Below are 110,276 nucleotides of genomic sequence, written 5' to 3'. Positions count from 1 at the left end.
TTTTCACTTTTTTTGGAGGCTACGATGGAGAGATACATGGATGCACAAATATTCAAACTTAACTCAAATCGATCTTCTTTTTTTTTTTTGCTTAAATTAGTATGAGGGTCTTCAAAGGACCATATATATGCATGTAACAATCAAAGGCCATCTTCACCTCATTTCCCATCAAATAAAATTTTTGTCATATTCTTGAGAAAAGTAATATCTCAATGTTCAACAACCGAATTGATCAACAAAAGTGGAGAGACTAAGACAGTTTATATTGATCAGCAAAAGAGGAAATAAATGCTTGTAGCACAACAGCATCCCAAGACCATGACCACAAAATGGAGAAAATGGATCCCAATATAGCACCCACGACAACTTGGTTTACTGTATATATTTGTGGACATAACCTAAAAAAAGGCACTCAAGAGCTACTTGGAGACAATATACCTGCTTGCACACGACACTTAGATGTATATAGACCAATCATCTCAAAACTGTTGTGAATAAGTCTGGAACTATTCACAACACTTGTCACTAAATTACAAGTTGCTAGAACATATTACACACAACACTAGGTTATGTCCACAAATTCATCCATCCCTAGCCATTCCATAACTGCAATATAGTATGCAAAAAAAACAAGCATTAAAGTAGACAGCAAGCTTTTCTTCATCATGTACAATTAAATAAGTGTTCTATATATGCTCTCCATACAAAATATCAATATGACAATAGAGAATATCAATAATATTCTTGTTATGGATTAGAAAATAAATGCATAAATGTTTTGGAGGTACAAGCATATAATATTCTCCTAGATCCTAACTCCTCAACTTTACAATCTAATATCCAACAGCTTGTTCTTCATTTACCGCTTGCTCCATTGCTTCCACCAACAGATTAAGACCCTCGACTGGATTATTTTTCCTGGCACAAACATAGACCAACACGACTTAGAAACTAAGTTAATTAAACAAAAACTTCTACTCAAGTCAGTTAAAATTTTACATTTTCCTCTTGTTCCTCTTCTTTTGCATCTACCTCTCTTCAACAGAACATATTGACTGTGAATTCATGAAGCTCTGAAACAAATACTACTCAATTTTAAATACTTTTGAAGGAGAAGTCATTTAAAAGGCAATATCAAATACTACTTTAATTGAGTTCCATCAATTTCAACTATACTATTCTGAGTTCCAATTACTTAGTCATGCTGTACATCAGTTACAAAAGCTAACAGATCTTCACTTGTGTCCAGTTCATCTACTAGCAATCTTTGGCATGTCTTCAACTCATAAGATATTCAAGCATGTTAGATAAAATAAATAAAATAACCATGTATATCAAGATAAATAAAACATTATGTGGAGATCACAACCATGTTTTCTAACATTCACTCTAGGATATGTTACAAAAACTAAAAGTAAGAATTCAAGGCCCAATATACCATTTTCAGGGCCTATTTGGACGAGCACAACATCATCAAATTGTTCATGTATCAATGAACAATCATATTCGCATTGTGACTTCAAGGCCAATTGTTCAAAGTCCATCTAAGAGTTATTTCGCATAAAACATTTAATCAATCAACTATATTTAATCACTTGAGTAAATATAAAGCATATGGTAGAAACTAAAAATATATACATATACATAATATAGATCTTTTCATAAAGAAGAACTAAGATGTTATGTGCATATAACCCAATCATAAGATCAAACAAAGCAGAACAATCTTAAATTAACAAAAAAGGATCAAAACTGGAAGCCTTATTCCACAATCATAATTTGAAGTACTGCAAAAAATTGAAATAAATTTCAAAACCAAATCCAAATCCAATCCAAGAGAATTGCGGCTTCTCAATCAGAGCTGCAAGGACAAGTGAAAATGAAGAGAAGTTTGGAGGATGGGATGGTAATGCTCAAAGATTCTTCTAACATTTTGAGCCAACAATCAAACCAGCAAGCACAAACAATTAACAAAAACCCAAGGAACAAGAATCCAACCTAATATTACAGCTCACACATACATGTATGGGCCTAGCAAAGCAAAGAATAAAATAAACATGCATATATTGCTCATATCAAAAGAAAAAAGGAGAGAAAAAAAAAAAAAAAAAAAAAAAAAAAAAAAAAAAAAAAAAAATTCTCTATTACACGATTTTTATCCTTAGAGCAACATAAAATATTTTAATAATCGCATTCTGTTAAAGTTTTTGCAGTCCATGCCCCACAGCGCTAAAATGCGCCAAATAAAATTTAAATGGTGTTTAAAGCCTTACTCTTACCAAAAAGGAGAAGTTAATAATACCATCATCTTTAATTTATTTTTACACTACCTGAACAAAATTTAGGAAAAATTTCAGAAAATATACCAACTCTTTGCTTGTTGCCGTATTACGACCTAAGTTTTTATGTTCTTCAACCAAATCTATGTTCTTCTGCAAATTTTTTTTGATAAGTAAATTGGGTATGATGTTTGTGGAGGCTTGAATTGGGATAATTTTTTAACCCATCTTGTGTATTCTCTGGTTTGGATTTGAGAAACCCAAGGTATTGAGAAAGAAAATCACTGGTTGTTTTGAGTTATTGCAGAAATTCTGCTCTTTGCCGAATGGGTCTCGTCTAGATAGACAAGAGAAAGATGAGAGAGAGAGAGAGAGAGGGGGGGGGGGAATGTAGATTAAAAACAATAAAATAAATAGTGAGAAATAATGATACAAATACATATAACACCCAAAGCATAAATAGAAAACTAAAAGAACCCAATAAAGATACAGATACATAAAGCAAAGCCTAGACAATTATTTGGATTGAAAACTGTAAATAAGAGCTTCGGAGCAATCGTATTAGGTGAAGCAGAAGCATAAATTTGGGCAAAAATGAAGTACTTGAAGATTCAAAAAAAAAAAAAAAAAAAAAGTAACAAATATTAGATATTAGTTTTACCTCAAAATCTGGAGGAAAATGACCAAATTTTGTTGGGAGGGTGAGAAGGAAGATGGAGATGGAGGGATGATTTTTTGGGTGAAAATCAGACTGGCGGTGGCCGGAGCTCCTGGGTGGCGAAGAGCGGTGGGCGGCGTTGGGAGGGTAAGAAGGAAGATGGAGATGGAGGGATGATTTTTTGGGTGAAAACTAGACTGGCGGTGGCCGGAGCTCCTGGGCAACAAAGTGCGGTGGGCGGCGAAGAGCGGTGGGCGGCGAACTGCAGTGGTCATGGGCGGTGGAGATGGGGTGAGTTTTGAGGGGATTTTGAAATTTGGAGGATGAAAGTTTTCTGAAAATGGGGGGAAAACAACTGCAGATGCGTTTTCTATATTTTTAGCTGGAATTTTTGTTTTTTTTTTTAAAATCAAATAATAAAAAAGAATATAAAATGTGCCACGTAAGACGAGGGTCGGACAAGGGTCTAACCCTCGTCCTCCGTATAAACGAGCTCGTTTTCCTTTCATTTAAATTTGGGAGAAAAGGATGGAGGGAAGAGTGTTGATGGAAAAAAATTTCATTTCCTTTATTTTTTATTTATTTTTTTTTTTTAAGAAAAAAAAAAAAATGAGCCACGTCAGCAAAGATGTAGGACAGTTGTATGACTGTCTACAATTTAGACTTTCTCTTTTTTAAATCACCATTTGGTTTTTGCAATTTACAGTCACCAATCATTGATTGGCAACAATCATAGTCCAGTGGAGAGCTCTAGATTTTGTTCATCCCTCGCTGTAATAATATCGTGGGGTTTGCAGTGATAACTTTAATTCCCGCTTCTGACAAACTTTAGTAATTTTCACGTTTGTGACGCTCGTTCCCATAACTAAGATAAGTGTATGAGGGTGCATTTAGAATTACGATTTCGTAAATAAAAAATGTGATTTTAAATCAAATTGCATAAATTGAAACGCTTAGGAATTGCGTTTTTTAAAGTTTACAATTTGAAAGCGCAAAAAAAAAATTATTTTTTCAAATCACAGGCAAATAATTTTTTTTTTCAAATGCATAATTTTAAAGATTAGTCTACGATTTTAAATGTCAAACTTCAATTTTGTTAAACACTTAACTGTATTTTTTTAAATCATTTTTTCAAATCGCAAATTTTAAAATTACTACTTTTAAATAGCACTTTGAAATCGCAAATCCAAACGGAACTTTATTAGTAGCGTCTTGATGGTTATTGTGTAACTATTGGGGGCAATTCCAAGTCAGTTGAGGCGTCTTCCCAAAGTATGAGCACAAATGTGGTCTTATGAAGAAAAAATAAATCAGTTGAAAAGATGCACATAATACAACATAAATCAAAGGACAATCTTGTTAAAAGCAGATAGATGTTCCAATTCAATCTCACAAACAAACAAAAATAAAATAAAATAATGATACCCTTAAGGGATGATAAAATTCAAAGGTAAACATAACTTCACTTTTTCTTTTTCCAATTTCCATCCTTTGCCCCTCAAATGTGATCGGTTTCCTAATAGTGTAACCATGAAATAAATCCAATTCAACTATTTACTCTACAAGAAATAGTTATGACCTAGGATACAAATGAAAGAATACTTCCAACATATCAGTCAGCACTTCTATCATCGTATAAATTCTCAGGCCACTAAAATTTAAAGTGACCTTGCCAGCTTGATTGCATTGAGGAATTATTAAATAATTTCAGCCACAATAATGTTAACCATTATACATTGAAACGAAACAACATTACATCTCCTTCTTGTACAATGTAATCTTTACCCTCAGATCGCAACTGCAAACATCAAATCAACATAGTTAATCAGTTCAACATCAAGTCTTCATTCGATGACAAGAAACCTTATTGGCTAAGCTAGCTAGCACCTTGTAAATTATTGAGGTTTTACAACAGCGTGCTTAATGACAGGGAGAGGTAATAGACAAGACAAATACATAGAGGTAAATAATCAAGAAAATATATATATATATAGAAATCAATCACACCAACACCCGTCATAGATCTTTCATATCAATCACATGAATATTTGTTTCATCACAAAAATTTAGCTTTAGCTTACTGCAACTGGTCAAATGTACAAAATGTCAACACAAAATGTTTTCAACAGCCTACTCCAATTTCTAGCTTCTACCATATTTGGAAAATTATGAAAATTTTACTAGGCATGTCCATCCATGGTGCAGAGATTTCTGTCAAACTCAATCAAACAGAACATATATTTATCCCTAGGAATACTCTAGTCAACAAAATATATAGACCTTAGTTGGTCTCATTCTCACTTGTGCACATCCGGAAGTATATTAAAGGAATAGACTCGTGATTTTGTATGCATAACTGAAGCTAATGCAGTATTTTAAAGTGACTTTGGGATCTTGTCAATCAATGGCAAGGAGCAGCTTCAACAGCTAGCTAGTTGCTTACTACGAATTGGTGAATTGACAAATTTTTCATACTCCAAAAATCCATAATTGACATATAAACATCCAGTCTTTTCAATGGTAGGCACAATGAGTATCAGAACCTCAGAAAGAAGTTTTCTTTTCATCCTATCTTATGAATTTTAAGAAAATAAATGCTAATAGCAAAGCAACCAACTCACAAGTCCTTTCTCCCTTGCAGCAGCAAGTGAACCAGCAGCAACAAAATCATCATAAGCTACCTGATAAATAAATCAGGTCGTCATTATACATCTTACCAGGTATTTGGCAGAAATAAAAGGTCAGAAACGGATAATGGTTTTTGTACCTAGAACATTCTTAGATACTTCAAAAAAACCTATTGAATCTGATATTATTCCTTATAGATGATAAACAAAATTACAGAGTGCCTACCAATTAACTGAAAAATTTCTAATACTAACCAAACATTTGTTTATCATAGCTATTGTACGATAAATAAGGAACAAGGATATCTGCAGTTAGAAGCATACTTTTTTCCTTTTTGATTAGTTAGTTACAGATGCACAAAATGAGTCTTGGACCCATGACCTCACCCTCCACCCTTTTCTTCTGGGGGCTGAGAGTGCCATTGGCCATTTGAAGCATACTTTCAAGAGAACTATAAATCAATTAATTGTTCAGTTACATTGAATAGCTATTAATATCAGTATGAAAGAGTGAGACCCAAGCTGATTATCAATGGATGAGCAAGAAGTCCCATGGCCCAGGCTAGTGACTTCTATTGCACTTGGGAGAGGTGCTTGCCTACAGTCTGCCAGAGTGGCAGACCCGCATCCCACGTTGGAATTTGTGGTAGTGAGGTCCTCTGCTTGTGCAGCCCCTAAAAAAATATTCTACTTACAAAATAAAAAAGAAAAGGGTTATAAACTATACCATTGCCATAGACCTAGTAGTCGTAATTTCATTTCAGGAAGATATTTTCAAGGAATGGGACAACCGAGTCTGAGGGAAGAAAAAAAAATGATGCAGATCTTTAAACCAGAGCACCAAAACATAAGGAAAATAATGATCTCTGAGGCTGGTGTAAAGAACATGTTGACGTGGGGTAACTTTCACCCATCACAGTTTTACAAGTCCTATTGGTTTTGGACTCTCTTAGAGGTTGACTTGTATTAGGAGACAACTAACTGACTTGAAGACTCCATAAAAAGAACTTGTTTCGGTTCCTTTGTATTACGCATCTGATACGTTCAGAATTTTAGGGCTTACGTGGCAGCACACGTGACAGTACCGAATCCCCAAGACAGCAGTGAATAAGGAGTATAATCTCCATATATTATTTCCCTAAGAGTTTTAGCTAATAAGGAATGTATTTTCCATTAGTTTATTTTCTTTCTAGTTATTTTCCTGCATAATGTAATGACGGCTAGACCTAATAGTTATGTCTTATGACCTAGCCATCTTCTATCTAAGTGTAACCCTAATCAATAAAGAAGCATGCTGAATATTATAAAAACCTAAAACCTTTGATGGTATCTTAGAGGTCACGGCTCCCTCGAAGTAGCCATTGAAGATCACGGCTCTCTCGAAGTAGTCTTTATCCCTTTTCTTTTGTTTCTTTTTATTATTTGATTGCATCAAGTGGTATCAGAGCAAAGGTTGATTGTTTTCTACAACAATCTCCGATCCACATCATCACCATGTCTTCCCCGATTTTTCCAGAATGAAGAAGAACGAGCTAGGTGGGAAAAGCTGCGGTCAGAATTCCTCGTGTGGAAAGAGGAATCGAGCAAACAAATGGAGAAGATCAGGAAAAGAATTGAAGCTTTTTTCTACCACACACCTCCCTGACAAGCCAATCCTTGCCCATAACGGGAGAGTCCAACGCAGATTCTATTGGTACGAATTTTATGCCCCATATAATCAATGTCAAGGCTACCAAGGACATCACGATGCCGCCTGATTTTTCTGGGGATATTTCAAGCCCGGATGGTCATGTTGTCAAGGAAGGAGTTGCTGGAATTCTTGTAGCAGCTAGTCCAATGCAGTTTGGCGTCAACAGCTGGGTTCTACCTAGCAACCAGCTTGAGCTGAAACCAAAAAAGCTGAAGAATGGGTCCGGCAGGCCAAGAGAGTTCATGTCTCTCTATCTAGAAGGGGCTGAAAATATCAAAGGGGTGCTGCAGCAGAATGTGAAGAAGAAAGAAGAAGAGAGGAAGCACGAGTTGGAAGAGCATGGAGTAATGTTTACAAAACCAGAACTGAAACAGAATGAGAAGGAGAAGGAAGAGCAGGGCGTGATTTTTGCTTGGTTCAGGAAGAGAAAGAAGGAACAAAGAGAAGAAGCCGAACGTGTGTATGGTAACATAATTCCATCCCCTTTTGCTGATCGCCGGTTGTTTGTTTTAAAGCAGCCTGTAGGTGTTGTTGGTGCAATTGTGCCTCGGAACTTACCCTTGGCTCATATCCTTGACCGTACGATTGAAGAGTACTTTTTTCATAAGGGTGCTTCGATTGGCTGCTATCATGGGGATCTTAATGCATTGAGGGATAATATGATGGAGCTGAAGCCAACACTTCTTGCTGGGGTTCGTCGAGTTTTTGAAAAAGTGTAGGAAGTATAAAAAATGCATTGCAAGAACCCAACCCAGTCAAAGCAAGATTAGGTGGCCGGCTGCAGCAAATAATTTCGGAATGTGCACCCTTGAGCGCTGAGGTGGAAGAATTCCTGAGGATTACCAGTTGTGCCTTTGTAGTCACAGGCTATGGGTGGACAGAAACTTGTGGACCAACTACTCTTGGCTTTCTTGATGAGATGTGCATGATTGGTACGGTTGGTCCTGTTGATGTGTACAATGAGCTGCGCCTGGAGGAGGTTCCGAAGTTCTTCCTTGGGGACAAGGAAGATGTTAGGGGAGAGGGATTATACATTCAGAATTTTAGGGCTTACGTGGCAGCACACATGGCAGTATTGAATCCCCAAGACAGCAGTGAATAAGGAGTATAATCTCCATATATTATTTCGCTAAGTGTTTTAACTAATAAAGAATGTATTTTCCATTCGTTTATTTCCTTTCTAGTTATTTTCCTGCATAACGTAATGACGGCTAGACCTAATGGTTATATCTTATGATCTAGCCGTCTTCTATATAAGTGTAACTCTAATCAATAAAGAAGCATGCTGAATATGATAAAAACCTAGAACCTTTTTTGGTATCTTGGAGGTCACGACTTCATCGAAGTAGCCATTGGAGATCACGGCTTTCTCAAAGTAGCCTTTATCCCTTTTCTTTTGTTTCTTTTTATTATTTGATTGCATCAGCATCATGCAGTACCAAACATAGAAAAAGAAGAGAAAGAAGCGCCGCACAGCGTGAAAAGAGTGAAGTGATGTATAGGATTCTTCTTGGTTTTGAAGAATCGAAACAAGAGAGAGTAACCAGTAGAGCTGTAGTGTGAGCAGTCAGAGAGCACCTGACTTGTTTCTTCTTGGTTTTAGAGGAACCAAAACAAGAGAGAAAAAGAAAATGGTACAACAGTGAGAGAGAGAAATAGAGAGACCAGCCACCATCTTGTCCCAGCAAAAAAGAAGTTTGTATTCTTGTCTGTTATTTTGCATTCTTCTTTTGGGAATAATCTCCATTGTGTGGTAGTGAGATTTGGTTATATTGTGGATATGGGTTTTGAGTGATTTCTCTTCACAATTTTGTACTCATCTTTGATAGTAAGTTTCTTCGTGATCGCCTCCACTTGTGGACATACCTCACAATGCTCACATTGAGGGAACCACATAAATCTTAGTGTTATTGTGTGTGATTTTCTTGTCTTATTTACCGTAATTGTAGTCTTTTGCACAACAAGTGGTATCATAGCCAAGGTTCAGTATTCAGAATGGCAATTGTGGTAAATATGACGAGCACCAAGTATGAAGTTGAGAAGTTCCAGAACAATTTCTTTCTTTGGCAAAGGAGGATGAAGGATCTTTTCATTTAACAAGGAGTTTACAAGGTGTTATTGAAAAAGGCGAAGAAACCCGAGAAGATGGACGATGATGAGTGGGAAGAGATGGATGTAAAGGCTGCCAGTGCGATCTGTCTTAATTTGTCAGATGAAATCATTCACAATGTGATTAATGAGGAAAAAGCATAGTCAATTTGGCAAAAATGAGAGATTTTGTATATGGAGAAGAATTTGACGAATAAGTTGTACATGAAGAAGCTGTATGGTTTACACATGGAAGAAAATGCAAATTTGCTAGAGCACCTCAACAAGTTCAACAAATGGAATACACAATTGTTTAACTTTGGAGTGAAAATTGGAGAAGAAGATAAGGCGATACTTATGTTCGCATCACTTCCCCCTTTGTATGATCACTTGGTTACGACATTGTTGTATATAAAAGAAACTTTGGTGTTTGAAGATGTGATTCGATCTCTCTTGTTACATGAAATGTGGAGAAAACCAATCAACGATTAGGCTAATGGGCTTGTGGCGAGGTCTGAACCAAAGCGTTGAGGATTATTCTAAGGGAAAGAATGGCAAAGGTAAGCAGTCTCAGTCTAAGTCACAATCGGCACAGGATGGAGAATCTCAGCCAGATGCAAAAGATGTAGAGTGCTATTATTGTCACAAGAAATGACAATGCAGTCAGTGTGGCCAATGACGAGTCTGATGACAATGAGGTTAGCGCAAATCTTCTTTCAGTTTTCTCAGGTCCAGATTATTGGATTTTGGATTCTGCTTGCTCATATCATATGTGTCCAAATAGGCAGTGGTTTGACATATTCAAATCATGTGATGCTGGTACTATTATGATGGGTAATGATGATAGGTGTAAGGCCATTGGAATAGGGTACCATAAAAGTTAGGATGTTTGATGGAGTTGTAAAGATACTAATGTTAGATATGTTCTAGACCTTAAGAAAATCCGATATCCTTAGGAACATTGGATTCTTTGGGTCATGGTTATAACCCAAAGAAGGAGTTATAAAAATAACTCTAGGTACTTTATTGGTAATAAAGGGTAAGAAAATTGACAATTTGTATAAATTACTCAAGAACACAGTAAGGAGTTGTAGCATCCACTTTGAAAGAACCAGATAATGATGATACGGTTTTGTGGCATATGCGACTTGGCCATTTAGGCGAGCATAGCATGTTTAGGCTTCACAAGTGGAATTTGTTGAAAGGTGTGAAGTCATGTAAATTGGGTTTCTACAAGTACTGTGTATGAGAAGTAACGAAGAGTTGCCTTGAAGGTGGCGTCACATACAAGCAAAGGGGTTCTCGACTATATTCACTCAGATGTTTGGAGACCAATAGCAATATCTTCAAACAAAGGTGCATATTATTTTTTCAGTTTTATTGATGATTTTTCAAGAAAGGTCTGGGTTTATTTTATGAAGCACAAGTCAGAGGTTTTCACCATCTTCAAGCAATGGAAGATGCAGGTGCAAAAACAAACTAGAGGAAAAGTGAATTTAGTCTTATTGAAAGCTTAAGGCGCCCCCTAACTAGGAATGGAAAAATGAACAAGAAAATCAGCAAAGCTAATCGACAATGGGGACAAAAAAGCCACCGTCCAAAGATATAGCTTATGAAAAAACAAAGCTAAAATATCCTCCATGGAACTCTCCAAATCTTTGAAACACCTAAGATAGTTTATTATGCATGCTTCGTCACCAACCAATCTCCATCCGTAGCAATTGATTTCAAGGTTACAGAAGAAGTATGGTCAAGTAAACCGATTGATTATTCAGTTTTGAAAATATTTGGTTGTCCAGCATACGTTAGTGTGCAAAGTGGAGAGCGATCAAAATTAGATCCAAAGTCAAGAAAGTGTTTATGTCTTGGTTTGGAGTGTGGTGTTATAGGCTATATAGGCTATGGGATCCGGTTTCAAAGAAGAAAACTATTAGCAGAGTTGTGGTGTTCAATGAGGCCTATATGCTAAGAAAAGGTGAAGGATGAAGCATCAACTAACAAACATAAAGGGAAACAAGTTGACGTGGAGCTTGATGACCAGCATTCACCCACGGATGAATGTGATGATGAGCAGTTTTCAAGACTCACAGCACCGGAAAGAGCCTTATTCTTTAGCAAGAGACAGAGAGAAATGTGATCGAAAAGCACGGGAGAGGTATGGATTTGAGGATATGGTTTCTTTTGCTTTTGTTAGTTTTATTTTATTTTTCAGCTTTGACAGCTTGTAGTGGAGATCCACCGTCTGTTCAAGATAGTATGTCAAAAGAGGTGGAGTTACTACAGAAAGGTAGAACTTGGGAGTCGGTAGAATTGCCTAAGGGAAAGAAGGCTGAAGGGTGCAAAATGGGTCTACAAGAAGACAGAGTTAGCAGAGAAAGCTTTGTCGCCAACAGGACTGGTAGAGAAGCATGGTGTTTTGTAACCAAGTCCAATGCTAAAGTTCAAGAGATGCTTGAACTTGAGTGGCACTTGTGGATTGTGATTGCCCTTAGGGGCTTTGGCACAGACCTCCGAAGGAAATTTGTATTGTTAGACTTGATGGGTTTCAAGTCAAGGTGGAGATTCCTTACGTGGGGCGACTTTCACCCGTCACACAAGGGCCCCATTGGTTTTACAAGTCCTATTAGTTTTGGAATCTCTCTCTTAGAGGTCGACTTGTATTAGGAGACAACTAACCGACTTGAAGACTCTATAAAAGGAACTTGTTTCGGTTCCTTTGTATCACGCATCACGCAGTGCTGCACATAGAAAAAGAAGAGAAAGAAGTGCCACACAATGTGAAAAGAGTGAAGTGCCGCACAGGATTTTTCTTGGTTTTGAGGAATCGAAACAAGAGAGTAACCGGTAGAGCGTAGTGCGAGCAGTCAAAGAGCGTTAGACTTGTTTCTTCTTGGTTTTGGAGGAACCAAAACAAGAGAAAGAAAATGGTACTACAATGAGAGAGAAATAGAGAGACCAACCGCCATCTTGTCACAGCAAAAGAAAAGTTTGTATTCTTGTCTTTTCTTTTATATCATCCTTTTGTGAATAATCTCTATTATGTGATAGTGAAATTTGGGTGTATTAGGGCTTTGGGTTCTGAGTGAATCTTTGATAGTGAATTTCTTCGTGATCGCCTGCGCCTGTGGACGTACCTCACATTGAGAGAACCATGTAAATCTTGGTGTTATTGTGTGTGATTGTCTTGTGTTATTTACCGTAATTGTGGTCTTTTGCACAACAAAACAAGGTTCAGAATCTATGATAAATGAGAAAAGGCTAAGGTTTTTTGCTTAAATCTGAGGCTGGAATATATGTGAGAGGCTCATCACATGAAGAAAAAAAAAAGTTTATTTTTTTTAAAGTCACAGCAAGTATTAAAAGTAATTAACTCGACAACAAGAAGATAGAAAGAAACTAAAATCATTCAGGATAGAATCTTGGCATCCCACCTCATTAAAGCACTAAAAGGAACCAAAAGAAACCGTTCATTCAGCTTAAATACAGGAGTGTACTGTAAGTAAAGAAATGAGCTTAGGCAGCATGAAAACCTGCAAGCAAGCAAAGCTAAGACTAGGACCAGCCCAGACCCACCGAATTTAACTAAGACTAGTAAGCACACCCCCTTAACAAATGACCAAAGCCAGATACCAAGCTGCTGGGATAAAAAGGAAAAGACTAAAAGCCCTCTACAGCAATTACAAAAATACCCTTTTGGCTAGAAACCTGCAGTTTTTCCTTCTTCTACGCACAATCAGAATCCTGATACTGTAGGGTAGAAAATCCAGCCTGAAATCAAGCCAATAGTCAACAAGGCTGCATTTGTTTCAACAACTCCTCCTCCCCCCCCCCCCCCCCCCCCCCCAACTTACTATCTCATCTTACATAACCAAAAAAAAAAGAAAGAAAAAAAAGAGAGAATACTCTCTCTCTCTCTCTCTCTTCCCCTTCTGATCATCTCTCTGGCCACCATCACTACTTGGGAAGCAACCAAGCTTAGATCCAAGCCTGCATTGGCTACACTCACTAGAGCAGTGGCAACCAAGCAACCTAGCTGTGAGAAGCATACAAAGGACTCGTCGAAGAGAGCCAAAAAGAAGGCTCTGAAACCAAATGTGAACGGGGTCATTTTGCCGGAGGACTTGAAGAAGACAACCGGTGACGAAAAGATCTTCCAAAGGCTGTGGAATGAGGCTGAACTGAAAGTTTTGGGTGTTTGTATGTAGTGGCCAATTTGCAATGCCGGTGCTATGGTCCATAGGGGTGTAGGTATTTGGCGGTCCTCTTAGGCGAATGGGCAGCGGTGGTGGTGTAATGTGGCTGTGAAACAATTGTTGTGGTTCAGAGGGCATGGGTGAGCAGCTATGTGGAGGTTGGTCCTCTTAGCAATGGTGGTTTTAGCGGATAAAATGTGCAAATGATTTTTGGTACAAACAAATACCAGAAAATATTTTCATCACTTTTTTCTGGGTCTTAACCAAACATAGAAAACCAAAGATTTTCCTGAAAATGTTCTCAACTGAAAATATTTTCCCTTGAAAAGAATTTTACATTGAAAAAAATGCAACTTAAATTCCAATTCTTTCTAAGTATATTCTTTTCACAGCCCTCTACAATCTGTCACTATGTACCAAAAGTTCTGCGGCTTATTGTGATTGACCTAGAAAGATAATTCTATGCACCTAGAACATAAATGATCTGATTTTCTGTGAGAATCAAGATTCCATGTCCGCTAACTCTCCCTTCACTTTTTCCCTGGACAATTACCCAATATATTTTAACTAACATTTTTTAAGTGCTAAAAAGTTAAAAAAGACACCAACGAATGTTGGGGTTTATTTGAGTTGCATCAGATAAGACCATGCATTCTTATCCATACATAAAAAAGCAACACTCAACTACATTCAAAATAGGAAGTTGAATCTTCTACTTCTGATGCTTACTGTCTCAGCTCGAATGAAACCTTTCTCAAAGTCTGAGTGGATAACTCCAGCAGCTTGAGGCGCAGTCATTCCTAAACAAATAGAGAATGACAGTCAGACAGCCATCTGATCAAAACAGTGTTCATATCGAATAAGTAGTCAATAGTGAATAGACATTTTTTAAACTATGCCAGGTTTATTCAGTGGCAATAGAGGACATTGTATCCCATCTGAAGACAGAAACAGGTCACCAAAAAGTAAAAACTAAAATCTTTTTTCTCTCATACAATGATTAGTCATACTAATTCTCTTTTGATAACTTGTCCGTCATATCTGACCAACTCTGACCACAATAGGTTGCTACTTTCTTGGAACAAGTCAAGGCCCACTAAATAGAATTTATCATCATGGTATGAAATCTTTGACATCCAGCAGAACAGAAGCTAACCTGCAAGTATGGTCCATGCTTTTGTTTCCTGCACAAAACAAAGGACAACAAACTTTTTAATATAGGAAATGAATATAACATCCAAAAATATCATTTCAAACTTATCTTCATCACCTTCTCGCCAGAAGTGAAGTATGTATGCAGCCCTAAGAGGCTATATGTTGCTCTAATCAGGTTTCCAAGACCACTTTCACCGACACCAAGAGATTTTAAGTACTCCATCCTTTCTTCGTATGGAAGTTCAGTAAGCTCTGACTCAACCTGCAAGTAGAAAGGTCGCTCTTTTACTTGCCTGATGTAATAGTTAACATCTAGAAGACGATGACGACGACAACAGCAACAACAACATAAACAAAAAACAAAAAAAAAAATCTCTATTAGCAGAAGATGATATTCAATTGCATCCCCAGCTCATACTCATACTCGTGCCCACACATGCTTAGAGGCACAAGCTGAGAGAACTTTTACGAGTTAAAATTGGAAGAGTTTCTATTCAGAAGTGGTCACCAAACCTGAGCTGAGATTGTCACCAGTCCAGATTGCAACTCAGATGCAAGATTCTTCACTTCGTTGACATAAAGATTATTTTCAGGCTCAGCTAGATCAGTCTCTGCAACATTGGCAACATAGATGACTGGTTTCATTGTTAGCAAGCAAAGATGCTTTATAGCATCCTTTTCAAACTCCGTCAAAGTTACAGATCGTGCCGGTTTTCCATCCATAAGTGCCTGCTGAATTTTGTCCAAGGCAGACTTCTCTGCTTCCTCCTGGAATAAGGAAGATTGCATCAATGAGATCATAGCCACCTTAAATACTTTACAGTAACATGTATCAAACAGAAAAAGAAGACGGGAAAAAAATGGTAAGGAGAGATGCAGGCAGCAAGAAGTTGGTTTTGTTTTAATTCAGTTTTATTCAATTTTAGGAGTCAAGGATATTTCTGTAATTTTAAGATTTTTACAACGGGCTGCTGTAGTTTTGGTCCATTGGTTATATTATGGGTTTCTTAAGTTTGGATTTCTTTATTTAAGGGCTTCTAATAGTTACCTATGTATGGTTTGGGCTTAGTACTCTCAAAGCCCATAGAATCCAAGCCCAATTAAGGTTAGGTCAAGTCTTCTAGAAATATTAATTGAACGTTTTCAATGTAATAGAGAACAAGTTTTATGAGGATTTTGCAGCAATTATGCTCTTGAGGTTTGTGTAATGCAATCCTCCTCCAAAGTCTAATGCTAAGGAAACCTAGATGTATGCCGAGCAAACTAGGTATGATGCTTAAATTTACCTTTTTCTTCTTTCTGCTCTCCATATTTCCAGAAGCTCATCCATCCTTTTAACACTATAATACGACCTTGATTTCATGCTCTTAAACCTTAAAATCCTTACTATAGAAAACCTAAGTCAATCTACCATCATCTAGGATACAAAACAATCCAAAAACAGCAGGCCCCCAGCATGGTTCTGTAAAAAAAACATCCCTGTGCTGATGTGCTACTAAAAATTTGGAATCAGAGTTGGATGTGGCCACTATGTTCCACATCATCGGAGATCCTACATGCCTACAATAATGCATTTGGAAGAGTTGAATATTCATCTTACAGAAAAAGTGCTTCAAGATAGATTTAACAGACTTTATATGATGAGATGATTAGTTATTAAACAAGGTAAATTTATGCTAGAAAGTTTTATGAGCTAACTATCAAGTGTGGAAAAAGATGTAAACATATGACAATTGCTCGATTGAAGGGCAAGCTAAGATCTAAAATTCAAAAGGAAATGTCAATTGTGCAATTTTCAGCTCTGCAAGAAGCAGTTCACATGGCAATCATGTGGCAAAGAAGAAAACCTTTATGTCATTGATAGTAGTTTTAACATCTCTTCTCTCCTCTCTCTCACTCCCTCTCTCCCTCCCTCCGCTAGCGGTGGTGCGTGTAGGCGCGTCCCGCTAGCTTTCAGCTTCAAATCTCCATCATCTCTCTTCTTCTTTTCTTTGTATAGCTAGGCTTGTTTCTTTCCCCCATTATTTTTTGGGTTCGTCCTCCGTAATGCGGTTTTTCGGAGCTTGACGCTTGGGGCCAGTCATGGAGCACAGATTTGTCGTGGAAGCTAAAGATTTCTTTTTTTCGGCGAAGTTTGGAATATCAGAGCTTCGTTTGGAGGAAAAAATGAAGTCTTTCTCAGGGGTGGTGATTTTGGGCTCACTGTGTTCTGCTTGGTTGGTGGCCACAGTGAAGGAGGCGCTGAAGTCGCTGGGGGTTGAGGACTTTGTTAAGTCTTTTCGGGAGGATTTGAAGGTGCTGATTGTTTGGAGAGGTGGAAATCAGGCCGATAGGTTTCTAGAGGTGGCCTCATTCGCAGTTGGTGGCCGGAAAGGGTTTATTTGGCTCCCCAAGGGTTGAGAAGGGCAGGGTTGGAGGCGAGTTGTGGGTGAGCTTAGCAAGATGGTGGCGTTTATAGAATCAGCTTCTGGGTCGATGGTGGTTGCAGAGGGTTCTTCAAAGGGGAAGGAGTTGCAGAATTCCTCCAATGGGCATTCTTTTGGGGTTAGCCCCGAGAAGGGTGGGGTGTTTTCATCTTACGCGAAGGTGGTGCGTGGGGCGGTTGGTTCTCCTGTTAAGATCTCGGCTACACCGGTGCCGATGGCGGAGATGCACGAGTTGGATCTGTTGCCGGTATCGCTGTTTAAAGACGAAGAAGATATGAGAGTTGTGGTGAACTACTTTGATTTGGAGAAGTCACTGCGGTTAATGGAGAAGAAACAGAAGATCCAGAGTCAAGGAGGCGGCAAGGTTAGGAAGATAAAGCTGGAGGATCCTAGATTTTGGAAGAAGCTTCTCGGGCTCCTCAGGTCAGACTTGGATCGGGTTTCAACAATCGTGACCTAGTTCTTGGGTTGGGTCTGAGGCCCAAACTCTCTCTAGGTGTCAAGAGTGCTCGGGTTGGGTTTAAGCCCATCTTGAAGAAAGCTAGAGGGTTTGCGGGGCATGAGCTCACTTCTGTAGTTTCAGAGTCCGGTTTGGGTCCGAGTACGGTATTAGATCCGGGTACGGTTTCGGACCCGGGTTCAAATCCGGGCACTGATTCTCTTCTTATTCATTTTCCGGCTACTTCTGTGGCTTCCTCGGCAGCTATTCAAGAGAAGATTCTCGCTAATCAGACGGTGATTAACCCCCTGGTACATGGTCAAGTGGATTTGGGGCGTGGGTCGGCGATGTCTAAGCCTCTAAATTTCTACTTCTGCATGTCCAAGGCTAAGAGAGGTCCGAAGGTGGTTGCCAGTGCCGCCGCTGAAGAGTGGTTGTCAGATACTCTTAGCCTTACGGGTATGCCCCCTCCCGTAGTTTAGGAGGCTGTGGCGTTGGAAAATGTTGATGCTAGGTGGTGAAGAGGAAGCAGGGCTGGTTCTGCTGGTTCAGAGTTTTCTCTTCCTCAATCTTCACCTGAGGTGGGTTCGCCAGAAGGTAGGGTTCCTCCAAAATTATCCTTGGAAGATTCTGCGCCTAAGACTTTGATTCAGTATAAGTGCAAATGCAAGGACATGAGGAAGCCAAAGTTGGTTGTGGGTCAAGGAGAGCACGATGATGTGGGTTTTCTCGGGCGGGGGTTTCTCAAGTCGAGCTCGTCCTCTCCTTTTCTGGCAGATCGCGATGATTCTGAGTCGTCCCACTTCTCTAGCTCGTTGCTTGATGCTCCTTCAGTGGTTGATGAGGAGCATATTTGGGAGGATAAGCTTGTGGGTTGAGAGCTTTAGGGGCTTAGGGGTTTGGATTGTTTTGTGGGATGTTGTTTGGGGTGGGTCGGTGTTGAGGTATTTGTTTCTTGTATACTTTGTGTGTACTAGGGGCACCTTACACTGTTATTTAGGCATTTACTTATCAATAAAAAATCACAAGAGTTCTGAGATCAGACAATAAACAAAAAGAAGCCACAATTGGAAAGCCTAAACAAAGAGATGAACTTCCAAAGTAGTTTAAGATTCAAATTAATTTATCTAATTAACTCAAACTTCCCAAGTCTTTTATTTCAAACTCATGGGTGAGATATTTCCTTAACTTTTGTATTTCTTTGTAACGCCCAAGAAAATCAAACATATTATAATAATGATTAAGGGTTACTAAGGTGCATAAAACATTCATTAAAAACACTTTGAAATAATGTATAAAAGAAAATAAGATTTATAGAAGTGAAAACAGCGTATTATGAGTCCAATAATGTGACCAAAATGTACGCGCTGAAAATAGCTTTCCGAATTGGGGTTATATGCACGATTTTGACACCTATAGCAAAAGTTAAGGTCGATTTACTATTTTAGGTGTTGTTTGATTGAACAAAAATTGGATCGATCAAAACATAATTGGATTGATCAAAAATGGTGGTGCCGAATTTTTAGACAGCGCCAAATTTTGAAGCGGTGCCGAATTTTAAAGGGCCGAAAAATTGGATCGATCCAAATTTTTTGCCTATAAATAGGCAAACTCTGGATTCAGAAAATTCACAATCAAATTTTTTATCTTCTACACTTATACTCCGTTTGTTTCGACGTGAAATGTTTTCCGTCGTAAAATATTTTTAACGAAATTATTTTTTTAAAAAAAATGATTTTTCTGAAAATATTTTCCGGCTTTTAGCTCGTACAAAAAGATCACCAACGGTGCAAAACGGAATCCGGCGATGTTCGGCCACCATCACCAGATTCTGGACAGTTTCGCCGGAATCTGGCCTAATTTGGCAAATTTCCAAATTCCGGCTATACTGGTCAAATTCCAGCTTGTTTTGTCGGAATTCGCCAAGTGCCGCCGGATTCTGACAATCGGATACCAAAATTCGAGGATCTTCAGCGTTAGAGTCGAGCTACCAACAAACTCTAATGCCCAGCGGTGGTGAATTCTCACAAACATGCGTGCAAAAATTAAAGAGGCTTTTACGATCAAACTGAAAATTATTTCCGTTGATCATTATTTTAGCCCCCGCCAAATACCGAAAAATGCTGAAAACATTTTCTAAAAAACATTTTCCAGAAAACATTTTACGCCAAAACAAACGGAGCATTAGAAGGAGAGTCTGAGAGTGAAGGAAAAGTGGAGAAAAAATTAGGAGGCGGCTTTAGATCTTAAAGTGTTTGAGCATTTAAAAGAGAAATTGTTCAGTATAAGTTCTGACTCTAGCTTTATTTATTTAATTATTTAGAGTTTTAAATACGTCATTATAATGCCCAATAGTTTGAAAAATATGTTTATAGCGCATTATAATTACTTTTAAAGATTAAATATTACAATTAAGGGTATACAAATGGAGTGGTTATAACCGCTTTAAAACCGCCCAAAACTGGAATTGAAAAAATAAAAATCTGCACAAAGAAAGCCCAAAACCGGAATTGAAAAGCGGTTTTAAAACCGCTGGTTATTAAGACAATAACCGCTAACCGGTGGTTATAAAAATAACTGTCTCCGCCTAAGCGGTTAGCGGTTGCGATTGGTAAAATAAAATAACCGCTAGGCGGTTAGCGGTTTTAGCCAATAACCGCCGCTTATAACCGTTTGTACACCCCTATTTACAATAGCGTCATTGTAATGCCCAATGATTCCAAAGAAGTCTGGGGCTTTGGATCTTAAAGATTTTCGGCCTATTACTCTTGTTAGTAGTGTTTACGATATCATTGCAAAAGTTCTTGCGAATAGAATCAGAATGGTTATGGAGAAGGTTATCTCGAATTCTTATAATGCTTTTGTGAAAGGTAGACAAATCCTTGACTCAGTTCTTATAGCAAATGAGTGTTTGAATAGTCATATTTAATCCGGTGAACCAGGATTGCTTTGCAAGCTGGATATAGAGAAGGCATATGATCATGTCAACTGGGACTTCTTATTGTATATGTTGAGAAGATGTGGTTTTGGGAAGAAATGGTATTCTTGGATAGCGCATTGCATCTCTTTGGTGCGTTTCTCTGTCTTGGTGAATGGCACCCCGTCTGGTTTCTTCAATAGTTCCCATAGGCTAAGTCAGGGTGATCCTCTGTCTACCCTTTTGTTTGTCATTGTGATGGAAGCCCTAAGTAAGTTGATCATTGCTACTGTTCATAGAGGTCTTCTATTAGGTTTCTATGTGGGCTCTGGAAGCTCTAAGGCGGTTAACATTTCTCATCTATTGTTCGCAGACGATACATTGGTTTTCTGCAGGGCGAATGCTAATCATCTTCGCTATCTATGTGTTTTACTTTTGTACTTTGAAGCTGTCTCAGGTTTAAAAATTAATTTGGCTAAGTCTTTTTTGGCTCTTGTGGGTTGTGTGGATAATGTGGCAAGGGGCAAAGCTTCTACGGCAGCTCCCCCCTCATGTAGTCGTCAGCCTTCCCCAGCCCCCCCCCCCTCCCCCGTCATCACTTCTGGCTAAGCATCTTTCGGCGGAGGAAAGGAGCCCATCAGATTATAAATAAATTGTCTCAGACCCACCTAATCTCTTTTTCCTATTTTTGCCAGTGTGGCTAATCGTATAGAGAAGCTCCATCGAGATTTCTTATAGGGAGTTTAGGTGATGAGTTCAAATATCACTTGGTTCACTAGTCCAAGGTTTGCTCCCCTATTACTGAAGGTGGTTTGGGCATTCGGAATTTGAGGATTTTCAACAAGGCTCTTTTAGGGAAGTGGTTGTGGCGTTATGTGCATGAGAGAGAGGCTTGGTGAAAATCTATTGTGGATGCAAAGTACGGTACTGATTGGGCTGGGTGGTGTTCCTTAGCCCCCCTTTAGGTCTCACAGAGTGGGGCTTTGGAAGAACATAAGGAAGGGGTGGAGTTTGTTTCATAGTCGTACCAGTCTTATTTTGGGAAATGGGTCTAGGATCAGATTTTGGGATGATGTGGTGTGGAGAGATGCCCCTCAAGGAAGCTTTCCCGGTTTTGTACGGCATAGCTTGTGACAAGAATGCGCTCGATGCAGCTCACTTGGTTTTGGAGAGTGATTCCATTCAATGGGATGTGAGCTTTATTTATGCGGCCCACGACTGGGAGGTGGACGTCTTGGATTCCTTCTTCACCTTGTTGTATTCCATTAGAGTGGATCGTGAAAGGGAAGATCAGCTTTGGTGGTCTCCTTCTCACAAAAGGAAATTTGATGTTAGATCTTTCTACAAGGTCCTTACTTGCAAAGAGGTAGTGCACTTCCCCTAGAAAAGTATTTGGCGGACCAAAGTTCCTTTGAAAGTGCCTTTTTCGCTTGGTTGACAGCACTAGGGAAAATCCTTACCATGGATAACCTTAGAAAGAGGTATGTCATTGTGATTGATAGATGTTGTATGTGCAAAATGAATGGGGAGATTATGGATCACCTTCTTTTCCATTGTGAGGTTGCGCGTGCTCTATGGAATGCTATCTTTAGTCGCTTCAGTCTAACTTGGGTTATGCCTCTTTGGGTGGTAGACTTATTCGCTTGCTGGTGGATAGGTGGTCGCTCTCGGAGTGGAGTTGTGTGGAAGACGGTTCCTTCTTGTCTTTTTTGGTGCATGTGGAGGGAACGAAGTGATAGTTCGAGGACAAAGAAAGGATGATTGAAGAGCTCATTACTTTTTTCTTCTTTTCTTTGTACTCTTGGACTGCTGCATTTCTAGCTCCTTTAGTGATTATCTTTAATGATTTCCTTGTTCTTTTTTCTTCTCATGCTTAGCCGCTTCTCTTGTATACTCCATGTGTACTTGACTGCGCTTTGCGCCTTTTAATGATGTTACTCTTATAAAAAAAAATAATGCATGAGTAATGTTTAAAGTTTTAAAAGCCGCCTAACGGTGTGGAGAAGTGGGAGTGTGTGTAGCATTACTCTTTAAAGAATATTTTAAGAGTCAAAAGAAGGTGTAGAATCTAATGTATACATTCAATATTAATACAGAAACTATACGGAGTTGGGAGGAAAGTACAAAAGCATGTTTTGTACGTTCTCCTTGATTATTTTGATTACACGTATGAATGTATTTTGAGATGTTTTTACACATGTTAAATGAAAATATGTTTCAAAGAAAATGATTTACAGAAAGAGGTTGAGTTTTGGAAAGAAAAAGTGATCTGTGAAGAGGAAAATATTATGTATAATTGCATGTGAAAGCCCGGCTGTTAGGAGGGGGGGTTATGCGCCTAACACCCCGATGTTAGGAAGGGAAAAATAAAGTTGCCAAACATGAAAGTATGATGTCCCAGTCTGCGATGCCTTTCGCCAAATTATTTCCATAGTCATGTGTCCCTATAATGTGGTAAGCAAGTTCAAGCCAGCCATGTTGCTTGCGAGTCCAAGAAGTAAAGACCATCCTTCAGGCTACCACTGCCAATCATCTTCCTCGTGACTAGGTCCTAGAAGGAACATTAATGCGAATAAAACAAAAAAAAGTTACTTGACAATTCAAATCAGTTGTAATTCAAGCAATGGAGAGCAAATTATTCGCAAGCTTAGGCACATGTAAAATAGAAGAAAGAGACAGTTGCAATTACAGGGATTAAACCTTAGCTTGACACAAATGACAGGGATCCATCAGCTATGTTAACATTTTCCCTGCCTGAACAAAGATGATGAACAGAAAAGAGATGATAAACCAATCCTATGGTCAGATGCCCCTGAATCAATTATCCAAGGATCATCAGATGTGTCTACATTCCCAGTGGAAATTACATTCAGAGATGAAGCTAAATTACTTAAATGTGCGAAGGAGAATGCAGTGGTAGGCAGTTCCAATTGTAACTTCAACTGACAGAGGGTTTCCAATTCTTCCTTGCTAAGAGTCCCGCTGACAGGAGTACAAGAGCTTGGAGCAGGAGTTTGATCAATGGTTGAAGGGTTATTAGCCCAAGGGTGTGTAACACCACCAGAACGACCTCCTCTACCCTGAGTAGGGTGATCATGAAGTCGCCAACAAGTCTCTCGAGTATGTCATGATTTATAATAGTGATCACAAAGCAACTTATCCTTCTCATCCATTGCTTTCCCACTATCATGACTCTTAGAATCCCCTTTTAGATGCAGTAGCCAAGGTTGACCAATCCTGGGAAGAAGAATGGAGCATGGCACCTCCGCAACTCTCCTCATTCTTAACATAGGCAAATGCCTCTCGAAGAAATGGAGAAGGCTCCTTTCCAAGATCTTAACTCTAATCTTATCATATTCAACATTCAATCCTGCTAGAAATTCATAGATACGACCTTCTTCAACCATTTTCTGAATTTTCATAGCATTGATAGCACACGCAATTTGGAAGTTATGGTAGTGATCCAGTTCTTGCCACAATGCACGAAGCCGATGAAAATACGTTGCAATAGACCACTCTCCTTGAGTTGTTCCATGAATCCGACATTTCAATTCATAGATCTGTGTTAAAACTCCCCATTTTGGAATAGGTTTGAGTCGCTGCATTCAAAATTTCTTTAGTCGTGCTGAGAAACAAATATCCCTGACTAATCTGTGATGGCATTGAATGCAGTAACCATGACATAATGGTAGAATTTTATGCTTCCCATTTGTCATAAGCAGGGTCGTCTAATCGTGGTTCTTGAATTTTACCATCCAAGTATCCCATTTTTCCTCTACTTTTTAATGCACAAAAGAGTGTACTGTGACCAAGCAAGATAGTTGAGCCTGTCCAATTTCACGATTGTGATTTGGAGAATTGGATTTTCACAGTCGGAGGTCAGCTGACTCCCTACCCCTTGTGAATTTATGAGGTTTGATTTCTCTCATACATTTTTAAATCAGACATCCAACCAAAATTTCTTTACTATGCAACTGGGCTCAGCAAAATATTTAAAATAAACTACACAACACGCATTATATAGTCTGTAATCAACAAAAAATTCTAGCAGCATTTTTTTTTTTGCCTACTCTAAACGGTTTATCGCTTCGGGAGACTTTTTTGCCTCAGCTGAACAACCTGTTCTTTGTGCCTGAACTAGATCACATGTCATTTTCTCCATGCCTATGCAACTTACTCTAGTCTTTTTACAAAACAACCTGTCGTTTTGTCTTTCTACACCACTGTCTCACAGAGCCGCCAGAAAACTCACTGCCGCATCAGAACTTCACAATTTCTTCAGAAATTAACTCAGATTAGGCCGTTGAGCTTCCTCGCCCACATACAATCCTCCTTCACGCAACCACACCAATCAAGAATAAGAAGTTTTGATTGGCATAGGTGTGTCGGTGACTATGGTGGCAGACTCACCCGAAACACTTCAAGCTTTCCCGAAAAATCTCAAAAGTGGGTTTTCTGTGGCAACCAGTCGGAACTGAACGTGAGTCCATCGATCTGGGCGACAAAGGCACGAAACGAAAAACAAACCACTCCCGCTCTAATACCAATTTGAAACAGGAAGAAGAAAAGTTTGGAGAAAGACGAAAAAGAGAATATTGTCTTATTCCCCTGCACTGCTTCGTAGGCTTACAAGAATATAAATAGAAAAAACCCCCACCATATTGTGGAAATATACTTATTGCATATTACAATAATAGGAATGAAATCGGGTGTAACTAAATCAGGTAATAATAGGAAATAAAGCATATCATAAGTTCTTTCTTCAACAAAGTCAACCCACTATACCTAGGAACCAAAACCATCCAAAAACAGCCTGCTACAATTAAGTACTGTTCAAGATGCTATAAAAAATCCCGGTGTTGTTGTCCTACTCCAAGGGAAATGATAATGAGAATGATAATGAGCTACTTTCTACTTGTATGGGGGACTTTAAAGCATGGAAAATGATATTACCTTAAGTTTAGATTGTGAATCCTTTGCCTTGCCCTTCTTGAGCTTCTCCATTCTTTTTTGAATCTGCAGTTCTTGTAAAAGGTACACTTTAGTTCTATCAGTTCACCTCACCCTACTGAGCTATTAACATACATTTCATGACAAATTCGAGCCTGTAAAGATTATCAAAAGTACTTTAAGCACACAAACATTCTGAGTTGTTGCACCAAGCAATGCAGTAGAAAATGGAACTTCTTTATATCAGACAATAGTCATGTGAGTGCGAGGTATACGAGCAGAACACCCATCCAAATGGGTGTATATATGGTTACTAAAAGTGGTAACAGCCATTAAAAATGATTAGTTATGTAGACAGAAATTTCTCCTGACTATTTCATCCATAATTTGAAACCCAAGTGGTAAAAGAGGATTAGTGGGATGAGCCCCAAGCACTTAATAAAAGACTTTCTTGAGTAATTTTAGTTGATCTGCAGAAGATAACGTTCTAAATAAACAGCATAATAATTCAGTATGATCACAAATAAGCACTGATCCAACTAGAACACCAGGTGGTAACAAATATGGCAACCTAAAGGCCTATTAGGGAATTTCTATAATTTGGAAAAATCCAATTCGAAACCATTTTGTAACTTTTACTAAAATGAATACACAGAATGTTACATCCTCTCAAGAGAGTAATCGAAAATTCAGAAGGGAAACAAAACCTAAGAAATAATCAGAATGAATACTGCCCAATTATGCTAAAACAAAAGTAGGACAATGATTTTTAGCAAGTTTCCAATTCAAAACCATATGCAAAGCCAGTTCTTGTCACAAGAAATTTTGATATAAACTGGTTTTGGTCAAATTAGGTACTCTACAAACTAAAATGTGTCTGGGTTAGCGTCAACATTTCCAGGCTCAAATCCTTTCGAAACATTATTATTATTAAGAACCCCAACAACTATGAGGGAGAAAAAGTCAAAGAGGGCTAAATTAAAAAACAATTGAATCAACTTTGATGCAAACGACAAGAAGCCTAAGAATAAGGAAGTTCATAGACCAAAGGAAATAAAAATATGGATTATTTTCAAGCTTTCTGGTGTCATGGTTGTCTTCAAGTCTCATTTCAAGTTTTTCTAAGTTTAAAATGGAACTAGTTTGGTTATACTTGAGTTTTCTTAAATTTTACAAGTCAACGGTAATCAGTTATTTCCCTTGCTGGAATGGTCCACAAGTTCTATTTGGACAGACTCTTCGCTAGTTTACAGCTTATCAGCCAAACTTACCAATTTCTAGAATTGCCAAAACCTATAAAACCCCTTAATTCTCCACCCAAGCTCCTAATCCACTGAAACCCCAACCGTCTCTCAACCTATTTCACATCAAGCCGGAACCAACAAATAATAATAAAGTGATCATATTTAAAGATCCTGCATGCAATTTGGTATCACATCAATCTGCCTTGTATGAGACTGGCTTCAAGACTTATTAAGTTCTTTCTTTTATTGAGATACAATTATGAAGTTCAACCAATCAAAAAGAATACAAGTCCATCTCTCCATCTTTGTCAGAATGTAAATCAACCAAAGGAAAATAATTAATTTAAACTAAAATGAGTAAGGAAAGAAAGAAATGAAGATTCTGATATAAGCAAAGATACATTGAGAAGCTAAAACCCGTCATCTGAGATGAAGGGCGTCAACTAGGAATGCTTGTTGATGCTTTGAGAACAACCAATGGAAAAGGAACAAACACAATAGAGATTATTATGGATAGCAGCGTTGGAATGCTTAGAATCTTATGCTACAATAGGTTGTACTGTTCTAGAAGGAAATCTAGTGAGGTGTCCATACCAGCTGTAATTCTCAAAATATTTCTCCCCAGTCTTTGTAACTAATTCTCCTATATATATGGAATGGATTGAGGGCTGCACAGTGTGTGAAAAACAGCCCATCTTGATTCACGTTCTCTTCCATTTTCTTTCCTCTAACAAGCAGAAACAAAAAGGATTCTCCAGGAGAGAGCGGGAAAGAGGAAGAGAAATTGCTTTTTGTTTTTCTTTTAAAAGTTGGTTAACGGTCGGATGAATGTTCGCTAGCATGAACATAGGTTCTGACCAAGATCGATTAACAGTCCAATGGCGTAGACAGGTTAGGCATCATAAAGTAACAAGAAGATGCATCACCTGAACCAATGCAAGATTAAGAGAGATCCATTTGTTTCACTAAAGTAAAAGCAAAATAGAGATTAATGAAGATAAAAGGCAAACTTATTCTCTAGGGGATAAAGGGAAAGAGGGGGGACAAAAACAAATTTTATTTTTTCTTTTAACCTTTAGATAGGAGTTGGATGTTTAACCAACAACAAAATTCTTTTTAAAAAACTGTTGTGTTAGCACAAAGACAGGTTTTGGACTGAGGCCTTCATTACCACACTGGTGAGGCTTTACCAACAGAAAGGATGACACAACTTAACATAAAGATGCATCGCCAGAATCCATACAAGATTAAGAGAGAGCCAATGTTGCACACACACGTTCATGGAGTCTTGAAAAAGGAGGAGCTTTAGGGAATCATAACTCAACACCTCTTAAGGGAGAACCAATTTGGATGTATACGTGCTGCTGAATTTTAACATAATGTGACATTACAACATAGAAAGCCATGTTTCCCAGACTGCAAGTGTGTTCCATAAACAAGTTTTTGGCCCACCCAAAAGAGCCTACAAGAATAGAAAATGTTTAACAATGCAAATATTCTTGTAGGTTGGTGATACATGCCTCTTTTTAACAAAATCTATCAACTTCAGACCGCTGGTAAGAGACACAAAATGGAGGCAGGAGCCCTCATAGATGAGCTCGAGTTCCACAAATAATAAGGAACTAGGAGGTTTCCTGTAGAGAATTGTACAACAATTACAGTGAAGTCATTCAAACTAGTCCTATATATAAGGAAAAAAATATGAGAAGAATCCAAAACCAATTATATGTAACGCAAGGAAATCAAATCATACAATCAAGTCATACATCTCAAAGATACATTTTAGGTGGAATCAGTCAAATTGTGATAATACCAGGAAACAAGAAATTGTAGTCAAATTCAACATGGTGCCGCCTTCATTATTTAAAATTTGATGAGATGGCGCCTATTTTAAGCGGTAAGTTGTGTATAGAGCAAGTTAAAATCAGAAATACCTGGTCCAAATCTGAGAAAACAAGCTCAAGATTGATAACATCAATATCCGATTTTGGGTTGACTTCACCATTCACATGAACAATGTCATTATCTTCAAAACAGCGTACGACCTGGAAAAAATATATATATTATGCTGGTTATAAAATAAAATAGAAGTGTATAACCCAATAGCACCACCTTACTCTTAACAAAGATAAATGATTTTCAAAAAAATAATTTAACCCACTTTCTGACATACAGAATTTGATTTACTAAAAATAGCAACATCATATGTCATAAATTCAAATTTGTGACACATGATAGAAGAATGTTTCTCAACATCTTGTGCTAATGAAGTTATTGAGAATTTATTCTTGTATGAGACAAATGCTCGACTTTAAGAATTTATATCTTTCTAGGGTACCGTCTCATGAGCTTCACACCATCCTAGGATTTCTTGTTGCTTATTGTCCAAACTATATTACAATACAAAGTTAGTTTGCTCAACTACTCTACTTCCTCCCGAGTATTGCTCCTTTTCAATTTTGATGAAACTTTCTTTCTGCATGTTACTTGCATCAAATTGAGCAAAGTGAGACTCGTGGGTGGACATCAACCATCGTATGCAGAGGTGGCTCGTGCAGCAGGGAAACCTGGTGTACCACTGGGCAAAGGAAAGGAGTTGCAAGCCTTTGAACCGATGGGTAATGCTCAGTACGCGTCGGAGGCTGGTTTCGCGGATCGAGGTTCGGCTACTTCTCCTTTTCGTGTGGCAGAAGGCAATGCTCGAGGATCTACTTCTGCTTCTTTTCCTTTTGATGCTTCAGATACTGACGAGGCTGCACAGGGTGGAAAGAGTGATAAGATAGGTTTGTTTTGGGTGTGGAAAGTTAAGCTTGAACAATTAAAAGGGGAGGTGGAGCAGGCCTTACAATGTGTGTATGAAGGGTTGGACTTGTTTGGGTCGGGCTCTAAAGATTAGGCTGTAACTGAAAAGGCCACTATTCTGAAGCCTAAGCCCAAGCCCAATTCTAAGAGGTTGGGTTTAGTCACAGATCATGGGTCTGAACGCAGGCCTCGGCATCAAAGCCCTTGAAGTTCTACAACCGTAAATCCAAGGCAAGTAGGTTATCGAAGATGGATGATAGTCTGATCGCCGAGGCTGTGTCGGCGATTAGTGCTCCGCCTGTTTTGCCTCGGTTCGTTGGGTCTGCATCACCACAAACCTCGTCAGAGGTTGCCCACGTCCCAGCGAGCCTAGTTTTTCCGACAAAGGGTTTCCTCCGGAAGGGGTTTCTCAGGCTGAGTTCCTCTATTGTGATTCGTGGCTATTCGCCTGAGCCGGTCCAGCCTACGCAGAAATCATTGGGCTTGGTTTGTCCCCACAGTTGAACAACCTCCTCCAACAGATTTGGTGGTCTTTGATCAGCATGGGGTTCAGCACATAGAATAATCTGAGATTGTGCAATGTGCCATGGAGATTGGCCCTTTAATGGGAATTTCTTGTGGAGGTGATGAGAAAAAGTTGCAAGGTCTTTTGACAAGCCTTGATAAGGAACATTGTCAAGAGGCGTCGGCTATTCTTTCCATACGTGGCACAAAAAGCTGAAGGGAACTCAAAAACTTGGATTGTTCCATTAATTTGGAAGGCTCAAGCCATGGCAAAGGGAAGAGGGCTATGTCAGCATTCTGAGGTTTCGGATTGTATTGTTGGGCGTGTTTTCTGTTAGATGGGGTGGGTCTCAAGGGTTAGGGTGGGGGTTTCACTGTGGGTGTTGTTTTGGGTTTTTGTGGGTCTTTGTTTCCTTTTTGTTTTCCTCTTTATAGGTGTTCCTTTTATCTACTCATCGTGTACTAAGGGGTGCCTTACGCATTTTTTAATAAAATTTGACATTACTTATCCAAAAAGAAAATTGAGCAAAGTGAGACTACCATGAAGAAGAAAAAAAAAAAAAAAAAGTCTTTATTGTAGAGGTACTTAGTCCTTTTGCAATTTGAATTCTACTAAATCTATTGCGTGGTAGGTTAAGTGCATTTCATGTTTTTTTTATAATTAATCAAGATATCATTAAAAGCGTAAGGCGCCCCCATGTATACAAGAAGTATACAAGAGAAGCCACCTAGGTAGTAGGGGCAAAAAGAATAAGAAAATCATGAATAACTAATTACTAAAGGATAAACATAAGCAGTTGTCCAAAGATACAAAGTGTTAAAAAATAAAGATTTCAACTCCACCAAAGTCCTCTCAAGATCTTCAAAACACCTATTATTCATTTCCCTCCATAGATACCACAAAATGTACAAAGACACCATCTTCCAAACAGCAGCACTCAGAGTGTTGCCGGCAGTCCACCAACAAGCAAACAATTCGACTACTCGTCTAGGCATAACCTAAGACGACCAAAATCGTTTGAAGAAAACATTCCAAATGGAAGAGACCCATGACACTGTAGAAGAAGGATTTAACACCCAATAACCCTCTTTTGGAAGAGACCCACCACAACTATCTTCCCCTTCCCATCTAATTCTTACTAAATACAACAACCCAAAGAACAAGGCAAAGGCATCTACCTCCCAATCCTAAGCGGCTCTAGCAAAGCTCACATTCCATTGAATGGCATCTCTAGAAAATTCCGCGTGAGCCTCAACATGAGCATTCTTTGCATAAGCAATACCAAATAAAATTGGCAAGGCATCCTTAAGGGCCATATCCCCACACCAAGATCATCCCAAAGAGGAATGCTAGACATCCAAACACTTTTTTTCAGAATTTGGTTCCAACCTGATGTGTCACAATCTCATGAGATCTATCATTTTAGGAAATGTGACACAATCTCATAGGATTGTGACACATCAGGTTGGAACCAAATTTTGAAGAAAAAAATGTTGGGATATCTAGCATTTCTCCATCTCAAAATCTAACCTTGGAGTCATCACTCATCTGGTGTGATTGTAGAACTTCCCCCAACCCCTCCTAATATTCCTCCATAAACCCACCCCATACACCCCGACAGGCTCACTAGAACACCACCCTCCCCATGAACGTCCATATTTAGAGTCCACCACCACTCTCTACCAAGCCCATATCACCAAAGCCATTTACCTAAGAGAGCATGAGTGAACCTCATAGAGTAACCATCAGGGCCCGGTGCCTTATCACCATTCATTGCTTTCACAACCTCTCACACCTTTTCCTCAAAATCTCTCTCCAACAAACTAGCAGCAACCTCATCAATAGAACCAAAGGAAAGATCATCCACTACAGGCCTCCAACTAATCATCTGATAAACAACTTTTTATAAAACTGGACAATGTGCTCACAAATCTCTAATCAGTTGGTAGAAATAGTACCATCAATCAACAAGGAATCAGTGGAATTTCTTCTTTTATTGGAGGCTAACAATTTATACCTTCTTCATACTCTCCTCAACACCTAATGCCCTCCTCCCTTCAATGATACCAAAAGCATGCAACTCCTCCGAAAGGACTTTGTTCAATGATACAAGGACTAGTATCTCTCATCTTCTGTTTACTGATGATACTTTACTTTTTCTGTGGGGCCAACCCAAATCATCTTCGCATTTTACGGACTTTATTCCTATTATTTGAAGTTGTGTCGAGTTTGAAGACGAACTTAGCCAAGTCAAAATTGGTTCCTGTGGGATACGTTGACAATGCGGCTGGATTGGCTGAAATTTTGGGTTGTGGGGCTGCGTCTATGCCCTTGAAGTATCTTGGTCTTCCTTTGGGAGCATCCTATAAGGCTAGGCATATATGGGACGGTGTGATTGAGAAGAATGAACATCGGTTGGCTAGTTGAAAAATGTTGTATTTGTCTAAAGGTGGCAGGATTACCCTTACCAATAGCACCCTATCCAACTTACCTACGTACTTCATGTCTCTATTTCCTCTTCGTGTGAGTGTTGCAAACCATATTGAGAAACTCCAACGTGATTTCTTATGGTGGTGGGGCTAGGTGAAGAGTTCAAATATTACCTGGTGAGATGGTCTAAGGTTTGTACATCGATCTCTGAGGAAGGGTTGGGGATTCGAAACATGTTGAGGTTCAAGCATGCTCTCTTAGGTAAATGGCTTTGGTGCTATGGGCTTGAGAGAGAGGCTTGGTGGAGGGTGGTGGTGGACTCTAAATATGGAAATGCATGGGGAGGGTGGTGTTCTAGGGAGCCCATCAGGGTGTATAAGGTGAGTTTTTGGAAGAATATTAGAAGGGGTTGGGGGAAGTTTTGTAGTTATACTAGATTTGAGATGGGAGATGGCTCCAAGGTTAGATTTGGGATCTTTGGTGTGGGAATATGACGCTTAAGAAAGCCTTCCCACTTTTATTTGGTATTCCTTGCATAAAGGGTGCTTCTGTTGCGACTCTCGTAGATTTTCTTGAGGTTTCATTCAGTAGGACATGAGCTTTACTAGAGCGGTTCATGATTGGGAGGTGGGAGCCTTTGCCTCATTCTTTAAGGTGTTATATTTAGCGAGAGTAAGACGGAAAGGAGAGGACAAGTTGTGGTGGATCCCTTCCAAAAGGGATTGTTTAGTGTAAATCCTTCTACAATGTCATGGGTTGTCATGATGGTGTATGTTTCCCTTGGAGAAGTGTTTGGCATACTATGGTTCAATTGAGAGTGGCGGCCCTAGGAAAGATCCTAACTATGTATAATCTCTGAAAACAGCACGCCATTATGGTTGGTCGTGTTTATGTAAAAATAATGGGGAGTCTGTAGGTCATCTTCTGCTTCATTATGAGGTTGTTTATGCCATTTGGAATATGTTTTCTTCAATTGTTTTGGGTTGTCGTGAGTCATGCCTAGACGAGTAGTCAATTTCTATGCTTATTGGTGGACTACTGGCAACACTCGGAGTGTTGTTGTGTGGAAGATGGCGCCCTCGTGCCTTTTGTGGTGTCTTTGAAAAGAAATGAATGATAGAAGTTTTGAGGACCGTAAGAAGACTTTGGAGGAGATTAAGCTTTATTTTTCAACACATTGTATCTTTCGACAACTGCTTTTTGTTTTTCCTTTCGTAATTAGTTATCATTATTTTCTTGTTCTTTTTGCCCTTACTATGTGGCTTATCTTGTATACTTCATGTATACCTGGGAGTGCCTTATGCTTTTATTGATATTTTGATTACTTATTAAAAAAAAAAAAAATGAATTTTGATAATAGAAGTCCAAAGCCAAGCATTTTCCCTTCTCTTTTTTCTTGTCTTCTGACGCAATAATGGGATTTTTCGATCTCTTATTTCTCTTTATGCAGAAACAAATAATCTTGTGTTTTTCTCAATAAAAATAAAAAATAAAAAATAAGGATGCTTCCCCCCCCCCCCCCCCCCCCAGGTTCCTTCTTCAACACAGTCATACCAAAGCCTACTGGGAATTTTGAGGACAAAGGTGCCAATGTCATATATTTTAAATATGGAAATAGGGCCATTCTACGTCACTGGATACATCACCACTTCTGTTTACGGACTGAAATTATTATTATAAGGTGAACTATGTTATAAACCTCGTTATTTGGGGTGGATAGATCTTTCTTATTCAGTTCTTCAATTCAGTCATCTCTCTTCTTCAGAAAGCACTTCTAAGATTCAATCCATTCCCTCAACTTCTTGCTTCAGAGCTCACTCTCATGGAGGGTGAGGTCATGGATATAAGACCAACCGAGTGAGTATGTATTACCAATTTAAGACCAAAACAAAAACAAGAGGAATAAAGTAGAGTGCTTTTTGTGAAGCATAGACAAGGAGATTATGATAAAGGTGTGACACGAGACAGACATGCCAACAAAATTATTATAGAGCCAGTAGGAGACTTATTTGTTTGGATGCAAGAGCGGAATTTTGATTCTATTAAACTTTTTGCTACAGTGTTTGCTTTTTCAAAAAACAAATCATATTTTATTCAACTTTCTCTAAACAAATCATATTTTATTCAATTTTTTTTAATTTTATCTCACAAAGTCAAACATCGAAATTCGCGCACAAAATAAGAATTAAATTCTGATTTCAAAAACCGAACACCCAAACGGATCATAAGCACTCCATATTTGATTTTCAAAACAGTTAAGTTAGCACAATAAAGACATACTAATAAAGAAGTATATATTTCACAAATATAAATAAATAAGATATATTGTGCATTAAGTTCCATTAGCAATAAGTTATAAATCTAAAACCTTTTAGCCGAACACATTTTAGCGCCAACTTGATTTTGAGCAAAAGAGTTGAGAATTTCAACAAACGGAGAGATGTTGGATATCCATCTCATAATGACCATACGACAATGCTTAGATTACAAATCTTACATTACTAATATGACTTAAGTATATGCTCTCCAACAAGATAATTAGATGAACCATTATAGAGCTTGTCATACTTTATTACTCATTATCAAGAGTTTTCTTTGTACCGCCTAAGAAAATAAATCACATAAAATAATGATAAAGTATTGATAAAAACACATAAAATAATCCATTAAAATACTTAAATATGAAGCACGGGAATATTCTAGAAAAATATGAGCAAACGGGAAATGAAACAGATCGAAAATCGGATCGGTGCAGAAACTAGGGTTTCTGCCATATCGAAGCTAAATATGAGAGTATGAGGGGTGGTTGGTATTCAAATGAGGTAATGGGGAAATATGGAGTGGGAGTTTGGAAACATATTAGACAGGGTTGGGATAAGTTCTCTAATTTTGTCAGTTTTGAAGTTGGGTTTGGGTCAAAAGTAAGATTTTGGCATGATCATTGGTGTGGGGATAGACCGTTGAAGCTCTCTTATCAGGCTTTGTTTAGTATTGCTCAGTGCAAAGACGCGTGGGTGGCGGATGGTATGCTCTTTCAAGATGGAATTATCTAATGGAATGTAATTTTTACACGACCGATCCAGTATTGGGAGATGGAGTTGGCACTCTCTTCCTTTCGGTGGTTGTATTCTTTCCATTTACGATTTGGAGAGGAGGATAGATAAGGTTGGAGCCCTTCTAAGAGGGATAAGTTTGAAGTGAAGTTGTTCTATAAAGTGTTAATTGGCCAGGATGATCCTTCATTTCCATGGACAAGTATGTGGCGAGTAAAGGCTCCTTTGAGGGTGGCCTTTTTTATTTGGACAGCAGCCTTAGGGAAAATTTTGACACATGATAATCTACGAAAGAGGAATGTTGTGGTGGTTGAGTGGTGATGTATGTGTAAAGAAGAGTAGGAAGTCCATTGATCATCTAATTCTTCACTGTGAAGTCGCCAGAGAACTATAAAGCTATATTATTACTGTTTGGAGTAGAAAGGGTTATGCCGAGACAAGTCATCGATTAATTGTACAGCTGGAGCAGTTCGGTTGGGTGTGGTACCTTCAAGGAAGTCTGGAGGTTGACTCTATTGTGTTTAATGTGGTGTCTTTGGGGTGAGAGGAATGCTCGACACTTTGAAGACGTAAAGACATCAATGATAGAATTGAGGAATCTTATGCTTAACACGTTACACCTCTGGATAGCGGCTCATCATAGCTGATTGTTTCTACTTTCGTATATTTTTTGAATTTATGTTATTCTCTGTTCGACTGGTAATCTTAACAGCTATGACATTTTGGTGGAAAACTCTTTTGTGAAAACACTGTACAATGATAGTTGTTATTATAAACACTAGTTAGATGTATTTTTCAAAAAGGGGGCTCAAATTATAAAATGATCAGTATGCTTACACTTGTTGAGCCGTGGACTCACACATCCATCTGTAAAATGGTAATTTTACAGATGATGTTAGAGAGGGGGAGGATGAATACCCATATGCGTGTCTTAACTTTTGTTCATGAGGGAGGGGTTCTCGTATACCCCAGGTTAGTGCAAGATGCTAGGTCGTGTTTTGGATGATGGGGGTTTCTTTCAAGGGGACTGAGAAGGGTTTTATAGATTTCTTGACTTTAGTTGATAAGGGACAGCACTCTGTCTCTACTCCTAAGAAAAAAGGGAATAGAGAGGTCAAGAATCTAGAATGCTCGATCAATTTCAATGCTAAGGGTGTGGGTTCTAGCCGAGTTAAAGGCAAGAGGTTGGGGGTTCGGGTGTTCTTCCTTTGTTTTCTGTTTTTCTTTTGTTTTGATGTCCTTCTTGTATACTCCATGTTTGCTTAGGGGTGCATTTACGTTTTTTTAATGTTATTTCCTTTATTACCTATCAAAAAAAAACTTTTGTTCATGAGGTTGGCAGGAAGCCTCAACTTTTGAAAGGGTCATCTTACTATAGTCAGATTTTGAGTTTAGTTGCCATTTGTGGCACTTTTTTAGAACAATGTTTAGATGTATATAATATGTTATGTAATGACAATGTTCTAACTATGTCTATAATGTGAAGTTTAAATTAGAAGCTTGATGCAGGGTAGTTTTCAATCATACCAGCCTTAATAAAATTGCCATAAATCGAGTTTCTAACATCAGATGAAGGCAAGCTTGGTGGCGTTGAAAAGCTTATTCAAAGGCCTATAAAATCATGTTTCCTAAAGTTTGGCAAATTCCATCGTTTACTAGGTCAAAACAGGCTACAAAGAGGAGTCTATCGAGCTGGACAAAAAGGCTCATTCCAAGTTCAGTTCAAACAAGACTTGGAATGAGATGCTTCAGGGAACTTCCAGTAGATGGCATTCCAAGTTCAGCTCGAACAAGCTTTGGCATAATTGGGACATTTTTACCAATTCGAATTGGTAAGTGGCTCAGTTCAAACTGGCTGCGACAAATTTTTGTAACGGACTTTATTTCAGTATTTTATTCGAGTTAGGAGTCTAAGTACTATAAATATGTCAAAATAGGCTTTTGGTCTGAATACCTCTCTCCTTGTGAGAGTTCTTTTCTTTATATAGAGATTGTCGCACATTACAAGGCTGAAAATCAAAGACTATACAAGGTAAGAATAAAGCTATACAATTATACAATATATGTTTCCTTATTTAGTTTGGACTAAATAAGGTAGCCGTCAATTCTGCTAACATTCCTCCTCAAATTGATGTTGGGCGATCACGAAGCAACAATTTGTCAATCAAGAACTGATAGCGAGAACGAGAAAGAGCCTTGGTGAAAACATCAGCGGTTTGGTGTTCAGAGGAAATGTGTGGAAGAGTAATCTCCTAACGAGCCAAGGCTTCACAAATGGAATGACAATCCACTTCAATATGTTTGGTGCGCTCATGAAAAAGGGGATTGGCAGCAATCTGAATAGCACTAGTATTATCAGCATGAAGGGGAGTAGGAGTAAGCTGCGAAACACTGAGTTCGCCTAACAACCCGCGAAGCCATACAATTTCAGAACAGGAGGACGACATAGCCTGATATTCAGACTCGGTGGATGACTTCGAGACATGAGTATGCTTCTTACTCTTCCAAGAAATGAGGGCATCGGCAAGGAACATACACCAACCCGTAATAGAACAACGAGTATCCGCACAACCAGCACAGTCAGCATCACTAAAGCCCTCTAACTGTAAAGAATTCTCCAAAGGGAAGAACAAGTCGCGACCAGATGTCCCTTTAAGATAACGAAGAAGATGACAAACAGCGGCCAAATGTGTCTGGCACGGATCCTGCATAAATTGACTGACCTGCTGAACAGCAAACGAGATATCAGGTCGAGTAATGGTCAAATAATTCAAACTGCCCACCAGCTGTCAATACATCGAAGGATCAGATAAGGGATCACCATCCGCCTTAAGCAGCTTCAAATTAACCTCCATAGGAGTAAGAACCAAATTGCCATCTTGAAGGCCAGTTAAAGAAAGAAGTTCTTGGGTATACTTATGCTGATGTAAGAGCATTCCAGTCGGACAATGTTGAACCTCAATCCAAGAAAATACTGTAGGGGACCAAGATCTTTCATATGAAAGGAAGATTTGAGGCGCTGTTGGAGCTGGTCAATTAACTGGAGATCAGATCCAATAATCGCAATATCATCGACATACACAAGAAGTATAATAATCCCAAGAGCAGTCTTGCGAAAAAAATAGAAAGGAGTCATACTGACTCAGAGTAAAAGTGAAATCCAGTATAGTAGTACAAAACTTCTCAAACCATGCCCGTGGTGCCTGCTTCAAACCATACAGAGACCGCTTCAAGCGACAAACCTCAATAGAAGAGGAAGGAAACAAGCCAAAAGGAGGAGACATAAATATTTCTTCCTTTAGGTCACCATGTAAAAATGCATTCTTCACATCCAACTGGCGAAGCGACCATCTAGTAAGTTGGTTAAAGATTTGTACTCTAATTTCCTTAGAAATCTTTAATCGGGCTCTTTTAGAGAAGTGGTTATGGCACCATGCCAAAGAGAGGGAGACTTTGTGGAGATCGGATGTGGAAAATAAATATGACAACATGTGGGGAGGATGGTGTTTCTAAGGCGGTTACTAGGTCTTTCGAGGTTCGGGTGTGGAAAAATATTAGGAGGTGGGAGGAATTCTCTAGATTTAATATATTTGAGGTGGGTGATGGTTCTGAGATCAGATTTTGGCGTAATGTGTGGTGTGGGGATCAAACTTTGAAGGCAGCTTTCCTAATGTTGTTTAGCATCGCTCGCTTTAAGGAAGCTTCGATGGCTCATCATTTGCAGTTTTCTAACGAGATTTCACAATGGAACATCACCTTTATCAAATCAGTGAATGACTGGGAGGTGGAATCAATTACCTCGTTCTTAAATCTTTTGTACTCTCCCAGGTTGAGACAAGGTGACAAAGATAAAATATGTTGGATCCCTTCCACTGGCTCTCCCTTTTCTTGGAAGAATATTTCGAGAAATAAGGCTCCTTCGAGAGTGGCGTTCTTTGTGTGGACAACAACTTTAGTACTTTGATTGCTTCCTAGCTCATTAAAAAAAATAACGAATAAAATAGGACTTTCAAGTCAAGAATAACGATCTGGCTTAGCTCATGAAACAAAAGCTTCTGCAAAAGCCCTCGTCTGGTTTCATACATCAAAGGGATCCACATGGTAAAAAACGGGCAAAGTCTGAACAAGGAAGGTAGTGCTTGACGACAAAATCAAATCTCAAATCTTAGCCAATCCATTGTCAGAAGGTAATCTCCCCTCTCGCCTGTGCTTGTGTGTTCCTAATTGTTGTGAATGAGTGAAGATGCCACAAATAAATCAAATGAGAATCAAGGTCTAAAGCATATATGGGTTGGCTATGGGTGGCACCCTAAGCATTCAAGCCCAGCACGCACCATATATTATAATATTTTGTAAAGCAACCTTTAGCTTGGAGATAATCTCAATCTCCAAGCCCATTTGACAAGCGGTTAAGGTAATGGAATTTTGCATCCCAACCCAAGAAAGATAACTTGAGGAAGAGGCACGTCATAATGATGAATTGATGTTGTATGTGTAAGAAGAGCGGGAAAACCATTGATCATCTCCATTGCGAAGTGGCCAGAGACTTGTGGGTGATTCAATCTTCTGTCTTTTTGGGATAGAGTAGGTCATGATTGAGCATAGACTGTGACGCCTTCTTTAAGCTTCATTGGATATTTTATTTTATTTTGATAAGTAAGAAAACTTTATTAAAAAAGCAAAAAGCGCTCCTAAGTACACAGGAAGTATATACAGGAACACCCAACTAACCCACAGAAAAAACCCACAAGAACCTACGCACGCACAAAACCCAAAGCCCCCAAAAAACCAAAATCCAGAAGAAACACCCAAAAAGCCCAAACTACAAAATACATCCCAGAAGAAACCCCCACCCAAAATACATGAAAACACCCCCAAAACCTTAAACCCGAAATACAAGCAAACCCAAAAAACAAAGGGTAAAACCCAAGAACAACAACCCTCAAAAGATCCCAAGCAAAAACCAAAAGCCTGAAGAACGACCCACAAACCAACCCAAGCATACAACTCTACAACATAAGGTTTTTTCCTTTCCTACTCCTAGCAGAAGGCTTAGTGTCGCCATAGTTGATAGAGCTATGCAGATTCAGAAGCTCTCTCTTGCCTTTGGACTTTTGACGCGATATCATCTTGTCACGCTGAAATTCTTCTTCCATGGCATCCCGAATTGCCAACACCTCCTCCCCAAAAGCACCCTTTGACGCCCAATCCAAAGGCAATACATCCCAAAAATCAACATCATCCTCCCAAACCACAATCTCCCCGTTATGATCAAAACCGATCGGCCAATTCCGAGATTGGGAGAAACCCTTACCCTCAATAGGTGCAGAACTGGAGCAGCCTCTAGGAGGGGAGGAATGCCTGACTATCCCCTCATCAACGACCTTCTGTGGCGAAGAGGAAGTGGTTGTCAAAACCGGGTGAGGGTTGAGAAATCCCTTTCTAAGAAAGTCCTCCACTGGAGGCTCAACAACCTTTTTCACTGGAGGCTCTACAACCGAAACCTTATTAACAGCTAAGTCGGCGACCATCTTCGAGGCTTTCAGGGAATCTGAAAGTAGAACATCATTCCACTTCCACGAAACCCGTTCCCTAAGTACTCTCGCCTTCCTGAAATAGCTCTGAAAAGGCTTAGAAACCACGGGAGGAGAAGAGCGCAGCTTCTCCCCCAACTCAGTCGCTCCAGCGGAAGGAGAGGCCGTGAGTTAGGATACTGCATGAGAAGCATCGAAAGGCTTAGAGGCAGTGACCCGGCTAGGGTCCACCTTCAAGCTGCTAGACCCTCCCCCTAAAGAAGAAACCCGAACTGGCAAAGCCCCTGAAACTGCCAGCGACGAGGTCTCCGGCCGAACAGACGGTGCCGAAAAAGCAAAAGACGCCCCTGGAACTGCTATACCCTTCCCCGACGAAACAGCCTCCAAACCCCTAGGAGGAGAACGCACCAGAGAGAACCCAGAAGAAAACGAACCAACCGGAAGAGCCCCTGGAACTGCTGACGACGAGAGCTCCGGCCGAGACGGTGCCGGAAAAGGAGGCGTCCCTGGTTCGATCGCCGAATGAGCTTTAGGTTTCGGCAGAAGTCGGGCCAAACGAAAACCAGAACGTTTTCGACCCAAGCCAGACCCAACAAGCCGGCCCAAAAAATTCCTGATAGTCCGGCCCAAGACCACTTTCAAACCGTTGACCAGCTTGCTCCATGTGCGCAACATAGAACGTTCAAAATTCAAATTTGAACGTGGGGAAGGCTTCTTGCCCAGCGAATCAAGAGACCGGTCTTTAACCAACGGATGATGTGGGCAGCCCACCGTCGAGCTCAAAACTTGCTCAGCATGAGTCGGCGCCGGGAGGGGATCAAGAGCACCCGGCTCCTCCGACAAAGCCCTCAACCCGAAACGAAGTTCCCCCACCAAGGGCAACTTATTCACAGCAGAGGTTGGAACCGAGCACAACACCTCCGCAAAGGACGGCCCCGTCCACTTTGAGGCCAAGCCCAAGCTCGGCCCTAGCACCTTCGCATCCTTCTTGATCGACGAAGACGGAGAGCCTTGCCCGCTACCCACCATAGCAGAGAGGAAATCGACAGCCTTACGCAACTCACCGGAGAATTTCTGCCATCCCCACCCTCCACGGCCCTCAGGGATGATAATAAAGCCTTTCCGACCGCCCAAACCAAATACTGTCACCTCTAAGAAGCGCCCAGTTCTGTTCCCACCCCTCCGAGCAATCAGAATTTTCGAACCTTCTCGGAAAGACTTGACAAATTCTTGATCTTCCGAAGTACCCATTAGCGCCTCCAACGTCGACGCTAACCAATTAGAGCACTGAGCACTCAGTACGACCTCACCCAAAAAATTATTTCTCTTCTCCACCACCCTCAGAACCGACGCCCCATCCAAAACCACGAAAGCAAAAGACTTTGCCTCCGCAGAAAATTTCTTCTCCATCTCGCTACACCCCCGGAAAACAGACGCACAAACCTGAATGTTCACATCGCCGAGACAGAGATACACTCAGCCAAAGAAGCACCGACTGACTACCCTACGAGGTACACACCCTACAAAGCCTGCAAACCGAAACTCGGACCCCAAAAATGCAAGAAAGCTGCTAGCAAAGAGAGAAAAGGCGAGAGTAATCGGAAGAGAAACGACCCCTATCTAGACGAGCTCTCACGCGCCGACACTAGAGCAGAGAGGACCAAGCAATTATACTGAATTCTCCCTTTATTGGATGCATTTAAAGAAATGCAATAATTGTAACTCCTACATTTTGTGATTGCAACTCAATGCATTGTTGCGGGTATCTTTATAAATTTCCCCCCCCCCCCCCCCCCCCCGCCCGCCCGCCCGCCCGCAATAATTTGATATTTTATGGTCCCCAATTTAAGAAAAAATTAAGTAAATGACTTCATCAGCAAAGACTTTCTAGTATCCATGGAGCAATAAAATGATATTAAAAACAAAACAAAATGAAGCAGCAGCAGCATAGGAAAAAGATTATTTGGTGAATTGTGCTAAAAAAATTTACAGAAGAATTGATGTTATCATGTAGTTTTTTAACCTTCTTCTTGCATCCAGTCATTGCAAATACTAAACACGACAAATCCATTGATAAACATACAATTTGTTGAGGAAAAAAGATGAAAAAAGCCATACAAGAACACGAATTTGTTATAGTATGCAAAAACCTGAAGTATGGAGTCCACCTCGCGAATGTGTGATAAAAATTTATTACCCAACCCCTGCAATAAGAGAATTTCAAAAAAAAAAAATGAGTTAATGCTTACCTACCTATTTGCAGTAGAATCAATAAGACAGGCATGGTGAAACAAATATATATGTGTGTATATATATATATATCAATCTAGAGATTCAATGATACCAAAAGCAAACTACAACTGGTAAAGGACAAAGAATGTCACCTCCCCTTGACTGGCACCCTTGACAAGCCCAGCAATATCTACAAGCTCTATGGATGCTGGGACCGCTCTTTGAGATTTGCTGAGATCAGAAAGTACTTGGAGACGAGGATCTGGAACTGCAACAATCCCTATGTTTGGCTCTATCGTGCAAAAAGGAAAATTAGCAGCTTGAGCCTTTCCATTCTCAACCTACACATATAAATTTACTATACATCAATATCATGCATACCTAAAAAACACTTCATGGAACACAAAATACATAAATCTGGAACTATAATATAAGAATCATCAAGCAACATGATCAATAAAGTGGCAAAAAGAAGAACAAACAAGCAGCTACGTTGCACAATGTCAAAGCAAGAAGTCGTATTTGTGACCATAATAACTAACTCATTAGCTTGTGCATATGGCAGTTGCTAAAGCAAAGCCCTACTTTCTTGCATCAAAACATAACTTTAGTACTCACATTAAAATGTCTCAAGTGTTGCTCCATCTCTTTTTTTTTTATGAATAATAATAATTTTATTGAAAGAAAAGGGCAAAGCACGAAAAGCATACAAGAGAACCGAATACCCTAAACGCTACTACAATTTAAAAAACAAAACAAATGTACCAGATTCTCTGAGTCAAAATTAGGAACATTTATAATAACCAAATCCAAAAGAGATCTCAAAAATGAGGATTATTTAAAAAGGCACATTGAACTCGCTATCCTCAAAGAAACGCCGATTCGTTTCTCTCCAAATACTCAATATTAAGAGAGCAGGAATAACTTTCCAGATTGCCTCTTTAGGGTGTCCCCGCCATTGAAATTTCCAGCAATGAAGAAGCTCTAGGATGTTACTAGGCATGACCCAAGAGAACCGAAAAGTTGCTCCATCTCAATCTAAAAGATTCCTCCAATAAATCCAAAATACGCACAAATTGAAATGTACACGGGTATGTGTATAGCCATTTTCTTTTATAAGCAATAAAAATATATTAAAAAAAAGAAACCCAACAAACCCACTAGACCCTAAAACCCAAGGCCCACATGAGACACTCAACACTACATCATGTGAGCCTTGCTTTTCCAACCCCGAGAGGGTGCTCTTGCATCACCGTGTTTAGTGGAGCTTTTCAAATTCAACAGCTCCCTCCTACTGTTGGTCTTTTGGCGCGCTACCATTGTTTCCCGATGAAACTCCTCTTCAATGGCATTCAGGGTTGCCAAGGACAGATCCTCGCCCTCGTCACCATCCATTGCATAAGCCAAGGGCATGTTAGGATGTAAAGCACCCAAAGGGTAAGGGGATTCTCCAACCTCCCCATTCCAAATCTCGTCGCCCTGATCTCGCCCTACAATCTCCCAATCCAGGCCACTTCTAAGACTGGATCAGACCATTAATTCTGGAATCCTCACCCTTTTCATTGTTAGGAGTGCCACAACCACCCAAAAGAGATGGAATCCCTTCCACCCCAACTTCCTTAGCAACAAGTGATGGAGATCAAGGCACCGCTTCAAAGGATCTCGTTCAAGTACCAATTGGGCCGATTACGAGAGCACGAGCAAAGAAGTTCAAGGATGTACTCAACGGGCTCATCCAATAGTTATGGGCTCAAGCAAATTCGTGGAGGTCCACCATCCATTGAGCATGATCCACGTGGGCAACAAAGAATCGTCACCTTGATTCAAGTTCTAGAAGGATCCGGTCAAGGCTAAGAATTGGCAAGAAATATTTTGGGTCTATTCTAGAAGGATCGGATTGCATGGCTATTCTAGGCGCCACTTTCTTTCCTTTTATGTTGTCTTTTGTTTTCTTCTATATGACTCTAGGCGTCCAGCTCTTCTTTCCTCTTCCAGCTCTTTCTTTCTTTTTTTATTTTAGGCAAGTAGGGATTTATTTTAGCTTTGATTAGGAGGGTGGGCGTCCAGCCTTTATTGCCTTATATGTCTTGTGTGTCTTAGGAAGGTAAGGATTTCTTTCCTTACCCATTATCGGCTTTAATTAGGTTTTCTATGTAATGGTTTTTTTTTTTTTTCTCTTGTAATGTTCAGCCCTTTAAATAGGTGCATAAGCAATGGAAAAGGCAAACATTAATTATTCATAAAACTTGTGAGGTTTATTCTCTTTAGTTCTTTGAAGAACTACGCGAACTTATCGGGATTTCCCGTGGCGTTCATCTCGACTTATCAAATGGAGTTTCCACCACCGTTTGTGGCGTCTTCCTTATACCGAGGTTCTTGTTTGTCATAAACAACGGCTCGAGGTCTTCCATTCGAATCTGTCCATAGAACGATCTTGGGTTCCCTTTCGTTGTTGGGTCTCGTTATTCTTGATGGGGTTCACATCAACAAGAGTCAATGACGACGCTGCCGACACTTCAGGCGAGGGGTTGCACTGACAAACTCGGATTAAGAAACCCCCTCCGAAGGAAACCCCTTGCCAGAATAGATTGCTTAACAACAGCCTTCATGGAAACTACCACTCCAACAGAATCTAGCAATGGCTACGCCACATCCACCGAAACTTCCTCGACAAGAAGAGGATCCTCCACCTTCAAGCGCTGCAAAGACTTGGTCTCACCGTCAATATCTATCATCATCGCCACCACAAACTCTGCAAATAAACTCTCATCCAAATGCACTGCTCTGCCTTCTCTAGCCTTCCTATAGTAACTCTGAAACGGCTTAGATACCGACAACGCTGGAGTAGAGAGACGTAACCTTTCTCCCAACTCAGCCGCCCCTAAGTATGAGTCACCGAAATAAAGCGAATCCTACCTGGTGGAGGTGGACTGAATCTGATGTTCAACAAACCCAACACCGTTGCCTACCGGTGCCAAAGAAGACCCCTCATACCTAAGGGAAACATCCAGGGCGCTGAAGACAGCATCTCCGTTATCGAAGCAAAGAGCATAGCGACAGAAAACAATGGATTAGAATAGGATATCAGCAAGGGAGGAAAGACAAAACTTGGCGCAGTAGGGTTCTCGATCACCTAAGAAGGCTAAGCTACGTCCTCCAACACCGACACCATGAAGGAATCTATTGTGATTGCCAGAGCTGAAACACACTCACCGGCAAAAGTAAACCTCACCTGAGAAGACCCACTATGATCGACTTCAAATTCCCCGGTTGCAAATGAAGACAGCGCATCAATCGTCGATGGCAAAGTAACAAGCCTCACCTGGGGACCTTCGGCAACTTCAGGCAACGGTGATCCGAAGAGAACCTAGGACCTACTCCGGATCCCAAACCTAGTCCAGCATCCATAACTGCATCGCCCTCAACAAATCCAAAACCCATCTTCTCACAAATTGGTTTGGGCTTGGACACGAACAGGCCCAGACGAACACCTTAAGAACCCACTATGGGTAATTGGTCTAGCCCAAAACCAACAACCCGACCCACTTCGGCCTTAATCCAATCGCACATCTTTCTTCATGCATACCCTAGAATCTTCTTCTGCGAGCAATTGACGAGAGTACCCTTCATCTTCTCGCCTTCTTCGCTAATCCAGAGATCTCTTCTGAACTAGCCTCCGCCCTCTTCAGATTCTTCTCCATCTCAGAACAATCCACCGCCAATCTCATATTCTCACCTCTGTTGCCCACTCAAAACAAACCGCCACTGGAAACAGATCGAGGTGACCCAAAGTCAGCGTCTTTAAACTACCGGAGTCTGCAGCAGAACAAGTTTTCTATTGTTCTAATATCCTATGTTAAGAGCAGTCAACAATTGAATCCAATTTTTCCCATTATTTTCGAAGTTGAGAAAAAATAAATGAAAATATATAATAACTCAAATAATCCCACTTCTTTCTCTTCAAGGTTCCAAATTCTGCTAAACCAAATACTCGAATCAGAACTTCATTGTTTTCCTAAAATTTCCCAGCAACCGATTAGATACATACAGTTACAAATATACATGCATGCATACACATACATACATACATACATACATACATACATATATATGCAGAGAGACGGAGAGAGATGGCTTACGACGGCGTTGAAGAGAGTGGACTTGCCGACATTAGGGAGGCCAACGATGCCGGCTCTAAGGCTCATGCTTACTTTGGAGGATGAGGAAGAGAAGCGCTGGGTGAACCCCAAACAGCCTATGAAGTGAGACTTCTCTGTGAGAAGGAGAGACTGTTTTCTGGAGAAAGATGACTTCAACGGATGAACCAATGTCGGGATTAGGTGACCGCACGCTATTCTCATTGTTGCAAACGCGCAAACACGGAGCGAGAGAGAGAGAAGAATCTTGTTTTCTCTCTCCTCTTCAAAAATAGAGGGAAAGGAGGGCCACGCGTTACGGATTGAAATTCTTCTCAAGAGCGCCGAATGCTGCAAAAGTGTTTTGGTGACGTGTTTTTTTGGGTTCTCATTAAGTAAAAATAAAAATATGTTTTGTTACAGTCATATTTAAGGATATAAACCAAACAAAGTTATCTGTAAGTTCGTTCAGACTCGGTTCGATAAGGCTTAATTCGTGTGTGACTCAGATATTAAATGAGTCATTCATACACATAAAACTATACTTGATTATTAAATGATACATACCTGTTATAAACTCGGTTCGCTCGTTTAAAGTTTGCGAACATATTCGTAAAAAGGTTCAACTCACTTATTAGCTCGATTCGTATATATTTATTAATAAATATGTATGTATATATATATATATATAATAAAAGTTGATTGCATGAGTGCAAAACATGTTTTAGAAAAAGATATTCAAAATATTGCTTCTAAACAAATTTTTGCAAGATGGCAAGCTATACTAAGTATATTTGATTTCGACATTGAAAATGTCAAGGGGAGTCAAAATTCAATCCCTGATTTCTTAACCCGTGAATTTTTGCAGGGAAAAAATGGCGGATAAAAAGAAAGAAAAGGTCCCTACCAAGAAGTCCAACTTATATATATATATATATATATATATAGGTTTTCTCTTTTCCTTTTTATAGAAATCATTCGGCTCAAAGCTTCTTTTCTTGAATCTTTTAAACCGTTTCTTATGCTTTCTATATTCTTTGTGCTTACGAGACTTCCTATATTTCTTAGATGGTGCTACCGAAGGCAGACCATACTGCTCACAGAAATTACCCATTTCATACTTAGCCTTTTTCTTATCCTTATTGGCTTGGTTCGATATTTTCATATCGATACACATTTTAAGACCTTCTTTTTGGATGGCACTTATAATATTCCCGTAAGTGAGATTATCATATTCTATCACATTGTTCTCATTGACTAAGACTTCTTTGATCTTATGGGCGAAGAGGTGAGGCAGACCGTTTATGAATTTCTCTTTCCAAAACGGTTGGTTGCTATCATCCCTTAGCATGACTCTGGAGAGGAATACATCTTTGTACCATCTAAAGTCGCTTAGGGTTGGACATCTAAGGTTACTTAGTTGGTCATGGACCCTAGAAGCAAGGTGGCTTGGTGTGCCAACAAAATGTTCTACAATTGTATAGACTCAATAGTAGGAATGCCAAGACAAAGTAATGTCTGGACATGGATCTCCTAAAGTTGCCCCGTCGGCACTAAAAGACAAAAGCAAACAGTACTCGGTCGGCCACCCAACATGGTACTATTCATGAATAGTGACTTTTTCACTATTCACCAAAAGTTTTACCCCACTTTCGGTGCAAGTTACCTGAAGTAAAAGCAGAAGGAATATGCTTTCGGTGCACGCCTGACAACACTAAGCATGCTGGCATCCCGTGATTCCAGCCCTAAGCCCTCCTAAAGTCTATTTAAGGAGCAAAAGTCTGAAGTTCAAGGCAGAGCTTATTTGAAGTGATGTCCCTACTGCCTTTTGGCATAGGAAGAAGCACACCGTAAACCTTCCTTATATCAAAGACTTTGATGAATGAAGAATTACCACTAAGGCTAGACCCATTCAGATGAGCCAACAGGTCGAGGTTCTTGTTTATCATAAACAAAATGTACATTATTATATCATACTTGGTTAATAGTCATATAAAATTAAGTGTGTGTGTGTGTGTGTGTGTATATAAGGCGATGAGCCTATAACTATAAATTATAGTCATGTAATGTCACATAAATCTCAAATTAAGTTATTCGCATTAGAGTCAGTAATGTGTTTCTAATAATTACAAATTAAGTATTATCATATAAGATGATATGATTATATTTATTATCATTAGATTTTATATAAAATGATCATATGGTCTAACAATTTATATGATTAAGTATCTACTTGCTTGATACTCATACAATGATTAAGTATGATATAAGATTTTAAGTACATAATTTTGATTAATACTTTTAGCTTAAGTAAAAAATAATAATTAAGTATGATTATTATTAATATAGTTGAAATAGAGAGAATCCTATTCCATGATTTAGTGTATAGTAATTACGAATTTGTGATTAACATATTAAGTATAAATGTATAATTATATCAATATGTAACTTATAATTAATTATTGTTAAGTATAAATTATAAATATTTAATTAACTTATAACAGAAAATAGTGTGTTTTTACCAAAACGTAGTGTTTTAGTTGAAAACAAGTTAACAATTTCAACCAAAACACTGCGTTTTGGTGCGGAATGTGCAAACTATAGCAAAATTTTAAACACTGGCACATGAGAAAGAAGAATGTAAAAGGTAGTTGCAAACACAAATTATTATTATAAAAATTGTTAGATAATAGAATATTAACGATTAGAGGAGAAACTTATTATCGAATTATTTTATCATCATCATCTTCGTAATCCTCCTCACAATCACTGTCGTAATTATTGTTATCTTTATTATTGTTGTTAGCATAATTGAAATTCTGATCCATGTGATCATTTGATAGTTTGGAGATCAAGGTGAAATGACCTCATATGCTAAGTTAATTTTTATTATAGGCACATTAACATTCTAAGACGTCTCTTTTTTTTATAAAACATATGAACCTTTATTATTCCCAACTGGTTTTTCATAACTTTTAATTTTTCAACCTAAATTTGACTGAAACTTTCCCTTTGTGATGTGGTCTTTTGTTTATCAAAATATATCAATAATAATAATTACCACTCGCAATAGGATGAATCCTTGTAGGATAAGGCTATAGAGAGGGTGTTGAACCTCAAGGACTGCAGGGATATTGCTATCAAGTTTTTCGAGATTAAATATAACTTTATTAAAATATGTTTGATTTGATTTTTTCTAAAAATAAATATAAAAGTAAAAAGACATAAATATAAAGAGAATAGGCATGAGATAAAGAATATGGAATTGATTTCACCACTCACCGGATAACAATGGTCAATCATAAATTAACAAGGGAAATTCATACTATGCATGATATAGGGCTCGTCTCACTCGAGCAGTCAATAAATTAACTCTAAAGAATAAGTATAATCCATCTTCGGTTGGCATGGACCGTCCACCTAACTACTAAGATGCGGTATGACCCATCTTCCCTAGGTATGGATTAGCTACATCTTTAATATGATACACACAATCAATAGAATAGTATAATCCATCTTCGGTTTGTACGAACTATCTACCTAAATTACACTAAACTAGGGTGTAGTACAATCCGTCTTCCCTAAGCATGGTCTATCTAATCATCTTGATCACATGTCAATTAAAACCGTTGTATAACAATCATCCACATAATCACAAAAAATATGAAGGATTGAGTTCAATCAATATAAAAAACTTTATAAGACAAGATAAGAAATTCATAATGATTGAATATAAGCATTAAGATCAATTCTCACAGTTATACAACCACCATGCATATAGAAAATACCAAATTAAATTACAATTAAACCATTGTTACTTGGAAATGGCTACATCAACACCCTATTAGGAATTTAGCCGCTCATCGTGGTGCTGAGGTGGCCTCCTGCCATGTTCTTCTCCTCTTCAACTTGTCAAGTTTCCAAAAAGAATTTACTGTCTAAAACTAAGCACAAGCACAAGCACAATTTCTCTTGAAGCTTATGAGTCTATTTATAGGGACTAGAAGAGGCCTAGAAGCTCTTGGAATTCCAGAAAAAATCGTTTCTTGAGTCTTCTTGTGCAAATATGAGATTGAAACTTCAATCCAAGTAGGAAAAGAATTTCAAATTCGTCCAGAATTACGGTCTTTATTGCGGGCTAATTTTCGCATAGTAAACGTCTGAATTAAGGAAAAACTATTTCAGACATATTTGTTTCATTTTTTATTAGATTTCCAACGCTACCAATTTCATTGCAATCCAATATCTGACGCAAAAGTTATGATCCAAACACTGAGACATATGCAGAATTCGAATTTGAATCCAATCCGATTTTGACTCTTAGTGAAAAATTTCCGATTTAATCATTCTCTTGATTTGACTAAACTTAACCACATCATATAAGTCTTCTATTATGATTGGTTAAGCTTAAACATATCTTTTAGGTCTTCTCAAAGTGTGCTTTAAGCCCAAAATCAATGGAATTAATTGCATTTTTATTTAAAACCTGAAAAACATTAAAACAACACAAAATCAAACAAATAACAATGATAAGAAATTAACATATATAAGTTAAGGGGCTTGAATATGCAACATTCGACGCTTATCACTTTGTAACCAATAACATTTTATAATAGTGTTGCCAGATTAGGAAAATTATATTTGTCAATTTTGTCCTTTTTAAATCATCAAGAAAAAACTAGAGTAATTGATTTATTTTATTTTTAAAATTTTTTTCTAGTTTAATAATTGATAATAAATGATTAAAGTCAAAATGATTGGCAATGGTAATTATTACTCAAAATCTACAGCTGTTCCGCAATACTTATTAACATCATTCTCCTGCTGCCACGTGACTTATCTACACCCAACCCCTTATCTTCTCGCACCTTCTTCTTTTCTTTTCTTTTTTTTTTTTTTTTTTTGTGGCTTATTCTTGAATCTTCTACACTTCACTTCTATAGTTTTGTTCAATCTGTGAGTGTCACACCTTCTTCTTGAATGTTATACACTTTACTTATTTTCAATCTCAGAGTCTCATAGGTCCAACTTTTCCTCGTGGATGCTTCAAAGAACATGAGGAACCCATCGTCGCATCATCGCCATCAGCAAGGGCAGGAGGTGGGTCTGGGTCGGCGACGGTCACGGGCAAGTCCACGACGGGACGCCCGAGGAGGACGAGCCTAGCTACTACGCTACAGCAAGATCTCATTCTTCGCCTTCATCGCCTCCGCTGCTACACTGAAATTTGTCCTCATGAGCCGGTAAAAAAACCGAGCTTGAGCTCGAGCTCAAGCTTGGACAAGAATTTACACTTGTCGAGCCGAGCCGAGCTGAGCTCAATATTCAATACCAGTCACGAGTTGAGCTCGAGCTCATGAACATTCTCCAAGAGCCAAGTTTGGACAACCACTACTCGCCCGAACTGGGCTCGTATACATGCCTAGTCATATTTGAAAAAGAGACATATTACATGTACATCTTTTGTATATCTCTCATATATTTCTTTTATAAACCAACCATCAAATTTATAGGACCTACATGCAAGTCTTTGTAGATCCTACAGATCCAATGGTTGATTTATAAAATAGATATATGGGAGATGTAAAAAAAAAAAAAAAAATCATCTATCTTTGAGTCGTAAAGAGACATGTTATATGTACATCTTTTGTACATCTCATGTGAGCCTACAGATTCAATTGTTGATTTATAATATATATATATATATATGGGAGATGTACAAAAGATGTTAAAAAAAAAAAAACCTCTCTTTGAAAATAGACATGTTACATGTACATCTTTCATACATCTATTTTCTAAACCAACCATCAGATTTTAAGACCCACGTGTGGGTCTTTGTAGGCCCCGTTTGACAACGCATCAGGTTTTTATTTTTTACTTTTCAGCAAAAAGATACCAAAAAATAACAAATAACAAATATCTTCAAATACAAAACACTCAAAATTATTTTCATATTTATATCACATCATTACACTTTTTCAATCAAAAAGTGAAAAATACCATCTAAAAGTTTTAATCAAACAAATCCATCTTTTGAGGTCCTTAAAAAATTGGTTTGATAAACTCAAAATGTTTTTGAAAAGCAAAAATTAGTAAGTGTTTTTAAAGTAAAAAAAAAATAAAAAGGGTATAAACTTGCCTCCACAATTGTTTTTCCTTTTATATAATTACTACCTTGTCTAAAAAACCAAAAAAAAAAAAGAAAAAAGAAGAAAAAAAAGCACACCTCTTGGTCACTAGAGGACAGAGATGGGTCTTACCCTTCCCTCCTTGCGACAGTCTTGGTAAAAGAGAAATGATACACTTACATCTCCTATGCATATTTTATACAAAGAAATGCTTAACATCCTAACATTTTTTTTCCAAAATTTGGTTCCAATCTGGTATGTCACAATCCTATGAGAAATTGTGGTACATTTCTCAAAATGATAGATCTCATGAGATTGTAACACATTATATTGGAACCAAATTTTGGAAAAAAAGTGTTTGGATGTCTAGCATTCTTCTTTTATACATATCCATCCAACTAAGTTTTAAATTCACTATTGAATTTGTAGGGTCCAATGTGGGTTCCATAAATCAAAAGATAGATTTAAAAATGAAATGTCCAAGAGATATATATAAGATATAAAAGTATTATTTATCCCCAATAGAGAGGGACAGTAGAGGTAAAGACACACTCTTCTCCACTTTGTCATCTTATTTATATATATAAATTATTAAATTTTGATTTTTTTTTAAGTAACAATGTCTCTCTCTCTCTACATTTGTGTATTCAAAACATTATTTTTTCTATATAAAGGTGTGAGAAGTTTTTTGAAGCATATTTTATGGTTTGTTTTTAAAATTATGTTAAAGGTAAGGATACATCTAAAAACCTTAAGAAAATTACAGTTTAGCCCCTCCAAATTACCACATGTTTTGCAACTAACCCCACAAACTGCCAACACTCCGACTCCGGCCCTCCAAACTACCAACAACTCCGAAAATGACCACTCTGTTAGCTCTTCCTATCAAAATGGATAGAAAACCCACCATGTGTCGTGCACGTGACATTTTAGGACACAAACAATTGAAAATGCCCTTGTCTTCAAACTTGAAATTAGGAAATTGCCCTTTTAAACAAAACAAGCGTACTGAGTGGTATATCCCTCGACCGCCTCCAATCATTGTCCAACCCAAATATATCGCTATAGAACTCCTTGCTCCTCGCAGGAATCCTGAAAGAGAGCAAGCTACGGCCACCACTGGTCGCTAGAGCCACAAACTCCGACTTCATAAAAATCTCCTCGTAGAAACCATTGGAATTGGTGAAGTCACTGGAGAATTTGCGCTGAAGAACGCTCCTCGGCGGCCTGCCAAAGACGTCAACGAAGTTGTCGGCGTCTAGAGTTCCGGCGTGTACAAAAAGGGAGCGTCTGGACGAGGTATCCTCCACTGAACAACGCTGCGGGAGGTTGGGTGCCATTCCCATGCACATTCGTCAAGAGTAGTCCATGTTTTCTGGCGTTGGAGGCCCAACCTTTCCAGCTAGTACCTTGTGCTCCACGCTTCTAAACTTGTCATTGGTGATAAGCAGCAAAATTTTGAAAGACAACCAGATTGTGATAAAGATGGATAAGATAATTAGGCAAAGTATTTGCTCGATTATTTCCTAGTGAACAGAGAAACTACACTTACCTACATGAAGTCACCGATGTTGGCTACTAGTGCTCCTTGCACTGGGGGAACATCAACCCAGTGATTTTGATGCAATATTGTCTTGCAGGAGCAAAGTTAGATAGGATGGGTCTGAATGCTTTGTTGTGCCAAGAGTCAAGTTTGGTTCAGGACAAATTGGGTAATAGTGGCACACTAGTGTTTCAATTTTCATGCAATCTATGCCTACAAGGTAGTCATTGCTAAGCCCCAAAGCCTCTGATAGCAATTTTGAGATTGCCTCGCTTAGTTCGATAACATGTTTCATATATTCACTTACAACCTTGGAGGTCTATCACTGGAACCTGGAAGTGGCCAGTGTCTGGAGATGACATTAGAAGCCTCTCTGGTGGATGGATGAGGAACCATAGTCATAGTAGTAGAGGCGACGCTAGCCACAGCGGTGCGGTGGTGATAATCAAACCACCTGTTCACCTCTACATAAAACCCACGCACTCCACCCACCACGTGTATATATGTGAGGCTGGCCAACCAATCAACTCTATTAATTTTTTATGTGAATCTCCATTTTGTAGTCATCACCATTGCTTCTTGATGCCACTGCCTTCTGTTGGGAGAAAGAAAAATATAATTCAAAGACTAAGAGAGGGTTGTAATATTACCTTATAAGACAACTCAAACCTATGCTAAATCACAATCGAAAACCTCTCCAAAAGAATCTAAAAAACACCATAAAATTGCAAACAAATAGTGAAGAACTGAAGAAAACTAAAAATAAAAAAGGAATGACCTGTAGTCATGCGTGGAAGCTGTAGAATTCAAAAGAAGATTCCTGAGAGCATGAACATGAAGGCTACGCCTTGGCGGTAGAAGCCTTTCCGTCAACCTTGTAAGCACCGCCGTGTACTCCCCCAAGAGTTTCGCCACAATCACCACCATCATCCTCTTCTTACTTCTTACTTCTTACTTCTTACTTCTTTCTATCTTTCTCTCTTTAAAAGTTTGTTGCTACAAGCTCCCCCATGAACCCTTCAAAAGTTCAAAGGCTTTGATTTTGTGGTGATGTCAAAACTAAAAAAATGAAGCCAAATTTATAAGCTAGTGGGGATAGGCAGTCCGTAGTGTGCTGATCCTCCAGATGAAGCGTCTCCACCGTAGCATACCCTTTAGTGTTCTCGTACTTCCCGGTTCCGCCAACCACTGTAATTTGAGACTCCAGCGACGCTGTTCAATGCACCCCAAAGAAGCTGATCGTATCCTCCACCACCTTATGCTGACCAGCACCATGCAGCAACACAATCAACACCATCGTCTGGCTCATCTCGTCCAACGAGCTCGCCAAGTAAAACCCTTGTGCTTTGCCAACCACAACTGAACCCATCACGTGATCCTTTGTCAATTCGTCGTCGATCACTGTCAGTGACCCAAACATTAGCTTCTAGAGCATGGCACTCGATGGCAACTGACCGGCAGTGACAAAGGGCTGGTTGTTTCCTTCGTTGACAATGCAGTTGAAGCTCGGCAACTTCACACAGTTAAGTTTGAAGACATGGGCATTTTGGGTGATTTGTGTCTTCAAATGTCACGTGCACGGCTCGTGGTGGGTTTTCCATCCATTTTGAAGGGAATGGCTAACGAACTAGCCATTTCCGGAGTCGTTGGTAGTTTGGGGGGCCGAAGTCGGAGTGTTGGCAGTTTGTGGGGCTAGTTGGTAAATGGGTGGTAATTTGGGGGGCTAAACTGTAATTTTCTCAAAAACCTTTTTGTATAACTATTGTTTGGGAAATGCTTTTTAATGTTTGAAAATTTATAGGTGTTTTTCAAAACTATGACAAACAAATCATAAGATTCTTTATAGCTATGGAGCTACTTTACAACGTAAAACTTCTTCAATCTGTAATAGCATTCACAATGCTTCCTTTAAAATTTTCTTCAAATTTTGAAGAGTAATCTTACTTTTATTTTATTTCATTTTTAATAATCATTTTTGAAAAATACTTTACATATCATTACTTATTTTGGAGGATAATTCCTTTTTTTATTCTTTGTTTATTTTGGAGAATGAGTCTTACAAAATGGAAAATCATTGAGAGATGAGAGGAAGTCTAGTTTTTTATTAGGATAAAAGAGAGATGAATCAATAAAATACGATATAAATGACGAACAATGACCCATTCATATATGAATTCTCACTGTAGCTTATCCTTTAAAAAAGAGGGTGGGGAAAATCGGATGGAGGGTAGATTTAAGGTGCGGTCCTTTCAATTTTGAAGAAATGCTTTTGTGGATGCTAAAGTCTCTGATGCGAACCTCAACCAACCAAATAATTGGTATGGAATTAGAAAGTCAATCAGCTAATTAATTGGTCTGAAATTATAAAGAAATCAGCTACTTTCTTCTTCCAATTCCACGCCCACTCAAGCCAAAATCAGTCATTAATCCACGACATTGCTAAGGAAATTACACCCATCAATAGCTTTGATTAAATTTACTACGCCTTTATTTTCCTTTGGGTCAAGTTTAGAATGCCCAATTTTATAATCACCCAAACTCTATTGAATCAGCCCATTAAGTGCTTCTTTGATCTTCTTAGATCTTACTATAGTGATAGGCTCAACTGAAACATGCAATGGATCATTTAATGGTGCTTGTTGATTCTCATCAGTCTCAACATTTATCATAGTTATTAATTGAATATTTCATCACATTTAATAACTTAACAATTGAGCCAGTTTAGACTAAAGTTAAAGGTACGGTTGGTATGTGGAATAGATTCTTAGAATTGAATAGTCATTCAAGAAGAATAGGTATTCCTCATTTTGAGATAAAATAATAGAAAATTTTCACAAGCCAAGAAATTCGATCACTAAAATAGTAGAAAAATATTTTTCAAAATTCATGAAATAAGTTACCAAAAGACTTGGTCATAAGGTACGGGAATACCCTATAGAAATTAGGATTGAGTGGCATTTGAAAAAATATTGAGTGTGAGAAAAATTCATGCCCAATAGGAGCTCAATCAACTAAGGTGCACAATAATTGTGCATGTCAGATGGTGACATGGCAGTAGGGGCGGAGCCAGCCCCCCAAGTTGAGGGGGCCAAATTGAAAAAAAAAAAAGTTTTGGGGGTGCCAAAATTAGAAAAAATAACAAAAATTGGTGTAAATTTTTATTTTTTTTTTATTTTTTTAATTTTTTTTTGGGAGAACCTTGGGGCTCTAGGCCCCCCCAAGCCCCTTAGTGGCTCCACCACTGCATGGCAGGCTTTGAGCCAAAGCTTTGATGACGTGACAAAATTTTTGCCCAAGTTTTGTTGACGTGGAAAAACTTTGTGTCCAAGCTGGGTGCCATGTGGCAGCAATAGTGGGGTGACAGGGACACGTGTAAGGCTCGAATTGAGCCACCTCATAAGTAGCTCAGTTGATCGATCTCTATTTCTTAGTCGATCGAGGTGATCAGGCCTATAAATAGGTTGAAGCTCCACTTCATTTTTCTCACACCAACACTTATCTCTTTCTTTCAAGCTCGATTTTAAGGTGTTTTTAATGATAGATACTGTGACACTCCCAAGATTAAGTAATTATATTTACATAACTTTGAGAGTTACTGGTGATTTATCCATGTCAATTAACTCGTAACTAACTAAAGGAATTACTCATAAACTTATCAGAGTAAAAGCATGCAGAAATCATGATATGAGATTACTAAGTTTAATCATCCATTAATGTATCATCAAATATAGACACAAAGCTTCCAATATCATTATAGAACAAGACTTAAATCAACAAAACCTGCTACTGCGAGCCATTCGCTTGGCGTTTTCATCGTAGCAAATTTTTCGGTCTAAACATTGGCAGCTTGCTAAACCATAAATACCGAGGTGTTTAACGAGGAAAATCAAATAACTACATAAGTCTATGACTTAGTAAATAAATTATTGCAAAACTAGATACGCAATGAGCCTTAAGTGACATTTAATAATTCTTGAACTATAAACATGAATTTTCACAAAATAATGTGTATTGCTTCCGTTATTACGCCTAATAAAGTGTAGTTTATTTTAAAGAATTAATAGGGCATAATTTTGGTGACAAACACTAATATTTTAATCTGGAGGAAATATGTTGTGTGTGTATATATATAGGTTATAATTGTTCTATGTATGGTTTATCCATGATATTAACCTATTATCGACAGGGTTGGCGCTGCTCTGAGGGACCTATAATACATGACTTATTATTAAATAAAATAAAGCATGCTCAGTCTGCTAACATATCACAAATTAAAGTGAGACTAGTTTTGTAAATATGTACTTATCTCGTTCGCTCATCCATAAGTTTGGACATATTTGATTCCCGCTATTGCGATACTACCCTAACATTATAAATAATAACTGAAAAGTCTAACTTGAGCACGTGACACCCTAATAAAGAATTAGATGCACTAAACCACCATTAAAATCATAAATTAGTGATTTTGGGTATCTTCGAATGTTCGACCTTGGCATCGATTGTTTGGTCAACGAGTATTGAATGTTCGGCTAGAGATTGCAGAACGTTCTAATGGTACCAAAATGCATGAAAGACCCAAAACTTATACCCAAAACGTATAAATTTTTAACCAAAGCCTAATAAAAACATGTCAAAGCATATCAACACGATGGATTATGAAAATTAAAAGTGAGTTTATAATTTTGTTAGAAAACCATTTTATTTTAAAAGAGACAATTTATAAGACTTATTATAGTGTGCTTAAAACTTATAAAAACACAATAAATCACAAGGACATAATACTAATAATATGAAAAATGAGTTTAGGCGCCAATGTTTTACCTTGCTGAGGGTGGACCAGCCTCAAAACTCATCATTATCTCTCTAAAATTGCTCTATTTCTAGTAAATGGGGAGGTAGGAAGCTTGGGGGAGAGATGATGTCTCAAGGGGCGTAGGGGGTCATAATTATATGGAAAAAAGTGTCGAGGATAAAGATGATTTGATTTTTGCAATATTGCTATATGTTGAACGTTCGTGTACTATTAAGGTTTTCGTGATCGTTCGATGTATGACTCGAACGTTTGTGGTGCGATTTGACGCACACACCAAATGCAAGGGGTGTACTTTATGAACAATATACGACAACCTTCGAATGATTGTGTATAGATACACAAATGTTTGAGTACGATCATTCAACTATTACTACGAACGTTCGAAAGTAATTAGTAAAAGGGTAATATATGTAGAAAGGTATTTGATGATTATAAAACATGACAAGGTAACAGGTTAATCACCATAGTTTTAATTAGAATATATATTATTGTATAAAAAAAATGTTGGTATTAATTTATGCGGTGCACTTCGAGTAATTATAGAAGTCACTATTTTGTCATTCTCGTATCTCTCAAAGAATGATGTAGCTTTTAAAATTACCACTTGATCAAAATTTAATAGTGATTAATCACAAGTTCAATGATGATTTTAAAAGCCACATCATTTTTTAAATGATACAAGATTAAAATAGTGTCTTATAGCAATTAACCATTTTAACATTTTTGCTTAATCTAAGAGCACTAGTAGCAGATGCCCTATAAGTAGTTATATTCCCTAAAATAGGAAAAATTTGAAAAAAGTCACAAAAAATCAAGCCACAGCAGTTACCCTATTTTAGAAGGTCATCCTTGAGAAGCTACAGTACTTCCCAATACATTGGGTAGCACTGTAGCTACCCAATCCAATATTTTAATAAATAAAAAACACATTTCTCTGACTCTCTCTTCTCCATGCCTTCACGCGACCCGCCTCTCTTCTTCTTCCTCATCTTCTTCTTCGTTCAGCCTTAGTATCCCATCCAATAGTAGCTCGTCGTTGAGAGGTTATGAGAGCAACAACCACTGAATTAACGAGAACCCATTATCACAAAATTGCATTTGGGATCGTTCAGAACAATTTGAAGCAAATGGGCATTGACAGAGACAAACACAACTATCTATGCAGAAAAATTAGTGAGAACCCATGACTGAAACCAGAACAGGATTGATTCAGAACACTTATGAGCAAATGGGTATCAACAAAAGTGGGAAAGAACCAACTAGAAAAGCAAAATCAGAGTTACATTATTGAAAGAATACCCTCTGTCAAGAGCTTATCGAACCTCGGCAATAGATTCGCTAGCCGCTCTGATCTGCGCGTTTGGATCCTGCTCCATGAAGAGCGCGTTGGCTAGGGGCTTCAGGTTGTGAGAGAGAGAGAGAGAGAGAGAGAGAGAAGAGCCAGAAGATGTAGAGCGGCAGAGACAAATAGAGAGACAAATAGAGAGAAAGAAGAAACTAGAAAGATGGAGAGAGAGAGAAGAGAACAAATAATTTTTTGGAATTAACAAAAAAAATATTAAAAGTAAAAAAATATTATTTTAATGATATAGGGAAGATTAAAGAAATTTATTGTAGGCTGTTTTTTTATAGGGAAAGAAAAAGTGGTTTGATTTTTAAATTTTCCTTAAATTAGAAAAAATTGTTAGGTGTCTGGTGCTGCTGCTCGAACAATTAGGGGTAAGCGAGGGAATAAAAACGAAAAGAAAAGGCAAACGAGGGGTAAGTGAGGCGGATGGCTTCTCTTTTTCGACCTTTTTCTAACTCTTTGGCCCAAATGCAACCACCACCACCACCTCCCCGCTTAAGTGTGGCCAGCAACAACGATGCCACTTCTACTATTACTCGCAACAACTTCGCCATAACCTCACCATTTTTGACAAAATAGTCAGTCATATCTCTCTCTCTCTCTCTCACCGTCCAAATAATAAAATCACCATCCTTATCCTCTATCTAGGGTTCCTCTGTCTGTCTGTCTGTCTCTCTCTCTCTCTTTCCAATTTCCAACCCAAAATTTTCACTGACGGAACAGAGCTCCACCGCGAGTAACTCTACTCAATCCGCTTTACTGATCTTCTCATCTACTTCATTAACATCTCAGCAGAAACCCTAGAAATTTTGTTTCACTATAAAGGGTTTCTGGTGCGACTTGTTCAGATTTAGATTCGTAGATTTTGTTGTTTATCTACGGTTTTTCATTTCTGGGCTTTGTATTAGAGTACAAAAGGAAAAAATCGTAGAGATAGATGGATGCGTCTTGTGCTGGGGGTAGTATTGAAGAGCCTCCCAACCGTAGAGATCTTAAGCAATTCGGAGACAATCCCACAGGTTTTGCTTCATGTTTATTAGCTTTTATATGATCAGCACCTACTTGTGCTTTTGCTGTTTTGCTCTTTTGGTAGATCTGGTTTTGCTTAATTGCCTGTTTGGTTAGTGAGGAAATCAAGGAAAAGCTAGTTATGAGAGCTTTGTTTCGCATATTCCTTTTTTATATTTTTACATTATTGCTTTACTTATTATATACGAGGATCGTAAACCGGCTAAGTCAAGTAGCAGTATCGGTTGGGTTTTCCGAATTCTTATATATATATATATATATATATATTTTAATTTCTTATGTTATTGTACTAGCTACACCCTTTCTTGTTTCCATCGTTAATTCATAGTTACCTAGAATTGTCAAGCAAATGAGATCGTAGTCTTGGGTTTTGACTACTATGTGCTTCCTGTGTTTATTAGCAAAGATAGGTCTAGGGGTGTTATGGTTATCTCAAAAAACCTTATGCTTGGCTTACTGTATATGCAGATATAGGTCATCTATTGGTCCAGTGTGATTAATTAATGTGTATTGTGCATTTTTTTTTTCTTTGGCTTCTGTGAATGTCTTTCTTATATTTGGAACTTATATGTTATATGTGGAGAATAGAAGGGTGTTTGACTTGAATATTTCTGTGATGCAGTATTTGATGCATCACAATATGCGTTCTTTGGTAAAGATGTTGTTGAGGAAGTTGAGTTGGGGGGCTTAGAAGATGAGGAGGTCGGTTTGCCTGCAGTTGGGACAGATGAGGAGGAATTTATGTACAATATAGAAGAGGTAATGTCACTTTCTTTTGCCTTCCCCCCCAGCCCTTTTCTTTCTTCTTGCCTTTTATTTATGGTTGTGCATAGTTGAAGTATTACCCTGGAAAATAATCATTTGGACTCTAATTTTTTTTTGATAGTTCTTTGATCTTGAGTTTTTGTTTTTTTCATTGCAAGTGCTATCTATAGTGGATAAGTCTTGGCTTAAAACTACGAGAGGAGGAAATGAAGTCCTATTGATATTTTGGCATGTTCGTATGGCATCTATGCCAAATATTATTTTCTTGGCATACTTTATTCTCACTCTTCTTTTTGTTGGTGTTGCAAGACTCGAGAGTTTTTGGTAATACAAGGATTATTTGAATAAGTTGCAAGTCAGGAACACATCGTGCTTAAGTCTGTTGTTATAAATAGCTGGCCTAGGTTTTAAAAGTCCCAATGCTGCGTGAGGCACTGATGCAGCACATGAAGCAGCTCTGGGCTAATCACCATAGTTGCTTCTTAAAAGTCTCTCTAGTTGATCACCCAGTTCTAGAAACAAAGGGGAAGCAATCATCGACCTCAACGAAAGCTGAGAAAGGGGAGGCCTTGGATTCATCGGAACCTGACCATCAGACCAAACAACATCCCTTGAGAAGAAGGAACTTGAAAGGAAACAGAGACCATACCTGACAAAATTTGGGGGAAATGCCGCACCGGCCTTGGTGGGGTCAAAATAAACATCCAGCTATCAATCCTCGCCAGAGCAGGCCCGACCAGACGAAGCACGTCAGACGAAGGATCTGGAAGCCCTTCGCGTCTTCCTCTGCAACACGCAACGTTGAGCCAGCCAAACCTCAAATAGAGCGGCCTCGATCACTGAGTTTGACTTCTTAAGGATGGTTCTTGTCCAATGGTCCAAGCGGCTGCTTCTGTAGTTTGAAGCAGTTCACCGCTGATCTTACCACCTTGATTTCTTCTGATACCTCCAACGAGAAGTGATCAAAGCCTCGCGCAATTCCCGCCTGATCCAAAGACCCAATCTTCTTCATAGAAGAGCTTCCCACCGAGCGCACCACCTCCGTGTACGGCAGTGTCTCAGCACCCATGAAAGACCTTGAAACCAGACCAAACCCATCTTTCATCCCTGACGAAGAGAGATCACGAAACGACTTTCCCAGCATCACAACGGATGAACCAACCATGGACTTGAAATATACCTTCTCCTTGCTCATTTTGGCGGCAAAGCGGCCCCATCCTTGTCCTTCTTGACCCTCAGCTCACATTATAAGACCTCTCCGGCCACCCATCGCATACACCGCTACTTCCAAAAACCGGCTAGACAAATTTGAACCTCTCTGAACGATTGTCACTTTTGAGCCCACTCTAAAAGACTTGATGAATTCTTTTGAATCAGAGTTTCGCACCAACTCCATCGTAGAAGACAACCAACCAGAATGCAAAGGCCCCAAAAACGCAACATGAGAATTGCCTCTTTGCTTTCCTCCAGTTGAAGAATTGAGGACCCTTCCTCCACCGAAAGCTCTAGCTTTTTGGTCTCCACAACAAAGTGACGCAGAAAGACCTTCTCCACCCTCTGTGTGTGCATGTTTGTGTGTTTAGGGAAGTTTTTTTTTCTTCCCAAAATGATGAGAACCATTCATATCTTTGTATGCATAGTCTTCTCTTGTGATATGACATACCTTGTACTTAGCTTGGGCATGCACCTTCTCCTGCCTTGTGCCTTGATCCATGATGCCTGGACAACTCAAATTGCAAATTTGCGCGTTTACCAGCCATACATAAGTCCAGAATGATTGGGGAAACATACAAGATGTTGATGTTTGTTTTGATTCATTCTTGGGTTGGTTGTTACGACTTATGAAATCCAGTTATAAACATATGTGTGTATACATATATAAATGTAGAGTAATGCCCCCCCCCCCAGCGCGCGCGCGAAAAAAAGAAGAAAAAAGAAGCTTATGTGATGTGGTCCCCCAACCAAAAAACCAAGCTCCATGCATCAAATGCCATGGGCGACCACGCCACAAGCTTTGGGGGAGGGGGGCGGGGTGATGTAAAGCATTACTCATAATTTAGGGATGTAATTGAGTCGGGCAGAGTATTGAATGTTCAAGCTCGGTTCGTTTATTTTTTTTTTCGAACACAAGTTGAGTTAGAGCTCATCATCGAGCTAGATAATATGTTCAAGCTCCGTTCATTTTTTTTTCGATCAACCTGCTATTAGAGATCTTATTGTTCAATTCTATGACACCTTATTTTTAGAACAATACAATTGGCGGCCTTGGCTGGAAGGGCTTTCAACTCCTTAGTTTGCGGAGGAGGCCTCTTGGTTAGAGCTTCCTTTTGAGGAGAGGGAGGTTTTTAGAGGTGGTGAAAGGTATGGACAGAGACAAGGCTCCAGGTCCTGATGGCCCCCATGGCTTTCTTCCAAGACTATTGGGATGTGATCAAGACTGATATTCTTTTTTGATTTTCATGCTCATAGCAAATTTGTGAAAAGCCTCTGTGCCCTAATCCCAAGGACTTATGGGGCGATTGAACTCATAGACTTTCGGCCTATTAGCCTTGTGAGTGGTGTTTACAAGATCGTTCCTAAAGTTCTTGCTAATAATGAGTTGTGTTATGGAGAAGATTATCTCAAAGCTTCAGAACGCTTTTGTTAAAGGTCGACAAATCCTGGACTCGGTCCTCGTTGCCAGCGAATGTTTGGATAGCCGTATCAAGTCTGGTGTTCTTGGGGTGCTTTGCAAGCTGGATATTACGAAGGCATTTGATCACATCAGATGGAAGTTCTTATTGTACACGTTGAGAAGGTATGGTTTTTGGGAGAAATGGGTCTCGGACAACACATTGCATTTCTTCAGTGCGCTTCTTTGTTTTGGTTAATGGCTCTCCGTTTGGTTTCTTCAGTAGTTATTGTGGGCTGAGACAGGGCGATCCTCTATCTCCCCTTATGTTTGTAGTGGTCATGGAGGCTTTGAGCAAAATGTTTTATGTTAGTATTGATAGGGGTCGTCTCTCAAGCTTTTCTGTGGGATCTAGGCTCCTCGTGGTTAATATCTCACACTTGTTGTTCGCGGATGTTACTTTGGTTTTTTATGAAGCCAACCCTGCTTATCTTCGCTATCTCTGTGCCCTCTAATTATGCTTTGAAGCTGTTTCTGGCTTAAAGGTTAGCTTGACCAAATCAATCTTGGTTCCAGTGGGCAGTGTGGATAATGTGGTTGAGTTGGCTGACATCTTGGGCTACGACGGGACTTCCTCTCTGCCCCTGAAGTATCTTGGTATGCCGCTAGGGGCGTGTTACAAGACTAAGTCTATTTGGGATGGCATTGTGGAAAAGATGGAGCGCCAGTTGGTCAATTGGAAAATGTTGTATTTGTCTAAGGGTGGTAGGGTTACAATTATCAAGAGCACTTTTTTCAAATAGAAAATTGTTCTAGGGAACTTTTAATATCCATTATTTTCTAATGAAGTGTTTGGTTGTATATGTGTCTTTTTAGGTTGAATGATGCCTTCAATAACCACTTGCTCTTTTCCCCTTGAACTGTGTGCATTAGTAGTTATTTTAAATAATTGGTTATGTGAATTTGAATAAGAAATATTTGTTTTAATTCAAGTGTAAGAATTTTCTACAATGGAACTAACTCTTCTGTCCTGATTTGCAGGGTGAGGATTTACAATCTCTGTCTGATATTGATGATCTTGCTAGTACTTTCTCAAAGGTTAGATAACTGGATATTGATAATGATTGTGCTGTCACAGAAGAGTGTAACTGTTTATTGTCTAAATTTGTGGGCAAATTTATTGAATGTTGTCTATTTATTTGGGAAAGATGAGTTTGAAATGTTCAGCGACAATGTTGCCACTGCCTGGAGATTAGTCTCAAAGGTTCCCAATTTTGCAAATATTCTTTGAATATAGGACTTCTGTCACACCTCTTGCAATTTGAGATACAGAATGCCTAAATTTACTCTTCTCTTGCCTAGTTGGTGAGATGCTTAATTTCTAGATAAGCTCTTGTAGGTGAGGGGAAAAATTGAGGAATTAGAAGGAATATTTCATTGAGTACTAAAGCAGATTCCTGCCAGAAATTTCTCGTCTCTATTGAGCTGTAGTTTTGGTGATCATTATGCTTGTAAATTTTCCTAAAAGAAAGAGAGAAGATTCTCTTAGGGTATCCCGTCAAAGAATTCCAATGCTAAGTGCAATGATTTTTTTTTCTTTATTGGTTTTCTTACTCCACCAACACATCAATCACAACCTTTTTTGAGATTGGAACTGATAATCCTAAATGTTCTATATCATATCACTTGGTTTCCCCCATTACCTCCAGTTCCGGTATGGTTATGAATGTATAAATTAGACAGTTGAATATACCTATTGGTATGTTTAATGTTACTATCCCAAATGTAGCATCTCTTTTTACCTCCACTATCTTAAATCAATGCTTTCTTTCCGGATATGGCAAAGAGCAGGAACTCCTTATGTTGGAAAGAGTATATTGGAAATGGCAATTTTGAAGGAAAAGTGGGGGTGATTTGTCCTTTTTTTTTTTACCCCACATTTGGTTTACTTGTTATCTACTGGTGGGATTTCTCTGTCTATAACATGGTTGGCTATTATGATTTGCATGATGATGATGGTGTTGGCTTGTAATTAGATCTTTACCCAATTTTGATTTATGATTTGGCTTTCTTGTTGTATAATCTAAGTTTCTTTTGTTGTTTCAGTTGAACAAGGTTGTTAGTGGACCAAGAAGCACTGGAGTTATTGGTGATATGGGATCCAGAGAAGGTGATCATAATAGATGCAGAATCTTATGTTGTTTAAAGTCTGCTAAAATTTGAACATTTTATCAAACTTGAATTAACTCTCAAAAGTTTTTATTTTTTATTTTTTTATTTTTATTTTAAATTGTGAATATAATTTGGCATAATTCATAGGGGCTCATTCTTCTTTAATATCATCACCTTCATGTGACTTCTTTCAGTTTGTGTAACTTTTGTTCCTATAACCTAGCAGTAACCATTATATGGATAAGGCAATGTTTTGTGGTTATAATAATGGGTATTGATAGCTGTGTAGGTAGACATAGCTTGGGATATCTTTAGACACTTTAGTGTTGGTCTGCGCTGTTAGAAGGATTGAAGAAATACCAAAAAGCAACTAGACTTGGTTTTGCTGAATATCTTCATAAGCATTTTTTACTTGGACATCTTTATAAGTTGAAATTATAACACTAATTTGAGAAACGATATAAATTTAGTTGCTTCAGAATTTGAGTTAATTTGTGGAAGTTTATGGATTGTGTATTTGCTTGTTAAAACTAGTGGTCCATGGCCTTAGTCTCATTGTCAAGCATGATGATTTTTCTTTTGATAAGCAAACGAGATATCATTGAAAAACGCAAAAGGGGTAACCCAAATAAATAGGATGTATGCAAAAGAAATACCTAGCTAGAAAGAGAAAGAAGGTTAAGAAATCAATATAATACTTATAAAAAAAAAAAAAAATTCAATAAAATAAACGCATTAAGATTTGTAGCAGCTGTCCAATGGAAAATAGTTTTGAAAAGGAAAGACTTTAGTTCCGCTACCGTCCTCTCGCAGATTTCAAAACTTATATAATTTCTTTCCCTTTCCAACAAGCAAGAATCTACTACTCTTTTAGGCAGCGCAAGAATCTACTACTCTTGAAAGTGGCTTTCCAACAAGCAAGAATCTACTACTCTTGAAAGTGGCTTTCTTTGCTTGGACAGCAGCGCAAGGGAAGATCCTCACCTTGGACAACCTTAGGAAGAAGCGTGTCATAGTGATTGATAGATGTTGCATGTGCAAAACGAATGGGGAATCGGTGGATCACCTTCTTCTCCATTGCGAGGTTGCACGTGCTCTCTGGAATGCCTTTTTTAGTCGCTTCAGCTTGTCTTGGGTTATGCCTCTGCGAGTGGTAGATTTATTCGCTTGTTGGTGGACGGGTGGTCGTTCTCAGAGTGCAGCTGCGTGGAAGATGGTCCCTTGTTGCATTCTGTGGTGCTTGTGGAGGGAACGCAATGACAGGCAGTTTGAGGACAAAAAAAGATCTATTGAGGAACTCATTTCCTTTTTCTTTCATTCCTTGTATTCTTGGGTGGCGGCGTTCCTCGCACCTTTACCTCTTAGTTTTAATGATTTCCTTGTTCTGTTTTCTTTTTCTTCCTAGCTGCTTTTCTTGTATACTTCCTGTGCACTTGATTGCGCTTTGCGCTTTTTAATGATATCTCTCTTACTTATCAAAAAAAAATAAAAAAATCTACTACTCTTTTAGGCATAACCCAAGCTAATCCAACACGGCTAAAAACATCATTCTATAATGCATTGACCATCTCACAATGGAGTAGAACATTATCTACAGACTCTCCACTTATCTTACACATAGTATTGGTCAACCACAATGAGATGTCATTTTTTAAGGTTATCCATGGTTAGGATATTTTCTAGGATAAAAAAAAAGGATCTGGACCTAATATGATCATGATTTCTCTCTCCCCACCCCTCGCCTCTCTCTCTCTCTCTCTCTCTCTCTCTCTCTCTCCCCACCCTAGCGATGGTGTGTCATGCTAGGGCTTTGCTTCTTTCAATCTTTTCGATGCTCGATGTCCAACGGTGTTTTCATCGGGGCTTTCTTTTGGGGTCAGTCTTTCCCATCGGGATAGAGCTTTCATCGGAGCTTTTCGGGGTCAGCTTTCTTTCGTCTTCTCTGACGGACTGTTTCGCGGGTATGTCTCCATGGTTTTTCTTTTTGAAGCTTTTCAGATAAGGCAGGGATGGAGTGTTGCTTCTCTGTGGAAGCCAAAGCTTTCTATTTTTCGGCGAAGGCAGATGTGTCTGAGCTTTGCTTGAAGGAGAGGAGGAAGGGAGGTCTCCAAGGCTTTGCGTGGTTGATGGTCACAATTGAGGAGGTTTTGAAAGATCCAGTGAAGGACTTCGTCAAGTATTTTCGAGAGGATGTGAAAGCTTTGATGGTCTGAGGGGGTGGGAATAAGGCCAACTGTTACCTAGAGGTGGTTGCCTACACTGAGGGTGGCCGAAAGGGGCTATTTGGCTCCCTGAAGGCCGTGAGGGTTGGGGTTGGTCTCGGATTGTGGGTGAGCTGCGTCAGTTGTTGGCTTGTCTCAAAGCTAAGGAGTGGCCGCTGGTTTCTAAGGAGCCTTTTAGGTGGGGAAACAGAAAGGGGATGTTTCATCCGGTTGTTCCTACGCGGCTGTGCTTCATTCGGCGGACAGAGAAAATAAGTTTGTGGGGTTCAAGCTGGTGGCCGTGACTTCGCTTGATCTAGGGGTCTCTGGTTCGTCGACGACCATCTACAGCGTAGTAGCAAAGTAGAAGATAGAGATGTTGTTTGTGACCTTTGTCGATCTGTTTTCTACCGTGTTGGCAAATGGTGGTGAGGAGATGTGAATGACGTTGTCTTGTGACGAATATGATCTTGGGCTCCCTGGTTTGTTGGTGGCTACTTCCAACGGCGTAGTGATGAAGATGATAGAGATGAAGGGTAATTTTGTCTTTAGCTTGGTGAAGACGCTTCTAGGGCTGTGTCGATTTAAGCTGGATCGGGTCAGAAGATTTATGGGTCGATTAGCTGGGTTGGGTTCCAAGCCAAAGGCTTTAGGGCCAAGGCTGTCAGCAAGAAGTCCATACTCCAGCTCAAATCGGTTTACAAGTCGTCGGGTAACGGTTTTAAGATTCTTTTTAGATCTTCTCAGCAGGCAATAGGATCTGGGCATGTTTTGTCGGTTCAGGTAAGAGAGTTAGTGTTAAAGGTGTTGGACTCCACTGTTTGAGATGGGTTCGACCTCGTGTGCTCTGTCTTTTCAGTTTCTCAGTCTAGCTTTGACGTGCTACTTGTGCAATATCCAGCTTCTCTGGAGGTGCTGTCTTTGGTGTTTTTCGAAGATTCTCTCAAGGATGCAGGGTCTTCTCTGGTTTTGGGAAGCTCTGTTTATGGGTCTGTTGATTTTGGTGTCAATAAGGATCCTCGGTGTTAGCCTATCTCTCCTAAAGCAGGTTCAGCTCTTTTCCGGTGGTTCTCTCTCAGGGGCAGTTGAGTTGAGAGAGAGGCTACGTCTCTCTATTCCAGAGGCGTTGGTTTCAAAGCCGTTCCAGCATTATTATAGGAAGGCTACGGAAGGTCGAGCAGTGCACTTGGATGAGGGGTTATATGCTGATTTTGTGGAGGCGATGAGGGTTGATATTGCTAATGTGACTACTCTTTCTCTCCACTCTCGGGTGTTTCTCCTGCGTCAGAGCCCAGGGATCCCTTGAGCTCAAAGGAGTCTAAACTTCCGCAGAGCTCGAAGTTAGAGGTTATTGATGAGGCAACTCCTGTGAAGGTTGCTTCTAAGAAAATTTCTCTGTTGAGAAGTTTCTTACGAAGGGGATTTCTCAACCCGAGTATATCAAGGCAAGTTTTGCCTAAAGTGTCAGTCACGTTGTCGTCGACTCTGGTTATAAAGGAAGACGAGGCGGTAGGGGCTCCTTTTTGGGTAGTTGCATCACTCCAACCGAGGACCTCATGGTGAACGGTCTGATCCAGTCTCAGAAGTGGCCGGTAGGCTTTGGTCTGTTTGGGGAGCTTGTTGTTTGGGATCAGGGCGATGAGGTTTGGGATAAGGAGGATGGGGTTTCCCCTTTCCCCTTGGGTGTTTATTCGCCCGACTTGCCTTGAGATTGGGCGGCAGATGGTGAAGAAGATGAGGTTCCACTTTTGGCTATCTTAGATGTCAGTGTAAGCGAAGAGGAGTTTCATCGGGAAACAATGGTTGCACGCCAAAAGACGCAAGGTAGGAGAGGTGTTGAATTTGAAAAGTTCCATTAACTATGGCGATGATTATGCAATCTCCTGGCATCGGAAATGCAAGGATCACATGATGTAGTATTGAGTGCCTCTCGTGGGCCTTAGGTCTTTGGGTTTTTAGGGTCTCGCGGGTTTGCTTAGGTCTCTATTTTTATTTATTTCTTTCTTCTTCTTCCTTTTTGTATTCAGTCAGAGGGAGATGGGCAGGCGAAGACAAACTCTGCCCCCTCCAAAAAGGGGTTGTTTGATGTTAGATCCTTCGACAATGTCCTGGTTTGTAATGATGGCTTTCTCTTCCCTTGGAAGAGAATTTGGCATACTAAGGTTCCTTTGAGGACGACTTTCTTTGCTTGGTCGGTGGCCCTAGGAAAGATCCTTAGAAGCAGCATGTCATTGTGATTGCTTGATAGGTGTTGTATGTGTAAGAGGAATGGGGAGTTTGTGGACCATCTCTTTCTCCATTGCGAGGTTGCTTGTGACTTATGCACTTTTATTTATTTTTCTTCAGTTGCTTCGGGCTCTCTTGGGTTTTGCCTCGCCGAGTAGTTAACTTGCTTGTTGGTGGACTGCTGGTAACACTCATAGTGCTGCTGTGTTGAAGTTGGTGCCTCCTTGCCTCCTGTGATGCCTTTGGAAGGAAAGAAATGATAGAAATCTTGAGGACTGTGAGGACATTGAAGGAGCTCGAGTCTTTTTTCTTATATACTCAATCTTTGGACATTTGCATTTGTTATCATGATTTTATTGTTCTTTCTCTTTTTCTAACTAGCATGTATTTCCTTATTATGCTTTGAAGTTGTTTTTGGCTTAAAGGTTAACCTGGCCAAATTAGTCTTGGTTCTTGTGGGCAACGTGGACAATGTGGCTGAGTTGGCTGACATCTTGGGTTGCAGGACTTCCTCTCTGCCTCTGAAGTATCTTGGTATGCCGCTAGGGGTGTGCTATAAGTCAAAGTCTATTTGGGATGGCAATATGGAAAAGATGGAGCGTCGGTTGGCCAGTTGAAAAATGTTGTATTTGTCTAAGGGTGGCAGGGTTACCCTTATCAAGAGCACCCTTTCCAGTTTGCCCACATACTTGTCTCTCTTCCCCATTCCTGCTAGTGTGGCCAATCGAATTGAGAAGCTCTAATGAGACTTTTTATGGGGAGAGTTAGGTGAAAAATTTAAACATCACTTTATTAGCTTGGCCAAGATTTGCACTCCAATCTTTGAGGGAGGGTTGGGAATAAGAAATTTGAGTATGTTCAATCGCGCTCTGCTTGGTAAATAGTTGTGACGCTATGGGATTGAGAGAGCTGCATGGTGGAGAGTAGTGGTGGACTCCAAATACGACAGCTTATGGGGCGGTCGGTGCTCTCTTGGGCCGACAGGAGCCTTTGGGGTGGAGGTGTGGAAGAACATCAGAAAAGGTTGGGATTCCTTTTGAAGCAACACTAGATTTGTTGTGGGGGATGGTACCAAGATCAGCTTTTGGCATGATTTGTGGTGTAGGGATATGACTCTTAAGGTAGCTTTTTCAGCCTTATTGCTATTGCTCGTGTGAAGGATGCCTCTATTGCGGATATATTTGGAGTTTTTGGGTGACTCCAACTAGTGGAACGTGAGCTTTACTAGGGAGGTGGATGTTTTTGTTTCCTTTCTCCAAGCGCTTCATTCAGTTAAAGTGCGTAGAGGTAGAGAAGACAAGTTGTGGTGGGTCCCCTCCAAAAAAGGTTTGTTCAAGGTCAAGTCCTTCTTTTGCTCCTTGGCTTGCTCATGAGGTAGTCGCTTTCCCTGGAAGAGTGTTTGACGCACTTAGGCTCCTTCAAGGGCAGCTTTCTTCACGTGGTCAACAGCTTTTGGTAAGATCCTTACCCTGGACAATCTCAGGAAGCAGCATGTTATCATGATAAACAGATGCTGTATGTGCAAGAAGACTGGGGAATCCGTGGATCATCTTCTTCTTCACTGCGACGTGGCTTCTGCTTTGTGCAGTACTCTCTTCAATCGTTTGGGGATGTCTTGGGTTATGCCCAGACGGGTTATTGACTTGCTTGTTAGTGGTCCTCTGGAAGGCCAATATGTGCTACGGTGTGAAAAATGATGCCTATTTGCCTCTCTCTGTGTTTATGGAGGGAAAGGAACAATAGGAGTTTTGAGAATTTGGAAAGTACCTTGGAGGAGATTTTATCCTCGTTTTACCATACTTTGTACCGTTGGACTACGGCTTATGTGCACCCTTTGTCATTTAGTTTTGGTGATTTTCTTGTTTGCTTTTCTCGTTCTATTTAGGTGTTCCCTTGGTATAAAAAATGTATTTTCTCTTGTATACTTCGTGTGTACCTTAGGGTGCTATACGCTTTTAATGATATTTCGGTTACTTATAAAATAAAACAGGTTTAAGTTAAATGAAATAAGATCACATGAAGTCCTTGTTGTACCTAGCATGTATTTGTCTTAAAAATATCACATGAAGTAGGAAGATGATATAGTTTATTTAAAAATTCAATCAGGAAAATAATATAGAAGGAAAGGGTGTGTTGGCCTGGGATTCATTTTTTTGTTTTTGTTTTGTTTTGTTTTGTTTTTTTTTTTTTTCTTCCAGCCCTAGCTGGCCTGAAATATCAATTCGCCAAGTATGGGCTGTGCTAGTTGGATTGTGAGGCTCAGGTCCGGGTTAGTGTTAATTGGGATTGCTAGTACCATGTTGCCCCATGTCATTGCCACTTCTGGTTCTACTGTTGCTGTTGCATTTCTATTGCTATCCACGCTATCATTGGCACTAGTAGTGTGGCTACTTCAAACAAAAGAAACATCGTTGAATCATTAGATGTTAATGGCTAGTTTATTAGGATATAACATAAATAAGAAAGCATATTTTGCAGTTTTACAATTGCCTTTACTCTGAACAATTTAGCTGGTGGCCTAATTTGGGTGGTTTTCCTTTTGATTCTATTGGTGATGAGGGGGCTATATGTATGGAGAGAACTTTTGAGGAGACTGAGGTTTTTGTGGTGGTGAAAGCTTTGAACGACGATAAGGCCCCTAACAGTTTTTCTTTGGCCTTCTTTCACACTTGTTTTTTTATTTTTATTTTTTTATAAGTAAAGTTGCAATTTATTAAAAAAACGTAAGGCGCCCCTACATATACAAGCAGTATACAATACACTTGTTGGGAGGTTCTCAAAGAAGACATTAATAATTTTTTCTATGAGTTCCATGTTTGAGGTAAGTGTGAAAGAAGTCTCAATGCTACCTTTATTGCCCTTATTCCTAAGAAAGTAGGGGTTGTAGACATTAGGGATTTTTGCGTGGGTCGGTCTGTAAAATTATTTCCAAATTCCTAGCTAATAGACTGAAAACAGTGTTGAAGAAGGTTATTTCCAAGACTTAGAATGCTTTTATCTGGGGAAGACATATTTTCGACTATCTTTATTGTCAATGTATGCCTTGACAGTAGAATCAGATCAAGGGATCATGCGTGCTTTGTAAATTGGATCTAGAGAAGGTTTATGATCACGTTAATTGGGGTTTTCTGCTGATGCTGAGGACATGTGGTTTTGGGGTGAAATGGTGCGGGTAGATAACACATTGTATCTCTACGATGCGTTTCTCGATTTTGATTAATGGAACTCTCATTGCCTTTTTTAACAATTCTTGTGGCTTGAGACAGGGGTTCCTTTATTTCCTCTACTTTTTGTTGTTATTATGGAGGCCTTGAGTAGAATGTTGTCCGCTAATGTGAATAGAGGGCTCAAATTTTTTGGTGGGGTGTAGGCATAATGAAGAACGCTCTTTTTCTCATCTCCTATTCGCGGATGACACTTTGTTCTTTTGAGGCAAATCTAGATCAACATTGTTATTTGCGTTGTCTTTTCTTATGCTTTGAAGCTGTCTCAGTTTTGAAAGTGAAGTTAGCTAAATCAGAGCTAGTCCTTGTTGGTGCCATGGAAGATGTTGAAGGCTTGGCTCGTATCCTTGGTTGTAGAGTTTCTTCTCTGCTTATGAAGTACGTGGGTCTTTTGTTGGGAGCTTCTTTTAAGGATTAATCAATCTGGGATGGAATTATTAAGAAGATGAAAGCGGCTTTATTTGTCTAAGGGTGGTAGGATCACTTTGATTAAAAAATACACTTTCCAACTTGCCTACTTATTATTTTGTCCCTTTTCCCCATCGCTGTTGGTGTTGCTAATCGTATTGAGAAACTTCAGCGGGATTTTTTGTGTGGCAGAGTCAACGATGAATTCAAATTTCATCGAATAAGTTGTTCAAAGATTTGCACTCCGATATTCTTAGGTGGTTTGGGAGTTAGGAATCTGCTTCTGTTTAACTGAGCTCTTTTAGGGAAGTACTTATGACGTTATGCCATGAAGATGGATGCTTTGTGGAGATCTGTTGTTGAAATTAAATATGGCAACATGTGGGGAGGGTGGTGTTCTAATGTAGCTATTGGGTCTTTTGGGTTTGGGGTGTGGAAAAATATTAGTAGGGGGTGGGGGAAATTCTATAGATTTATTAGATTTTAGGTAGGTGATGATTTTCTAAGTTCAGATTTTGACATGATTTGTGGTGTGAGGATCAGACTTCGAAGCAGCTTTCCCGAAGTTTAGCATATCTCGCGCTTTAAGGAGGCTTTGGTTGCAGATCTTTTGCAATTTTCTAACAACTTTTTACAGTGGAACCTCATTTTCATCATATCGGTGCATGTTTGGGAGGTGGAGTTGATTATCTCGTTCTTTTATTTATTGTACTCTCCAGTTGAGACGAGGTGGCGAGGATAAGATTTGTTGGACCCTCCTTCCGAAAGGCTGGTGTTTGAGGTCCAATCTTTTGACAATATGCTTATTCCTCACCCCCCCCCCCCCCCCCCCCCCCCCCCCCCGCGCGCGCGCGGGGTGGCTCACCCTTTCCTTAGAGGAGCATTTGTAGAAATAAGGTTCATTTGAAGTGGCGTTCTTTGTATGAATGATAACTTTAAGGAGGATTTTAACTATGGATAACTTGAGAAAGAGACACGTCATTTTGGTGAATTGGTGTCGTATGTGTAAGAAGAGAGGAGGAAAGATTGGCCATCTTTTGCCATGCTGCGAAGTAAGTGGCCAGTGACTTGTGGGTATCGACTTTTCATATTTTTGAGATATAGTGGGCCATGCCCCCAACAGGTGGTGGAGCTGGTTGCTTGTTGGAAGCCACTGTAAAATAGAAGTTTGAAAAATGATTCATTTGTGTTTAATGTGGTGTATTTAGAGAGAATTCAATGCTCAAAACTTCAAAGATTGTGAGAAGATGGTGATAGAGTTGAAAGCTATTATGTTCAAATCTCTTTATGTTTGGATGGCTGCTTACAACTGTTCGCGTTTTTCTAATTTTTTAGAATTTTTTGTGTTCTTCTGTTTCTTAATTTGGTGTTTCTCTTGTACACATCCCGTGTACTTGGTTTGCGAGTACTTTTTTATGAGACTGGATTACTTATATGAAAAGAAAATCTTGTAACCCCTCTTTAGATGTAGCCCAGTGGCTATACCCGTCTTAACCTAACTACTAGCAACCCAACTAGGGCCTTAGAGAGCACAATGACATTCTGCACTAACCATAGTTGAATTTAGTTGCCTAAGCAATGCTTTTTGTTGGAAAGGAGCACTTGATTGACCATAATGATTTGGACTTACCCACGTTGCATGTATAAGAATTTGATAACATTGGTATATTTTTAGATGGGTTGTGGTCTCTGTCAATATGTATGTATTATATATTATTAAATTAAGGGTTAAATACCTTTTTGCTCCCTGTGGTTTAAAAACTTTATTTTTTACTCCCTATGTTTATGGCTAAAGACAAAGATGGTATTTCCGTCCAAAGATTGACAGAAGTCCATGTTAACACTCTTAGAAAACTGACACCTGTCTTATGTCATGTTAAAACTTATTAACAATAAAACAATTAAAAAACTAAAAAATTAAAAATATTAAAAACATTAAACAAATAAAAATATTAAAAAAGCCAAGGGGGTGGCTTAGCCACTCCATAGCCGGTCCGGGGGTGGCCAACCCACCTCTATGGCCCTTGGGGGTGGTTCGGCCACCCTAAAGAGCAAAATGGGGGTGGTCGAAACCACTTCCAGGCCAAACGGTGGTCTTAGGAGTGGTTTCGGCAACCCCCATTTTGGTTTTAGGGGTGGCCAAGCCACTCCTAAGGGCCATGGGGGTGGTTCAGCCACCCCCACCCCCAGACCGGCCATGAGCCACACCTATTTTTTAGGTTTTTTTTTTTTTTTTTTTTTTTTTAAATATTTTTAGTTTTTTAATGTTTTAATTTTTAATTAGCCATAGGGATACATGTCGAATTTTTAAGGCCGGTGACGTGGACTTCTGTTAATTTTTGGACGGAGGTACCATCTTCGTCTTTAACCATAAACGAGGTACCATCTGTGATACGAAATAAAGTACATGGGGCAAATAATAAGGACTTTAAACCACAAAGGGTTAAAGGTATTTAACCCTTAAATTAATTACAAATATAAAAATATTTAGATTGATGAATATTTTGCGGGTCTTTGTGGTTTTTTTTTTTTTTCTTGTTTCTTTGCCTTTTCTTTTTATGTGTCATTTTGTATACTTTCTGTATGTTTAGGGGTGCCTACGCTTTTTATAAAATTTCTCTGATTACCTTTCAAAAAATATTTAGACCGATGAATCGAACTAGATTCAAAAGGAGCAGGATATCTCAGGAAAAATAGTAAAAAGGCTCCCAACTAGTCTATGAAATTCTAAGGAAGCCCATAATAAAGTACTCTCTGACTAGAGATCGACAAAACCCATGAAGCTATCAGGGAGTAAACCTACTCTGATGCCTCTGCTTCCACTTTCACTCTCTTATGATTTTTCCTTTTCTCTTTTTTCTTTCCAAACTGTCCAAGACAACAAAAGCAGAGGTTCCAAAGTTTGTGCCCTGGATGAAGGAAGTTTGAACCCATTCCTGAATAGTGACAATTACTTTTTGAGTTGAGTGTGCATGTGATCATATTCTTCTTTTTTTATTCATTATAATGTTAACTTTTTGACATTTAAACTTTTACATTCTGAAGTAATTGACATTTTTATGTTTTTATAATATTTCTGACTATGGTGACTATTACAATTTATTCTTTTTCAATCTTTTATAGTAAAGCCAAGTCATCATGTTCCTATGGGATACTTCACTGAATTGTTGTCCACTCTGCATTTTTTTTTTTTAAATGTATTCATACATTCTCAGCGTTCTACTATGGCAATGCATGTTTGGCTTGTGTCTCTCGCTATGTAGTAAGGAGGTTGAGAGCGTCCATTAGAATGTCAAGTAACTTCAGTTTTAGATCAACTGCATATAAATTTGGTTTTGAGCCAATTGCCTTTTTCACCGCACACAGATCTAGGGTTGATGAGCAGGCTGTGTGCTGGAGCTATACTATTGGTGCAATCTCAATGCTGTTTGGATATTGCACCATGAACAATTAGTCTGCTTACTGGTTGCTTGATTTTCCCTCTTTTAGCCATTAAGCATTATGACATATTCTGCGCTTCTTCAATTGCAGAAAAGGCACAAACTTGGTTAAAATCTGAGAGATTATGACATGAAAGTACTGCTGTTGCTCATATGAAATAGTCATCACCATATATCTGGATATGAATAAGACCTAGTTTATGGTTACTTTGTCAAGGAGCAAATTTATTTTGTGGCCAATGAATTAAATACATGGATTGCATGGGACATGTAGTAAATGCATTCAATGTGGTGTACCACAGCTTTGATGCATGAGGGAAAACGTATTGGGTATTCTTTCTTTGATACTGTCTTGAAGGAGATTCACCACACAAATGGATTTCATTGCACTATACTATCCATTGACTTGACTTAACTACGTGGTCCATCTTTTCTGACCATTTAAAATGACTGCAAAAGTTTTGGTTGAGCCAATAGGCAGGTAATTCAAGCTTTTGGATGAGAGGAGATGGAAATCATATGTCTTATATATGGAAATGACTGTCTATTTGCTCCTAAATGGCTCTGTCAGTTGAACTTTTTCTTCTATTTTACTTTTCTTCCAGGTTCATCTGTTGCTGAATGGGCACAAGGGGAGGATTTTCCTTACTGGTTGGATCCACATGGATTTGACTCTGAAAGCAGTCAGGAAGGCAAACGGTGGTCATCACAGCCATCTGGTCGCCTTGCAGAATCAAAGCCTTTGTACAGAACGTCTTCATACCCTGAGCAGCAACAACAGCCTCATCACCAAAACCACCAACCCTTCACCAGTGAGCCAATTCTTGTTCCAAAATCTTCTTTTACTTCATATCCTCCCCCTGGTGGCAGGTCTCCCCTGGGTTCACCAAACCAGCACTCGGGCCACCTGAACATCCCATATATTACTGGTGGACCTGAGATGGCGTTATCTTCACCAAATCTGTCTCCTTTCTCAAATTCTCGGCCTCAGTTGATTGGTTTGCATCAGGGTTCAAATTTTGGTGGGAATGTGCCTCAGTTTAGTCACAGTGTCTCTGTTAATAGCCGACCACCAAACCAATGGGTTAATCAGTCCAACTTTTATCCTGGAGATCATTCGAGTCTTGTCAACAATTTGTTGCAACAACGGTTACCTCATCAGAATGGATTAATGCCTCCACAAGTGATGCCGCAACCACAGCCGCAGCAGCATAGGCTGCATCATCCTGTTCAGCCATCATTTGGCCATTTATCGGGATTTCAATCGCAACTATTTAATCCACATCTTTCTCCAGGGCCACCCTTGATGAGCAAGTTTGATGCAATGCTTGGCCTTTCTGATATGATGAGAGATCAAAGACCAAAATCAGCTCAGAGAGGGAGACTGAATCTCCGGCTTTCCCATCAGGGCTTTGATACCAGTAGCCACAAGAGTGATACTGGGTGGCCGCAGTTTAGATCAAAGTATATGACATCTGATGAAATAGAGAGTATCCTTCGAATGCAGCTTGCTGCGACGCATAGTAATGACCCGTATGTAGATGACTATTATCACCAGGCTTGTCTTGCAAAGAAATCTGCTGGGGCCAAACTGAAACATCATTTCTGCCCTAATCAACTGAGGGATCTTCCACCTCGTGCCCGTGCTAATGCTGAGCCACATGCTTTTCTCCAAGTTGATGCTCTTGGGCGGGTTCCATTTTCTTCAATTCGTAGGCCCCGTCCTCTTCTTGAAGTTGACCCTCCAAATCTGTCTGTTGCTGGCAGCAATGAACAAAAAGTTTTGGAGAAGCCCCTTGAACAAGAGCCAATGCTTGCGGCTAGAGTGACAATCGAGGATGGTTTATGTCTTCTTCTTGATGTAGATGATATTGACCGTTTCTTACAGTTCAATCAGCTCCAAGATGGCGGGGCCCAGTTGAGACGGAGGCAGCAAGTCCTGCTGGAAGGGATGGCAGCATCGCTTCAACTGGTTGACCCACTTGGCAAAAATGGCAACACAGTTGGGCTTGCTCATACGGATGATTTGGTCTTCTTACGGTTGGTTTCTCTTCCCAAGGGCCGGAAGCTCCTTGCAAGGTATCTTCAGCTTCTCTATCCTGGTGGCGAGCTCATGCGAATAGTTTGCATGGCAATTTTCCGTCATTTAAGGTTCTTATTTGGTGGCCTTCCCTCTGATCTAGCAGCAGCAGAAACAACAGATAATCTTGCAAGGGTTGTCTCACTGTGTGTTTGTGGCATGGATCTTAGTGCAATCAGTGCCTGTCTAGCAGCAGTAGTTTGTTCCTCAGAGCAGCCCCCACTTCGTCCTCTTGGAAGCTCAGCTGGAGATGGGGCTTCCCTGATTCTAAAATCTGTACTGGAGCGGGCAACTGAGCTTTTAACTGATCCTCATGCTGCTAGCAACTACAACATAACTAATCGGTCACTTTGGCAGGCCTCATTTGATGAATTCTTTGGCCTTCTCACCAAGTACTGCATAAATAAATACGACAGTGTTATGCAATCTTTGCTTATGCAAGCTCCACCAAATGTTGCTGCTATTGGGTCAGATGCAGCCAGAGCTATTAGTAAGGAAATGCCAGTTGAGCTGTTACGTGCTAGTCTTCCTCACACTGATGAGCTCCAAAAAAAGGTGTTGTTGGATTTTGCACAGCGCTCTGTGCCAATAGATGGATTTAACAGTAATGGTGGGGAGAGTGCTGGGCTCATGAATTCTGAGTCGGTGCTGAGTTGATAAAAAAAAGAAAAAGAAGCTGCTTGGACATCTAGTTAGAGCCAATGGGTGACTGAATCTTGGAAAAAGCAAGTGAAGATATGCATCATGGGAACAGTATGCAGCAAGATTTTTCACATGGCGGCATTGCATGAAGAGCATCTGCTGTTTAGTTGTTTTAGTGCGCTATAAGCAGGCGGTTTGGTATATTTATGTCTCGAGTCTGCTATTATTTTCTCACGCACAGTTTTTATTTCTGTTGGTTATATTATCAATATGACGGTAGAGCTTATTTTGATGCTCTGTTGTGGTCCAGAGGATAGTCTATTGTAGGAAGTTAGTATGTACAGTTTAGGTACAAGTTGATGCCCCATGTTCCTTTACTATTAAACAAAGGACGTGGGGTTGGTTTTATTATGTTCACATCAACGTGTAACAGGGTGCACGCTATTCCTGACTGGAAATGGAGCTGGGACTATGGAATCCATCGTGGGTAACCGGTTGATTATTTACATCATTTCTCAACTGAAGACGACTGCCTGTGATAATGGATATGATTGTTTGATTGTCGACTGCCTGTTCGTCCTACTGTGTTTTCTTTAGTGTTCTCTCAAGTTGTGTATATTGTTCCCCCCCCCCCCCCCCCCCCCCCCCCCCTCCCTCCTCTCTCTCTCTCACACCTGTCGCTTGCAGCTTTCTTTTATACTGATTTGCTCCACAACCGCCTGCTACGTGCCACATCCTTACTGGCATGTCTCCCGCAGCCGACTATCTCACGCCTCCCCCACGCCCCTTACCTCATGTTGGGAATAAAGGAGTTAGTTGCTGAGGTGGCATGGGAGGGAATTCTGTGTGGTAACATGTGGGTGCCCCCTCTTAGAAAAAAGAAAAAGAAAAAAGGTTGGGTGTTACTATGATTTGTGTGTTTGTGTCTCGGTGGAGGGGTGATTTTTACTGTTGAGTTTTGGTTTATGTAACGTTGCTTATGCTTGTTTTTGGACCTCGCTCTATAAGTTGTTAGTATTTCAAGATAAAGCTCATACAGCCAATTCTTTTATATCGGTTGCGACTAACTCGAGAAATATGTAACAAAGTATGGGTGGTTTTTTTTTTTTTTTTTTTTTTTTTTTTTTTTTTTTTTTTTTTTATTGAAATGTGATTTAGTCATATAAGCACCATCAGAAGTCAGCCTCCCCTACTTCCCTTTGTATCTCATAGACACAGAAAAAAAGAAAGCACCATGTAAAGTCTCATTATGGATGTCTCTGTCATGAGATGTTTAGCTCCACTGGTTTTGACACGATGCATTTGGTAGTGCTGAGCGTAGCCAAGAAGCAAGTGATGATGAGCACAAGAGGGAACCAAAACTTGTGCCAGGTTTTTGTCATGTTTTCTCTGTAGAGATAGATGATAACCTTTGAAATTGAACAGGTGATTCTTGGCGTTCAACAGTAAAGCTCCAACACTTTAAATTGAGTTTCGGATGAAACACAATGTCTTTGAATCGGTGGTTCTTTGTGCCCCCAAGCCTAACAAAAGTGTATTGGTTCCCGAAGGAAGGGATGAGGTTTGCATGTACGAGGAAATGTTCCGAGCGGGCCTGCGACTTCCTATACCGAGCCAGGTGAGGGAGGTTTTGTTTGTTCCTGCCCAACTAAACTTGAATGGATGGAGGATTTTAATTAGGGGTGTAAAGGAAGCGAAGCTACCCGTGAGCTCATTCGACTCGGTTATTAAACGCTACAAATCCGTATAAAACTTGGCTCACTCGTTTAAATCTCAGCTTGCTCATTTATATGATACTAAATCTTAGAATTTAGGTGATATATTGATATGGCATGATGTAGCTTCATTATATAATGTAAATTATGTAATAAACATATGATTCATCACTTAATTCTTAAATTCTAACTTATAAGTATACAATTCATAGTAATGTAAACTATAAAGATTAGGAATTAGTGGTAACTGGATCACTTTATCACAAAAGATCGGTATTTCTTTTTTGTGAGTCGAGCCGAGTTTAATTTTTAAAACTCGTTATGAGCTCGAGCCGATAAATTTAAATGATCCGAGTTTGGATATGCACTACTCACCCGAACTCGGCTCGTTTACATTCCTAATTTTATTAGCTTGTTGCATTCTTTGGTCAATGGTGTTTGATAAGCGCAAACATGATTTGACGAAAATTCCTCCATTTCTACAGCCCGAAGAAAATGGTGATTGATTGTATAACTTTTTCTCTTGTCGCTGTCGGAAACTAATCGAGATCTCAATTAAGCATTTGAGCATAGAAATTGGGATCAACGATTCTTCTACGTCGGTGGAGGGCCCAAAACAAGTTTTTTGTCCCAAATTGCTCACATGAAAGAGATTAGGAACACTGTGTAATGCCCATAACTTAATTAACTGGTCATTAATCAGCGGTGTTACTATTATCCTTTCCTAGTGGGCTTTGTAGCGGGGTATATGTCTATATATATATTGGAACTAAACAACCAGCTCAATTATGAACCATAGCATCTAGCAAATCCACCAAATCGCTTATCTCACAATAGGTTAATCATAAATACAGGTCTTACATTATGATCAACTAAGTCATTACTTAAGTACAACCGAGTCTAAATATAAAGAAAGACTGCTATAACTTGATACTATAAAGAACTATGTGAAGAGTTTTGATATATACCAAAAGAACTAATGCATGGCAATCTATCGCACAAAAATGCTCCTCTAAGTAACCGAGAGGGAAGGCAAGGTCCTCAAATGGTGGCATCTGCCTCAAGTTCCTCTTCACCATCATCTAAGGTTTGCTCCATTGTAAAACAATGCTGTTTTAAAGGTGGAAAATGAAACGCAAGTCCACTACGATTACTATTCATATCACTATTCACAACTAATAATTATTTTAATACAATTACTGCATAATATAACAAATGCGTATATTTGTTATATGCGTACATAACAAATGCGTATATTTGTCCTTTGTTTCTCGCTTTAATTCCCAAGGGCCTTCTTCTATGTTGTGATTTTGCCAAAGAACTTTGACAGCGGGATGGTCTTCGTTCCGAGTTGTTGCTCATTCCGGTCCAGAATTTCTACTGAAAATTCCTCATACTTCAAATTTGCCTGGACTTGTAGGAGTTCGTAGTCAATTACGTGCATAGGGTCGTGCACGTATTTTCTTAACGTAGAAACATGGAATAAGTTGTGTACTTTGGCTAATTCACGTGGCAGTTCGACTCTGGAAACTATCGAACCTACAATTTCGGTTACCAAATAGGGGCCAACATACCTCAGGCTTAATTTCCACCCTTCATTGGTGATACTTTCAGAAACACTAGGTCACTGACTTTAAAGTCCAATTGGCGACGTCTTTTATCAGCATAACTTTTTTGATGACTGCGCAGTCAGTTTCGGATTAGGGTCACCAATTGTCTTTCTCCAACTTCATCCCAATAAAGTGGTGATTTGCATTTGCGTCCATAGATGGCCTCACATGGTGCCAGAGGCGGAACCATGATTTTTAGCAAGGGGGGACGACCGGTAGAACTTATATAAATACATAACTACATACGTACATAAATACATGTAGTTTTTCTCTATGTGTGTTTGTATGTGTTTATGTAAAATAAAAAATATAAAATGCTTAAATTTAATTATATATTAAATTGTAAGTCATTACTGTATACAAAAGTTACATGTCATAGAAAAGAGAACTTCCCTTTGAAATACACAAGTTACCTATTTTTCTATAGACATATACAAAAAACAAAGATTCCAAAAAACATAGATTCTCCTTCAAATTATGCTCGACGACGATTGCTGATGGAATAAAATTCATCCATTATCATTTCTGAAGTGAAATTCTTAGCAATTTCTTTTTCAATATAAACTACCATATGGCCTGCAAGAAACTCATCTTCCATTCTACTACGCAATCTAGTTTTTATAAGTTTCATGGCAGAAAAAGCTCGTTCTGTAGTCGAAGTAGAAACAAGGAGAGTCAACACTAGGCGAATCAACTTGTTAATCAAAGGATAGATCTTTGACTTTTCCGAATGTGCCAATCCTCTGCATAACTCAGATAATGTAGACATATTTTGAAAATCTGAATGCTTTGGCACATCAAGCTTATAATGCTCCAATTGAAATTTTAAACAAAATCTTTCTTGCTTGTTGAAATCTTTAGGATAAAACTTCTTAGCTAATTTGCATATATCATCAATCTTAAATGATTTGTATGCATCTTTCGGGCTTAAAGCAACGCTAAGAGTGAGGAGTTCTACAGCCTGCTCACCAAATCTATTTTTCAATTCTTGTAATTGAAAGTCTATTGCAGCAGTAAATATATCAACTCTAAAATGATGCTCAACTGTTGTCAAAGACCCTTCATCTTGATGATGAGATCGACCTCGAGCTCTACTGTAATGAGCATTCATATCAGGAATATCAATATCATTTTCTTCACAAAATGATTTAACAGTAGCAAGCAAAGGCTCCCACCCATCTTCTCTCCTCTGTTGAATGAGTAATTGTGTAGTTGAAACTTGACTCGCGGCATTTAAAATGTCTATAGATTTTTGTTGCAAAGTTTGACACAACATATTAGTGAGTCCCATAATATCATTCATCAAATGCAATATGAAAACAAATTCAAATGATGTTAATACCATGTAAGCCGCTTCAGCATCACCACGTTGAGAATAATTAGCTCCCTCCTTGGAGATATTGTTGATAACTAAACAAGTTGCACTAAACATACTTATCAAGCTGTAAATAGATCAATAATGAGATGACCATCGAGTATCTCCAGATCGTTGCAAAGTACCAATTTGGTTTGCACCCTTTCCAGTCTCAATTTTATTAGAAACAATCAAACTTTCAATTTCAGTAGCTTGAGCAGATTGTAATTCATCATGATGTTTAGAAGAACCACCAACAATATTGATAATAGAAGCCAACTGAATAAAGAACTGATGAATATGCTTGGCTTCTCTAGATGCTGCAACTAAAGCTAATTGTAGTTTATAATGCATATAATATGCATAGGGACAATCCCTCAAAAATAAAGCTTGTAACCCATTCCATTCACCACGCATATTACTACCTCCATCATATCCTTGACCTCGAATAATCTCAATTTGAAGGTTGTAACGAGAAAGAACAGCACATATATTCTTTTTCAAAGTTAATGCAATAGTATCATTAACATGCACGACATGAAAGAATCGCTCTCTTATAAAACCATCTTTATCAACAAACCTCAGAATAATAGCCATTTGCTCCCTTTTTGACTCATCCCGAGCTTCAGCAATGAGAATGCAAAATTTGGCATCCCCAATTTCTTTTCGAATCACATCCCGCACTTTATTTGCAATGATATGCAGAATTTCCTTTTGAATTTTGGGTGATGTATATTTCGCATTCTTTGGAGCATTTTCCAAGACAAGTCCAGAAACATCATCATTATAAGTTGCTAGGAGCTTTATCAATTCAATGAAGTTACCTTGATTTTTTGAGTCAGACCTTTCATCATGACCTCTAAAGGCACATGCTTGGAATGCTAGCCATTGAACACTATCTACCGAGGTTTTGAGCCGCAACCGATTATTTTCTGTTTCTTGTAATGTTTGTTTTTCAACTAACTTGTCAATGTGCCGTGACTAATTCATTAAATCCTCACAATATTTCACAGCATTTTTATGTGGTGAATTTGGATCTTTCCCCACGTGTCCCATTAAAGAACTATTCATTGTGTCGCTTGCCTTTTTCCAATTGTTAAAGCCTTTCACAATAAATGCATCTAATCCTGGACGGCCTGTTGATTTCTTAGCAAAAACATAGCATTGAAGACAAAATATGGCATCCTTTGACTTCGAGTACTCCAACCAAGTTGAGTATGTGTTGAACCAAGAAGCTTGAAATCGGCGACGATTATTACCCTCTCCTGAAAATGGATATTCCGGAAGTATGGGTTGACATGGACCGGTGTTAATATAAGCACTTCGCATTTCATCTTGTAAGTCTACGGGAAATTCCCATATTTGTGGACATAATCCTGGATCACGTTGAAAAGTAGTAGCATCCATTTCTCCAGGTTGAATTCTTGGACATTTGGAGGGACGCTCATTGGTCACTAAAGCTTCAATTTCTGTTGCTAGAGGTGTATCAGTATTGACTTTTGAGTGACTCTCATCTTTTTTCTTAAAGAACAAATCAAGTGTTTTTGGCTTGCCCATATTTTATTTAACTTAAAGAAAAATTTATGGATCAAGAATTAACCTGAAAAATTTCTAGACGTATAAGATTTTTGTTAGAGTTTCATTATAGTTTTTATTACTACTAACAAGTGATATTTATTATAGTTTTTATTACCACTAACAATAAAAAAGATTGTATAATTTTTTTACATCAAAGTGCCAATTCGATTCGAAATTATAATTTCAAATTTTCACGATATCACAAACATACAATAATATAAACTACTAGTAAAATAAACTAAGCACAATTTATAGGGTCAAAGAAAAAAAAGTACCTTTGAGCGTAGACTCTTTCTCTTAACAAGATCCCCCAAAACCCGCAACAACAACAATGATGAGAGTCAAGTCATAACAATGTTGCAACGTCCAAAGCCTAAATGATAAACCCATTTAAAAGTCAGAACATATTTGACCAAATATATAAAAGATAATTACCAAGACTGTCTTGCAACATGAATGTATTTTAATGGGCAAGATTATCTTACAAATGCATTGAATATTGATCTCTTAAAGTCAAAGACAATGAGGACTAAATAAAAGAGTTACAAAAAACAACATATTTCCTTACATCATTGATTATATTCTCCTCATGGAGTCATGGTCCCATGGCCATGGACCTCATCGTATAACACTATGTCTATAAAAAGAGTCAATAAGACTATCACACTAGAGCAGTATGTCAGTATTCAATATCACAACAGATTTATTGGATCATCTTGTTCGCAGCAACTGATTCATCAAGTTCCCCAGAATTGCCAATACATGTTGTGCAGCCATAACCAACAATATGAAAGCCTAGCTCGTTCAAGTATTTTTGCAGACAACTACAAATACACACGAGAAAAAAGACTATGGGTTAAATAAGTTGAGTTGAGTTGAGTTGTTTAATGATCAGGTAATCAAAAGACAAACTGGGCATACCTCTGAATGTTCAGCAATCTCAACACAAGCTACACAGCCTACACCTACACAGTAACAAAATCTTTCCATTAGATTAAATTCTGCAAAACTTTGGATCAATTTTTGACCTCTATTCCACTAATCAGGATTCAACATCAAAATCCAAGAACATTTTATAGCCTATAGGCATTTCAATTAGACTCATTAGAGGATTAGTATTATAGTAACGTACTATTTACTAACCTTCTATAGTTCTATCAGGACTCAGGTTATCAACTTGGAAATTGGAATCCAAATCTCTTGTAGTTGTAGAGAATCACAGCAGGAGACTAGGAGTCCTCAAGCCTCAAGACTCAAGAGATCAACTCATCAACATGAAGTGATATATGGTCACAGACTCACTGTTCTCCTTCACTGAGTTTGGTTTCCAACTTTCCATCAATAAAAAAAAAAAAACTTGTTAACTACAAGTGAAAAATGAAATTGACTTTTAAAAATAAAAGGCAAGTGTGTGCTTAATGTGTTAACAAAAAAATAACAATGCGGAAAATAAACAACGCAAGAATTTTTGTTAACAAAGTGGAAACTCAAGATGAGAAAAACCACTTCGGGGCAGCCAAACCTAGGATATCCACTATTTAGAAGACAAAGCTAGATACAAAGTAGTAACACTCACATATTCCTGATGCAGTGGTCGTACCTTGCTCTCTAACGTGTAACCCAACACAAGCGCTTCCCAACCAGGTCTCCTACCTGAAGGGGTCTTCAATGGAATCCTTTATCTTAGGGCCGTCCCCTAAGATAGACTTCAGTTGTAGCGCAGCAACAACACACTTGCAATGGCTTGAGAGAGAACAAATCAGCTCCAATAACTTCACAAGATAACTCTCTAAGCTTTGAAGGAATTCAATACCGAATTCTTGCAGTTCTCAATGCCCAGGGGCCTCTATTTATAGGCTGAGGTTTAAATGGGCGACTGCAGTGAAATATGCGGGTGCTGTCCGGACGGTGGACAAGGGCCGTCCGGACGGACAACTGTGCGACTAGAATTTTTGAGATTTTCACTGAAAATCTTTCCTGTTTGAGAGCCGCATCCGGACGGTGAGCCACTGTCGTCCAGATGGTCGCACGTCCGCTGCAAGTAATTTTCATATAAGGCTTTCGCGCGTCCGGACCAAGGGGGATGGTCGTCCGGACTGTTAATCTTCAACACGCAATTTCCATATCAGATGAGCGCGCGTCCGGACCATGATAGGCAGGCGTCCGGATGGTTGAAGTTGAATATGCAATTTCCATATCTGTTGAACGCGCGTCCGGACTAAGTTGACTGTCGTCCGGACTTATGTATTTGAATTACGATTCTTGCCTTATATATGAGCGCGTCTGGACGGGAATTCACGTCGTCCGGACGGTTGCAGCAATCTCCCCATAAATGATTTTGGAAAGAAAATCGGAAGCTGATCGATCACTGGACGTCGTTCGGACGGGCTGCTGAATCGTCCGGACGGATGCAAGCTGGCACAGAAGCTTCTCGATACAGTGAAGGGTCTGGACGGAAATACACGTCGTCCAGACGGATGATGCTTGATTTGTCTGGCGTCCGGACGGTATGGCACGTCGTCCGGACGGATGGAACAGTGGACAGATGAGCGTTTGGACAGGATGGCACGATCGTCCGGACGGCTGACAGGGAATCGGAAATCTTCTGACTTGCAAGCAGTGCAGAATCTTCTGAAACACTTCCGAATAGCGGAATCCCTATTAAACAACATCTTTACATACAAGTGATTTTGTCCAACAGAATGAGGCCAATTACAAACTAACAAACTCCCCCTTTGGCCATTCTGGGACAAAAATCACTTGATCGGTTTGGAATTACATACCCGGTCCAAAAATAAAAATTACTCCCCCTCTTTGTCATAAAAGGGACAAAGGGCAAACAAAGTAATAACACCAACTGCAATAAAAATTACTCCCCCTAACGGTCTTAGAAGGACCAGGGTAAACAGAGTAATATAAGTCCAAAAGTTTAACAAACAATAGAAGATAAACTAAATGTCTCAAATACACACAAAACAAACTATACAAAGGAAAAACACTCAAGCGTCCTCCGCCATAGGTGCAGTCCTAGGTGCATCATCCTCATCATCACTGCTGTCAGGATCATGGTACTTGAGGCACTCCTTGAGGTCCAGCTGGTTCTACTCCACACGCTTGTTGATGGAGTGCACTTCCAGCTGCATAGCGGTGATGGATTGCTGCATGGAGGACATAGAAACTTGAATAGTGCTCATCCCCCCTGAATGGCAGCTAGGGCTTCCATGATCTGAGAATAGTTGACCTCCGGCTCAGATGGCGGGACGGTTTGAGAGGATGAAGCCATGTTCAGAAAACCAACAGGCATGGCAGCAGGTATGGGCACCTCATCATCGGAGTCATCTCTCGGCAGTTGCACATTTGACTTCATTAAAGTCTGCTTGCTGATGGGCTGCTGAATCTTCATCTTTGATTCTCTAGTAATGTTGATGCCCGATTGAAGAATGATCTGAGTGAGCAGGCAGCCAAAGGGGAGACCGGTATTGCCCTCATCATGAGCCTCCAAAAACATGCTCAAAATATGCTTGCACAGGTAGAAAGGCAAGCAGAGGTGAATGGCATAAACTAACTGGGCCTTCTTCAGAATCAGGTCACTGCGCGTGATAACTGGCCAGAGATTATGCTGGACGATCTTGGCCAACATACGGTGGGAGAGGGATAAAGCGCCAATCCTGATGGTGGTGGTGCATTCCTCACCCTATGGAACAGCTCGAAAAAACTCCCGGAGATCATCCATGGAAGGAGGGAGAACAACCTCATTGTATGGGCTGCCAGATATCTCGAGGACAGGAACTCCGATGAAGCGACTGATGATCTGGGGATCAACAGTGATGATATGGCCGTCAACGATGGACTGAAGCACTAACCAGTGATCATCGTCCTGCACTACCTCTAGGTTGGCAAAAAAGAGCTTGACTAGCCTGGTGTACACCACACAAGCGCAGGTGTGAAGATATACCCAATGGTATGTCTGGATAATGTCGTGGATGCTATCCAGAGGTGGCACCATGATGTTAGAGCGGATCACATTCCGCTCGGCTATGACTGTGCGATCCATAGTTTTGGCTTGAAGTGCAGCCCAATCTTCCATAGTCCTCTAGCGGACCCTGCGCTGTAGGCTGCCTGCAGACATGATTTTGCACAAAGAAACCAACAAGATTTTGCCAAAAATAATGCAAAAAAAATATTCTTGTTAGGTTACAACAAAAATTGGGCAGAATAACAGCAGTAAAAAGGACTATTTCAAAAATATAGACATAAATTATCACATTGTAGTCCTAACAAGTATCATCACAAATAATCCAAAAAAAAAACATTCCTAAAGAAATCATCATTCTCACAGTTAGAAATAAACTAAAGAGAAAAAGACTAGAAGAATACCTGGAATGTGGGAAAATGCACAAAAAGACAAAAAGTAGCAAGATAATGCCAAAAGCTTGCAAAAATTCACTCACAAGATGCCAAAAAGGAAGATTTTGGTGGGGTAGAGTGGATAGGCGGAGACCAGGGGTATATATAGCCTCTGTGGGGTCCCCGTCCGGACGGTGTATTAATGCCGTCCGGACGCGCGCTGCCTCGGAAACATGCAGACAGGTCGGGTGCGTCCGGACGTCTATCCTGATCGTCCGGCCAATTGGTGTCGCGGGCGTCCGGACGTAAACTGATATTGTCTGGACGACTAAGCTCCATCCCCGTCTAGATGCCAAGAAGGACCGTCCGTACGCTCCACACTGAAACAACAGAAAATTGAGGAAAATTTACAGAAATCAATTTTTCTCAAGTCAGTTTCAGAACACGCATGTATAATCCACTGATAACACAATTAGAGAGCTTCTCAAAACTAAGCAGAGATACAAAAGATAGTTGAGATTTTAATCAGCACAAATATTTTCCTGGACATAGAAAATTCAAATAGACAACTCAACTCATGCAATGCGTGTGTGTGTGAAGACTTAACCCACAAGGTTTGACTTTCAACTACAAATGGCAACTAGATTTTCTAGACAAGAGAGAAAATCAGTAAAAGATTAGTCAAAAGTCAAACCTTATAACTTACTAGGGCCTAGCCACCTTCATCTGATACACTCCCCCTGAGATGCAGCACCTAATTGTTTTAATTGTACCATGAAGGACAAAGTACAAATTTTACTTGCACGTAGAGGGCAAGGCATATGGCAAATTTAGCACATAAGCAGTGAGTATACAATTTAAAGCACAAAATTCATATGATTAACTGCTTGATTCTTATGGTGCTGCAATCTAAAGGGAATGCCAGAGTTTTTAGGTTTTAGGTTCAACTAGCATGTGGTCAATTTGGCCATCTTATCAAAGACCTCTTCTCTTATCCAAAATTTCTAGAAACAAAAAGTCAGAGAAGGAAAGATGTACCTTTAGGGGAGTCGTGGATAGTGCACATTTTTCATCGCATGAGAAAAGAAGCTATCTTATTTTTGCATATACAGGAAAACACTTGGCAAATTATAGTCAGAAACTTTCAATTATATCTAAGCAAAGAAAATTAATACCCAAAGAATTGAGATATCAGGAGAAAACACAAGCAATTATCTAATATGCCAAGAGAAAAATATCCTGCAAATTCTCCCAATTTTTTTTATTAAAAAAATGCAATATGGAATTAACATCAAATGCAGGGCAATATCAAACCTGATGATGACAATACAGAAAAACAGTCGCTCGACCTGCTTTTTCTGTCTTCCCCAATAAGTACCTGCAAAGATCTCTCACGAGACATAGGGGACAAAACAAACTGGTTCCTAGATTGCATAGTAAGCAGACAAATATAACAAGTAAAAGTGCAAGCAATCAAACTTTATGCCGTAGGATTAGGAACCAAATCCTAGGCATGAACACCTGAACCTGCTAGGTGCGTCTGTTCCCTCTCATGGGGTGATTGTCCTTTTTGACCCAAGCCTGCCTTCCTGTAGGTGGTTGTTGGCAGGACTGCATCATCTACTCCATCATACTCTGTATCCAGATAGGTGGCTCACTGCGGTACTGCTCTTCTTTCACCTTCTAAGGCCTCCTAAATTGCTTGGATTTGTTCTTGAAGTTGCCACTGTGATTGGCAGGTACAAATCGTTGCTGAGGCCGCTGATGATGAGATGCTTGGTATCGTGGTCCATGAGACCAAGAAGCTTGATATCTTGGTGCTTGATGGTATGGGGCCTGATACCATGGAGTCTGAAATTGGGCCGGAGGTCTAGTGCCATGATTATCCTGTCGGGACACCTCTTTCTTGGCCTTGGCTTTTTGAGCCTTCAGGAGGGAGCACTGAGGATGAACATGCCCACTTCGACCGCAGTGATGGCATATGGGAGGTCTTCTGATGGAATGAGGCTTCTGAACTCCTGGAACATCATCGTTGACCTTGTCCTTCCCTTTTTCTTCAACAGTGGGAGGAGACTCTGGGACTGTAGGTTTCACAAATACAATCTTTGAAGTAGAGGGGGCATCAGAAGAGGGAGTTACATACCCAAGACCGGTCTTGTTAGTTGGACTCTTCTGGATAGACAGCATACGAGTCAGTTTCTCATTAGTGACTCTTTCTAACTGGAGCTGAGTCTCTAGCAGCTTTTCCTCAAGCTCTTGTATTCTGAGCAGCAATGAACTCTTCTCAGTCTGCAAACTGTTTAGATCATAGAGATGCTGCTTATGACCTTCCCTCAGTTTCTCATACTCTATGTAGAGTGTCTTGTAAGCCTCCTTGAGCTCTTCCCCATTATCACTATGCTCTGAATAATAAGAGTCTTCTTCTTCAGCGTGAGGGGCTACAAAGGCCATAAATTTTTCAGACTCTGGAGCTTCTTCTTCGGACTCATCATTGAGAGTCACATTGTATGCCTTCCCCTTGCCCTTCTTAAGATTCCTGCAATCGGCTCAGATATGCCCAAAACCTGAGCATTCAAAACATCTGGGCCCTCTGGGATCCTTCTTTTCTTCTTCCTCTGGTTCAGCCTCTCTGGGAGCTTTCTTCACTTTTTCAGAAGACTTCTTTTTGAATCGGTCATCTCTCATAAGTCTTCTGAAATTTTTGGCTAACATAGCCATAGCTTTTTCTTCCTCCTCAGAGTCATCTTCAGATGAAGCTTCTACCTTCTTCTTGGAAGCTTTCAGGGCAATGGTCTTCAATTTCTTGACCGAGGGGAGAGACAGCTCATACGTTTGAAGAGATTCCACCAACTCTTCAATCTTCATCTCTTCTAGATCTTTGCTTTCTTCAATAGTGGTTACCTTGATCCTGAAACGCTCAGGCAAAGATCTTAGAATTTTTCGGATGAGTTTTACATCCGAGATAGGCTTCTCAAGACTCACCATGGAGTTTCTCAGGTCACTCATCTTGGAGTAAAACTCTCCAAACGTCTCATCTTCCAACATCCTAATTTCTTCAAATTTTGAAATCAACATTTGAAGTTTGGCAGATTTTACATGTTTCGTGCCTTCATATGTTGTTTCCAAAATTTGCCATGCTTCTTTGGCTGATTCGCAATTTGAAATTTTTACGAATTCTGATGGAGAAAGTGCTTGGCACAGAGCATTGAGGGCTTTATCATTTGAAAGACGTGCGTTTTTTTGAGGTACTAGTTCGAGTGTTGCATCCTCTAGCTTGGTCCAACTAGTTTCAACAATACTCCCACAGTCAATAGATTTCAGAAAGAAACGCATACGTGCCTTCCAATAGCTATAGTTCGTACCATCAAAGGCAGTAACAGAATTAAGAGTTTGAGACATTATAATAAATAGAAGTCAAAAAATAAACAACACTCAAGAAATTAATCTTCTCAGAGTGTACCAAGCTCTGATACCAATTGAAAAATGAAATTGACTTCTAAAAATAAAAGGCAAGTGTGTGCTTAACGTGTTAACAAAAAAATAACAATGCGGAAAATAAACAACACAAGAATATTTGTTAACGAAGTGGAAACTCAAGATGAGAAAAACCACTCCGGGGCAGCCAAACCCAGGATATCCACTATTCAGAAGACAAAGCTAGATACAAAGAAGTAACACTCACATACCCATGATGCAGTGGTCGTACCTTGCTCTCTAACGTGTAACCCAACACGAACGCTTCCCAACCAGGTCTCCTACCTGAAAGGGTCTTCAATGGAATCCTTTATCTTAGGGCCATCCCCTAAGATAGACTTCAGTTGTAGTGCAGCAACAACACACTTGCAATGACTTGAGAGAGAACAAATCAGCTCCAATAACTTCACAAGATAACTCTTTAAGCTTTGAAAGAATTCAATACCGAATTCTTGCAGTTCTCAATGCCCAGGGGCCTCTATTTATAGGCTGAGGTTCAAATTGGCGACTGTAGTGAAATATACGGGTGCCGTCCGGACGGACAACTGTGCGACCAGAATTTATGAGATTTTAGCTGAAAATCTTTTCTGTTTGAGAGCTGCGTTCGGATGATGAGCCACTGTCTTCCGGACAGTCGCACGACCGCTGCAAGTAATTTCCATATAAGGCTTTCGTGCGTCCGGACCAAGGGGGATGGCCGTTCGGGCGGTTAATCTTCAACACGCAATTTCCATATCAGATGAGCGCGTGTCCGAACCATGATAGGCATGCGTCCGGATGGTTGAAGTTGAATACGCAATTTCCATATCTGTTGAACGCGCGTCCGGACCAAGCTGACTGTCGTTCGGACAGATGTATTTGAATTGCGATTCTTGCCTTATGTATGAGCGCGTCCGGACGGGAATTCACGTCGTCCGGACGGTTGCAGCAATCTTCCCATAAATGATTTTGGAAAGAAAATCGGAAGCTGATCGATCACTAGACGTCGTCCGGACGGGCTGCTGAGTCGTCCGGATGGATGCAAGCTGGCACAGAAGCTTCTCGATACAATGAAAGGTCCGGATGGAAATACACGTCGTCCGGACGGATGATGCTTGATCTATTTGGTGTATGGACGGTATGGCACATCGTCATGACCGATGGAACAGTGAACAGATGAGTGTTTAGATGGGATGGCACGATCGTTCTGACGGCTGACAGGGAATCGGAAATCTTCTGACTTGCAAGTAGTGCAGAATCTTCTGAAACACTTCTGAATAGCGGAATCCCTGTTAAACAACATCTTTACATACAAGTGATTTTGTCCAACAGAATGAGGCCAATTACAAACTAACAACAAGAACAGGAGGAAAAGGCGAAAAGGCTCAAAAGGGGAAGATAGAATAAAAACCTGGGAGAGCCGGAGGGCGGAGAGTTCCACTACCGAGTACTGAGGAAGGAGAGCCCAGGCTACCCAGTGATGGTGTCGTGGCGATGAATGAGAGCCCAGACGTCCAGCGATGGCGTCGTGACTCGTGGGCCTCGTGGCGATTTGTTCTTCTAGTTTTCTTGATTTCTCTCTGGAATGTCACTCTTAGAACTCTCAGTCTTGGAGTCTCGGTGCAGGCAGTAGATGGGTAGGGGAGACGTGCAGCCATGTAGGGGGTTGTCCTTAATTGCAGACGTGCAGGCTTCACATGCTTGTGATTTGTGACTTGTGAGCTTAGACAGTTAGACAATATAAAAAAAAAAGGAAACTAACTTTGGATATTTGGTTAGAAGCTAACGGTACAAAATCAGGGATATTTTTGGCTTTTCAAAATAAGAGAGGGGTCAAAACATAAAAAAAAAATTCTAAGGGGGACAAAAAAAATATTTTAGGGGGACAAATTTATAAATTTACAAATTTTAAAGAGAATTTTAAAACTTTTGGGGGGACATTCGTCCCCCCCAGCATGCATGTGGGTCCGCCCCTGCATGGTGCCATTACAATAGTTGCCTGAAAACTACTGTTATAGGCAAACTCAACTAAAAGTAAATATTGAATATACTTACCTTTAAAATCGAGTACGCACAACCTTAACATGTCCTCTAGGATTTGAAAAGTCTTTTCTGACTAACCATCAGTTTGTGGATGGTACGCCGTACTAAGATTCAACTTTGTCCCCCAACGCTTCGTGCAAACATTTCTAGAACCGAGAAGTGAATCGCGCATTCCGATCAGAAATGATAGATGCATGTATGTCTTATTTTCAATTCGGTCAGTCTAGGCATAGAACTGGTGACCTTGTAAGGGATGAAATAGGCACTTTTAGTGAGTCTACCAATTACAACCTAAAAATATCATGTCCATTGGATTTTTTGGCAAACCAACTACAAAGTCAATCGCGATCTGATCCCACTTCCATTCGGGAACATCAAGTGGTTGAAGCGGCCCAACTGGTCTTTGGTGTTTGGCTTTCACCTGATGACAAGTAGGGCATTGTGCTACATATACTACAATGTCCTACTTCATGCCATTCCACCAAAACTTTTGCTTCAAATCTTAGTACATCTTTGTTCCCTGGATGTACGGTTACTGAGATTTATGTGCTTTGTTGAATATATCCCTCCTTAATTCTGCATCATTGGGTATAACCGTCCTGGTATCCCCAGTTCTCAAAAGATCATCATTAGTGAAATGAAAACTAGGAGCCTTACCTTGGCTAGCATTCTCTATAAACTCTTGTAACTCGAGGTCGTTTTCTTGAGCTACCTTAATTCTGTCGATGATCAATGTCAAATCACTAGAGTTGCAAGTGCGGTATCGAAGTCATTTGGCACAACATTTAGTTGGATCATGCCGAATTGCTTAGCGAGTTGGTCTAGGGTAGGTGTAGTTTTCAAGGAAACACTTTGTGATTTCCTACTTAGAGCATCAGCAACAATGTTCGCCTTTCATGGGTCGTATAAAATATAACAATTGTAGTATAATATTCGAGATATTAATTAAGTATTTAAAATGTAAAATTAGAATAATTAAATGATTAGAATTAGTAAAATGTTGAGAAAACGCTTAGAAAACATGTTGGATCAAGTCCGGGTGTAAAAGAATGTCCAAATGGACATTTTGGTTGCACCGTTTGCAAGCTGTTGGGACCCTCTTGTACGTTATGAGGTCACCATTCACTGGCCGTTCGGAAGCTCTAGGGGACGGTGAAGTCAGTAGGTTTGCGTTTGCAACCTGTTTGAACGCTTGTGCAAACGCCCGTGGAAGAAAGTCCGCGTTTGTAGAGCCGTCTGAACGCCCCTGCAAATGCTAAAGTCTGAGAGGTCCCATTCACAACACGGTCCGGACACCCTTGAGGACACTTGCGATTTAAAATGTGCGCGTCCGGATGCTCACTTCACCGTTCGGACGGTACCTGAGAATATATGCGAGAATGAGTTTATTTTGCTCATTTCTCCAATTTCTCCACACTCTCTCTCTGTCATGATTTTCCCTTGGGTCTTCATAGGAAACCCTTGATATACGATTCTCCAAGCCCCCAACCTCAAATCTAACATCGAAAATGTGATCTTCAGAGCCCGATCTACGTTTCTACCGATTGGTTTGAGGTAATTTTGTAAACTCTTGTTCTTTGAGATTTTGGGTTGAATCTTGAAGTATTTGAGTTTAAACTTTGTTATTCTTTAGGATTTGCATGTTTTGGAGCTTCCTAAACATTCTCCAAATATTGGGTTGCATTTGGGTGAATTTTGGTAAGTTTTCCAAAACCTTAGCTTTTTAGGTATATGTTAAAGTTGTAATTTCTAATTTCTAACCCTAAGTAAATCTTATGGGTTAGTATTTATTGTTGTTGGGTTGTCAAATTTCCCTAGAAATTTTATGGGTTTTCTATGGGTCTAGCTCTTGAGCAATTTAAGAGCTAAGTGTTAGTATAATGTTAGAAAGTGCTAAGTGTTGTGCAATGTGTAATTTTACAGTGGCACATTGCTAGGAGTTGTCTAGGAAACCTAGTGAAGCCCAATATCTGCACAGTCAAGGTGAGTATTTTACTCACTGAGAAACCGAAGTATTTTTATGATTAATGTATTATGTAATAATTTGTCGAGCCAATGATATTTTTGGATGATTGTATATGTTTGAACTTACTTTCAATATTTTTGGATGATTATATATGATTTATTTTGGAAAGAATCAGTGCTGTCCAGGTCACGTGCACAGCTGCCCCTTCCATTGTTTCCTTGTTGCTACTGCCAGGTTTGGAAAGAAATAACATGCTGAGAGCTACTGGGTGTAAATGATAGACGCGTGTATCACTTCTGCCAATATGTGATTCCTTTGCTGCCAGGTTTGGACAGTTGTACACTCAAAGGTGCCTCCACACATCCTCAAGAAAGGAAAGTAAATCAAGTCAATGCTACTTCGGCCTTCGAAAAATCTGACTTGTGCCTCCACATGCACGTTTGAAGTTAAGGCAAAATATTCACTTCCTTATGTAGCGCGCAAGACCTGCTTCTTGGAAATAATAAAATTTCACTTGCGCTGCTTCTTTTTCCTCAAGAAAACGTGTCACTAGTTCCAAAAAAATAATTTCGTAATGGCGCTTCTTGCATGGGCTCTAAAAAAATATATTTTTCCATTTCTTTGCAATTTCACCTAGAAGTCGTTATTTTCTCTCAAAGACTTGCAAAACACTAAGACACTAAAACTAACCAAAAATATTAGAAAATAACAAAACTAAGGGTTTAACAAATGCAAATTAAGGGGTCCAAATATACAATATTTGTGACTCATCAAATACCCCCAAACTTACATTTTGCTAGTCCCTTAGCAAAACAAAATGAAAAAAAAAAAACAAAATCAAAACATGAAACATAAATCCTCTTTCGTAGGAGAGACGATTGCATTTAGCATATGCAACAAGCCGTTTAAACCCCTAGGACTCCCTAGTGGACGAGTGAAGTCTCGTGAGGGTTTGCCAGAAATGATACCCACAAACATTTGAAAGCACTATGTTGTTGTCAAAACACAAACTTCCATACAAACACATGGTTCTTATATCATGAGTAGGCTTAACAAGGTGAACATCACAATCACATCAGACATCACAAATCAATTAACTCATAGCTGGGAAATTGAGACAACACATGCTCCAATAAGTGCAACGTGAGATTTAACATAGACTCATGAGGTTTCAATTTTTCTCAAAGTTTGTATACCCCAAAATTCATAGGAATTTTATAAGATGAAAACAACCAAGGCTTAAATTAAAATATGATTTTTTTTTTAATTTTTTTTAATTTTTTATGCAGGCTGTGCAATGCTTGACTTTTTTAAGCTTTTTAATAGACCTATGTAGCTAGTGTTGGGCCAGTGACTCCCAAACCAGATGGTTTTAGGGCACTAGATGTAGAAACATCCCTAAGGGCTTAATTACTCAAGTCAAAAAGGCTACGAAGCCAAACTAGCCATACAATCAATCAAATTTAAATTTCACATCTTTTTACGCGAACACTCAATGCTTAGTGAGGCAAGAGGCCCGGTTACTCAATGAGAACTCAAACTGATATTTTTTATTTTTTTTTGAAATAAACAACCAAGGTTTCATCAACAAATCATCCTACAAATCTTATGATACACATTCCTCAATTCAAATTTCATACCCCACAGAACCAATGCAAAAGTGCTTGTGAATTAAAACAAGTGAGGTCTCTCTAATCCAGCAGATGAGTCAACATATTCAAATTTCTAATGATATGCAATGTTTAGAATGTTAAGCAAACCAATGATATGCAAACCATAGTAAGATGTAATCATGCTCAATCAACAACATAATTTTTTTTTTTTAACCCAAAGCAACAAAACAACAAAACAATTGACAGAAACAGAAATCTACCCCACCCCTAAACTAAAATGACACATTGTCCCCAATGTGACCAGAAATACAATACCAATTGGGTGACGCAAGTCGAGTATAACGTAGCAGAATGCTCCCCCAAACTTGAATGGCAGACACTCATATTGAAAAACACAACAAAATTGAAACAAACAATCAAGTGACAAGGAAAATAATGAGGGTTGCCTCCCACAAGCGCTAAGTTTTAAGTCTTCAGCTAGACTTTCCTCCAGAGACAACAGTTATTCTGAATAGCTCGGGTCCTCCAAAAGAGTCGTCTCAATCTCCGGACTCTTCAACTCCAAGAATGGTTTCAGCCTTTGTCCATTGACCTTGAAAGTCGTACCATTCGTAGGATCCTCGATCTTAATGGCCCCATAATGTAACGCCCCGCTTTTACAAAAAGCGTAAGTGAAAATTTTCGAATTTCCACGTGACATTACTAACTTATCAGAGGTAGATGTTGGCAACGGAATATATGTAAATGTAATATAGATAGATTGACACCTCAGAGCTACTACTGAAATACCTCAAAAAATATATATTAAGTTAGTAAGTATAATTATACAAACAGTGATAACTGTTATGCCTCACAGGGCAAGATAGTCATACAAGCCAAATATTTACATATAACTGAAGAACTATAAGTAATGTCTTAAGTTAGGTAGGGTGAACTACAGCAGGGTAGTCCCAAAAAGAGAGGCTGTCTAGCCTTACAAAAAGCTGAATCAGGAACCATCTATGGGTCGGGATAGTCCTGATATTCTTCTTCTTCACAGCCTGAATCATTACACAGTACAGAGAGAAGACAACAACATAGAATACTAAAGTGAGTCCACTGTTTCCAATAATAATAATATGTATGCTGATTTATTTAATTAATGCAACACAATGCAATGCCCATATAATCACATGTATATACAAAATATAATCTATGACCGTGAATCATAGACATAAAATGAACATAAACGTAATCATAAAGAATGATAGTTTTAAGTGTAGAGTTTTAGGTATATCCCTTTTTCCACTACTTTGTTGGCCTTGGCACGGTTAGCGTGTTATTTGAAACCTTGGTTTCCTCACTTAACTTTTAATTATATTCTTTGGGAGCCTTGGCTCCTGGAAACCTTGGTTTCCCCGGTGACATTGGTACACCAGTTTTTGTATTTATTATTCTTTTCAGGTACCTCCTCATTCATTGAGAACCTTGGAACTCATGTGAAGCCTCGCATACCCACTTGGATCTTGATCCAACAGCTTATTATTAGACAGGTTATTAAAATATGCAAAACCACATGCGCAAACAAGTAAATAAAACAGTAAACATAATATTATAGGAAAAGTCTATAATATTATAATAAAACAGTTTCGTCCTCAGTAAGTATAGAGATACTTACTAGTTTTTGCTCCAAAAGTCTTTCTGTACAACTGCATAATTTCAATCATGTAGTAATACTAAATTAGTCGAAAGGTGCTACGAATATGTTTACTATACTTATCTTTAAAGTATTATTTTAACGATCGTTCTAACACTTCCATTTTTTTGGTTTTCTTAATCAAGATATTGAATGACATCTTAGATTATTGAATAATGAAACTAAAACATCCTCTTTTATTAGCCATTAATTCCAACTAGTATATTGATATATGACTCCCACTCATACCCATATATATATATATATATATTATGTACACCTTGTAGCTAAAATAATCCTTTCTACACACACACACACATATTAGCCATATACCCATATACACTCACTCACTAAGTTTATATTTTAATATTCTCATTCATGCAGGAAATTCTAGCGTACACCTCACACACAATTCACTTCACACATTCATTTTATTAATCAGCACACATACATTTCAGCAGCTCATTCACACACAAAATATTAAGGCAAAGTTACTATCTTGCTTATTTAAAACTTCATAGGTGTAATTCTCTCATTAGAAGAGGAGAAACAACCCATGAACCTAGGGAACAAATAATGAATTTCAGAGAGTGAAAAGGAAGATTTACTTACCGAAATTCGTACCCAACAGATTGGATAAAAGGAAGGGATCTGATTCCAAAACAGAGTGCTTAACTGAGTTGGAAGTTGCTGGTTTTTGAGCTAGAATCAGAGAGGGATTTCAGATGTTGGTTTCTGGTATTTTGTTGAGAAACAAGAGGAGATTTAAGGCTTCATTTCTGGCTCATAAGTGCTGGTTTTTATAGGAGAGTGAGAGAGTTTTTCCCATGGAAGATTCAGCACTAAAACAATGAAGGGAAGGAAAGCTTACGTGAGTGGTATGGGGAGAGCTTTGGCTGATTTTTGATGTCCCATGCATGCTATATATAATAACTTTGGATGGCTGAGATCAAGCCAGCACAATTTCTTCCAATGGTCGGATCTTTGACAGCAAGAGAGAGAGAGAGATATCCATGCAAGATCATGCAATATCCAATATTAGATTTTTTTTTCCATATTTAGTGTCATAATTAGATTGTACTACCATATCTAGTTCAATTTCAACCAAACTAAGCTAACTTAGGGCTAACTAAATGGGTTTCAATCATTTGGAGCCATCCACAAGTAATGGGTTCAAAATCAAAGGTAGAAAATCACTTTTTGCTGTTTACCCGTAAGCTGCGTCGCACTGGATAAAATCGCTCGATCTAAAATTAGTCGATCGATCGACATCGACCCATAATCGCTCGATCGACCAGAAAGTCGCTCGATCGATTTCACATTACTCCCAAAGTCGCTCGATCGACATCAGAATCGCTCGATCGACTTTACCTTTATTGATCCATTTCTCTACATGCATAAATATACAATTTTATTAGATTAATAGTAATTCTTAAGCCTTATACTTATGCAGGCACATATTTAATAACCTAAGTATTGCGTCTTTCCCGGGCATTACACATAAGAAGAAATAGAGCGAACAATAAGTGGGTCCGTCCATCGAGATCAGAGTTTACATGGGAAAAGATGCAACCGTGAATTGTAAGAAGGACTTTCTGACCAGGCTCAAAAGATCGTCTCAAAATATTTTGGTCATGGGCCCTCTTCATTCGTTCCTTGTAAGACCTCGCACAGTCATAAGCATCATTCCTCAGTTCCTCCAATTCATTGAGTTGGAGCTTCCTCTGTGAGTCAGCTTTAGTGAGATCGAAGTTCAACTGTTTGATGGCCCAATAAGCTTGATGCTCCAGCTCCACCAGAAGATGACAAGCCTTGCCATAGATAAGCCGATATGGGGACATGCCAACCGGGGTCTTGAAGGTTGTACTATATGCCCATAGTGCATCATTCAAGCGCATAGACCAATCTTTCCGTGAAGGATTTACCATCTTCTCTAGGATTCTTTTGATCTCCCTATTAGATACCTCCACTTGTCCATTGGTCTGAGGGTGATATGGGGTTGCAACTTTGTGTGTGATAAAATATTTCTTCATCAACTGCTCAAAATTCCTATTGCAGAAATGCTTATCACCATCACTTATGATTGCTCGGGGAGTACCATACGAGCAAAGATATTATCCTTCAAAAACTGAACCACTACTCTATAATCATTGGTCTTGCAAGCAGCAGCTTCCACCCATTTGGACACATAGTCCACAGCAACAAGGATATAAAGATAGCCATAGGAGTTTGGGAATGGTCCCATAAAGTCGATGCCCCACACATAAAAAATCTCAACAATCAGAATGGGGTTGAGAGGCATCATATTCCTTTTAGAAATACTCCCTAGCTTCTGGCAACGCTCATAAGAGGTACAGTAGGTATGAGAGTCATGGAACAAGGTAGGCCAATAAAATCCACACTACAAAATTTTTGCAGCGGTCTTCTTTGCACTAAAGTGGCCTCCACAAGCATGATCATGGCAAAAGGAGATGACATTAGCTTGGTCATGCTCAGGGATACATCTCCTAATGATCTGATCAGGACAATACTTGAAAAGGTAAGGATCGTCCCAGAAAAAAATATTTCACCATGGCCATAAACTTGGACTTATCTTGTCGTCCCCAATGTAAAGGCATGTGGCCCGTGACAAGATAGTTGACTATATCAGCAAACCATGGTGAAGGAGTATGAGCAATGTGCATCAATTGCTCATCAGGGAAGGTTTCAGAGATGGGGGTGGCCTCCTTAGTAAAATCAATAGTCAATCTAGAGAGATGGTCGGCTACCACATTTTCAGAACCCTTCTTATCTCGAATTTCGATGTCAAACTCTTGTAGTAGCAATATCTATCGGAGGAGATGAGATTTGGCATCTTTTTTGAAGAAAAGATACCTCAAGGTTGCATGATCCGAGTAGACAATGACTTTAGAACCCAACAGGTAGGATCGAAACTTATCCAGAGCAAACACGACCGCCAGCAACTCCTTCTCAGTGGTAGAATAGTTGAGTTGAGCGTCGTTAAGAGTTCGACTCGAATAATAGATGACATGGGGGAGTTTGTCTATACGCTGCCCCAAAATAGCTCCAAAGGCATAGTCTGAAGCGTCGCACATGATCTCAAATGGTGCACCCCAGATGAGTGGCTTGATGATGGGTGCGGACGTCAGAATCTTCTTCAGAGCCCCAAATGCCTTCTTCCAGTCCTCATCAAATATAAACGGGGTCTCCTTTACCAACAATTTGCATAAGGGCCTGGCCATTTTGCTGAAATCCTTGATGAATCGCCGATAGAATCTTGCATGGCCCAGGAAAGAATGAGCTTCCTTGACCGTACGTGGAGGTGGAAGGTTGGATATCAGATCTATCTTTACTTTGTCCACCTCGATCCCACGATGAGAAATGACGTGGCCAAGCACAATCCCTTGCTTTACCATGAAATGGCATTTCTCCCAATTTAGCACCAGGTTCTTCTCTTTGCATCGTACTAAGACCAACGTGAGGCGGTACAGACATTCCTCAAAAGATGAACCGTAAACAGAGAAGTCGTCCATGAAGATCTCTAGAAAGTGTTCTACCATATCAGAGAAAATGCTGACCATGCACCGCTGAAAAGTAGCGGGTGCATTGCATAACCCAAAGGGCATGCGATGACAGACGAATGTGCCAAAAGGGCAGGTGAAAGTTGTCTTCTCCTGATCTTTGGGGTCCACAGGTACTTGGTTGTATCCAGAATATCCGTCCAAGAAACAATAATAGGCATGCCCCGCCAAGCGTTCCACCATTTGATTAATGAAAGGAAGGGGAAAATGATCCTTCCTCGTACATCCTGATTGTATATGAGTTGGCACCAACTCGCCATCTTTGTTCTCCACTACTGTCAATCCAGCCAGCTTCGGCACAACATGAATTGGGCTCACCCATTTGCTATCAGAAATTGGATATATGATTGCTGCGTCCAATAACTTGATCACTTCGGCCCTCACAACTTCTTGCATAGCTGGGTTAAGCCTTCTTTGTGGCTCCCTCGATGGTTTGGCACCCTCCTCTAAGTGTATCTTATGCATAACCACCGAAGGGCTGATTCCTTGGATATCTTCAATGGTCCAGCCAATAGCCTCTTTGTGCTCTCTTAAAACGTCAAGTAATTTTTCTTCTTGAGTATCAACTAAGTTTGAAGCTATAATCACTGGCAAAGATTTGGCTGGACCTAGGAACTTATACTTAAGACTGTCAGGCAATGGCTTAAGTTCCTTCTTGGGAGGCTCGGAAACTTCTACCTCCTTTTCCTTGCTGTTCTCAAGAGAAGCAAGTTCTAACATAGCATCCGCTTGCTCAAGTAGCTTATCCAAATCCAAATCTTCTCCGAATTGAGCAAAGCATGCTTCCAGGGGGTCGTCAATGCTTCTTTCATCAATAGTATCTTCGATGATCTCCTCAATCAAACATGCACTTCCAATCTCAGTAGTCTCTAATGGCTGTTTGCTGATGTCAAAGATGTTCAACTCCACTGTCATGTTGCCAAAAGAGATCTTCATGGCCCTTGTTCTACAATTTATGAGGGCGTTAGTCGTAGCTAAGAAGGGTCGCCCTAGAATCACAGGTATTTGAATCCCTACATTCTGGACTGACTCTGTGTCTAGCACTATAAAATCCACGGGGAAATAGAATTTATCCACCTTAATCAAAACATCCTCGATGATTCCCCGTGGTACCTTCACTGACCGATTAGCCAATTAGAACGTCATAGAGGTAGGCTTCAATTCTCCCAACCCCAATTGCAGGTAAACCGAATAAGGCAGGAGGTTGACACTTGCTCCAAGATCTAGCAGAGCCTTCTCTATGCGGCTAACTCTTATCACGCAAGAGATGGTTGGACATCCAGGGTCCTTGTGCTTGATGGGCAGCTTGCATTGCAGGATCGAACTGACGTGCTCGGTCAAACATACCTTTTTGGGGACATTAGTCTTCCTCTTAACAGTAATCAAGTCTTTCAAGAACTTGGCATAAGACGGCACCTGCTGGATGGCATCCAAAAATGGGATATTGATTTGCACTTGCTTGAATACCTCCAGAATTTCCTCGAACTTCCCTCCTTTCTTGGGCGCAAGTAATCTATCAGGGTAGGGCGCCTTAGGTATTAACGACCTAGGAGGGATCTCAACAGTGGCTGTAGATGGCTCCGCATCTTTCTCCTTTGTGCTGCCGCTCCCTTGCTCTTGTTGTGCAACAGGGTTCTCTTTAGGAAGAACCACTTGGTTGTCCACTTGTCTCCCTGACCTAAGTGAGACAATGGCTTGAACATGCTCTTGCCCTTGCACAGCATTGGATGAACTTCCCCTTTGAAACTGCAACCTTGGATTTGGCACGGGCTGGCTAGGAAGCTTCCACTTCTCTCTCTCACCCAATTGATTTGCCATTTGCCCAAGTTGAACTTCCATCTTGGCAATTGCTTAAGAGTCACCATGGTGGCATTCTTCACTTCACTGATAGTTTGGTTTGTAAACTGCATGAAGGCTTTGAGAGAGTCCTCTAATGTGGATTGTGAAGAAGAAGTTGGGGCTTGAGTAGGGAGGTGGTATGCTGGTGCTGGCGGCACTTGATGACCCTGAACTAATTGATGGAATCTAGGGGGTATTGATTATGGGCTTGATGAGAGGACCCCCCTTGATTCATTGGTTGGTTCTGCTTCCATGAAAAATTTGGATGGTTTCACCACCCAGGATTGTAAGTCTCAGAGAATGGTCCATTGGATTGCTTCCTAAAGTCATTGAAAGCATTGACTTGTTCCAGTAATGACTCAACAAAGGTTGGCAAAGAAGGACAAGTCTATGCCGAGTGAATGGGACTGGCACAGATGGAACAACAATCCACGTGGAATGGGTTCACAACATTGATGGATTTCCCAATGACAAGTGCATCGACCTTCTTAGTGAGGGCATCTAACTTCATCTTTAGCTCCATATCTTCCTTCACCTCATAGATGCCTCCCTTCTTTTGGTTGCGAGCAGATTTGTTCTGACAGCTCGAGAAATCCCACTGCTGGGAGTTGTCGGACAATTGATCTAAGGTCCGATATCCTTCTTCTCCAGTCAAATTCAGAAATGCGCCTCCATTCATTGACTCAATCATGCTGCGGTTGGATTGAGTCAATCCTTGGTAAAAGAACTGCACGAGTCTCCATTTCTTGTATCCATATGGAGGGCACTTGATCAACATATCTTTAAACCTTTCCCAACTTTCAGAAAATTTCTCATCCTCCTCCTGCGAAAAAGAACTTATTTCCTTTCTACATTCGTTCACCTTTGACATTGGGAAAAATTTGTTGTAAAACTTGGTTAACAAGTTATCCCAAGATGTGAGAGCCCCAAGCATATTTGAATCCAAACATGCCTTGGTTCTATCGTGAAGAAAGAATGGAAAAAGTCTAAGATGCACAGATTCCTTAGAAAAGTTTTGAAATTTGAAAGTAGCATAGATATCTTTGAATTTTTTCACATGATCGTAAGGATTTTCGAGGTCCAAGCCATGGAATGAGGGCAAGAGTTGGATGACATGCAGTTTCAGATCGAAGTGGGTGGCATTAGTGGGAGGCAGTACTATACATGATGCAGAGTTTGTCGCAACAGGTGTGAATAAATCTCTGAGTGATCTAGTGTAGTCCACATTCTCTGCTCTTGGCTGCTCAGGTTGCTCCACATTTACATTGGGATTTCCTGCCATGTTGTCTCCCATCTCAGAAGTTGTTCTCCACTTAACAGGTGTTCTGTGCTTTTTCCTAAACACCCTATCTAGATCGGGATCTAAGGGTAAAAATTCTAAGTTCAAGGATCTCCGACCAAGCATAGACAAAGTTCCAAACAAAATTTAACCACAAAACAAACAAAATAAAAAATAAACAAGATAGAGAAAAGAAATTGCAAGTAGGGTAAACAAAATTCTCCAAGGTGCAATC

General features: G+C 39.5%; 3 protein-coding genes across 3 annotated transcripts; 1 reads left to right on the top strand and 2 right to left on the bottom strand.

Moving 5' to 3' along the window:
- Nucleotides 1-4,372: 4,372 nt before the first annotated feature.
- Nucleotides 4,373-47,686, bottom strand: LOC133874782 (uncharacterized). Its single transcript, XM_062312646.1, has 11 exons — nt 47,362-47,686; nt 43,375-43,563; nt 43,141-43,194; nt 28,601-28,711; nt 25,426-25,488; nt 15,204-15,458; nt 14,806-14,952; nt 14,692-14,719; nt 14,265-14,335; nt 5,559-5,618; nt 4,373-4,735 (listed from the first exon to the last, which is right to left on the bottom strand). The coding sequence occupies exons 1-11, from the start codon at nt 47,581-47,583 to the stop codon at nt 4,667-4,669; spliced, it is 1,269 nt and encodes a 422-aa protein (XP_062168630.1). The 5' UTR covers nt 47,584-47,686; the 3' UTR covers nt 4,373-4,666.
- Nucleotides 47,687-61,623: 13,937 nt separating this feature from the next.
- LOC133875546 (protein PAT1 homolog) lies at nt 61,624-82,570 on the top strand. Its single transcript, XM_062313714.1, has 5 exons — nt 61,624-62,209; nt 62,842-62,978; nt 66,637-66,693; nt 67,702-67,765; nt 79,872-82,570. The coding sequence occupies exons 1-5, from the start codon at nt 62,128-62,130 to the stop codon at nt 82,001-82,003; spliced, it is 2,472 nt and encodes an 823-aa protein (XP_062169698.1). The 5' UTR covers nt 61,624-62,127; the 3' UTR covers nt 82,004-82,570.
- A 3,218-nt stretch (nt 82,571-85,788) lies between these two features.
- LOC133876156 (uncharacterized) lies at nt 85,789-88,224 on the bottom strand. Its single transcript, XM_062314439.1, has 3 exons — nt 87,751-88,224; nt 86,814-87,648; nt 85,789-86,723 (listed from the first exon to the last, which is right to left on the bottom strand). The coding sequence occupies exons 1-3, from the start codon at nt 88,222-88,224 to the stop codon at nt 85,789-85,791; spliced, it is 2,244 nt and encodes a 747-aa protein (XP_062170423.1).
- Nucleotides 88,225-110,276: the final 22,052 nt, after the last annotated feature.

The sequence above is a fragment of the Alnus glutinosa genome, chromosome 8, assembly GCF_958979055.1.
Source record: "Alnus glutinosa chromosome 8, dhAlnGlut1.1, whole genome shotgun sequence".
Taxonomy (NCBI): domain Eukaryota; kingdom Viridiplantae; phylum Streptophyta; class Magnoliopsida; order Fagales; family Betulaceae; genus Alnus; species Alnus glutinosa.
Note: the sequence above shows the minus strand (reverse complement) of the source record. Positions and strands in the feature narration are given on the sequence as shown.

Excerpts from the sequence above, each read along its gene's own strand:
- LOC133874782 (XM_062312646.1), bottom strand. The coding sequence starts at position 47,583 with ATGAGAATAGCGTGCGGTCACCTAATCCCGACATTGGTTCATCCGTTG. Across the intron at positions 14,336-14,691 it reads AGCATGGACCATACTTGCAG|GAATGACTGCGCCTCAAGCT; the intron begins GTTAGCTTCTGT and ends CTATTTGTTTAG. Across the intron at positions 4,736-5,558 it reads CTGCAAGGGAGAAAGGACTT|TTGCGATCTGAGGGTAAAGA; the intron begins GTGAGTTGGTTG and ends TGATGTTTGCAG.
- LOC133875546 (XM_062313714.1), top strand. The coding sequence starts at position 62,128 with ATGGATGCGTCTTGTGCTGGGGGTAGTATTGAAGAGCCTCCCAACCGT. Across the intron at positions 62,210-62,841 it reads ATTCGGAGACAATCCCACAG|TATTTGATGCATCACAATAT; the intron begins GTTTTGCTTCAT and ends TCTGTGATGCAG. Across the intron at positions 66,694-67,701 it reads TTGCTAGTACTTTCTCAAAG|TTGAACAAGGTTGTTAGTGG; the intron begins GTTAGATAACTG and ends TTGTTGTTTCAG.
- LOC133876156 (XM_062314439.1), bottom strand. The coding sequence starts at position 88,224 with ATGGGCAAGCCAAAAACACTTGATTTGTTCTTTAAGAAAAAAGATGAG. Across the intron at positions 87,649-87,750 it reads GCTTTAACAATTGGAAAAAG|TCACGGCACATTGACAAGTT; the intron begins GCAAGCGACACA and ends TTAATGAATTAG. Across the intron at positions 86,724-86,813 it reads AAAGGGTGCAAACCAAATTG|TTATCAACAATATCTCCAAG; the intron begins GTACTTTGCAAC and ends CAACTTGTTTAG.